The sequence below is a fragment of the Cuculus canorus genome, chromosome W (assembly GCF_017976375.1).
Source record: "Cuculus canorus isolate bCucCan1 chromosome W, bCucCan1.pri, whole genome shotgun sequence".
Taxonomy (NCBI): Eukaryota; Metazoa; Chordata; class Aves; order Cuculiformes; family Cuculidae; genus Cuculus; species Cuculus canorus.
The window spans coordinates 20,446,946-20,591,124 of NC_071440.1; the positions used below are offsets into that span (position 1 = coordinate 20,446,946).

General features: G+C 41.3%; 1 protein-coding gene and 1 pseudogene across 1 annotated transcript; one reads left to right on the plus strand and one right to left on the minus strand.

The window, feature by feature from the left end:
- Positions 1-18,011: 18,011 nt before the first annotated feature.
- Positions 18,012-68,089, minus strand: LOC128850239 (erbin-like; annotated as a pseudogene).
- A 3,422-nt stretch (positions 68,090-71,511) lies between these two features.
- Positions 71,512-72,331, plus strand: LOC128850240 (calponin-3-like). The gene is given in 1 exon segment (XM_054053234.1): positions 71,512-72,331. A coding segment is annotated over 1 exon segment (576 nt). The 5' UTR covers positions 71,512-71,755.
- Positions 72,332-144,179: the final 71,848 nt, after the last annotated feature.

Here is a 144,179-nt window from a genome sequence, read left to right on the forward strand (position 1 = left end):
CAAGCAAAAGGCACCATGTGGTTAACAAAGATACTGACTCTTTGTCTCCACGTGAAGCGCTATCAAACAGCCTGTCCCCTATTTCTTTCCAATTCGAAACAGTAAATGATGTCATTATATCTGGTGTATAACCCTGTCTCTTACTCCATAAAAGCATCTTTTGCAACATTAATTCCTCTAGCTTTACCCCCTTCTTTTCTAGTATTTGCTTCCACATGCTTATAATCATTTCCTCCTCTTTTGTTAGTGAGGCTCCCATCTTTTTCCCCAGCAGCTCACCTGCACTCGGTGGCTTCTTAAAAGTCCCGGATCCGGAATTAAGCAGCTTCTTTCGCCGCTCCTCTTGGCTATTCTTGCCGAAAACTCTTTTAGCAGCTTCTCTCGCCGCTTCTCTTGGCTATTTTTGCCGAAAACTCTTTTAGCAGCTTCTCTCGCCGCTTCTCTTGGCTATTTTTGCCGAAAACTCTTTTAGCAGCTTCTCTCGCTGCTCCTCTTGGCTATTTTTGCCGAAAACTCTTTTTTAGTGTCTGTGCCACCTCGGGGAACCCCAAAGTTAAAACTCTCAGAAAATCGCTCGCTATATCACGTCGCGGTCACCAGATGTCGCTGTTGAGACACGACACGGTGATGTGGAAGCAAGTTTCTTTATTGAAGTTACATGGCTGGCCGGCGGCGCTTGATCTTACACGCGCCTCTTATACCCTTGATTAACACACGCGTCTCCGCATGATTGGATTAGTTTATACATAAACAATCTGTGAATGGATAGTACTACTTTCATGCATGGTCCTATATTGTCTGCCCACTTCCCGTCCCATGATCTCCTTCCGGGTGCATTAATCAGGGGTCCTCAGCCCGCTGTGGACCCCACACTGCCTTTTCGTACTAACTCTGCCACAGCTTTGGGTCTGGTTTGAATGCTCGGTTTTGGCTGCACACCCAGAAACACCCATTCCAATACCCAGAATGGTTCAGCTTTATCAGTTCTCTTGTTACTGGCAATGGCAGGGTCATTCAGGTCTCTGTCCTTCCCAGATTCCCCTCTTTTGTTTTGCCATTGACAGATGACTGCATATGGGGATTCGCTATTGTTACATACCAAAAGCGATATCGGTAAATTCAGTATCTTCCAAGATGACCAAGATATTTTATAAGCAACAACTGATTTTTGTAAAAGAGTCCTTTGATCTGCGGTAAGGTCAATTTTGGAGGCTGTGTCGGCATTGTGCAACAACACAGTCAAGGGAGCAATATCAGAGTTGGAAATGTCCACACAACGGGTGGACCCATTGAATATTCCCTAACAACGTTTGAACATCTTTAACAGTTCATAAACTGGTCGTCAGTTCGATTTTCTGTGGTGGGATTTGGGCATCAGAAATGCACCAGCCCAAATACTTCCACAGAGCTGATCTTTGTACTTTTTCAGGTGCAACCACAAGTCCTTTATCTCTCAGCATATCCCTCAATGTCTGCAGTGCCAGTTCATCAAACGGTTCTTATAAGGGACACTGGAATGCAGAGTGTTCTTCATAAATTGTTACTCCCCTAGAGAGAGATAAGGACTGCCAAGCTGAAACAAAACAAAAAACCTTCACATATCAGGAGTAAGGGCGGGGAGGAATGGGGGGGGGAACCCTCACACACAGCCACAGGGCTGGGGTTTTTGTTTTTTTTTTTTTTTCCATTTTCTTTTTCTATTGTCTACGTTCTTTTTGGATTTGTTTGGGTTTTTTTGTTTGTTTTTTTTTGTTTGGGTTTTTTTTTGTTTTCTTTTGGTTTTTTGTTTGGGTTTTTTTTGAGTTTGAAATTGTGTCCTCTGCAGCCTTTCACTTCGAAGGTCCCAGGTAAATCTACCTGTTTGCCGGCTTAGTGGACGTTTGAGATTGAAAGGTCTCAGAGTTGCATTTTTAAGATTAATCGAAACAAACAGAGGCTCAAGCTCCTATAACCAAAACCCAATTTGCAAATCTTACAAACGTTTAAAGCGCTTTAAACACACACACGCATACACACACAGAACCACTCTTTTGAGAGCTGGCTTAATATACCTATACAATATTGTTTACGACCAGTCAATAAGAATAACACGATGGTATGGATATTTAAACTATACACGGTACTGAACACATACAACACTTATAATATGCACATATATTATAAGATAAGGTTTGTATCAATTGTTTAACAGGTAACAGTCCTTGGTTATCATATACTTTTAATACAGCCTTTTGTCCTTCAGGGAACTCTAGTTGAATAGGTTCCCGACTGATCTGTGGGAGAGAGTGTCCTCCTACTCTGGCTATAGCTGATAAAGGTTGCTCCACTGGCCAATGTCGAGGCCATGTTTCACAGCTGATTATCGTGATATCTGCATCAGTGTCTAACATGGCTCGAATCTGTCGATTCTCATTGTCACGGAGCAGTCCAATTGTTAATACAGGCCATTGATGTAGTTTAGTGGTAAAACAAACAGCAGGGCCTGTAGATCCAAAACCTCGGTCGCCCCTATAGAATTCCACTCGGGACTGTGAAGGTAAGATACTTTCAATGGCCACAATCTGTGCTATTTTACTACCTGCCGGTATAAAGATAGGTGGACAAAGTGTATACACCATGACTTGTATCGTCCCTGTATAATCTGTGTCGATCAATCCAGGTATTATAATTAATCCTTTTACACCAGCAGATGATCGACCTATTAAAAGGCCCCCGATTTTGCTGTTCTCATGGTAAAGTGGACCATGAGCTGTGGTAGGAACCTTTTGTACTGTAGAATCTATGAGGGTAACATCTACTGCGTCTTCCACATCGATTCCCAAGCTCCCTTGGGTTGCTGGCTGGTGTTATTGCATAAAACCTGGCCTTTGGGTTGAAAGGTTTGTGGAGGATTTACTTGTGTCTGCGCTCGGCCTCTGCCCATGCTCAGTTTCCCGTTTCCCGTACATGCTCTTGTAGAGTGAGTTGGCTTCTGGCAGTTATCGCACCAAACTATGGCTCGGCAGTGGTATCTTGGATGCCCTTCATTCCCACATCGATAACACTTCCTGTGGAAGGGTTGGTTGGTTGATGACTTTCCTCCCTTTAGCACACAGCCCCTTCCTTTCTGGGCTGCGGTAGCAAGTGATTGCACAAGTTCACGTACAGCTTCCTGCACTGCGGCAGCAACAGAGCTACTTTGTTTATAAGAGTCAGCTCTTTCTACTCTTAAAAGCATCTCCTCCACTCCGGCTCCCTTTGGGAGCCCGGCTAGAATCTGTTTGGTAGCCTTGTTGGCATTATCGAAGGCCAATACTCGAAACATTTGCTCTTTACTTTCAGGAGAGAGATCAGGGTGGTTCATGATGTTATCCCAAAGTCGATCAACAAAGTGGGTATATTTCTCTGTTGCACCCTGCACCAGGTTACCAAACGATGGGGCACTAGGTCCTGGTAGGCTCAAAAAGGCTTCTAAAGCTAATTGGGCGGATAAGCGCAGCATATCCTCAGGAAAGGTGGTTTGCACTCTGGTATCAGCATATTGACCTTGACCGGTGAGCATATCTGGTGTTACCCCCCTAAGGGGATCCTGTGGATCCTGGCGACGTGCTGCTGCTGTAACTGCACGCTGCTGCCATGAGGATTGCCATAGCAAAAGTTGAGTCGGGGTCAAAAGTAGTCTCATTAAATTTTGACAACCATACGGACACATCAAATCTGCTGAGAAAATCCAGGTCACTATCTGTCGCGCAGCTTCGGATTTCGGCCCATATGTGGTCACAGTGGCATGTGCCTGTTGTAAAATCTTCCAATCGTGCGGTTCCCACTTCCCCTGTCCATTTTCTTGGACGGCAGGAAAGGCTAAGGGCATTAGCCCCTCACTATTGTTAGGTGACATCCACTGGCCTTGCACTATGGCATCTTTGATAATTCCCTTCCATCGCACTCCCCGTAATAAAGCCAGTCGAGTAGTGGATAAGTAGGGCGGTAAGGCTTGTTCGGCGACAATGAAGAATACAGATGCGGAGGGGAAGGCGGCACCGGAGGAGTTAATTCCTCGATTGGGGGGGCAGAAGGCTGTACCGAAGGAGGAGCACAGGAACGTGGGCAGCAACTAAAGCCACCCTTGGGTACTTCCTGCTTTTTCTCAGTCGGTTCCATGTCTCCCAACGCATCAACTTCCTCCTTCCCGAACCAGCGCTCCCCCTCCTTCTCCCCTGTTTCAGCTTTTCGCACTAACTCGCCAACATTCTTGCAAATAGTTCCTTTCATGCCTTTTACTGCAGGCAATCCGAATAAACAGGAAATCGAACCTGCCCCGACTGGGTTTTTTTCGACATTAGGTAGAGGTCCCAGCATTTGGGCTGCTGCACAAGCCACCTCCCTCTCCGCTTTCATCTCTTTTAAAGTGTCCAACACCAAATTCCAAACCCCGCGAACAGTTTTAATTTCCTTTTCCTCTTTGTCTGTTCCTGATATAGTCTTTTGCCACAACGTTTCTCCATAATCTCGCCACTCCGTAACAAAAAACATCGTATGTGGATCAATAAAGTGTCCCCATTTTCTACCTAAATGTAGAAGTTTTATCAGCAGTTTTGCAGGCAGTTTATGCCCTCTCTTAGAGAGGATTCCCACAAGTAGCGTTGCTGCAGCTTCTGTTTCCAGCAGTTTTGCGGGCAGTTCATGCCCTCTCATAGAGAGGATTCCCACAAGTAGCATTGCCGCAGCTTCTGTTTCCATAATTATCCCTAAGGGGCGAGGAGCGACCTCACACCAGCTGTCTACCTTGACTATGCACAGGCAGCGCTTCCCTTAGCCGCTGTTTTCCCACTCCCCTCCTCTAGCTGCTTACCGCAGTCTCCGAGAAGTCAAAGGTGTCCTGTGACCATCCTCTGCTACCAGATGTCGGAGTGGGAGGCAGACCTGGAGTAACGATGGAGTCTCAATATGAGTATGATCATTCTCATTTATTCATACACCTTACATTTCTTATATACTTATTCCAATAGTGCACACGCTAACAAAACAAATCCTAATTGGTTATGTCCCGCTGTTCACGTGCCTTATGCTGTCACGCAACTGGCCAGACCCTCTTGAGCACGTGAAAGGGGCAGATACAAGGTTCTCATCACAACTCTTCGGGACTTTCCCGCGCTGGATTCCACATTCTTGTATTCTACTCCCTTTTATCTTATCTCAAGGTCAGGCCTAGCTACAGACAGCAAACCCTGGATTGTTCACTGCTATTAAATCATGAGCCATCCTTCCACAGATGTTAAAATCTATTTCAATATTTATTTAACAAAACCTTAAAAAAAAAAACCTTTTTCAGTAGCAGAGCAATGGCTTTCCATTGAAGAATGGCAGAAATATTCTCTGCAAAAACTACCTTTTCCATATTCAAACCATTTGTTGATTATTCTCTTGCGAGTGGAAATTGTTACAGACCAAAATCAATCAAATATGCCAAAATGTTATGATGTTAGGAGCCTTTACACAATACTTTCCAATCATGTATTTTGCTAGTACATACTTCAGTAACCTGGCAGGAATCTGGGGTCTGGAGACAACAGATATTGAATGGATCACGAGACGACTCCTTGCAGACACTCGGAATTAGCCGCTGTTGTATGGGCCTTAAAAAAATGGTCACATATTCCGATCAATATCGTTTCAGACTCTCTCTATGTAGTAGGAGTGATAAAATGTATCGAATGCTCAATGATAAAGGAAGTGGCTAACGAGACTTTATGAACTTTTAATTATACTCTTGCAAATCTTAAATGATCAACAACAACCATATTTTATAACACACATCTGTAGTCATCAGAATATAGGTGGGCTGACAGAAGGCAATGGTCATGCGGATCAACTCATTGCTCCTGCATGGACCGGACCACCTGTCAACGCTTTTGAACAAGCTCGACTGTCACATAATTTTTTCCACCAAAGTGCAAAGATGTTAGCATGACAATTTCATTTGTCTTAGGCCAACGCACAAGGGATTGTAAAATCTTGCCCTGCCTGTCAACGTATAGGCTTTGGACTTGGATTAGGAGTGAACCCTTGTGGTCTGCAACCACTTCAAATTTGGCAAATGGACGTCACACATTTCATGGAATTTGGACAGCAAAAATATGTAGACGTCACAGTAGATACCTTTTCAATGGTAATATGGGCTACCACCCAGACAGGAGAAACTGCATGACGTGTAATGAGACACCTGTATGTTTGTTTTGCCGTTTTAGGGGTACCATTGTCTATAAAGACAGACAATGGCCCCGCATACGTTTCTCGGGCATTTCAACATTTTTGTTCCACTTGGGGTATCAAACATGTTCCCGGTATCCCACACTCTCCTACTGGATGAGCTATTGTTGAACGAGCACATCAAACTTTAAAAAATTTGCTTTTAAAACAGAAAACGGGGGAGAATGGATTTGGACCATCTGACCGTTTGGCGAAGGCACTGTATGTTTTAAACTATTTGCGTCTAGCAGGAGAAAGAGAAGAGCCTCCTATGGTTATTCACAGCAGTGCCTTAAAATCTGGGTTGGAGAGAAAAGAAAAAATTTTGGTACAATATAAAGACTTAAAAACAGGAGAATGGAAATGGCCTGTTGAAGTGCACATGACTGCTAGAGGATATATGTGTTTACTTACAGGAGAAGGTCTCCGTTGGATACCAGCACGAATGGTCCGACCGTGGCTGAAGAAGGATCAAGTTCACCAGCAACCTTCAAGGGACCTTTCAACATGAAGTTTTTACAAGGTTTTGTGTTTATTCATTTTTAACCTTTTTATGTGCAGTTTTAGTGATTATATTTCAGTTTCTCAGAGACCAAATGTATGGATTACCCAACAAATGCCACTAATAGTAGTTCACTATGTCTATCCATGGCGACACTCAATAACCCTTTTCAAACATGCCTTGTAGGAGTCCCGCTAGATATGGAAAAGTGGCCGTGAACAGTGGGATCAAAACATGTCTGTGACCGGAAGTGCGATGGGTCCCCCCGATATCTGTAAGCTCCTAAAGCCTGAAAACATGATAAAGGGATGTGTAGATATGTGGAACGTGTGGGCAGATTATTTACCCAAGATGTATTTAGAACCTCAAGAATTGGATATTTTGGGGTCGGTCAAAGCTGATGCATGTGTAATCTTCAATTGCACAGGAAGAAATTCCTCCAATGCAATTATCGTAAATGCCACACACCCTGCCTTTCAGAATGAGACGGCATGGTGCAATTATACAACCAAAGAACTCTTTGCTAAACCCCATAAGAAACCAATAAAACTACCACGAGGTGTATTTTTCATTTGTGGAGATTGAGCATGGCCAAGTATACCTTCTAACACCTGTGGGGGACCTTGTACCCTAGGTAGGTTGGCCTTATTATCACCCAACGATTCAATGATTTTAAATATAACAAAACAGCGTCGCTTTAGACAAAGTATACATGCATACAGCAGAGACTGCCAAGATGACCTAGATTTTTGGGATTTGGATAAAATTGTGATCACAAGTTTGTTAGCACCAGGAGTGGCCACTGGCAGAGCTTTAGGCCAACTTAACAAATTGGGGTGTTGGCTAGCGAAACAGAACAATGCCACATCTACGATATTACAAAATCTTTTAATGGATTTAGATTCTGTTTGCCATGCAACTTTGCAGAATAGAGCAGCCATAGATTTTTTATTGTTGGCACAAGGACATGGATGTGAAGAATTTGAAGGCATGTGTTGTATGAATTTGTCTGATCATTCTGAGTTGATATTTAAGCAAATACGGGAATTAAAATCTCTGACATCAAAATTAAAACATAGTGACATCGGCTTGGATGAATGGTTTGAGAAATTAGGGATTGGAGGATGGTTGAAAGATTTGTTAAAAGCTGGGATGATGATATTAATACCTGTAGTAGTTTTTGTTATGTTAGTGTGTTGTTTGTGACGCTGTATTATAACCATGGTGTCATGATCAATTAAAAATGTCTGGATCGCTCAAAGAAAAGAGGGATTTGTGGATGATTATCTTGAAGAAAACGGACATGTGAGCGATCCAGGCCTAGTGACATTGGCCAAAGTTTGAAGTTAGGCTCGGTGGCATAGCTATGAGGTTACCAAAGGACAAGCGAGGTTGCTAAAGGAGGAAGTTGGAAGAGAGAAAAACAACTCCCGGATGTAGAAGATGGAACTTAGAGACTGTGTAGGGCTACGTGGCTTTCGCATGTACAGTATTCATTATCCAATCGCTATGGCTTAGTTGTTCATGATATGTAAACGTGTACCAATCACTGTAAGAATTAATTGCGTGATCACGGGGAAAAGATATATAAGATGCTATCCGGGCTCGAATAAACCATCAGCTTCTGATTACATTAATTGGCATGCTGTCTATTGTTCTCCTGCAGATGACGGGATGTTGAACCCCATACAGTTGGCCTTGGCCCATCAGTCCAGTCTGTCCAGGTCCCTCTGCAGAGCCTTCCTGTTCTCAAGAAGGTCAACACTCCCCCACAACTTGGTGTTGTCTGCAAACTTACTGAGGGTGCACTCAATCCCTTCATTCAGATCATCGATAAAGATGTTGAACAGAACTGGACCAAACACTGAGCCCTGGGGACACCACTTGCGACTGGCCTCCAACTCTCTGAGCCTGGTCATCCAGCCAGGTTTTTTTACCCAAAGAAGAGCACACTTTTCCAAGTCATGAGCAGCCATTATTTCCAGGAGAATGCTGTGGGAAAATGTGTCAAAGGCTTTACTGAAGTCCAGGTACACCACATCCACAGCCTTTGCCTCAGTCACTAAGTGGATCACCTTGTCATAGAAGATCAGGTTAGTCGAGCAGGACCTGCCTTTCATAAACCCATGCTGACTAGTTCTGATCACCTGGTTGTCCTGTATGTGCCATGTGATGACACTCAAGGTGATCTGCTCCATAACCTTCCCTGGCACCAAAGTCAGGTTGACAGGTCTCCTTCTTGCCCTTCTTGTACATGAGCGTCACGTTTGCTAACCACCAGTCCACTGGGACCTCCCCAGTGTCACACCCTGAGGAAGACAGAGTAGGACCCAGAACTGTATTTAAACATTTAGTTTATTACCTATAATATCACAATTCTAAGTCAAGAATATTAAGCTTAAGTCTAATCAATATTAACATCCTATAAGGATCTCATTCTCTTATAGTCCATTCTGGAGTGATAACATCTGGAGTACCAGTCGGCCCATCTCCTTTACTTTTGTCAGTGGAGCCCGATGATAAGGGACACAGTGGATTGCTTCCTGTCAGTGCAATTCCCACCAATGTGTAGGAATCCAGAAAATCCAGGGTCGTAGATCAGGATGTTTCCATCACAGAAACTCATAGTCTAAATCATGCAAGTGCAACATATGTAGATTTCTATTCACAAATCTTATTAATACTTTTGTTTTGAGGATCACCTCTGAGTCTTTGTTGGGAAATCTGATGAGGGAGGGGATGACCAGGTGCCAGTTTAGTCATCCTGATAGGCAAATGAGTGGCAGAGACATACTGACTCATTCTCCCCTACTCATCCATGCTGCATAGGTGGTCTTTGATATGGATGCTGATGTGGAGTGGCCACCAGACCTCCGTCTGGCCCCTCTCCAGCCCGTGACTCAAAAAGACAGCAGCCCTCTTCAGCAGCTTCAGGAGGGGGAGAGATATGTCACCCAGTTAGCCAGGACTGCTGCTAAATGATGAAAAGTGGCTTGGTGAGCACTTCTGCCAGTTTCTTCAGTACTCTCAGGTGGATCCCATCCAGCCCCATAGACTTGTGCATGTCGAGGTTGAGTAGCGGGTCGCTAACCTCTTGGATTATGGGTGCTCCATTCTGCTGTCCCTCCCTGTCTTCTGGCTCAGGGGGCTGAGTACCCAGAGAACAGCTGACCTTATTATTAAAGACTGAGGCAAAGAAGGCATTAAGTACCTCAGCCTTATCCTCATCCTTTGTCACTGTTGTTCCCTCTGCATCCAGTAAAGGATGGAGATTCTCCTTGGCCCTCCTTTTGCTGCTAATGTATTTATAGAAATATTTTTTATTGTCCTTTACCCCAGTAGCCCAATTAAGTTCTGGTTGGGCTTTGGCCCTTCTAATTTTCACAACATCTTGTAGTCCTCCTGAGTTGCCTGCCCCTTCTTCCAAGGGTCATAAAATCACTTGAAACAAGGCTCTTAGGAAGTGGTAGAAGAGGAGTAACTCCTGGGAACCCTCTGAAAAACCTGAGGGTGCCTTTTGCTGCCAGGTAAGGACAAGGCAAGGGATGCCACAAGATTGCAGGCCAGGGGAAGCTCTGGCCGTGTTTAATGAGCATGGCCAGCTGCCCCTGATGCAGTGTGCCTAGAGCCTTTGATGCAGCTCCCTCTCAACTTTTTAGCTGGTGTTAGGGAGAGGCCTGTCTCAGAGCTTGGTGGATCAGAGGGAATGTCCGGAGCCTCTCCTAGACCCTTCCTGCAGCAGATGCACTGCTGTTGGAGAGCTGTACTGCCAAGTGGAGGATTTATGGAAGTTAGCAGGCTGCACAGCATCAGAGACAGGACCTCCTCAGAGACCTTATCGCTTCAAGAGCCCCAGACCCCCACCACAGTGCAGAACTGGGCAGAGCCTGTCACTACCAGAAGCGCAAGTGAAAGACCTGTGGAAGACAACAGCTGGAAGCTGGTGTCTTCCAGCACCACATATAATCATAGAATCATTAAGGTTGCAAAAGACCTCTAAGCTCATCCAGCCCAACCCAACCATGCCTATGAAACTGTAACGTCTACACATTTTTTAAACACCTTCAGGTGTTTTTTAAACACCTCCACCACCTCCCTGAGCAGCCTGTACCAGTGCTTCACCACTCTTTCAGTGAAGAAATTTTTCCTGATATCCAATCTGAACCTCTCCTGGCGCAACTTGAGGCCATTTCCTCTCATCCTATCACCTATTACTTGGGAGAAGAGACCAACACCCACCTTGCTACAACCTCCTTTCAGGCAGTTGTTGTAGTGTGGAGTGGATAAGCCTTGTGGCATTGTGAGTTGGCAAAGGCTAGCTTGTTCTGCAAAATAAGCTTGATTTTTGCAAAAAAGAAGCTGTTGGCAAAGGCAGCGGCCAGCAACGGACACCTGCATCTGGTAAAACAGATAGATTGTGTGGTGGCATGACATTCATATCAACTAAGTGACACCTGGGGTGAGCTGGAGGCCTCACATCCTGGTGTTGCTTCAGATAAAACACAGACACCCCTAAGAGCAGGGACTGAGCTCCCCACCCCGGAGGCGTGAGGAACAGAGTCTCCGCTTTCTCCACTTCTGAGGACACAAGTGGCCTTGCCAAGGGCCAATCAACACATACTAATGGACTCAGTTCCACTTTGACAAGAGGCACCAGAAGGTTTTCAAAAGGTATAAAATTGGCACCTGAGATCCTTTTGAGTTGAGAGGAGGAGTCACACGACCACCTTACCTGACGGACAGGTCAACGGACCTGGACATCTCTTCCCCCAAAAAGTGCGCCATGTTGGTAAGAACTGTGCACCTCTGACTCTTGTCAGATGTTCTCCCAGGAAAATAACTACTAACTCAAGTTTTTTATTGTTACTTGCTTTACATATATATATATATATATATATATGTGTTAAGTGTTAGCTGGTCATAAGTGTTTATAGCGCTAAAATGCAGCAGTGAATTTATCACGGTAATCCTGTATTTGTTTTTATCTGTCACTCTAATTAAATTACTTATCGCCTCAGCATTGTGAAGTTGTCTCTCTGAAGGGCTTTGCTGCCAGCCCCCTTTCATTTGGGCTGCAAGCCACATTTATTAACCCTGTGAGTACCAGTCTCTAAGAAGACCCTCACAGGCATTCTGACTTGTGGCAAAACACACACATAACCCCGTAGACATAAACTGTCAACCAAGTCTGGGATTAGAGATTGATCTAGCTGCACCTAGACAGCCTCTCTGAGGGGCGTTTAGAAAGCGAGGGCTTCCATTTTGAATCTCGTGACTTGACGGGAGGGCCTCCTTAGCCACCTGTCAGAATCTCACCTGTTTAACATGGCAGTTGTAGAGAGCAATAAGGTCTCCCCTCAGCCTCCTTTTCTCCAGACTAAATAACCCTAGTTCCTTCAGCTGCGCCTCATAAGACTTGCTCACCAGCTTTGTTGCTCTTCTCTGGACACGCTCTAGGACTTCAATGTCTTTCTTGTAGTGAGGGGCCCAAAAATGGATGCAGGATTCCAGGTGCAGCCTCACCTGTGCCAAGTACAGGGGCACAATCACTTCCCTGCTCCTGCTGGCCATGCTGTTTCTGATACAGGCCAGGATGCTGTTGGCCTTCTTGGCCACCTGAGCACACTGCTGGTTCATGTTCAGCCGCTGTAAACCAGCACCCCCAGGTCCTTCTCTGCCAGGCAGCTTTCCAGCCACTCTTCCCCAAGCCTGGAGTGCTGCTTGGGGTTGTTGTCACCCAAGTGTAGGACTCAGCACTTGGCCTTGTTGACTCATACAAATGGCCTTGGCCCATCAGTCCAACCTGTCCAGATCTCTCTGCAGAGCCTTCCTGCCCTCAAGCAGATCAACACTCCTGCCCAATTTGGTGTCATCTGCAAATGCTCCTGCTCTACCTGTGGTTCCTTGCCCTCATAGCTCAGGAAGATCTGGGGTGCTTTAAAGCAAAGTGTCTGGACAGACTGACCTGAGCTGTGCCAGACACCTGGAGGAAGTAGTGAGTGATGTAGTAGAGAACTCCCAGCTGTGGGGCACAGAGTCACCCACTTGCCAGCTTGAGCTGCTGGCTGGTGAAGTTTGATGTTTGCCATGGGCCCGAATCCAGGATGTTGAGGAGAGACTGCCAAAATTTGTCCAACCCTCTGACTATAACTCTTTGCTGTACTTCCATATGGGCACTAACCAGGTATTTATTTCCTGTCTCTTCCTACTCATTCCCTTGTCATTCCCTGTAGTTGGAATGACAGAGGAGAACACTACCTGTGCCCCTGATCCCTTCACCATTGGTCCCAAGGCCCTGAAGTCCCTTTTAATTGCCCTCAGATTTCTTGTTGGGTTTTCATTACTACCTACTTGGAAAATCAATAGTGGATAATAATCCATTGGCCTGACCAGAGTTTGAAGTTTTATTTCCGCATCTCTAACCAATGCCCCAGGTAGGCAGCAGAATTCCCTATGTAATGGGTCCGGTCTGCAGATCAGGCTTTCTGTTCCCTTCAGAAGGGAGTCCCCTAAGACAATGACCTGTCTTTTCTTCTTAACAGAAGCCACTTTGATGGATGCCTCAAGGTGTCTTAACTTTGGGAATATTTCTAGGCTGTGAGACCCATCAGCCTCATTGAGGTTCTGCCCCACTTGCAGAGCTTCGTATCTGTTGTGCAAGGGAACCTGGGAGGCTGAGGTTGACAAAGACGTGCCTGCTGCGCCGGGCAGGAGCCTGCTGCCATTCTTCTCCATCTCCTAAATCTCTCTCCTCAGCTGAATGGAGAGAGCATGGGAAATCCTCTGTCACACAAGGTAGTCCTGCCTGTTGGGTCTGAGACAGGGAGCATAGGGTGTTGTTCCAGTGGTCAATCTCCCTCTCACACTCCCTGATGGTCCTCAGCCTGCTCACCTCCTCCTCAAGTTCCGAGTTCCATCACCAAGCGGAGGAGATCCTCCACCCGAGCACTCCTCCCACAGGTGAATTCCCCGCTCGTATCTGATACCAGTGCAAGAGGGGACATGCCCTGCAGCCCAGCATCTGGGTGGCAGCATGCACCCACTGGGGCTCTGTCTGGGAGGCTGCATCAGTCACAGACAGTGCAGAGCTTAGAGAGGCCTTCATTTTTGCTGAGTGGACACCATGGTTCCCTGGTCCTTCTGGCCAAGGTCCAGCACCCTGCCCACACAACTTCCCTGCACGTCTTTGCCCTGTCTGCGCAAACTGCCATGCCACACCCTGTTTGCCCATCCTATTTCCTCTGCTCCTCATTGCTCACTCTACCTAGGGCTGTTTAAATCTCCCACGGATGCTTCTGGGAATACTCTGCTGCGACTGTGAGATCTGATGGCTCTCAGCAGGTCTCCCTGCAGGTTTCCCTGGTTCTGGGACACCCCCCTCCCCCCCTTTCCTCCTTGACATATGTTCAGCTGCAGAACTAACCATTGTCCCCACTGTGCTTCTCACCAACTTATCTAGTTTGACATGACGTGTTTACCTTTACACACAGGCACTGAAGGAACAATCATATTTCAATCCACTCCAAACTCCAATGTTAACTGAATAAGCCATGTCTTTTTAGACAGTTAATTTGGTAATTTAGTGAAGACAAACTTTGGCCAAATAGTCACATTTTTTAAGTACATTAATAGCAAGAGGAGGTCTAAAGAAATCATTAGCCCAATACTTGTTGAAGACAGACATTTGACAAACAGAGATGATGAAAAAGTGGAGGCATTCAATGTGGTTTTTTGCCTCAGTCTTTAATAATGATGATAGACTTTGAGCTGCTCGGTCCCCTGAGTCAGAGGACCATGACTGTGGGAACAATGACTTTTCATTTGTGGACACTGCAATTATAAGGGACCAGCTGTGTCAGCTGAATGTTCACAAGTCCATGGGGCCTGATGGGATTCATCCCAGAGCACTGAAGGAGCTAGAACATGTTATAGCAGGACCCCTCTTGATCATCTACCAAAGGTCTTGGGAGTCTGGGGAGATCCCTGCTGACTGGAAGCTAGCCGATGTTGTTCCCATCTAGAAAAAGGAGGGAAGACCCAGGAAACTATAGACCTGTTCATCTAAGCTCAGTTCCTGGAAAAATATCTGGATAATACCAAACTGGGAGGTGCTGTTGACTCTCTCGAGGGGCAAGAGGCCTTGCAGAAGAATCTGGATAGATTGGAGCACTGGGCAATCATCAGTGGCATGAAATTAAACAAGAACAAATGCTGGATTCTGCACCTGGGATGGAGTATTGCCAGGCACAAGTATAAATGGGGAGAGGAGTGGCTGGGGAGCAGTTCTGCAGAAAGGGATCTGGGGGTGCTGGTCGACAGCAGCTCAACATGGGTGTGCAGTGTGCTCTGGCAGCCAAGAGGGCAAAGCGCATCCTGGGTGCATCAAACAGCATAACCAGCTCGTCAGAAGAGGTGATGATCCCACTGTATTCAGTGTTGGTGCAGCCTCTCCTTGAGTACTGTGTGCAATTCTGGGCCCCACAATTTAAGAAGGATGTGAAGATCCTTGAATGTGTCCAGAGTAGGACAACAAATCTGGTGCAAGGGCTGGAAGGCATGTCCTGTGAGGAGCAGCTAAGGACTTTGGGGTTGTCTGATTTGGAGAAAAGGAGGCCGAGGGGTGACCTCATTGCTCTCTGCAGCTTCCTGAGGAGGGGAAGGGGAGAGGCAGAGGTGGTGCTGATCTCTTCTTCCTGGTATCCAGTGACAGGACGTGTGGGAATGGTTCAAATCTGCATTAGGAGAGGTTTAGACTGGACTTTAGGAAGCATTTCTTTACCGAGAGGATGGTTAAACACTGGTACAGGCTTCCTAGAGAGGTGGTCGATGCCCCAAGCCTGTCAGTGTTTAAGTGGCATTTGGACAATGCCCTTACTAACGTGCTTTAACTTTTGGTCAGCTCTGAATTAGTCAGGCAGTTGGACTAGATTGTCATTGTAGGTGCCTTCCAACTATTCTAATCTATTTCCACAAGAAGTACTAAACTTCTTGCTATAAATCTCTACTATTACAGTTCTATCAGAGTCAAACATTTTTGGGGAGACTTTTCCTGTGATACATAAATCTGAAAACTAAGTTTAAAACTTCTGTTACCATTAAAGCAAAATACAATACTGTATAATTCCTCAGCGATATATTTAAATGTACTTCAAAATGTATATGAAGTCAGTCCAAGATCAGTAAAGAATCAGTTCTGTTTTTGGACTTTTCCCCTTCCCAAAGATACGGGTTATATAGAAGACCATGGTAATTTAGGACTTGTCTGTATGCATTCCCTTTAAAAGACAGCGTGAACATTTTGCATTTTCAAATAAAAAAATAGAAACTAAACAACAACAAAACATGTCTTAGAAGGGGAACATTGAAGCCTGCCATTATGTAGCTATGTTTCTCATTCTTTCAAAATTAGCACCACACAAAATAAGTGAATTATATCAAAGTATAGCGCATTTCTACTAATATATAAAAAAATAATTTCCTATGTAAATATTAAAAAATCTAAAAAGAATTAAAATAAACAAAAAGTTGCTAAAGGGTTTAAATTAAAATTATTAGACCTAAATACAGTACAATAAGCAATAGTTAACATCTTTGAAAGAAATGCAATAATATTGGAGGTCACTTATTTAAGGACTGCCTGTTTATTACCACTAGCTATGTATAATTCCTGCTCCTTGGCCCAGAACTACAGAATGCCAGTGTTTTTGCTAGCTTTATAAAAAGCATTTACTTTTGTGCATGTGGGTTGAAAAAAGTAACTGATAACTGTTTCAAACTACCAAGTTACTTATATGTAACTAAAAATGAAGTGCAATAACTTAATATTGCTTCAATGACAGGCTAATCATTATCCCTGATTAAAACCAGTTCTTGGTCTTCTATGGCACTTTTCCCTGGTCCATAACAACTATGTATCAATTGTCACTGCAGATTACGCAGTCTCTATTCAATTACAAAGGAGATAGAGAAAAATAATTTTTCTGATAAACAAAATTAATAAAAGCATAATTTAATATTGTATACAGTAATAAGGAACAAAGGCATCCTGTGGTAAATCACTATTAAAGAAATCCTTTAATGATGCTGAAGCGTCTAGTTCACATTTAATGTTACCTGTAGGAACAGCCCTTTAGGAAACATCATTACGAACTGGTGGGTTGTAAGTATATCCTCCCTTTGCTCTCTGTCTCACAGCAATTCTCCATTACTGTTCAAAGTTTCACAAACTTGCTTTGGTTACCTACATCCATACATATGATTTTCTTTTTGATTAACAAGGCAATGCAAAGGCCAAACAATATCAAGATGACTTTTATAACCTTTCCTGCATCATTTATTTTGTGATTTAAATATATATTACAGGCAACAAGCTTAAAAACTGGCCATTACAGTTTCAGTTTTAAAACCTATAAAGTTAAAGTGGAGTACTTTTTAAAAAGATAAGTATCACCATTTGCACAAAACTGGGGATCCCCATGGCAGAGAGAAACCTCTGGGCATAGTTTCCACAGTACAGTTGAAAAAATTCTGTGTGCAAGAAAACCCAACTAAACATGAAATTTCAATGATTACATTAAGAACAAAACGTGTAGAATATTATAAATTTGTAGTTACAGTCTTCCTAAAAAACACCATAAGCTTTTATTGCATTTTCTATTGGTAGACATACACTCCAGAACTAAACACTTTTTCTTCTTTCTTGATTCCAGATTTAGTTAGCAGATAGTTGCTTCACCTGACCTTTATTCTGTCCAATCAGTACCACCTTCCATCAACACAATGTGCACATAGTAAAGCCAACAGTTTATACCTCCGGTTGACAGCTACAGAAGTGGCTTCAGCATAGTACATTAATATTTGGTGAATAAAAATAAAAGCAATAAACAGCTACAGGATAGACAGCCCTGCCATCTGTCCACTGGCTACAACCAAGGCTTTGCAAAGCCTCGCGCAAAGTTTAGTAATGTGTATGAATTATCCAAAAATAAACTTACCATCTGTACAAAAAAACAACACAGGTTTGTTCTTGGAGGAGTGATCCTTAGATCACTATAATGCTTAAAAACAAGTTTATTCACCATATGAATTTCCAAAATGATTTCTTGAATGTTCTATACAGTGTTTCCCCCTCTTTAACCACAAGTTCAGGATTTAATTTCCTGTACAAATTTTGATCATAATTATTTTCAAGTTCCTTTCATGTGTAAAAATAGGCAAAATATTCAATTTCCTGTAAGTCTTTCAATGAATCCTGCTGGCTTTTCCCCTCAATCCACAGTATTTATGAAGAAACTTCTCATGCAATGAGTTCCACTGCGTTCTGAAAAGTCTTTAGCAAAGATACTGCTTGCCCATGATCAATATTGATGAAACTGTATCCATTAGCCTAAAAATAAAATTGAAAATGACAGTCTCATATTTCATTTTAGTTTTAGCTTGAAATAAGTTTAAAATAATCAAATTTTATGTGCATGCAAGCAATAAAACACTGCAGATTTGCAGATTACATTGTTGATGTGAGTTGAACATGGACCTATATGCTATAATAAATTAAACTATTGTGTTAGCCTTGGAAGAATTTTGCCCCAAAAGTACTGAATATATTTGCAAATAACCAGAAGAGAAAGCTGAACTTTAAGCCATTAACATCAGACATTGAATCAGCCTTAATACAGCCACACCAAAAAAAGAACATACAGTACCAATGATACATCCCAGTTTAAATACAAGAAATGGCATTTGTGATAAATTAAAACCATTGAAACCTTTAACAAAGAAACATCCATGGAATTTGGAGCGATTTTAGTAGGAATTTACTCCCCTTTCTAGCACTCCAATTTCTTCCCATGCTTTGGGTGTTCTCTTCTATATTCCTCTGTATCCTCAAAAATCCAGTACCTTTACTTATGAAATATGTATCTAGGGGAACTCTCACCTTTCATGTGAGGGGCTGTCATAAGAAGGAGAGCATGTGATCATTCAGCAATTAAATTCAGACAACATAAAAAGGTAATCTGATAGGAACTGATCCGATTTACTAAAGCCTGCTACTATAGCTTGCAAGTTGAGACAGTAGTAGTAGGAAGTAGAAAATAGCTTAGAATATTTGTTACTAACACTAAAATCGTTATATTGTGACACACTAATTCCACACCTCCACCAGTCCACCCCTTTGTGGAACACAGTTCAGACTCTACATAATGAAAATTCCCGTTCCCCTTTTATGTCTGGTAGTGGACCAGGTTGCTCTGAGAGGTTATGCGGTCTTTGTCCTTGGGAGTTTTATAAGACATTCCTGGATAAATCCCTGAGTAACCTGTTCTGATCTACTAGTTGACCCTGCTTTGAGCAGGAGGTTGGGCGTGAGACCTCCTGAGGTCATTCACAGCTTGAATTTTCCTATGACTCTAAGCAACAATGTCATTTTGTGGACAGGTTAGGCTTGTCAAACACAAGCAAGCCTAAGTGGCCTACAAAAGACAGGGAAAACGTGGTTACAGTTCAAATTCTTGGGGTGTATTACTGCAAATTCACATTCTGTCTGGGTGGTAAAATCTTTCGGAATGACAGATTTTTCCAGTTTAAAATGCTGCTGCTTCCAGTTGAACATCCCACCTTTCTCCATGAGCTACTGCCCCTTATATGGCAGAGTGAACCGGCTGTGCGCTCTGTGCCTTAGCTGTGCCATTTTAGACTTGCAGCTGCTTATCCAACATTTGCTGTTGCTACCAGCTGCATCTTTTGTTGTAAAGACAGTGATTTTTAAATCTGTCTAGGATTGCAGAGAAAGTTTTACATACAGACTGCTCAGAGAGCAAAAGTGGCAATAACACTTGTAAATCATCTGTACAGAATGTCCTAGTCCTAACATAATAAGCAACAAATCTTAAGACTTACATGCAATTATCTAGTCACTGTACACATGGAATATTTTTATTAGACATGTATTAGACATGCATTATAATATGCAAGTCTAATGCATGTTTTACAGAGAATGTTGCAAAATCAAGCATAGCAAAGTCATTTTGGGAAAGATGATATTCAGTAAAAAACTGCAGTTGTTGTCTAAGTGACAACAAGACAGTAGGACTTGTTACGTTGTCACTGGGATTATCACAAGTATAAAGAACATGCCGTTACACACAAAAAAATATTGTTAGTTATGACAAATGAAACAACCTGTAATTCTCTAAGCATGCAAATACTTCTTCAGCTCTTTTACCAACTCTGAATTCCAAAACAAGCTGAGTGCAAGCATAACAAAAGGAAATTTCATTATAAATTGTCACAGAGACAAATTAAATTACATAAATACAGGAATAAACCATTAAAACCTAACTTACCCTTTCAAACACGTTCCGCTCTATAAATATGCTGCCAGAATTTTCAAAAGTTTAACATGCTGCTTGTTCCTGTATGGAGTGTTGGAGGGTTTCCTTCCTTCTCTCAAGCTGTCTACATCAGTAAGAGAACTAGGACTTTCTCTTACCCAGTGAGGAAGAACTGTTTGTCACACTCAAAACCAAGCTATCTTTTATCTTGAAGAACTTGATTTTTTTTTTCTGTGTGCTTGTTGACTTTTTCTTTCATTGGAAGAATTACACTGTGTGTTCAGTTTGGCTTTGCTTTAGACAGTTCACATGAGGCTATGGTTTAATTAAGATAATAGTGTTTTTTTTATTTTTTGTGGGTTTATTTTTTCTTTTTGAGGAAACAGAAATACAGCAGAGTTGACTCTATAAGCATTCTCAAACAGATAATGTGGTGAATAATTAATAATTTTTAACAAGCTCTGCAACTTTAAGGGTGGTTTACAGCACTGTTCAAATATCCTGTTAGCCTGTTTCCCTAATAAAGTAAGGATTATACAATATCTTTGTCCATTTCCTTGACACCTTCCCAGATAACTTATGAGCCCATCAGACAAATTTCATAGAATCATAGAATCACCAGGTTGGAAACGACCTCTTGGATCATCGAGTCCGACCATTCCTATCTGCTACTAAACCATGTCCCTGAGCACCTTGTCTACCCATCTTTTAAATAACTCCAGGGATGGTGACTCAACCACCTCCCTGGGCAGCCTCTGCCAGTGCCCAATGACCCTTTCTGTGAAATTTTTTTCCTGATAGCCAGTCTGAACCTCCCTTGGCACAGCTTGAGGCCGTTCCCCCTTGTCCTATCACCTGTCACTTGGGAGAAGAGGCCAGCTCCTTCCTCTCTACAACCTCCTTTCAGGTAATTGTAGAGAGCAATAAGGTCTCCCCTCAGCCTCCTCTTCTCAAGGCTAAACAACTCCAGTTCCCTCAGCTGCTCCTCATAACACTTGTTCTCCAGCGCCTTCACCAGCCTTGTTGCTCTTCTCTGGACAGCCTCAACATCCTTCTTGTAGCAAGGTGCTCAGAACTGAACACAGTATTTGAGGTGCGGTCTCACCAGTGCTAAGTACAGGGGCAGAATAACCTCCCTGGACCTGCTGGCCATGCCGTTGCTGATACAAGCCAAGATGCCATTGGCCTTCTTGGCCACCTGGGCACACTGCTGGCTCATGTTCAGTCATCTGTCAATCAACATCCACAGGTCCTTCTCCTCCAGGCAGCTTTCTAGCCACTCTTCCCCTAGTCTGTAGCACTGCACAGGGTTGTTGTGACCCAAGCGCAGATGTTAAATCTCATGCCATTGGTCTCAGCCCATTGGTCCAGCCTATTCACATCCCTTTGGAGAGCCTCCCTACCCTCAAGCAGATTGACACTTCCTCCCAGCTTAGTGTTGTCTGCAAACTTGCTAAATGTACGTTCAATGCCTTCATCCAGGTCACTGATAAAGATATTGAACAGGACTGGACCCAGCACTGAGCCCTGGGGGACACCACCTGTGACCGGCCTCCAGCTGGAGTTAACTTCATTTACCACAACTCTTTGGGCCCAGCCATCCAACCAGTTTTCCACTCAGGAGAGGGTGGGCCTGTCCAGGCCAGAGGCAGCCAGTTTCATAAGCAGAATGCTGTGAGAAACTGTGTCAAAGGCTTTACTGGAGTCCAAGAAGACTACATCCACAGCCTTTCCCTCATCCATTAAGCGGGTCACCTTGTCATAGAAGGCGATCAGGTCAGTTTGGCAGGACCTGCCTTTCATGAACCTGTGTTGACTGGGCCTGATCACCCGTTTTTCTTGCATGTGCTGTGTGATAGCACTCAAGATGACCTGTTCCATGACCTTCCCTGGTACTGAGGTCAGACCTACAGGCCTGTAGTTTCCTGGATCCTCCCTCCGACCCTTCTTGAAGATGAGTATAACATCAGCCAGCCTCCAGTCAAGTGGAAAACAAATCTGATGCAATATAGGTCTGAGAGGTACTGATTTCCTACAGACAAAGACTCTACAGCTGCAGCCCAGAAGCCATGGCTCTTGAAGCTATCTGCTTGGCTCATCTGCAGCAGATAGGGCAGCCAAGAGATACATGCTGCGACCAGCCTAGAGGTAGCTTCTTCCAGTGCTTGCACATGTCCAGCCTACCAGCTGGGGCAGCAAAGACTGGTAAGAACTGTAGGATGGGGGGAACGTAAGATTTGCAGCTGGGGAGAGGGGTTGTGAGGGGTAGCTGCTGGTATTCATACAAAGCATTATTCAGAAAACTGCATGCGAATAACCACAAGTTAAATAACTGAATAACAGTAAAGCCTAATGAAAATGCTCACTTCCAATCTTGAATAACAACTTTAGGCCTGGTTTTTGTCTTTAAAAATGTGAAAAAAAGTTCAGAATTTGAAAATTATTCAAGTTATTTAATGCTTCAGCCTGTATCATCTATCCTAATGTTAGGTGGAAGAAAACTAAAAGCATCATCCCAGAATATAAGAATGCTTCTGGAAAAGATACAGGCAATCTATATAAAAATTAAATATTCTGCTCTTAGAAAAGGTACAAACTAAAAATGAACTGGCATTTTACACAGGCTAGTTAATTAGATGACTACAGTACCTGAATTATTTTATCTCCAGGCTGCAATAACTTAGACACTGGTCCTTCTGGTTGCATTCTGATTACAAATATACCCTTGAAAAATAGAGGTGGAAAGTATTCTTAACAACTTATTTCATAAATATTGTGGCAGCATGAAACAGATGCAATTCAAAACATCTAATTAGAATGGAAAATTGAGAAGAGAATGCAATATTATTCTACGGATCTACTGACTTTGTGACTGCTTTCCTTTTCTGATGTTAAATCCAGGAGAACTGCCTTTCAAAGAATATTGAAGGACGAATTCTGATCTGCCTTTGTTTAATTTGAAAGATGTACATGTCAAAATGAATTATCAACCACAAGAAATAAGGCTGTAGGCTAAATTATGTTTTCTTTTAAGAGTCTTCCTAATTGTAAACTCCATGATTTGCTACCTCAAATCTGTTGAGTAATATCTAGAACAGTGCAACAAACAATCAGCCAGAGTAATCCTCTGTGTTTTCATGTGACAACAGTGGTTGCCTACCACCTTTGATTTTTCATAATAATTTGTCCTCAATTTTCTCTCATCAAGTCCTGGAATTTATTGGCTTGGATTTTGGGGATATACATATTTTTTAATTTGGTAAAAACTAGGAAAACAATTGATCAAAATGATTTTGAGATGCATTAGTATAAAAAACTCACATCATCTTCAGGTCTGAATGGATTCCCTCTGCCACCAACTCCTCCTGATATACTAAATCCAAGTTCTGGATCCTTGTCAATTCTCACTCGAATCTAAATAGTCACAACCAAAATTAGAAGAACTGTCTGAAAACTTGCACCCAAAGCTACCATAATAAAGTTATTAGTAAAGAATTCAGCTGAAGAAAAGCTTTTAAAAAGGAAAAAAAGCTCAAAAGAAACCATTTATCACAATTCAAGAGAGTATAATATTAATTTGGAACAAGATTCCAATACAACAGCATCTTGTATCATTGTACATGGGTTTTACTCCAATATTGCTATGATTATAATCATAGTAGTCCATGTAGGCTTTAAATTCAGAGATATTTAGATATTGTGCAAATTTAATGCCCCCAGCAAATATACACGTTCATATGAAAGAATGTGTTCTTCCTATTTCTTTGCTACTTATAGCCGAATTTTAAAAATCAAACCTAGTTCCTACTTTCACTTTAAGTTCTACATAGCCAATAGTCTGCCCTTTCTTTTGCCAGAAGAGTTGACTAGAAAACTTATTTTACACAAAAGTGGGTGTTCTCATTCTAGCACAGAATGAAAACATAACTCTCAGTATTTTCTAAAAAACCCAAAACAATACAGAGGAAACATCCTGTGTCCAAGAACAGAAAGTTGCCCACAATGAAATAGCCATTAAATTGTTTAAGAATTTCTTACCCACATCTAGCTATCATAAATAAAACTGATAATTGTCAGGCATGCATCATGCTTACACTTTTTTATCGTGGATTTGTTTAGGGCTGCACACTTCTACATTTGCAGGTTTTTTTAACCATTCTGGATAGCAATGAATAGATGCAAAATACTCGAAGTTGTACTGCTACTTTGCTTTTTTTTTAGTTACTACATCAATAATTGTACTCAAGAAATAAATTTCTATCTCTGTATAAAGATGTAAGCATAAGTTTCTGATACATTTTGTTAATAAACTACTGCATTTCTCTTTAAAAATGTTCACATTAAAAGGAAAAAGCTCAAAACTAGAAGGAATGTGTGATTTCAGTACTAGAACTGCACTGAGTTAACATTGTCTTCTGCTGGAGATAAATTCCTATTATGATTTCATATTCAAGTTAGATTTTATCCTTACCTCTTGCTTTGCCAATTCATGGCTTTGTCTGGGGGAACACTGAGACTGAGTATAGGGAGGTTGGTGGGCAACTCTCTACATCACATAATCAATTAATTGTTCTCTAGATGGATATTTTGCTACTGATGATTGAGGAGGGAGATGATGGACTTGGCTGTAGTTTGCCTGAGGTCTTTGAGGCTGGCACATTAGTCCATTTGTCAAACGTACCTGAATAAATATTTCTCATGCTTGACTGCTTTTAAGTCTAGGAACATTACTGAAACTACTCTTCTGGATCATGTATAATTGCACTCAATTTTCATTATATTCATCACCTCTGACCCGATAAAAAAATCTGAAAAACAAAAACTTACTTTGAGTGCTAATCTACTAGAACAGACTAGACAAGGTCGTTGCTCTTAACACTTGCTTCACTGAGTTATCTGAATAATTATTTTCTAGCAGTGCAACTGACAGCATTAACACTTGGTCGATATCATTATAGTTTGCATTTTTATTGCATAAAATTCAGAGATTTTTGTAACAATTCTCAGTAGATCATACATGAAATAAGAATCTCGCACAGCTAGCAGACAGAAATTATATGTTCACTGAGCATCTTTTGGTTACTACTTCACAAGAAAACCACGAAAGCTCAAGACTTTAATATGAAAACTGTAATTGTTATTTTGCTAAAAAATGTGTCACTGATTTGATAAGTATAATGATGACAAACAGCAGTAAGGTCACAACTGTAAAATAGATTGCTGCATCGTAATAACTTACAAGCATCCTTTTAGTTTCATTGTAGTAAGCCCTGCCTGTATAGATGGACCTTAGAGATAAATACAGAATGTCTCCTACAAATTCTAGCTTGTCACCAAAATTTCATCACAACAGATTTCAGATTTGTTCTTTAAAAAGTTTAATCGGCTTCAATTTGCTTTCCTGAAATCATCTGCTATATTCCAGTTTCCACTTGCAATTATGTCTTTTCCTGAAAATTTCTTCTTCCAAAGCCTCTGCTGAAGAAAAATGATAACTATCCCCCTTCATATAGTTACCTATTTTGTCTTCCAAAAAGAGCATGATATTTCAGTTACACTATCTTCAATACCTGGGTGAAAGTCAAATCCTGTTTTACATTTTAAAGAAGCCCCAGTTCCAATTGCTATCCCAGCATGTTTCTATAAATAATAATAAATATATCCTATCTGAGGTGTCATGTAGATAACTATCTGCACAGCTATTTTCTTCATGCTGTCTGGAGGAATATCTTTGAGACCAAGTGTGGCAGATGAGTAATTCTGCTGTCCTGAAATGAATACTTCATCTTGGCATTGGTCTCCCAGAGGAGAAGCCTGGGGATGCTTTAAACAGAATGGAGCAGTAAAGAAGAATGTCTTCATAGTATTCAAATTAAAAAATTCTCATAAGCAGCCCAGGATAAAACATTTTAAGGGCTTCATCATTCTTTATCTTCTTTGATTAACTAGTATGTTGTTTATGTAGAAAAATCTTACTAGCCAGGACACCACACCCATAAAATATTGCTGGATATTTACAAAAACTATCAACTGCAGAGGTGTCTTTGATCACCAATACATTGATAAGAAAAGTTGACAAATGGTAAAGACTGCCTATTCACACGGTTCAAAGAAGTCTTCTGTTGACTTTATCCTGTTCACTATGGATGCTATCACTCAGGATGCTCAGTTAAGGAGTCATTTCCTCACATTTTCTTAGAAAATAAAATATTTTCTTGAATGCCTAAAATATCTTACAATGAAGTTTATATAATCAGAATTTGTTTAAGGGAGAAAAAAAGCATAATAAAGTTTTGTTCAAGCCTTTATCAACCTAGGTTAAATTCAGAATGGTAATTTCTTGTTTGAAAATGTACAATGAACCCAGAAAGTTTTACATATGTTCAATCATCTATGAAAGCAAATTAGAAAACTCAACTTCATTATATTAAATTGAAAAGCCTTACAATAAGGTTAAATCATATGAAGCGAAGGGCAATTCTTTCATCTAGTGCCTATAAAAAAAATCCAACACATAAATTTTATTCTATTTATTGAAAGCATTGTCCGTATATAAAAGGACAAATCTATCAATTTAAAGACATAGTATCATAGTATAGTAAGGGTTGGAAGGGACCTTAAAGATCATCTAGTTCCAACTCCCCTGCCATGGGCAGGGACATCCCACTAAATCAGGCCTTGAACAACTCCAGGGATGGGGCATCCACAACATCCCTGGGCAACCTGTTTCAGTGTCTCACCACTCTCATAGTGAAGAAATTCTTCCTAATGTCTAGTCTAAATCTGCCCCTCTCCAGTTTGTACTCGTTCCCCCTGGTCCTATCCCCACAAGCCTTTATAAGCCCCTCTCCAGCTGTCCTGCAGGCCCCCTTCAGGTACTGGAAGGTCGCTGTAAGATCTCCTCGGAGCCTTCTCAGGGCTGAACAGGCCCAACTCTATGAGCCTATCCTCATAGGGAAGGTACTCCAGCCCACCGATCATCTTTGTAGCCCTCCTCTGGACCTGTTCCAGATGAGGTCTCACAAGAGAGGAATAGAGGGGCAGAATCACTTCCTTCGACCTGCTGCCCACGCTTCTTTTGATGCAGCCCAGAATACGGTTGGCCTCCTGGGCTGTGAGTGCACATTGCCAGCTCATGTCAAGCTTCTCATCAATCAGCACCCCCAAGTCCTTCTCTGCAGGACTGCTCTCAAGCACATCATCCCCCATCGTGTAATGAAAAAGGAGATTGCCCCAACTCAGGTGCAGGACCTTACACTTGGTCTTGTTGAACCTCATGAGGTTCTCAGAAGCCCACTTCTCCAATCTGTCCAGGTCCCTCTGGATGACATCCCATCCTTCCACTGTGGCAACTACACCACTCAGATTGGTGTCATCTGCAAACTTGCTGAGGGTGCACTCAATCTCGCTGTCAATATCATTGATAAAGATATTGAACAGCAGCAGTCGCAGTACGGACCCCTGAGGGACACCACTTGGCACGGATCTCCATCTGGACTTTGAGCCATTGACCACTACTCTCTGAATACAACCATCCAAACAGTTCCTTATCCACCCAACAGTCCACCGATCAAATCCATATCTCTCCAATTTAGAGAGAAGGATGTTGTGGGGGACTGTGTCAAAGGCTTTACAGAAGTCTAGATACATCACATCCATCGGTTTACCCATGTCCACTGCTGCAGTTACCCCATCATAGAAAGTTAGTCAGACAGGACTTGTTCCGGTGAAGCCATGCTGGCTGCCATTAATCACCTCCCTGCCCTCCATGTGCTTTAGCACAGCTTCTAGGAGGATCTGTTCCATGATCTTCCCAGGCACAGAGGTGAGGCTGACAGGTCAGTAGTTCTCAGGGTTGTCTTTTCTACCCTTTTTAAAAATGGGCACAACGTTACCCTTCTTCCAGTCACCAGGAACTTCTCCTGACTGCCATGACTTTTCAAATATCATGGAGAGTGGCTTGGCAACCACATCTGTCAATTCCCTCAGGACTCTGGGATACATCTCTCACAGTTTATGCTCTTCCCCTCTATATATTGCAATAGCCTCCTGTAGGTACTCACTCGAACATGCACATCAGAACCTCTTCGGTCTGCAACGTTCAAGGCAACACTACCCTGGCTGCCATGCAGATCCCTAGAGCTGCCATAGTGAAAACTGCTAACTGCAGCAAAATTGGAATTAAAGGACTTAAACAGTATGCTCTGAATAAAGAAGGGACAGATTTAACACTGATTAGTGCAGCATGCATAAACCACAAGATATGCTATACACAGACTAATACAAATATATTCCATCGTCATGCAAAGTAAAAAACATGCAAGAATAGTAGATATATAAAACAACTCAGTGACCCGTATTTACATTTATTTACTGTAAATCAGCATGCAGCTAGCAATTTACATGCAGAATTACTTGTAGATAAAGTAATGCAAATGTTCATGTGTCTGGAAAAATAACAAAGGTGCACAGCTTATCAAAATTTCTAGATTTCATTAAATTTACAATATATAAAATGTTGTAGGAAGAGAAGCTGGTAGTCAAGATATACACCTGTGGAAAACCATATAATTACTATTACTAATTCTCATTTTTCCCCCCTATTACTGGTACAATACAGATAAACATTTACACAGAGATAGAGATTTGACTGGGTTTTCTTGTTACTGCAATGCTGTCAACATCCTCAATGCATTCCAATAACACTTCATTCAAGACTGTGAATGAGAAGAAAAAGAGAATGGTAAGAAACCTTGGAGCCCATCCCTGTGCCATTGTAGGCAAACGGATAATGTGAGCTCAGGACAGAAGTGATAGTGACTTGGGTTCGAGTTTCATTACCATGCAAACCTGACCTCTGCAATATTGGCAAGGGTAATAGAAAGAAATCAGTAGACATTAGCATCTTGCCACCATGTTCTTTTGTAGCTATAAGAAAAAAACAAATAAAACAACTGCACAAAAGAAAGGAAACCCCCCCCATGTGCCACCTGACCCTATCTTAAAACAGTGATAAAGACCTGTGAAAAAATACGATCATATTAAAAGATATACCACAAAGCATCGAAACCCAGATAATCCAAAGTAGGGGGTTTTTTTATAGCTTTTAATTTTTCCAAGTAAAAAAAAGTTCAAAATATATTTCATTTGACTAAGATACTGCAACAAATCTTACATGAATAAATACATTTTGGTGTTTCTTGACTACACATGCTAATCTGATTTCGAAAATTGTCACTAGTCCTCAGGCAAATGTTTGCTCTTTCATACTAGCTATATTTTGTGAAACTGAAACTGATTGAGTAATCAAAGTCATATGCCTTTGCATATTCATACTCCTCAGATGCTCTGGTAGCACAATCATTTGAAACCTCCTTGGAAAATAGTATTTACTGAGAATACTTGGCTTTTCTTGGCTAAGGCTCTTGGATAACCTCTCACTCTCAATGGCACAGTAAGCTTTCTTCTACACCTGTCTTGTTCTCTAGTAAATGTATTTTTCAAGCTTTCAGACAAGTCTGTAGAAGCTTTTCCCCTCTTGGGAGGGGAAGACTGTACTCAGCATTCAAATCTCTACTAAACATTCTATCAGAGCTTACTATTTCTCTCAGTTTCAGTCCAAACACCATGATGAATATAACACATTGATGGTTCTGTAGTCCATTAAAATTGGAAAAACAAAATAAACAGAAATAAAAATTTAAAACTGACAGCACCTGAATGGATAGCATTCCTGCAATTTATCAATCAGTGCCAAACTATTCTTACAAACATTTAAGCACTTAATCTTATGTGCGCACAGACCCACTGAAGTTATTTCCCTTGACATATTTAAACAAGATTAACTTGGAAAGAATCTGAGGCCATACTGATTAATATATTTTTCTAAATTAGCTATGTAGAGAAAAAATAACAACTCAGAAAAAAAATTCAAACTGATTAAAAATGCAATTCTGTATGAATATTGAAACATGGGCTTTTTTTTTAAATAAGGTGCCACACACTGTCAACTTTGAGAATAAACCCACCTATTTTAAATTCTGAAATGGAAAGTAGGAATCTAACTTTATGACCTCTTCTCTGAAAGCTCCACCATTTTAGATAAATAGTAGATAAAGTAGATTAAAAATAGAGGACTTAATTCCAGATGAAATTAGAACTGAAAGCAAACATGCACCAAGAGATTCACAACAACAAAAAAAGAAAATGTACGTATGTAAGGAAAGGCTAGAATCAGGCCTAGCAACTGTTTCTGCCTACTCAGTGCATAGAAATATAATAGATATTTGCAGATTACCATAGCAGATATTTATTATTGCAGTTTATGGATGAGAAATTGCTCTACAACACAACAAAATGTGTGTGACCAGTGTTTTACACAGGCAGTATTAATTTAATTCCCAAATTAAAAAAATTCAGCAAGACTACTATAGAACACTACTGTGACATATCAGGTAGTAACATTTGCAAGTCACACTCCAAAAGAAAATATGTTGAAAGATATTGCTGTTCTTAGAAACTCACCTGTACACTGAATTTATAAGGTTGGGGCAGAATTGACTGCATACTTTCCAACAGCTTACATATATAGCTACCAGAGAGCAGCTTGACATTCAAAGAAGTCCTTTTCTTTATCCCACCATAAAATATGCTTTGTATCAGGTAAGTAAATAGCTTCTTCTGAATATATGCAAAATTTCTATTTATGAATAATCTCATGAACTGTTTCATCTTCCTTCAACCAGATGGATAATTTTAGTTGACTGGGTTAATGTCCCCTTACATCTTGTCAAAGGTTACAAAAGCTGGTTACCTGACTGGAATTCATTGTTAATAATATTTGCTGGACATAAAACTATCCTGTATTCCTCCTCATGCAAATTAAACATGCAAATTAAAGGCTTTTCCCATCTGTATCAGATAAAAAGGACTAATAAAAAGAACCCAACAAGAACCAGCATCTTCAATTCTGGCCAATAAGCAGACAGTTTATTTAAGTCGGTTCACCACTCCCCCTCCAGTTACTACATTTTATCAAACCAAATGAGTACTTCAGGAGATTCACAAAAAAAAAAAAAAAAACAACCCCCAAAACCCCACTACACACTCTTTCCTAAGAAGCACAGCATAGAAATAATAAACATAGTCAAATTCAACAGACTTTGAAGAGTCACAGCAAAGGTAATGCTATTAACCTATACTGTTGTGTATAACCACAGACACGAATATTTGAATTAAATATTCATCATAAGGCTTAATTTTGTACACCTGTTTTTGTCAGTGTTCTATCTTATTATTTTAAAAAAGAAGCAACATTTTAAGTCCATGAAAGCTTTTTCAGAGCAATTTCCAATAAGTGCTTGTTCCTTAAATAAATTCTGTAATTACTGATTTTTTTCAGACTTCAAAATATTTCAGGAGTCTGGTTTATAGATTAAGTCCCCCGCAAAAAAAAGCTAACTTTTAATTACAAACAGAAATATCTGAAACCATTATTTTAAAAGAACAAAGAAATATCCAGTGAATGCCTAGATTTTCCACATTATCATATTTGCCAGCTGCCATATAGGAAACAAAACTCATTCCCTTCTATCAATTGAAGTTATGCAACTGAAAAAAAAAAACAAAACAAAATTCATCCCTCCAAATACTTGCATTTCCAAAGAAAAATCATAGTGGTTTTTTTTTTCTTTTCCTTGTTCTTGAAGTGAAGAAATAGGGGAAAAGGGCAAACCAGAAAGATCAAGAAATGTAAGGGAACATTTTAGTATAGTATGAATACAGTGCTACAACAAACAATAAAAATTACTTGCCCTAAAAGAGCTAGCCTTGTAGTCCATTAGGTCAATACGACATTTTTTAATATATTCTAAAGTAATTGGACTAAGCTGACAAGTGTGATGTAAAAACAACATGGATTTTTTCTTTTTTCTTTGGGGGAAATGTTCATTTACACATTCTACCATTTGACTGTTTCTCAGATATCCATCACAAGCACATTTATCCTTTTTAAGACAGTATCAGAAGTACATTTTCACTGGTAATTAAAAGCAGTTCAAAACACAGAATATTTAACTTATTCCACATTCAGGTAATAGAAAGGTAGAAAAGTTTTTAAATTATTATTTTTACCTTTTCTAGCTTTTTAGCCTCAATATGTTGCAGTACCTGTTCCCTCCAGTCATGAGGGACTTTACTTTTTCCTGGAGGGTCTAATAAAGAGTGGTCAGAGTTAACCCTTGGGTTTGATCTCTTTGAAGGGCTAGTCTGTGAGTAATTGAAATCACTAACTGAAATTGTCCTTTCTGGTATTTCATTCACCAGTGGCTGAGCACTCTGTGGTTGGGATATATTTGGACTATTAATGCTATATGTCCTGGCAGAAAGAGGTCTCTGTTGCCCAGACATTACTGGTGGAGATCTTCCCACTGAATGCAAGTCTCTGTATTTTAAATAGTCCCCTTCAGGAACCCAAGCCTGCCTTGAAGGTCCAGTATCCCAAACACCCACAGAAGCTGTAGAGGATGCACTGCTCTGCCTTTGAAGAGTGTGTCTGGTTGTTCCTGTGAGCAGCCTGTCATTTGGTGGGATAGCTCACACATCTATATGTCTCCCAGCCATCTGTTGATGAGTGTTATACACAGTGCTGGCTTGGACATCATTATGATTGGATAAATTCATATTGGCAGAATGCTTTATGTAGCTGGGGGTTTCTGTGCTGTCAGACCTAAGCAGATGTAAAGGAGGTAAGCTGCCTTGTTCTACTTTAGTGTTTTGTTTCTGGGGCCACAAGGTGTCTTTTGTTCTTGCACTTCTGCTGTGCTGAATATTATACTGGGGAGTGCAGACTATCTGCACACCACTTGTCACTGATCCTCTCACTGCATTAGCACTTTCAGGATTGTGATTTAAGTCAAACATCAACACAGTTTTTGTAGAAGATGACAACAACAGTCCAGGAAAACCCTGAAAAGGCTGATCATACAGAAGAGTAGCAGATTTACTTTGAACTGTTTTTTCCATATGCACTACCAGATGCTGATTTTACCACTGAGTTTGGCTGTTGAGATCCATTCTCACTGACAATATCGTAGATTTTCAGACCAGTGTCCATACTGATGATGCTGTGAGATTTCATCATAGGACCCCTTCTCTGTGGGGACAAATCTTCAGTGCTCCTTGAAACAGAGAGCTCACCAGAAGAATCATCATCAACTGCAGTGCTTCTTGTTAATTTGTCTTTACTGGGAGACTGTACTGCTTCCTCAGGATATCCATTTACTTTATTTATAGGATATTTATTTCTGTTTTCCAAGTGCTGGCTTACTTCTTTCATATTGTTATGCAAAAAGCCTTTTGCTATTTCCTGTGTTTGTAACTTTTCTACAGCAACTGGTACTGCCTCTTCACTAACCAGTTTATTAATATTCATGTTTATTTGGTCTGATTTGTGAGACTCCTCTGTAGGAGTGCTTAGATCAACACCGTTTCTTATCAGGCCTAATCTTTCTTCAATGCTTAATTCATATTCAGACAAATTTGTAATCTCCTCTTGTACATTTGTTTCTTCTACTGTAATGCTCAATTCACCTACATTTTGCAAAACATTATTCAAATTTTCATCTTCTCATCTGGAAAAAAAAGATGGCTCTTAAAAGAAATTCCAAAAGGAACCAACATATTCCTTTAAGAACTGTTTTAGAAAATTTAATCATTAATGTGCAACACAGTCATACTGTACACACAGTATAGGGCAAAGACCAATATACAACCAAAATTATGGTTTGCTATCTTACCATTACAAAAATATCTTATGTAGAGGGCTCATTTTGGCAACTTTTGTTTGTGTCATCAATTACGTGACCATGTTCTGATTACAGAAGTTTAATTAAATTCAGCAGGAGTTATTAAAGACAGTTTAAAAATGTCAAAACGTATGAAGTGACAATAATTCAATTTTATTTATCAAATACTTGCAAGTTCCATGGCAATTTTGGACAACTGTTTTGTTTCTATTGGCAAATTAAAAAAAAAAACAGGCACATTTTAACTAGAACCACAAAAAGATAAACAACCTGTAAGTCCATTCTTTATAAGTTTCTAAATGCTTTTTATAATTAAGTTAGTAATCAAATTGATCTTCAACATTATGCAAATAAAAACAGAGAGCTTTTGAAATGGTGCATTGAAAGTATTTTGATAGGAAAATAAATTATTATTATGTAATATGAAAGATTAAGTAACATTTTTCTATTATATTTGCTCATAGGTATACAGTATTTTACAAACCTGATCTTGGATAAAACAGCATGTGTTTCTTTGTCTGGAGAACAGAGAGAAATATCTTGGCTGCTATCAGTATTTAAGGAAACAGAATTTAATATTTGAGAAGGAGAGGAACACTTGCTGTTATTTTGATTGCTATTGTAGGTAGCTTCATCTGATAAGGAATCAGCATCTTTTGAATAATCTGAAACAAAAATTTGCCGGTTTAGTTAAATGGCTATTAAACAGATGTCTGTAACATGTATGTTACGGTGTTCAGAAATTGTATCTTGTTGTTCAGTAATACTTATTACTGGAAACTATCATATAAGCTAACACCTTTGCAAACTTTGTATAAAATTACAAAAGACAATATTATATGAATCAAAATACAATTTGCTCTTCAACTGCTAAATTTAGTTTTCTCTGAGCCCTAGATCATTCCTAACTCTTAAGGAAATGGTTACCCAGACTGAAATTATCTTTCAAAGAATATAAAACTTAATTAACAAAAAAAATATTCTGAAGTTTTCTGTGAAAGGAAAGAAGAAAAGAGTAAAGTGACTATGGAGAAGGAGTTGCCACAAGAGAAGTTTAGTCTTAAACCTTAGGAAGAGAGCAGAGCTTCTCAGAGAAAATTTAAACAAGTGATATTGCTGCCAAAAGCAGGAGTAGTCCACAAAATTGAGGGTAGTGATGGGAATATGGAAGGTAAATAGCACTTTCTGCAAGCTTTTCTTAAACATATCAAGAGTGTGTTCAAGTTAACGGTCCCTCCAAACACAAGCATCTCCTTTCCCCCTCTGCTTTTAAACTAACGACAAGAATTAAGAAAAACAGGATTTAAGCACAGCTTCCTCTACCACACACTCAAATATAAGATAACGCAGAATTTTTTTCTGCTTTCATTACTTAACTAAAAAATTGATCATCAATCTTAAAATACAAAAGTCAACTTTTACATAATTCAGCTGGAAAAAACAGTCATTCTGACTCATGAAATTATCAGAATTGTACGTCACTTCTATTGTTTTTTAATGGTATCTAACCTTTTTTGTTATTGCTAAGAGCTAGCACTTTTGGTTGATTTATGGAGGTTTCTATCAGCAGTGGTCGCATTTCTGCCATTTTCATCTCTTCATTAGGGGAGAGTTCTGATTCCTGCTAAAAGAAAACCAGCTTTTTTATGCTGTGCATTTTAAAGAAGTGCTTAAAAGATATTTGTGACTGAATTATCTTTAAGAAGCAGCATAGGCAGACTTGCATTGTCACTGATGAACAATCAAACTGGTACTAACTTCAACTGCAAAAACCTACTCGGAGCAAGCAGATGCAGCCTCTGTTCCATCACTGGAGAGAACCTCCAGTTGAGTTCAAGTCAGAAAGTCATTGAACCAGCGAACACACAAAACTGACTAGATGGGTTTTGCAGAAAAGAGCTCAAACTGAAGTAACTACAGTAGCATCCCCAAGACAATCTTAAGAAATGGAAAGCTATGCTGTGAGAAAAGACTGAATGATCAGTCACTTTTCACTGAATGATAAGTGTAGCTTAGGTTGATATCTTTATGGATGGCAATTTTCTATTGTTGACATAAATTTTCATCTCTTAGAGTAACAAATTCAATATAACACCAGTACAGTACTTTAACTGCTATGATGTTAATCACAATACTATCCCTCGAGCGTCTCTTCATGGTTAACAATTGTTTTCAGGTTCTGCAAGGTTTTAACAGGTGCAGTCATCTGTGAATCTGCAGTATTGTGCTCAGCTTCGGGTTCAGTAGGTTTCTGCAGAGAGCTTCCTGCCTAATATTGCTTTCTCTCACCTGCTTTATTATTTATTGAAACAATTTCTGAAGTCTACAGGATTAAGAACATGAGCAGAAAAAACATCCTGAAAGATTTTCAGTAACATACGATAGTTAGAATTAACATATATTTTGGGAAACTATGGAATGGAAAATCTGAGCATTGAAATGAGCAAGTATGAAATGCACTAGGTCAAGAGAAATCTCTGCAGATCACTGAGGTACAGTCCCTAACCTCTGCCAATCAGTCTGACTCTCTTCTTCATTGGGGTCAATTTGTACCATTAAATTTTCAGTTAAATAAAAAAAAGATCAAGAATATCTACAAAGAGACATGTCAGCATCAAACAGTAGCCCTATCATGCTACATCAACCTGTTAGCAACTCCAATTTCCTACAATTGCCTACCCAATTTATTGTGCAAAACCTTCAGTCAATGAGGGCAGCAGCAAGATCCCTAGAGATTATCCTGATTTTTATTGTGAAGTCTGGTGGATAAAGGAAGATTAGAGGATGACAAAGATGCCATCCTCCAGAAAATGAAGACAGCTTCTTAACACATCCATAGTTTGTATTTTCCTGAGAATCAAGTTACTTTCCTTGTTCTTAGTGTCAGAGGAAAATTACTACTGCAAAAAAGACATTTATTACAGCCTTCATCAGATAATGAAGAGGTAAGTTCTGTTCTTTGACATTTTTTCTTACTAAAGTAAGAAAATGTTGAGAAAGAAGATAATTAAAAGTAATCAATAACATTCTAGACCTTTGGAAGTTCTTGCAACATTAGAAGAGAATATTATATCTAACCTTTACCCCCACATTTTTTACAGAAATTGTCTGGTCTTCTCGTTTTAACTCCTTGGCAATATCGTCAGTAGATTCTTCATCCTTTAGCCTATGTATAATTGTCTGGACTGTTTTAACCATATTCTTCAGTTCATGAGGATACGGAGTTGGATACCTCATCAGGTTGCCCTCCTGTGTAACAAAAAGCAGTAATTTTCTGAATTTAATTAAATGCTATAATTTAAGCATCAGTGTTACAACAAACAATGAATTAGGACAAAACACTCATCAGAGCAATCTAGGATCTCCACTTTGCTGTTTGAGTCTACCTGGATGTGGTGGGTTGACCCTGGCTGGACGCCAGGTGCCCACTGGCGTCACTCGCAGCAACATCTTCGAGGAAACATCTAAAGACTATATCACCAAACTCAGTACAGGTCGTATAGTTCCTCACAAATCCTTATAGGATACTAATATTGGTTAGAGTTGAGCTTATATTCTTGACTTAGAATCGTAACATTATAGGTAATAAACTAAATGTTTAAATACAGTTCTGGGTCCTACTCTGTCTCCCTTGGGGTGTGACAGAAAAATTGGCACAGTGAGCAAGGTTACGTAATTAGTAGCACAGTATTTTATATTTTAGGCACACCTTCCTGCAGGGGTGGTTGCTCAATGTTACCGGATAGATTTTGTCACAACTGATCATTGTGCATCTATTCAAGGGTGGTAAATTCTACTGCCTGACCTTCAGGTCTTACAGACAGATCATGGTTTTGGGCTTTACCGGATAAGTAATATGGTCCCTTATCCGCTCCCATTTTCCAGTCTGTCTAGACTAGTGGACTTTGTGTTCGTTAAAAGGGGAAAAATACCCCAATTCTGCTGTGCTGCTCTATTGAGACTGTACTTGTTTAATTGGGCATCATCACTCTAGGTGCAATTTCAGCCCAGGCTTACCCCTGAGGGTTGTTGGAATGCAAGGGGGATTGCACCTAGCCAAACTGGTCTGGCCAGTATTTACTCAAAAAACCTCAACCTGTATTTACACCTTTTCTATTAAATGGAGTTTTCCCCAGCAATCCTGGGAGATCAACCTCCTAAGCAGTCTGCAATGTCACTAGACACGCTGCTCTTGGAAAAATTCAAATATAAACCCTCCCCTCAAGGGAGAGATCGGGCAAAAGATAACTGGAAAAGTGAAGACAAAATTGTCTCGTGCATTGAGCAACTTTGCCAGGAAAACAAAGCTAAGAAAGGAAAAGGTAAAAAAGTTATTTGTGCAGTGTTAGGAGCCTGTTTGTCTTGTGCTCAGAAGGAGGCTCAAGCTTTTGAAAAAACAACTCCCTCATATAAGGATTTACAAGAGGACTTGGATGTTGAATCATTTAAAGGAGGAACTAAAATTGGAAAAGCAGAGAGCTGCAAATTATAAACAGGAATCTGAGAATTTAAGGCAGCAAGCTACTACCTTGGAGAGCACTCTCAGAACCTGTAATTGGGAACTTGAGAATGTCCAGCAGGAGAAGGGGAAGTTAGCAGAAGATCTGCGGCAAGCTGAGTGCAGAGAGCAAGCCTTAAAAACTAAGTTAAATTTGTTGTTATCCCAACTACCGCTCTTTAATGCCTCAAAGAAAATACAGAAGTTGGTGGTGGCAGCTGATCCTGAAACATGGAATGGAGATATCTGGAATTCAGATAGTGAGGATGATCATAGTGATGTAACTAATAGCACAGTGTCCCTGAGGCCTATTATCAAAACGGAGACAACTACCGAACCGTCAGCAGATGGCACCAGGGAGGAAACTGTAGTTAGGGTTAGAACAGCTCCTTGGTCACTGGCTGAATTAGCCAACCTACAGGAGAAGTTCTCAAGGAAACCCCAAGAATCAGAGACTGAGTATGTGTGCAGAGTTGCTGAACTGGGGGGAGACCGTATTATGTTGAGTGATCAGGAAGCTGGTGGATACTGGGGACCTGGTGTGTTTCTAAATTTAATTCCAGGGCAGGACAATAGGTCTCTGACAGCTGTGCAGCTTATTGGGCTGGAGGTATTGATCTGCAGGAGCGTGGGGATCCCTTAGTAATCAAGACCCCATGTTTTTCTGATTTATCAATGTCCGTACAGAAGACTGCATGTATTCAAGCTATGTATGAGCAGGGGCTAATACATAATTCTCCCATGCTGGCCCCAGTGGATCCAGATAGACTGACCCCACTGGTAAGAGGGTTACCGGATAGTCTCAAATCATATATGGTAGGCATTCAGGATCAGATACGGCAGGTGGTGCAAGCTAGGGAGTTTGGTGGGGATGCTCAGCAACGACGAGCTCAGGCCATTCCTACATGAAGTAATCCAGGAAATCATAAGTTGTGGTAGGAGAATGGGATGGTCGATCACTAGTTCTCAGCCACATGAGTCCAGAGAATCTTATTGAAGGATACGATTCCTGGATACTGATGCTGCTAGAGGCTCTAATCGCTCCCTTCAAGGGAATCGTCAGTGGCACCATAGAGCCCCTGCAGCTACTAATGGTAATAAAGCTGGTTTGGAACGGTATTATCTTTATCGGCAGTCAGTCAGTGCAGGCATACCAAAAACTATGTTGCAACAGGCTTCTGTGGCAGAATTAACACAATTACTACGGGCTGTGACGGGACGGTTTCCCAAACCCCCTGACCTGCCCTTTGTCCCCACTGCTCCTGCTCTCCCAAGGCAAGCAGAAGAACAAGGGAATTTGATCCAGTTGGAGGACTCTAATCAAAAGAACTCCACTTCCCGGGCCAGGCAGGAGCCATCCTGAAAGTCGGGTTCTGGCCATACAATGGTTCACAAGACCAGTATGTGGTACTAAGAGCCTTTTAAATACTCCTTCCCCCACTATTGTTTTACCTGTCGGTAGGCAGAAAACACGTATTGAATTTCTGATAGATATGGGTGCACAAGTATCAGTGTTGTCACAGAAGATGGCTAAATTATTAGGCATAAAAGGTGGCCAACCTTACATTGAAGTTATGGGAATTGATAATATAAAACATCAATGTCCCACGGCCCTTGTTGGAATTGGCTTACCAGGACAAATGAAACAGTGCCTTACACAGGTTCTGATTGATGACACTCGTGTAAACATTTTAGGTTTTGATTTGTTACAGGGGAGACGGTGGAAACTCCCTGACGGTACAGTCTGGAGTTTCGCTCATAATACAAATCCCTTAGAATTTTCCCCTGAACCTCAGGTCAATCAGGCGTCTGTGAAAAATATTTCCTTGCTGGAGGTTTCAGTTCCTCTTCCCTATTCTAAATTAACGAATGTAAAACAGTATCCACTTCCAGCTGCAGCAATAAATAGAATTGACGGGGTGGTGCAGGATTTGGAAAATCGAGGCATAATATCACGAACACACTTCCAGTACATTTCGCCCATTTGGCCAGTAAAAAAGCCAAATGGGGATTGGAGATTGACAGTTGATTTTAGACAGCTAAACGCTAATACTGATCCCTTGAAAGCTGCAGGACGAAGTATTGCTGAGATAATTGTTCAAATCCAAAGCTGCAACCACCAGTGGATGGCTACACTGGATGCTAAGGATACGGTTTTTTAGGATTCCTCTGAGAGAAGAGAATAAAGCTCGTTTTGCATTTACATGGAAAGGAGTTCAGTATTCCTTTAACAGACTTCCTCAAGGATATAAACATTCCCCAACTATCACTCACAGCACACTAGCAAAAGTATTACAGGAACTTAGCTGCCCTGAAGGTGTAGAGGTGTATCAATATATTGATGATATTCTAATAGCTGGAAACAATGAACAGCAGGTGTCAGTGGCAATGCAGACAATAGTGGATAAGTTAGAATCTTTAGGGCTAGACCTTCCTCTCTCAAAAAGGCAAAATTCAAGTGGAGAAGTTAAGTTCTTGGGAGTATGGTGGATTAAGGGAATGGTAACAATCCCTTCAGATACATTGCAACAGATAGAGGAAGGTCAGACTCCCACATCTAGGAAGGATTTGCAACAACTGCTGGGAACCTTAGGGTACTGGAGGAAGCACATACCTGGGTTTTCTATCATTGCTCGACCATTATATAATCTTTTAAGGAAAACAAGTAAATGGGAATGGACTGCTGTCCATCAACATGCCCTGGGTTTATTGGTAGAGGAACTTAAGGTTTTTCAACAGTTAGATCCTATACATCCAACAGACCCTATACAGTTGGAGTGGGGATATAGTGAACATGGATCTCACTGCAACCTGTGGCAGAAGGGACCAGATGGACCTCACCGGTCTGTGGCTTTTTATTCTCAGTCTTTTAATGGAACAGGAGACATTCTAACGGTAGAAGAGAGAAGTGTAAAAATCTAAAAGTTTCAAAAGGATGTAAATCCTGCAGCTGTGTTTAAGGCACAGTCTCCTAATCCATCCCCAATCAAAGAAGCCCCTCCTTTGATGGAAGACAGTAATTTAGATGGTGTGTGATTTACTGATGCCTCATCTCACAGAGAAGGAGGATCTTGGAAATACAGGGCTGTAGCTCTGGAGGTTAATACCAACCAAACACAGGTAGTGGAAGGGGATGGTAGTGCTCAAATAGGGGAGTTACGAGCTGTGCTGCTGGCTGCCCAAAATGGAGCCACTTATATTTATACTGATTCATATGCAGTATATAAGGGAGCCACGGAATGGATAAGCCACTGGGAAACAAATGACTGGGTGGTAAATAGAAATCCAGTATGGCAAGCAGAGTTATGGAAGCAACTGTTAAAAATTGGGAATGAGTAATTGATACATGTAGGTTGGGTGAAAGGACATGACTCTTCTAAAACTATCCAGACAAGGTTTAATAATCAAGTAGATGATTTAACCCATATTCGTGCTATCAGCATTTCTCCATGGATTAGGATAGAAGAGGATGGAGATGATTGGCAGAGGTTGTTAGAGTGGTTGCATATAAAACAGGGACACTCAGGCACACAAGATCTGTATCAGGAGGCATTGGCTAGAGGATGGCCGACAACTCAGGAAAAGTGTACTCAAACAGTTACGGGATGTGCCTCATGTCATTTGAGATCAACACAGGATCACCCAGCCAAAGCTCCGCCTTTGCCTATTCGTGATCAAAAGACACTGTGGCAAACTTGGCAGATAGATTATGTTGGACCATTTAGACCCTCCAGTGGCAAGAGATATATGTTGGTGGGTGTGGAAGTAATTTCAGGAATTACCATGGCTACCCCTGTCCCAAAAGCATGAAGCAATTACACAATGTGGACTCTCCAGGAATGGTTTGGAGTACTTCCCCTCCCAGAAGAGATCCAGAGTGACAATGGTTCACATTTCACTGCCCAAGTGGTACAGGACTGGGCAAAAGAGGAGGGAGTGCATTGAACCTTTCATACTCCATACTACCCACAAGCCAATGCAATAGTAGAACGCATTAATGGTTTGATCAAGAAGTATGACAAAATAACTGAGATGAATTGGGACCTCTGTGTATCCAAAGCAGTATTTCTGATTGATAACCCATGGACTGGTGGTGGGAGTCCAAAAATGAAAGCCTTTTTGTCCTCAACACCAACCTTAGTTCCCATAGATAACAAGAAATCAGGCCAATACCCTGATAAATATCATTCTGGACAACCAGTCCTGGTAAAGCTGCCTTATATTGGCAATGTCCCAATGATACTGACCAAATCCAAAAATGTTTATATGTGGGAGGCTCAGGATTACTCTGGGAAAACACATTGAATCTTAATCAGATGGATCTTCCCGTCCTTTTAATAGGATGGATAAATGTTTCTTTTGTCTTACAGGCAATGAATTGTACCTGGCACAATGGGCTTGACTGGATCAAGACTGACTGTCCTGCAGGACTTCTGGCTGCATTACTTATAGTTATCACCTTAATTGTAATTGTAGTGTGGAAACTCAGGTTTTAACCTGTTAAGAACAATAGACATTGTTTATATATGTTTTGTGATAATTGTGTGAATAGTTTTATGATTAAGGATAGGTGTTGATAAGTGGATTAAGAATTAAGCAATTTTTGCTATAATTATGTATAAAAATTTTGTATTAGTGCTAGCAAGTGTATTTCTTTTTGTGTTGTATTTGCATGACATGCCATTTAAGGTGAATTGGAAAAAGCAAACTTGATGAGGTAGTAACTGATAATTTAGCTTTTGATATGGTTAAGGGGTTTATTCGTTTGATGAATTTGACTGGTAGAGGGTTGTGCATAGAGTTACCTGAGAGTGCAGGCAAGGGAATACCATTTTGAGCATTCAATATAGACCTAAGATCAATATATGATTCATTGAGACTGACAAGCAACACCCAAATGTTGTGGGAGACTCGAAAAACTTATGGAATGTATCTGCAGCAACAGAGCTCAGAATGGATTATTCGAGCCAGGGTAGCCAATATATCAGGTAGTTTACAGTGTATCAAGGAGGATACATATACCAAACACCTTCACAATTGCACGTCAATAACAGTGGGGGAAAATATCACTGAAATATGTGAAGTTTTTCCCTGGTGGCCTCCCAGTGATGAGTTTACGCCACTTACACATCCATACACCATATGGACTAACTTGACCTGGTCTTTTGATTTCCCACACACATTGGGAAAGTATTGTGGCTGGCCAGGTAGAAGTCATCAGTACGGTTACAATGTGTCAGCTGATTGTGTCTGGTCATTATATTTTTGGACAGAGTTAAGACCACAACAAGGACATCATCCTTTTGATCCTCTTAATCCTAAATCAATGGAGGTTAATGTATCACATCCATTGTTTTAAACAGTCAGACTGTTTTAAATTGTTCCAATTTTGGGAACTACCTTAAAACCATATGGAAAACAAGTGCATTAGTCACTGCATTCCAACAGGCTTGTTTATGTTATAATCATACCATACCATTACCTGAGAAGCTGGATCGCTTGTCCCTATGTAACATGACTTTAGGTCCTGCGGGAGTGGATAAGAATGTATTTGAGTGGAGTAATCTGACAGATGTGTAAAACCCCTCAGAGACCTTTTATGACAAATCCTGATGGGACCATCCATCAACGATCCACTGGAACAGATGAATCTAATTGTGACACAGCTCTTTTCCAGAAGTATTAATAAGATTTGTGAATAGAAATCTACATATGTTGCACTTTGATGATTTAGACTATAAGTTCGTTGTGATGGAAATATCCTGATTTACGACCTTGGATTTTCTGGATTCCTATACATTGGTGGGGATTGCACTGACAGGAAGCAATCCACTGTGTCCCTTACCATCGGGCTCCACTGACAAAAGTAAAGGAGATGGGCCGACTGGTATCCCAGATGTTATCACTCCAGAATGGACTATAAGAGAATGAGAGGAGCAAGCCTTAATCGGAGCTCCCTCTCAGCTGGTCTGAGATCCCCCACCGACATCAACAATCTACGAACACCGAACATAGGAGCGTTTGCAGAAACTTCACCTGCAGCAACTTCTTCGAGGAAACATCTAAGGACTTTATCACCAAACTCAATACAGGTCATATAGTCCCTCACAAATCCTTATAGGATGCTAATATTGGTCTCGACTTAAGCTTATATTCTTGACTTAGAATTGTGATATTATAGGTAATAAACTAAATGTTTAAATACAGTTCTGGTCTTCCTTGGGGTGTGACACCCACCAAGCAGCTCTATTGTTGCCCCTCCTTAGCTGAACAGAGGAGAGAAAAATGCAACCAAAGGCTCATGGGTTGAGATAAAGACAGGGAGAGATCACTCAGCAATACCGTCACAGGCAAAACAGAATTTACTTGGGGAAAAGTAATTTAATTTATTAACAATCAAATCAGAGTAGGATAATGAAAAATAAAAACTAAATCTTAAAACACCTTCCCTCTCTTCTTCCCAGGATCAACTTTGCTCTCAATTTTCTCTGCCTCCTCCTCCTGAGTGGCACAGGGAGATGGGGAATGGGGGTTGCAGTCAGTTCATCGCATGTCATCTCTGCCATTCCTTCCTCCTAAGGGGGAGGACTCCTTCACACAGGCTGCAGCTATTTTCTAACTGCTCCAGCATGGGTCTTGCCCACGGGCTACAGTCTTTCAGGAACAGGCTGCTCAAGTGTGGGTCTCCACGGGGTTGCAAGTCCTGCCAGCAAACTTGCTCCAGTGGGGGATCCTCTCTCCACAGGGTCACAGGTCCTTCCAGGAGCCTGCTCAAGTGCAGGCTACCCACGGGGTCACAGCTTTCTTTGGGTGCATCCACTTGCTCCACCATGGGGCCCTCCACGGGCTGCAGGTGGATATCTGCTCCACTATGGACCTCCATGGGCTGCAGCGGGACAGCCTGCCTCACCATATTCTTCGCCACAGGCTGCAGGGAAATCTCTGCTCTGGTATCTGGAGCAGCTCCTTCTCCACTGACTGTGGTGTCTGCAGGGTAGTTTCTCTAACATATTCCCTCTCCTCTCTTCCAGCTGCTGCTGATGTGCAGGTGTGCCATGTCCCCTCACTTCTTAAACACATTATCCCAGAGGTGCTACCACCCTTGCTGTTTGGCTCAGCTTTGGCCAGCAGTGGGTCTGTCTTGGAGTTAACTGGCACTGGCTCTATCAGACATGGGCAAAGCTTCTGACAGCTTCTCAACAGACACTACCCCTGCAGTCCTCAGCTACCAAAACCTTTGCCATGCAAATGCAATACACTGGATTAACTCAGATTTAAGTTTATAAACCCCAGCAAGATTGCAAAGCAGATTTTAAGTTATCCATTGACTGCAAGTAGGATGAATTATTAAAATTGTAGTTTGCATAAAGAAAATCAGGATTAATCATTGTTTCCCTACTATCCTTCCCCACAGCACCATCAGTCCAGTAGTCTCTGAGTTATGCCCTACATTGCCTTACATCAGCTGAAACTTTTCCCCTTGTGCTCCACTTTCAATGAGAGAGGGGAATCATTCCATCCTGTTAGATACTCTTAAAATAATAACTGAACACGATTTCTTCAGCAGAGTAAAATCTACAGCTAGAGTAAGGAAAAGGATGGGATTTGGGGGTAGAGGGAAGAAAAGAGAGAGCAAAGTCCCAAGTATTGAAAAATAAATTCAATACTAACCCGAGGCAGTGCCTCTCTCTCATCTTTGTATTCATCACACTCAAATGCTACCTGAGCTGTTTCCACATTGTTTCCTCTGTTCCTCCCACAAAGATGGATTGAAACTTTCATTATCGGATATGAATACAACTAAATAATAGTAAAAAAATTCTTGTAAGAATAGGATACAATATGCAAAATAAAAATTATCTTTTTTGTTTTATTGGATGGGATTGGTATTTCTTGGTATGCATTCTTAAAAGATAAGAGAGTAGCAGCACCATACACTGATGACTAGCTGTGCTGCTACTGCTTTATGAACTTGGCTGTATTTTCATAATATTAAAACCCCTATCTGTTAAAGTGAAAAAAATAAAAAAAAACATACACACAGCTGTAAACTACTCTGAACACTCACAGTTGCCAATTTTCAGCAGAACTCTGTTGCAAAGTATTTTTATTCATATATATGCATAAATATGAAAATATGTATTTTATATATATAAAAGTAAACTATACTCATATAGATTTATGTAGCCTGACTTCAGTGAGGTGGTCTCTTTAGCATGTATAAGAGCATTCACCTGATTTCACTTAATGATAATTTAAAAAAGGAAGAATAAAAATTACTTATTGAGAAAAAAGTGCATTATTACTAGTCCTGAAAAAACAAAATGCATCTAAAACATAAGGTAAATACATGATTTTGCAGAAGTTATATAAATGACAGGAGCATTACAATTACTTGCATAATTTTATAAGAGAAAAAAAAAGAAATATTTCTTTTCTGCCTTATTCTAGTATGTCTCCATGCATTGTGCTACATTAACCAGGTTCTACTTTAGCATGCCAAATAATCTAATAAATCTGTCACCACCACCTCAGCAAACCTATATACTTCACTAGCAATGTTAAGATTGTTCATACAAACTATATGGAAATAGAAAAATGCTTAATTATAGGGCTCATGAAGTGCACTGGAATATTTGTTACACTGTGTTTATTGGATAAACTTACAATTTTAACACATCTGAAAAATATTCTAATAGACTTCACTATCATATAAACAGATCCTGGCACAAAAAGAACTTTCTAAAAAAAATTAAATTTTAAACCTTCTGTTTAGAATGACTGCTTCAGACGGAGGTTTTCTATCAAACCAAACAAGCAGCCCTTTCTTCATTTGCAGAAATAAACCTTGCCACTGGGATAAAATAAAGTTCATACGGAGAGAAAACTTTCATGATTTCAGCCTCACTGACAACCTCCAAATGATTTTATAATTCTCACATTCTATCAGAGTTATTGCATATGCATTATCTGCATTGGAATGTGCTAACTGATGCACAATTTACTGGTTTTGCAGATATTTTTGATTACTCAATGTACTAGAAACTTGTGCCATGTAACAGAAAATGTTGCTGCTTGTCAATTTTCAATTATTTCCATTGATACCTGACCTCTCATTTCTGTTAAAAGAGCACAAACATTTTCCTTTTGCCTGCAAGGGAGGGAAAGTGGAGAAATATAGACACTTCACCTTTGCAAATTCCTGATGGAGATACTCATGGAACATAATTCATTTTCCTAAATATTTCACAAGCGTGCAGAAATAACTTCCTGGTGAAGTCTTAATCTTCTGGACCTAACCTTTTATAAAAAGTTAAAAAGGATAGAAAAGGTGACCCTGGGAACTACCGACCTGTCAGCCTCACCTCTGTGCCTGGGAAGATCATGGAACAGATCCTCCTATAAGCTCTGCTAAAGCACGTGGAGGGTGTGGAGGTGATTAATGGCAGCCAGCGCGGCTTCACCAAGGGCAAATCCTGCCTGACCAACCTAGTGGCTTCCTATGATGGAGTGACTACATTAGTGGGCACGGGAAAAGCAATGGATGTGATCTGTCTGGATTTCTGTAAAGCCTTTGTCATGGTCCCCCACAACATCCTTCTCTCTAAACTGAAGAGATATGGATTTGATGGATGGACTGTTCAGTGGATAAGAAACTGGTTGGATGGTCATATTCAGAGAGTAGCGGTCAATGGCTCGAAGTCCAGATGGAGATCGGTGACAAGTGGTGTCCCTCAGGGGTTTGTACTGGGACCACTGCTATTTAATATCTTCATCAATGATAGTGAAATCGAGTGCACCCTCAGCAACTTTGCAGATGACACCAAGCAGAGTGGTGCAGTTGCAACACCAGAAGGATGGAATGTCATCTGGAGGGACCTGGACAAGCTGGAGAAGTGGGCCTGTGTGAACCTCATGAGGTTCAACAAGGCCAAGTGCATCATCTTACACCTGGTTTGGGGCAATCCATGGTTTCAATAGAGGATGGGGGATGATGAGATTGAGAGCGGCCCTGTGGAGAAGGGCTTGGGGGTGCTGGTTGATGAGAAGCTCAACATGAGCCGGCAATGTGCGCTCGGAGCCCAGAAGGCCAACCATATCCCGGGCTGCATCAAAAGAAGTATGTCCAGCAAGGTGAGGGAGGTGATTCTGCCCCTCTATTCCTCTCTTGTGAGACCTCATCTGGAGTATTGTGTCCAGTTCTGGAATCCTCAATGTAAGAAGGATATGGAGCTGTTGGAACGGGTCCAGAGGAGGGCTACAAAGTGGCCCAGGTTGCCCAAGGAAGTTGTGGTTGCCACATCCCTGGAAGTGTTTAAGGCCAGGTTGGATGGGGCCTTGAACAGCCTGGTCTAGTGAGACGTGTCCCTGCCCATGGCCAGGGTGAGTGGAACTGGATGATCTTTATGGTCCATTCCAAACCACACCATTCTATGATTCTAAACCAGTTTGAACTAAATGTGAGCAAAATGCATTTTTTTCTGGACTGATTTTTATTCTTCTTTTAAAATAACATTTTGTTAAAATAGTCTGTCTAAAGTAGACACCTGGCAAGGAGAATTTCAACCCAAAGTATTAAGCTCTGCTGGAATGAAACTGAGTGTAATGCTGGGAAGTGGCAACCATCAGGGAATGAGATCCCATCAGTCCATTCCTCACCTTGCTCCCCTGTTATTCACACTTCCAACTGGAACAGTTTCACCAAGAATTTACTAATATTGGGATCACGTTACTGTTCTCATTCTTCAGATGTAATACTTCATCACTTAGAAGTTTACTTCAGAGTTATATCTACTGTGAAAATCGCGTTATCTGGGCTGTCTTCCCATTATTATTTTCAAAAGTGAGCATTCTGACAGGGTATTTCAGAAATGCTTACCATCCTTGGTCCTTGGTTGCTGGGAGAACATGTAATTAGTAAGCACTGTCTTATGTGTGTCAGGGTCAGCTTCTTTTTGAAGAGGGATAAGTGGTTTGGACTAAGAAGCAAATGAAAGAAGGGTTGATTGACAACTGGCTTTGACTGAGAACTAAAACTCAGTAACAGCTTTAAGAGAAGAGCAAATGTTGGATATTCTAAGAGTAACACTGTTTCATGCTAGAACTTATTACTGTCCCAGAAATGGCTGATCTGGAATACACAGATATATTTAGCTATTTAAAGTTGTGGATATTCATATATAGAGAAAAAATTTGCACTCAATTTTTTATATTGACACCAGATTAAATATCCCCCACTGTCATTGTTGGGACGGACACGACAATCAAAATTTTTTGGTTAAAAGCCAAACTTCATTGTTTTACAAGCCTCTTTATATTTTTTTCTTATCTATCAGCCTATGTTCATGCACTAAAGCTGTTAAAGTGATATGCTCAACAGCTCTGTCCACGTGCCTAAAGCTTTACTATGATTTGTTGAACAACACTGTCCATGCGCTACCTGTATCTACTATTTTTCTTGCCAAGTTTCAGTTAGATATTACTTTTTTTGCTTCCAAGATTCTTCTTTGGGACTTTCCAGCCTCATTATGGGAACATGGTTATCTGTTCAAGGTCAATATCCATTTTCTCCGAGTCCTCAGACCAGCTGTGGACTCCCACACCCCACCCCTTACAAAAAAGGGCAGGGGATTCTTGAAATTACTGTATTAGTAAAAGTGCTTTCATTATAGTACACCTGAGACTAGGGAATTTCTGGCAGCTCTGTATATCTTAATGTCATTCAGGAAATTGGCATAGTACAGAGAGCTTTAATACACAGGAAAAATACAAATCACAAGACCATAAGTTACTTCTCAATAGCTTGAAACTTGGATAGTCACATAGTTCTATATTTCTTGGACAAGAAACCCAGCACAAAAAAAGGCATGCTGAATTTCCCCAATGGTATAGCTGCGGAAGAAACAGCATGCTACATATTCAAGTACTAGCCTATCAAACACTACCTTTCCTGTGCAAATAAGCCCAAATTAAGGAAAAACAAAAACCAAAATCCCAACATCTATTAAACTGCATTTCCTAATGGCACAGAACATTGGTAGAAATATGAAAGTCTCCAAAGGCAGGTAGGCTCAGTGTTGTTTGTTTTAACAGAACCAACACAGTAATAATGTCAAGGAAGTTCTGATATATATACACAGTACCACCTCTCATTATTTAACAGATGGCTCTGTACTTGTCAATTTCATTAGGAATAGTCAACATCATTATTTTTAATTTTTAAAAACTTAACCTGATTGTCTGATAGCCACATAGCAGTGAGCTGTTGCAGTTTAGTAAAAGTAAATGACAAATTCTTCAGTCTGTAAATCACAAGAGTTTATGTAAGTACACTTATCATACACTTATCAATGTTGTTAAGAAACAATGCTGCATTAGCCTGTAAAATGCTTTAAACAAGACATTTACACGTATAGTTAAATGAATAAAATATTGACAGTTAAAGGCAACACCTTTTATTTTAGATTCAAAGCTACACCCAGATTTAAAAAAAAACACATTTCCATCCAGTTTAGCAAGGAGATTAAAAAAATGAGACAATGTAAACTGAATTTAACTCAGTTCAGTGACTTGAATAAGATTTTGAAGAGAATCATTGGCATTGTGCATAAATCAACTATTCCAATTAAAATCAGGCTTTTTTTCCCCAAGAAACAGGGCTGCCCTGGTAAATGAAAGCTGTGGCATAAATGGATAAATCAGGCTATAGATGGAGTATAGAGAAGCTGAATTGGCAGAACAGGATGGAGAGTTTAGAATTCTTTCTCCCAATACATTGGAATGCTACAAATTGGCACCTTCCAAGAGAGAAATGTTTTGTCATTTTTTAATGTTCAGTACTAATAAAACAAAACTCTCTCTTTCCCCCTTCTCCAACACGCTCAAGTGTTTTACAATATACTGTGATACTGTTTTCTTCATATGCAATACAGGAAGCTATTAATTTTTAAGAATTAAAGGTTTAAGAAAATAACCAAAATAATTCCCTAGAAAAATACATGCTAACAATCATCAGTGTTTTGAAGCTGTGCTTCAATGCATGTGCTTAAGTCATTATCATAATGCTTAATACAATGGAACTGCAAGGTCCAGAACACACTAACACATTAAATATATGCATCTCAGTCAGCTTCTAAGCTCTGGGTAAGATAAAGAAAGATAGCATAATATATTCATAACAATACCTCTACTTACATTTGGGGGATAGCCATCAGTTACAATACAATATATGCAATGCTATAGCATTTTACACAGCTTCTGTTTGAATGAATGTATTCACAAACCTATTGTCACTCAGATTGATGACTTTTAATTTCTGGCATATTACCAATTTCTTCAGGGAGAAATTCAAGACTATTAGAATGGAGAAATAATACTGCTAAATGCTTCCAGTTTCCAATCTGAAAAAAGAACAAACCCTCAAAGAATTAATTCATCTTCACAACTCTAAATACACAATTTTTTACTGTTTTAAAACAATTAGTATTACAGCTATTTTTGCTTGTAAGGTACAATTAGATTTATTCTCACATATTAAACCTTCTTTTAGTTTCAATACACTAGCAACAAATTTATACTTCTTGCTTAAAAAAATCAGAATTTAATTATTTGAAAGTTTGTATATTTATATACACCTACCTTTAAAAACATGCACACAGAAAACCTACTCAAGAATTATTCATTTATCCAAAAATTGTACAGACTATATAGTTAAGGATACATAAAAAAATTACAGTCTTGCAACTAAATACATACCTCTGATGGCAGCTGTGTTAAAAAGTTATGATCTGCAGCAAATATCCTTATGTTAGAGAGGTGCCCAACAGACAAAGGCAATGTCTCAATCTCATTGAAACTAGTCCAGTTCTTCTACTGATAATAACCTACAGAAAAAAAAAAAAAAGAAAAGAAAATGGGCCAGTGCAAGGCACTGAAAATATTCAAAGTGGGACAGATCATAGCCAAACAGGAGTTGAGTGCAGTTTCTGAAAAAGAAAAGAATTTCAAGAGTTAACGACAGTGAACCTAAGACACTGGCAGAGAAGTAGTATTTTGTAAATCCTGATAACAAAACACAGCCTACATTAATTATAATAGAACAGAAATTTAAACAAATACCCTTAATTTGTACAGCACTTAATTCTAAACCAATTATTTTTGCTGTCATTTGTGAGTTTTAAATTAAATTGCTGAACACCAAATTCTACATTAAAAAATCCTGCTGATTAACAGGTGAAAATTCTCATAATATAAAAAAAGTTAAATGTGTGTGCAGATTAACTTTTTACAAGCTTTTTGAGGCTGGTTCAGTCATTTGCAATATTTATGACGACTATGTTAGTGCCAAGAAAACCCTTTCAGACAAGTGACTGTCTTTTTTAAACATCTTTTCTTTCAAATTCAATTTTTCTTTTATAAATTGGTGGCTGCATTAATGAGTGAGGAACATAGGTCTTTTGATATTAAATAATACACAAAGGATATATATGCTGTGAACTAGAAGAAAGATATGAAAACACTTGCTTTCATTTTTAAGTGTTAATATATAGAAAAAAATAAATTAAGTGGGTGTAAAAACATTCAAAAGAGGAGCCAATTTTACAGAAAAGTGTGCAGAAAGGCAATGCAACCTTTTACTCAGGTGAAATACCTACCCTCCTATGGAGTCTGGCAAATAAATTAATTGGTTCTCATCAATTTTAAGTGTTGTTACCTTCTTCAGGGAACCTGTAGTAAAATGAACAAGTAAATTATAAAGGACATTTGAGTTCATTAAATTTAGATTTAATTTCAAATTAAGGGGGAAAAAAATACGGGCAAGCAACCAAATTTGTATTTCCTGGCATGCCTATGGTGCTATATATCTACTAAGAAAATAAGCAGACAAGCTTATAGAACTTGTTTGCCAGCTTACCATTGACCATTCATGGGGGGCAATTCTTTTACTCTGTTAAAGTCAACAGTTTCTCATCCATTTACAAACTACTGTATAAAGAAAAGAATGCTCCAAAACAAATATGAATGTTACTATTCAGCTACACATTACAGCTTTATCCAAAACAGGAACTGTAAATCAATTGAAACTTAGATCTAAAATGTCATTTGTCTATTTTCAAGTGTTCAGTGTCTAAAGCTGCTGTCTAAGAATGGGGTACACTTGTCCCCAAAGGGCAAAGGACGTTTACCAAGAAGCTAGCAGGGATCATCAATAGAGCTTTAAACTTTATGTGAAGGGGGACAAAACTAGACTTGCTAGAAACAGACCTGGGAACGGCACTCCAATGTCTGAAGGATGGTGTGCCAGTGAGACCCTTTGGTCTGCCACCTCAGAGGACCAAGTGCTGCCACCAAGTGGCAGCAAAGTTGCAAAAGTTATTGATGGGTTAGAAATGACAGCGAGTCACTTACGAATTAAGACTGTTCCTCTCAGGAGCATGGTGGGATCAACAGCCCAACTGAAGTGCATCTACACCATGCATAGTGTGAGGAGCAAAACTTTGGGTTCTTTGATCATGGACTGACCGACATACCTCCAGGCTTCCTTTCCAGGGATGGGACACGCTTGTCCCCTAGGGGTACAAAAATTCTGTCCAAAATCTAGCAGGGCTCATTAATAGAGGTTTAAACTAGATGTGAAGGGGGATGAAGCCAGACTAGACAGGAGTGAGCCTGAAAATGGCACTCCAGTGCCTGAGAGATTGTGTACTGGCAGGACCTCCAGTATGTCACCTCAGAGTGAGTGGGGGCGAGTATATCTCATGACAGAAAAGATGCAAAAGCGGCACTGATGGGTTAGATAGTCTAAGGACCAGTCATTTGGGAATGAAGACTATTCCCTTTGAGAGTTGTAGGATTAACAGCCCAACTGAACTGCATCTATAGCAATGCACGCAGCATGGGCAATAAACAGGAGGAACTGGAAGCTATTGTAGGGCAAGGAGACTATGACGTAGTTGCCATTGGCCTTCTTGGCCACCTGTGCACATTGCTGGCTCATGTTCAGTCGGCTGTCAATCAGCACTCTCGGGTCCTTCTCCTCTAGGCAGCTTTCTAGCCAGACATCTCCTGGTCTATAACACTGCATAGGGTTGTTATGCCCCAAGTGCAGGACCCGGCATTTGGCCTTGTTAAACCTCATGCAATTGGTCTCAGCCCAGCGGTCCAGCCTGTTCAGATCCCTTTGCAGAGCCTCCCTACCCTCCATCAGATCCACATGTCTGCTGGAAGTAAAATACAGCAGAGAGGAAGCAGTCTAGGAGGTTCCTGGAGTGTGTGGAAGACAACTTCCTGACACAGCTGGTGAGTGAGCCGACAAGGGAAAGCGCCCTCCTGGACCTACTGTTTGTGAATAGAGAAGGCCTTGTGGGAGATGTGATGGTTGGAGGATGCCTGGAGCAAAGTGATCATGAGATGGAAGAATTCTCAGTTCTAGGTGAGGTGATGAGGGAGGTTAGCAGAATGGCCACCTTAAACTTCCGGAGGACAGAGTTTAGATTGACTGTTCAGAGGGCTGGTTGATGGAGTCCCATGGCAGACAGTCCTTAATGGCAAGGGAGCCCACGAGAGCTGAGTGCTCTTCAAGAAGGAAATCCTGGCAGCGCAGGAGCAAGCTGTCCCCATGTGCCGGAAAATGAGCTGTCAGGGAAACAAAACGGCTTGGTTGAGCAGAGAGATCTGAGTGGACGTCAAAAAGAAGAGCTTTGGAAGAAGGGACAGACATCTTGGGTGGACTACAGGGAAGAAGTGAAATCATGCAGACAAAAAATCAGGAGGGCTAAAGCCCAACTAGAACTCAGACAGGCCAATTCTGTGAAAGATAATAGAAAATCTTTCTACGAATACATCAATAGTAAAAGGAGGACCAGGGAGAACATTCAGTCTTTATTGGATGCAAAAGGAACAACTGTGACAAAGGATGAGGACAAGGCTGAGGTACTTAATGCCTACTTGGCTTCAGTCTTTAATAGTAAGGAAAGTCATTCCCTGTGTGTACATCCCCATGAGCTAGAGGAGCAGAACAAAGATCCCATGATCCAAGAGGAGGTGGTTAGAGAATTGCTTGGCCAATTAGACACTCCCAAGTCTATGGGGCAGGATAGGATCCACCCAAGGGTATTGAGGGAGCTGGCAGATGTGTTTGCCAAACCCCTTTCTATCATCTACCAGCAGTGCTGGCTGACTGAGCAAGTTCCACTTGACTGGAGGCTGGCTGATGTTATACTCATCTTCAAGAAGGGTTGGAGGGAAGATCCAGGAAAATACAGCCTGTCAGTCTGACCTCAGTGCCAGGGAAGGCCATGGAACAGGTGATCTTGAGTGCTATCATGAAGCACATGCAAGAGAACTTGGTGATCAGGCCCAGTAAACACGGATTCATGAAAGGCAGGTCTTGCCAAACTAACCTGATCGCCTTCTTTGACAAGGTGATGGATGAGGGAAAGGCTATGGATGTAGTCTTCTTGGACTTCAGTAAAGCCTTTGACACTGTTTCTCATAGCATTCTGCTTACGAAACTGTTTGCCTCTGGCCTGAGTGGAAAACTGGTTGGATGGCCGGGCCCAAAGAATTGTGGTAAATGGAGTTAACTCCAGCTGGAGACCAATCACAAGTGGTGTCCCCCAAGGCTCAGTGCTGGATCCAGTCCTGTTCAATGTCTTTATCAATGACCTGGATGAAGGCATTGAACGCACCCTTAGCAAGTTTGCAGGCAACACTAAGCTGGAAGTAAGTGTCAATCTGCTTGAGGGTAGGGAGGCTCTGCAAAGGGATCTGAATAGGCTGGACCAATGGGCTGAGACCAATGGCATGAGATTTAACAAGGCCAAATGCTGGGTCCTGCACTTGGGGCACAACAACCCTATGCAGTGCTACAGACTGGGGGAAGAGTGGCTGGAGAGCTGCACAGAGGAGAAGGACCTGGGGGTGTTGGTTGACAGCTGACTGAACATGAGCCAGCAGTGTGCCCAGGTGGCCAAGAAGGCCAATGGCATCTTGGCTTGTATCAGAAACAGTGTGACCAGCAGGTCCAGGGAGGTGATTCTCGACACTGGTGAGACTGCACCTTGAGACCTGTGTTCTCTTCTGGGCCCCTCACCACAGGAAGGATGTTGAGGCTCTGGAGTGTGTCCAGAGAAGAGCAACGAAGCTGTTGAGGGGGCTGGAGAACAAGTCTTATGAGGAGCGGCTGAGAGAGATGAGGTTGTTTAGCCTGAAGAAGAGGAGGCTGAGGGGAGACCTTATTGCTCTCTACAACTACCTGAAAAGAGGTTGTAGAGAGGAGGGAGCTGGCCTCTTCTCCCAAGTGACAGGTGATAGGACAAGAGGGAATGGCCTGAAGCTGCATTAGGGGAGGTTCAGATTGGGTATCAGAAAAAAAATTTCACGGAAAGGGTCATCGAGCACTGGAACAGGCTGCCCAGGGTGGTGGTTGAGTCACCATCCCTGGAGGTATTTAGAAGACAGTTACATGAGGTGCTCAGGGACATGGTTTAGTGGCAGATAGTTATGGTCTTTTCCAACCTGGTGATTCTATGATTCTATGATACACCAATGCATGCAATGTGGGCAACAAACAGGAAGAACTAGAAATGATTGTACAGCAAGAAAGCTATGATATACTTGTCATTGCAGAAACGTGGTGGGATGACTCGCATAACTGGAGTGCTGCCATGGTTGGCTATAAACTTTTCAGGAGGGATAGGCAAAGAAGGAGAGGTGGTGGAGTAGCCCTCTATGTTAGAGAGTGTTTTGATAGCTTTGAACTCAATTATGGTGATGATAGGGCTGAGTGTCTATGGGTAAAAATCAGTGGAACGCCCAATTAGTCAGATATTGTGATGGGAGTCTGCTATAGACCACCCAGACAGGGAGAAGAGACTGATGAGATATTCTACAAGCAACTGGGAGAAGTCTTGCGATCGCTAGCCCTTGTCCTTGTGGGGGACTTCAACTTACCAGACATCTGCTGGAAGTATAATACAGCAGAGAGGAAACAGTCTGGGAGGTTCCTGGAGTGTGTGGAAGACAACTTCCTGACACAAGTGGTGAGTGAACTGACTAGGGAAGGAACACCACTGGACCTGTTGTTTGTGAATAGAGAAGGCCTTGTGGGAGATGTGAGGGATAGAAGGCACCTGGAGCACAGCGATCACAAAATGATAGAGTCCTCAGTTCTAGGAGGAGTAAGGAGAGGGGTCAGCAGAACAGCCACCTTGGACTTCCAGAGGGCAGACTTTGGACTGTTCAGAAGGATGACTGATAAAGTCCCTTGCGAGGTAGTCCTTAAGGGCAAAGGAGCCTAAGAGGACTGCATGCTCTTCAGGAAGGAAATCCTGATGGTGCAAGAGCAGGCCATTCCTGTGCACCAAAAAATGAGCTGTCGGGGAAGAAAACTGGCTTGGCTGAGCAGAGAGAACTGGGTGGATCTCAGAAAAATGTGGAAAGTCTATGAGCTTTGGAAGAAGGGGCAGTCAATCTCCGGAGGACTACAAGGTTGAAGTGAGGTCACACAGAGAGAAAATCAGAAGGGCTAAAGCCCAACTAGAACTCATACTGGCCAGTTCTGTGAAAGATGACAAAAAATCTTTCTATAAATATATCAACAACAAAAGGGGGCCAAGGAGAATCTCCATCCTTTACTGGATGCAGGGGGAACAACAGTGACAAACGATGAGGATAAGGCTGAGGTGCTTAATGCCTTCTTTGCCTCAATCTTTAATAGTAAGGTCAGCTGGTTCTCTGGGTACTCAGCCCCCTGAGCCAGAAGACAGGGAGAGGGAGCAGAACAAAGCTCCCATGATCCAAGAGGAAATGGTTAGAGACCTGCTCGGCCAATTAGACATTCACAAGTCTATGGGGCCAGATGGTATCCACCGGAGGGTATTGAGAAGATGGTGGAGGTGCTCAACAAACCCCTTTCCATCATCGACCAGCAGTCCTGGCTGACTGGGGAAGTTCCACTTGACTGGAGTCTGGCAGATGTTACGCCCATTTACAAGAAGGGTCTCAGGGAGGATCGGCGGATCAACAGGCCTGTCAGTCTGATCTCAGTGCCAGGGAATGCAATGGAGCAGATCATCTTGAGTGCTATCACAAAGCACACACAAGACAATCGGGTGATCAGGCCCAGTCAGCACGGGTTTATGAAAAGCAAGTCCTGCCTAACCAACCTGATCACCTTCTATGACAAGGTGACCCCTTTAGTGACTGAGGGAAAGGCTGTACATGTGGTGCACCTGGACTTCAGTAAAGCCTTTGAGACAGTTTCTCACAGCATTCTGCTTGAGAAACTGGCTGCCATTGGCCTGGTCAGACGTGCCCTCTGCTGGATAAAAAACTGGCTGGATGGCCAGGCCCAGAGAGTGGTGGTAAATGGAGTTAAATCCAGCTGGGGGCTGGTCACAAGTGGTGTCACCAGGGCTCGGTGTTGGGTCCAGTCCTGTTCAATATCTTTATTGATGATCTGGATGACAAGATTGAATGTACCCTCAGTAAGTTTGAAGATGACACTAATCTGGGAAGAAATGTTGATCTACTTGAGGATAGGGAGGCTCTACAAAGGAATCTGGACAGGCTGGATCAATGGGCCAAGGTCAACGGGATGAGGTTCAACAAGACCATGTGCAGAGTCCTGCACTTGGGCTACAACAACCCCGTGCAGCGCTACAGGCTTGGGGAAGAGTGGTGGAAAGCCGCCTGGCAGAGAAGGACCCCGGGGGTATTGGTCAATAGCCGGCTAAACATGAGCCAGCAGTGTGCTCAGGTGGCCGACAGCATCCTGGCTTGGATCAGAAACAGTGTGGCCAGCAGGACCAGGGCAGTGATTGTTTCCTTGTACTCGGCACTGGTGATGCCACACCTGTAATCCTGTGTTAAGTTTTGGGTCCCTCACCACAAGAAAGATATTGAGGTCCTGGAGCATGTCCAGAGAAGGGCAGTGAAGCTGGTGAAGGGGCTGGAGAACAAGTGTTATGAGGAGCAGCTGAGGGAACTGGAGTTGTTTAGCCTGGAGGAGGCTGAGGGGAGACCTTATCACTGTCTACAACTACCTGAAAGGAGTTTGCAGAGAGGTGGGTGTTGGTCTCTTCTCTCAAGGGACAGGCAATAGGACAAGAGGAAATGGCCTCAAATTGTGCCGGGGAGGTTCAGATTGGACATCAGGAAAAATGTCTTCACTGTAAGGGTTATTGGGCACTGGCAGAGGCTGCCCAGGGAGGTGGTGGAGTCCCCATCCCTGGAGGTGTTTAATAGACGGGCAGACGAAGTGCTCATTGATATGTTTTAGTAGTGGACAGGTACGGTTGGACTTGATGTTCTCCAAGGTCTTTTCCAACCAAACGATTCTATAATTCTATAAATTCTAAGCTACTTGAATTAACTGAAAATGCAAACCAATAGACTCTTGCAGTTTCTGGGGTGAATTACTGGATAACAGTAGGTCTTGTAGGCTTTCACAACCTGAAATACCTTCTTCAACTACTTCAATGTTGTTTTTAGAAACACCCAAGTAGGTCAGTTGTTTCAAAGTTCATATGAACTAAAAGCAAGACAAAATAATGCATTCTAGCAAGTGCAAGTTCAAAACAAAATTGCCAGCAGATTTGACAACTAATTGTCTCTTAAGTGTAATGCCATGGGAAAAGAGAGAACATGTTTATAGTGCTGAAATACAATTTTATGTAAAATAGCCAAACTTTATAATGAAATATTTTGTGCAGATGCGCACAGTTGATATTTTTCCACACACATAGACACACCACAGTCATTCTGCAAGTGTCTCTAAAGTTAGTTTGCTGTAAATTCAACTGTTTGATCAGTCATCGTGAATCAAGTGACTGAAGGTTTATAACAGACTTGAGATGTACACAGCGTAATATAAGGACATAAGTAAGGCTCCAGTAAAGTTTTTAATGCTTGTTTTTGCCTTTTCTGTAAAACTGCATCCTACTTAACCTCAAAACAAACAACAATGAATCCCTAATTGTACTAAACTGAAAAAACAACCTAAAATACAAGTTTGTATTACATTTCCATATTAACGAAAAATAAGCTTAAAGATCTATGCACACTATGCTACTGAAATATTCACAGGGAAGATGCAGTGACTTTCGCAAATACAGTTTTACTTTCACTGTAGAATAGAACTCTATTCCACTCAACTCCTTCAAAGAAGATTTTGTTGAAGTGAGGAAACACAGTAGAGAATACTACTAATCAGGCAAAAACACCTTACATCAGAAGATTGCTAGTGATTTTAAGTCTGAAAACCAGACCAGCTGCTTCCCAAATTTCAAATACTAGTTTACTTGATCATAAACAGGTTCACAAGTGCTGCAATAACAGGTCATGCTGAACCTCATTTAATTGTAAGAGATGTCAGGAAAACCTAGTTTTAGTCAACAGAATATTTTTTCAGGGACTGGTTATACTCCATGTATACACGGCAAAAAAATCTAAACAGTCATTGCTTGTTTTACAGTCGTGACCAGTAAAAATTCATACAACATATTTATTCCATAAATTCCTGCTTGCTGTCTAGGACAAAATAATTCCTTTTTGGAAGTAGCAGTCAACCCTAAATTTCATTCAGGATTTTATGTAGGATTTTTACTCCTTTCCTAAATTGGAATATAATTTTTAGATGAGAGGATTATAACTTTCAGTGAATGATAAGCTGTGCACCCAACTCATGATTGGTGACAATTTCTAACTAGACTACTCAAGCATTTAAATGGCATTTAGCCATTTGGCCTTAAGTAGCATTAAAATTATAAGCAACTTTAATATATATGATGGTTGACAAAGCAAAGGAAAAGTAAAGGAAACAGGTTTTTTTTTTTTTAAACCTTCATGCAAAAATAGGGAAAGGTAAAAACAACTTCAGTGATTCATCTATTGCAACTTTAAGTAATGTTTTATAGCTATTATATGCACTGTTTCATTGAGTCATCAAATAAAACCCAGATTATTCACTTTTAAAAGTGTAAATACATACTAGATATACCAAAATCTTTTAAGAACTTGATTACAACTCTAAATAATCCTTATAGAAAGTGTTAATTTTTTTTTATACAGAAAGTATTATTTTTCAACTGGAGCAGACAATAAATAAATCTTATATGTATAATTCTCCCTCTCGTGGAGGTCTAAAACCCCTTAAATTCCATCAACTCAGAAGAGCTGTTTTTCAAAAACCACCAAGTTTTTGTGATTTTCAGGAAACGGGAAACAAATTTTAATTTTCTAGCAGCAAATGAAGTATGTATCTGTCCGATACAAGCAAATCACTCTATTCATAAAGTGAAGTGCAGGATATGCTCCCGCTACAACTTCATGTTAGAAGTATCTTATGTATCAAGGAAAGACCATGTCTTGGTAAAAATCTATGTTGCATATGCTTTCCTATTTAAATTTCCCTCCTGAGAAAGTAATACAAAACAGGTACTACTGGACCTTAACAACTACAACCAAGTTCAGTTAAAGCAGAACTCAATTTTGTTATATTGTAAAGTATACAGTATTCCTGCATAAACTGCAGTCTTAGCTCCCAGTAATTGATTTTCCAAGAGAAAATCTTAACTAAAGACTACCTTTCAGACATATCTTTTCCCGAAAAGCAGTTTCTAATCTTTCTGTGCTTTTACCAAAAGATCTTAATGAAATAAGTTACCAGTAGTTGACTCTTCTAGATAAAAGGCTGGCAGAGATGAATCAATCTCCCAAAAATATACCAAAACCAGTAATTTTATAGCCTATACTTAGTTCCTGCCTGTTATAGCTTAATATGGGCCTGAGCATGTTAGTTTAAGGCTCTTACATGAATATCTACAGTGTAATGAGTATGGCAGTAACAGTAATGGCTACAAGTGTAATACTAAAGAATAATTCCTTAAATCCACTTCTCTATCTGCCAAACCATACAGCTAAGCAAGTGTTCAGCACTGCATGATCTATAGCTAATTAAGTACCCCAGTGGTAGCACACAGAGGTTTGACTTTGTTATAGAGCAGGTCAGTATGTTCCACTATACTTCTATTTCAATTCCCTTATACAGGAAAGTACTTGTAGAAGCAGAGGGGTATTAAGTGATTGTAAATGGAATATGTATTTGTCTGACATCATGAACAGGAAACAAGCTGTTTGTTGAAGGAAAAACTTACACTTCAACTGTAAATACTACTTTGTATACTATTCAAACTTAATAGTTTCCTTTGGATCTAAATAGTTTGTATAAACTAATAAAAATAGCTTATGCACAGCTTATACAGAACTTGCAACATTAAATACACAATGATCAATAAGTGTTTAGAATTCATTATAAGTCAAATGATTATGTTTATAAATCAAGCACATATTAATTACTATTAAGTTTTTACCAGTAATGTAGTCATAGTATACCACAGTGTTTTATTTTCAAACTGAGGAAGAACACATACTCGTATTCATAAGAATATGCACATAATTTTTATAACAGGCTCTGTAAAGTACTATAAGGTATACATAATATTTGCTCAGTAGCAAAACTCTTAAAGCTGATTTTTACATATTCATATTGATTAAAAATAGATTAAAGGATAAAGACACTTATAAAAGATACAAAACCCTTAGACAAAACTCACGACTTCTGTGAATTCATTACTTCCTAAGTCCAATCTCTCCAGCTGAGTCAGTCTGGATATGGTTCTGCACAGGAAAGGGATTAATAAAGAATTAGATTTAAGAAAATATCAGTTACATTCAATCTTCCTGTATTCATACAAATATATTATTTTAATCTATATTAAGTAGTGATGCTGTTCTGTTACTAGACTGATATCTAAATAAGGTCAAATTTTGGCACACTGTTCAACTAGGCACACATTAATGATCATGCTAACTATGACTGTCACAGAAAGAGTACGCTGCAACTCATCTACAGATTAGTTTACAAAAAACTAAAGACCACTAGAGTCATCCTTATGATAAAGAGTAACTCTGAAGTTACTCTTCTTTTGAGTGCTTTTCACCTCCAGTCATAATCAGCATTCTCAGTAGCCAAAGGCTGGTTAACTACATTTTCCTCCCAAAGACAGGACACTGCCCAATCACAGAATCACAGAATCACAGAATCACAAGGCTGGAAAGGACCCATTGGATCATCGAGTCCAACCACTCCTAACACTCCCTAAACTATGTCCCTAAGCACTTCATCCACCCGTTCCTTAAACACCTCCAGGGAAGGCGACTCGACCACCTTCCTGGGCAGCCTGTTCCAGTACCCAATGACTCTTACTGTGAAGAATTTTTTTCTGATATCCAATCTGAACCTCCCCTGACGGAGCTTCAGGCCATTCCCTCTAGTCCTGTCCCCTGTCACTTGGGAGAAGAGGTCAGCTCCCTCCTCTCCACAACCTCCTTTCAGGTAGTTGTAGAGAGTAATAAGGTCTCCCCTCAGCCTCCTCTTCTCCAGGCTAAACAACCCCAGCTCTCTCAGCCGCTCCTCATAAGACTTGTTCTCCAGCCCCCTCACCAGCTTTGTTGCTCTTCTCTGGACACGCTCCAGAGCCTCAACATCCTTCTTGTGGTGAGGGGTCCAGAACTGAACACAGTATTCAAGGTGCGGTCTCACCAGTGCTGAGTACAGAGGGAGAATCACCTCCCTGGACCTGCTGGTGACCCCATTTCTGATACAAGCCAAGATGCCGTTGGCCTTCTTGGCCACCTGGGCACACTGCTGGCTCATGTTCAGTCGTCTGTCAACCAGCACCCCCAGGTCCTTCTCTTCCGTGCAGCTCTCCAGCCATTCTTCCCCCAGTCTGTAGCGCTGCATAGGGTTGTTGTGCCCCAAGTGCAGGACCCGGCATTTGGCCTTGTTAAACCTCATCCCATTGGTCTCGGCCCAGCAGTCCAGCCTGTTCAGATCCCTTTGCAGAGCCTCCCTACCCTCCAGCAGATCGACACTTCCTCCCAGCTTAGTGTCATCTGCAAACTTGCTAAGGGTGCACTCAATGCCTTCATCCAGGTCATTGATAAAGACATTGAACAGAGCTGGACCCAGTACTGAGCCCTGAGGGTTACTGAGCCCTAATGATTAGATAAAACAGAAAAGACCACTGTTGAATCACAGTAACCACCACCTTTCTCCCTCTCCAATCTGCTGACAAAGTTACTTCCATATAATATGGTCTGGAATCCTAATTATTCCTCTAGTCATACAAGAAATCAGATTACTAAATTGGATTTTATGGCATGTCAGTACTCTTCAAGCCAACTTGGGGCAAAGATTAAATCAATGACTGAAATAAGGTAAAATCCATTCTTTCAAGTTTTATATTGGCAAAATTTTTCCTCCATTCAAGTTTACTTTGGGGACCCTGTAGAGAATATCTACTGCTGCACATGGTTGTCTACATGATCAGTCAACAGCAGTATCACCTAAAAATGTTTTCAAAGAGGCTGTGAATCCTTTATATGACATTATATTCTGTATTTATTTAATAAAAGCTTTTACTAGAACAATTAATATATCAAAAACTTTACAATTTAAACCATAAATTTGTACATACTATAAAATTCTGGAAAAACTAAATAAGAGCTTCTAACTGGGAGAGTCTTTTATATTATCAGAATATAACTATGAATGCTAATATCTTTAAAAAACATCTGCATGAGCACAAGATTTTTGATGCAGATATTCAAAGTTCCAGTTATTTTTCAAAGACCTTGCACTATTAGTTATTCTGAACACACAGTTAAAATTTACATTCTACTGAAAAAAGCCTTATTTATTTAAAGTAAGTTTAAGTGATTATTAATATTATTCATGAAATAATCTCCAAAAAGGATTACACTCAACAGCCCAGACAGAATTAAATCTGGCCAAGGATGTCAAGGGCAACAAGAAAAGCTTCTATAGGTATGTCAGTGAAAAAAGGAAGAGTAGGGAGAATGTGAGCCTTCTCCAGAAGGAAATGGGAGATCTGATTGCCCAGGATATGGAGAGGGTTGAGGTACTCGATGACTTTTTTGCCTCAGTCTTCACTGGAAAGGACTCAAGCCACACCATCCAAGGCGCAGAAGGCAAAGGCAGGGACTGGAAGAATGAAGAAACACCCACTGTAGGAGAGGATCAGATCCGAGACCATCTAAGGAACCTGAAGATGCACAAGTCCATGGGAGCTGATGAGATGCATCCACAGGTCCTGAGGGAACTGGTGGATGAAGTTGCTAGGCCACTCTCCATCATATTTGAGAAGTCGTGGCAGTCTGGTGAAGTCCCCACTGACTGGAAAAAGGGAAACATAACTCCTCTTTCTGAAAAAGGAAAAAAGGAAGACCGGGGAGCTACAGGCCAGTCAGTCTCACCTCTGTGCCCAGCAAGATCATGGAGCAGATCCTCCTGGAAACTGTGCTAAGGCACATGGAAAATAAGGAGGTGATTGGTGACAGCCAGCATGGCTTCACTAAGGGCAAATCATGCCTGACAAATTTGGTGGCCTAGATGGGGCTACAGTGCTGGTGGATAAGGGAAGAGCAACCGACATAATCTATCTGACTGTGCAAAGCATTTGACACTGCCCCACATTGCATTCTGGTCTCTAAACTGGAGAGACATGTATTTAACAGATGGACCACAAAATGGATAAGGAATTGGCTGGAGGGTAGCACTCAAAAGAGTTGTGGTCAACAGCTCAGTGTCCAAGTGGAGACTGGTGACAAGTGACGTTCCACAGGGATCGGTATTGGGACCAGCGTTGCTTAACATCTTTGTCACAGACATGGACAGTGGGACTGAGGGCACTCGCAGCGAGTTTGACAATGACACAAAGCTGTGTGGCACAGTCAACATGCTGGAGGTCCCGAGGGACCTTGAAAGGCTTGAGAGGTGGGCCTGGCTGAATCTCATGAAGTTCAACAAGGCCAAGTGCAAGGTCCTGCACATGGGTCGGGGCAATCCCATACAAAAAAAACCAGACTGGGCAGAGAATGGATTGAGAGCAGCCCTGACTGGGACTTGGGGATGCTGAGGGATGAGAATCTCAACATGACTCAGCAATGCATGCTTGCAGCCCAGAAAGCCAACTGTATCCTGGGCTGCATCAAAAGAAGGTAATTCTGCCCCTCTCCTCTGCTTTTGTGAGACCCCACCTGGAGTCCTGCATCCAGCTTTTGAGTTCTCAGCACAGGAAGGACATGGATCTGTTAGAGCGAGTCCAGAGGAGGCCATGAAGATGATCAGAAGGCTGGAGCACCTCCCATATGAGGAAAAGATGAGAGATCTGGGCTTGTTCAGCCTGGAGAAGAGAAGGCTCTGGGGAGACCTTATAGCAGCCTTCCAGTACTGAAAGGGGGCCTACAAGAAAGCTGGGGAGGGGATCTTTATCAGGGAGTGCAGGGATAGGACAAGGGGTAACAGTTTTAAGCTGAAAGAGGGAAGACTGAGATGAGATCTTAGGAAGAAATGTTTTCCTGCGAGGGTGGTGAGGCCCTGGCCCAGGTTGCCCAGATAAGTGGTGGCTGCCCCATCCCTGGAAGTGTTCAAGGCCAGGTTGGATGAGGCTTTGAGCAATCAGATCCAGTGGGAGGCTTCCCTGCCCATGGCAGGGGTGATGGACCTGGATGGGATTTAAGGTCCCTTCTAACCCAAACCATTCTATGATTCTTTGATCTGTCTCTAGACTTGATTTTCATTATGTTATAGTAATCATGCTAGGGACAAACTAGGAATTTAGTATAAATAAGTAAAGATATAATCAAGACAAAAGCAGAAGCCATTTTTATTGCACTGTGCACACAGTATATAGGGGAAATTCTTTAACTCTCATTCCCACCATCTCAAATAAGAAAAAGAAAAAAAACCCAAAACACATGAGAAGGCTTCCTCCAGAAGAAGCCGAGAAACATTTTCCCTCATTTTGCAAAGCTCGAAACCAGGATGAACAATAAGTGAACTGCTAAAATTTATTTTACCAAATTCTAACAAATTATTTAAGTCCCTCAGAAATACTGTGCAAGCTGAATTTATCAAAGCTTTATGAGACTGTGACGGCAACAATTTTATTGTCATATGCTATGAATAAATTTGCCCCAATGTGTCTCCCTGAAGCACAGCTGAAGACTCACTTAAAGGATCTAGCACATCATTCCATAGCTTTCAACACTTTGTGGGCAAAACCATAGCCTGTTTTTACTGATGGCTTCAATTTGAAAAGGTTTTTCCATTTCTTCTGTTTTCAAGCTATGCTAACTACACTGTGGGCTACTAGAGAGAGTAGTCCAAAACTCCACTGACAGTCTGAGTTTCAGCCTCAAAAAGCAGATTAAGGGAGACCAGTGTTGTTGTTTGAGCTAAATTAGTCAGTTTTGTGACTAACAGTCTCATCTAAGTAACTTCATTTTCTGAATGCTAACTGCATGTTTTTCAGACAGTGCTCCTCTGAAAGTGATAACACAGGGCATTGGGATGCAGAAAGGCCATTGCTTATACTTATTCATATAGGGACCAAGGCCATCCTTGAGCTGGTGGAAAAGGGTCGTACCTGCAGGGAGGGACGGACAGGACAGGTGACCCTAAACTGACCAACAGATGATTCCATCCCATATATGTCGTACTTGGTATAAAATGAGAGAACATGAGGTTCTTGTCTCTCTTCTGTGATGGCTGATGGCCATTGAGGACCTCATCTGTCTGTTGCTCCTGATCCCGGATCCGTGTGTTCCCGAATCCAGTTCCTGAGTCCAGCTCCATCCTCGCCGTGGACTCATCCCCCAGTGTCTGCTCTGCAGCACCTGTGGTGAGGTAGAGTCATGGGAGGGGGCACAATCTCATATATTTGTATAGATTTTATTACTTTCTAATTATTTTCATTGTTATTATTACCATTTCATTAAAGCTGTAGTTTTAGTTTCCAACCTGTAAGTCTTTTTCCTGTCATTTCCCTGTCCTCTTTCCCGGGGGATGGGGGGAAGAGAATTGGGAGTCCAACTGCACAGTTTTAGCTGCCGAAATTAGCTGGGTCAGGGTTAAACTGTGACACATAGCTATGTAAGACTGAATCTGACAAATTTGTTTCAATACAGAGAAATTATTATTTGGAAGAAAAGGGCTTATTTTAACATTTTTATAGTCCTTTCATTTCAACAGTTTTTAGACAGTGCTTTGATTTTTATTTAATCTGAAATTTTAGCTTAAAAATAAATACAAATTTTAAAAATGAAGAAAAAAACAGGCAATATCAACAAAATTTTTAAAGTTCAACCTGATTTAAGTGAATTTTGATGAAGGTGAATTGAAACAAATTCCACTCCCAAAGTCAGTCTCCCAAACTAATAAACTCCGTAGTCTGAGTGATTCCCCCCCTTCTTCCTGTACACCATTCAACTCTGAGGCCACACAGCTAACACCAGATTCATAGAATCTAAGCAATCATACTCACCCTTCCCTGCTGTCAAATTACACTAGATAAACAAATTCCACTCCAAACAAACCCAAGGTCTAGCTAATTCTTCCCCTTCCCATTCTGCTAGTGCTACATCCTCAATGGCTTTAAGGCAACTCAAAGTTGCCATTCTTGCCTCAGTCTTCACTGTCTTATTTACAAAAACAGCCCTCAAATCCAACAAAAACAATGTACACAAACAAATTGCTACAGTTTTTCCATCAAGAGCCCTGGCCTTATGTTTTAGAACCAGAACAAATAGCAAACATAGCCACTCAACTGTAACACACACAATGTGTTTGCAAGACCAGGGCCTCAGTTATTCTCTTCCCCTTCCCCACTGCCTAATTTATAGCACTTTCAGCTATTTTATGACAATGTTTCTGAAAATTAATATCTCTGATTTTTTGTATTCTCTATAGAGCAACCGTACCTTCAGACAAAATACAAAAAAGCTTCTCATACACTAAAAATATTAAAGTAACAGGAAAATTCAAAGCTAAAGGAAAAGGAAGGGATACAGGACTGGAAACAAAAATTTGCTAGATCTACTAGTTACACAGATTTCTCTCTCTGCCATAGCATTATGTAATCCTTTCATAAACTGAAAAATCTGTCATAATTCATATTGAACTTGCTGTCAAATCAATCCAACATTAACAGAGCACTAATCTAAATTATGCCTCAGATTCTGATGTTGTAAATTGTGACCTTCACTAAGAGTAACACTATCGCTTACTTCACGTAGCATACAATTCGTGAAGTGTGATAGTCAAGATAGGGCCCTGAATCATCGTAACTACACCTTCAAATAACTTGCTCCTTTCTAATAAGGTTACTCTATTGACAATTACATAACAGAAGCTTAAAAAACCCCCGAAAACTTTTTATATCTGCATTAGACCATTTTCCCAACTTTCAGCTACCTATCAGATCAATGCGTCTAAAGTAGTCTCTGCACATTTTTCCTTTCCTTTCACTAGAAATACTTTTATTGAGTTGGTTTGCTTTATAATACTGCCAGTTTTGCATTATCTGGCTATAGATAATCTCCAAGTAAAATGATACATTTGGCACAAAGCAGGGTTGATTTAGTGTGTTGGCATTAAGTACCCATTTTTTTATTAACAGTCTTTCAAGTGCTTTATGCTTTAGTGTTAAAAATTATGTGCATGTTTAATTCAGCAAGAGGGCAAGCTGGTTTTGTAGAAGTTTATCCAAATACATCTCTCATTATGAGTATGAAAAGTAACAGCTATAAGTATGAAAAAGGAAAGAACAACCGGGAAAATATTTGTATTCTACAGCAAAAAATATTAGCACTCACTGCTATATATTATTAACTTCAAAAACCAAAAGAAAATACCTTTGGATTTTCTACACTGTTTAAAGCTGTAAATCATGATCCTTTTAAATTACATATTCAGGTTCGGGAAACTGTTTTAGTTTGAATTTCCCCATTGGCTTCTGTTCTGACATAACAGTTAAAAGGCAGACCACAGATGCCTTGGTTGGACGGGTCAACTGCTGCACAGTTCTATTATCCTGAAAGGTAGATTCATCTCTTGCATACTATGGACACCACAATAAATTTTTCTCCCCAATGTACATACATATACAGTAATTTTTTTCAGAGCCTCACTGTAGCAAAATGAGTATTAATGTGTTTAAATTTATAAATTTAAAAGGTAGTCTTAAAATCATTAATCTGCCTTAATTGAACCACAAGAGTACCAGAAGAAAAAAATAAAGGTGGCAGCTCAGCATGTACTCTATATAGATCATTATGGAGGTGCTGCAGAGGACATCATCACAATAGTTTAGTTTTGCAACAAAGATGAAACACTGAAAACACTGAAGTCAACAAAAATATTCCCAGCAACTTCAACAGAAGTGTTTGGCTTAAATATATTACAGCATTTGTTTAAGAGTCTCTTATCAATACAAGAGATCTCTGCAAACTACTGTTTTAAAAATATCGGATGTGATTCATGCTATTAGTGTTAATTATGGCAATTAAGGTCAGAGTAATTTTATGAACAAAATCTGTACTAGCTATAAGTTCTAATTATAGCTACTGTTTCTCAGTTGGGAGCAACAATTTACAAAGCTACTACCCCAAATTACATGTCCTCTAATTTTTTCTACTGAAAATTTGCAATAGCAGAAAGAGCAAAGAAGGACAAAGAGTATTTATATCACATGAACAAGTAGAATGTTTCACACTTGGAAGATTTAAATTCACGTTTTCTGATGCTATACAGTTCATTCCAGACGTGAGTTTTAGCATTTTTATACAGCAGACACCACAGTATGGTACCTAGGCACACAAAAAGGGAATTCCAATGGAACATAGCCCTTGTTCACATCTTGGGCACATAGTTAGCTAGAGTCACTAGAAAAGCTGGCTGTTGTAAGGAGATTTTACTTTCTTCAGCAATGAAGTATATTAAATGGAAAAAAAATTGATTCATATCACATGCAAACTCTACATTTGAATTAGAGACAATGTTTTCTTCATATGGAAGGTGCTCCAGTCCTCTGATCATCTTTGTAGCCCTCCTCTGGACCCATTCCAACAGCTCCAGATCCTTCTTACATTGAGGATACGTTGGCGGCTTCTCAGCCCGGAGCCTCCAGGCAGCCTGCAACCGTCATTGCCAGGCAGTGTGGAGACCACCGATATGACCCACTTCAACAAGGGCCCCTCCTATGGGCTCTCTGCCGAAGTCAAGAACAAGATTGCCCTGAAACATGACCCTTAGATAGAAGAAGATCTGCGTAACTGGATAGAAGAGGTTACAGAGCTGAGCACTGGTGCAAACTTTCAACTGGGATTAAAAGATGGCATAATCTTATGCGAGCTTATAAATAAACTCCAGCCAGGATCAGTGAAGAAAATTAATCAATCAAAGCTAAATTGACACCAGCTGGAGAACATTGGGAATTTTATCAAAGCCATCCAAGTCTACGGCATGAAGCCACATGATATTTTTTAAGCAAATGATCTTTTTGAAACTGGAAATATGACTCAAGTGCAGACTACTCTAGTGGCACAGAGGGTCTGGCAAAACCAAAAGGTTTTCATACTACATACATACATACGTCTTGGTGTCAAATATGCAGAGAAACAAGCACAAAGGTTTGATGCAGGAAAACTAAAAGCTGGTCAAAGTGTAATTGGCCTGCAGATGGGCACCAACAAGTGTTCCAGGCAGGCAGGCATGACTGCATATGGAACTAGAAGACACCTTTATGATCCAAAAATGCAAACTCATAAGCCATTTGACCAGATGACAATTAGCCTACAGATGGACACTAACAAAGGAGCCAGTCAGGCTGGTATGCTGGCACCAGGTACCAGGAGAGACATCTACAATCAGAAGCACATATTACAAACTGTGGATAACTCAACCATTTCACTACAAATGGGTACCAAGAAAATGGCTTCACAGAAAGGAATGAGTGTGTATGGGCTTGGACAACAAGTGTATGACCCTAAGTACTGTGCTGCACCAACAGAAATGAAATGCAGAAACAGTTTGGTTTAAACACAGACAGGGTTGTAAGAAGAGTGACCCACCAACAGCCCTAAACCAACTCATTACACTCCCTGACTCAAAAAGGAGTTTAGTGAACAGATCAGTCTTTCCTGAAGATGCTCAAATGAGTATGTTGTAAGGACACAGACAAAAACCTTAACTCTGATTGAGTAGTAAGAACTATACTTAAAGTAAAAGTAGAAAGCCTCTAAACAGTATTTATTTTTCCTCAAGACACTTGCTCATTTTTGGATACATTTGAAAGTCGCAATGAACTGCCACACCTACGAATAACTTAAAAATGCAACAGTCACCTTGAAATAGAGCAGAGGTCAACCTAGCTCAGCACTGCAGCAATACCTGCCATCTGGTAGCAACTGCTACCTCCTCTACCCAGCTTCCAAAAGAAAAATGAACCCTGTAACAATGCTGAAAGAATACCCTAATAAAACCCCAGTTCATGGCAATATCACTGCTGTCAGTCTAGGACATAACTAGAAAGGACCTCCTAGCCTTCTTACGGTGCCTACACCCTAAGACATGAATCTGTGTCAAAACAAAATTTGTTTGCTGAAGTACCCTCAGATTTAGAATCATAGAATCATAGAATAGTTAGGGTTGGAAGGGACCTTAAAGATCATCTAGTTCCATCCCCCCTGCCATGGGCAGGGACATCCCACCAAATCAGGCTGCCCAAGGCCCCATCCAACCTGGCCTTGAACACTTCCAGGGATGGGGCATCCACAACTTCCCTGGGCAACCTGTTCCAGTGTTTCACTATTTAAATAGTCATTTTGTGCTTGGACTTCTGAACCCAAAAGCTGGACTACAAAGAGGCAAGTCTCACACTTCAGGTGAATAACTGTCTTCACTAGAAGATAGCCTGTGGCATCTTGTGGCTTTCAAGGCACCTAGATTATGCTCAAGGGCACAATGGACATATAGGAAACATTTTTCCATAACTATTTACTACCATAGTCTGCTGCAGGACTTTCTCAATTCCCTGCATTTTCTGCAAACAGACAGGAGTCTTGCCTAGCAGCACCTCTATTTTAACATCAAAGTAATTATTTTTTCAGATTGAGAAGATACCACATTTTCCTATGCACCAATATACAGGCAGAAATGTGGATCCTATGATAACAGCAAAACATCAGAAATATCAAACCAAGTTCTACAGATTTTATCCCTACATTTAACTAACATTGTCCTATAACATTAAGTTCTGTTTCCCAAAGCTTTAAATGTTCATGTTATCTCCTGTAAATCTTCTCTCTCCCAGACTCATTGCAGACTTGGATAATATGCAACAGCAGGAGGTTTATTGTTACATTTTTAGCATCAGGGATTTTCAAAATGCAACAAACAGAATGGATGATCTTCTCTAGAAGGGAGGAATAGTAGTCCTTTCTCTTTGGAGACTGCGGGTACTGCTCTTTACAGTCCTAATGATGAACTTAAAACAAAGAGCAGAACTGTAGCTGTTGTCTGCTTTTGGTATTAGATCATCCCCATTACTAGCTCAGATTAGAGGCAGCCTCTGAAAAAGTAAACAGTTCAAGAACTCTGGAGAACAAGGAAGGAGATTTGCTTAATAAGATACTGTTTCTTCACATTAAGAAGAAATTATTCCTAATCGGCACCTTTCTGATGCACCCCACAACTCCAGATACCTGCTCAGTTTCTTACATTTTTGTAACAGGGCTCATTTTAAACACTGGTCTGAAAAAAAAGTAGCATATTCAATCAACTCTAAACCCCTTTATTTTCAGAAGGCTTCAACATTCAAACACTACATTAGGTTCCAGGGTCTGAAGCAGTTGTCACTTCTTCCATTATGACTGGGAGGGCTAATTCAAGTTCAATACAGTATTATACATCAAATACTCAGTCTAGTTGCTCTTTAAATTGCTAGTGTAAATTTCCATGCTAAGTATCTCAATTGCTATAATGGAATTGAAAAACTAGGGTTTAATTCAAAAAAAGAAACATAGACTGAATTAGTCCACCTATACTAAAGGAAAAATAAGTCATAGTGACAGAATGTCTTTTTCCTCTGCCATTGTATCACAAAGATTTGTCATACTCATATGTAAACATTTCACTTCTCAACTGTAAACACCTATAACCACAAAAATATTTACACATCACCTAAACACAAACCTACAAGGGAGTATTATTCAGCTTTAATTATACACAGTGTAATGGTCTCAACAGAATTATCATTGCAGGAGTGTTATTTTATGTAAACAACTTTGCTTTTAAAATGTAACTCAACTTTTATTTAAAACAAAATCTCTACATGAACACTTTGTCAGGACAATGTCCTGGTTTGAGCTAAACCAGAGCCCATTATTGCTTTAACTTTTCAGTTAAAACTTTTTCTAACTGACTGCATTTTCTGAAGAAAATGTGTTTCAGACAGTGCCTGCTTCTAGATGTGGTAATGCTTAATATTTATAGTTATAGCCAAGACATGGTACAATGGCATGCATAGAGAAGACTTTGTTTATACTTATTCCTATAGAAACCAAGGCCATCCTCAAGCTGGTGGATGCCATAAGTGAAAGGAGTGAAAAAGGGTAGCACCTGCAGGGAGGGGTGGACAGGACAGGTAACCCCAAACTGACCAGCAGAGGAGTCCATCCCATACACATCATACTTGGTATAAAACTGAGAGATCACGAGGGTCAAGCTCTCTTCTTTTATGGCCAGTACCCTGAAAGGACTCTCTCTGTTCTCCTGCCTTCTATCCCAATCTGTGTGTTCCTGAATCCAGTTTCTGGATCCAGCTCTCATCTGCCGCTGAGTCCAGTCTGGGACTTTCCCCCTGTCTGCCCTGCAGCATCAGTGCTGATGTGATTGTCCCCAGGGGAACTTGATTTCAGTTTTGTATATTTGTGTATATTTTCTTGCTTTCTAATAAATAATATTATCTTTCCTTTTTATTGTTAGTGTTTCATTAAAGCTGGTTTAGACCCATAAATATCTCTCTCTCCCTCATTCCTTTCTCCTTCCCCCATTATCCACTCTGGGAGGGGGCCTAAAATGGGACAGATAAGATAAATATTCTTCCTAAACCTGACATCTTTAACTATACAGTCTTTAAAATTGTAGAAGAAATATACAGCAGGTATACTTAGAAACTCACTGTTCAACAGTAATCATTCCTTAGAAAGCTAATTTCAGAAATGTTCTTTATTTTTCACCTCCTTTGCAATTTTGCTAATGCAGAGATATTTTTCTAAAAAATCATAACTAAAATATAAAGGCAAGAGGACTGAAAAACATGCATCCTGTAGCAGGTTGCATTTTGTGATAGTTTCAGCAGAATTACATCATTATTGAACTAAATTAAGTCCCAAATTTTATCATCATCGTACATTTATGTAAAAGGATATCCCAAAGTAGAGACTACTAGAAATATGTACTACTGCAAATACTATTAGCAAACTGTCGAGAAACAAAATTAAAAGTAAATTCTTTGCAACATCGCAGTAAAAAGTCTCTGGAAGCAATATCCCACTATAGACAACATTCTCAAAGTTTTTAAAATTACACTGAAGATAAACTTATCTTAAACACCCATCAGTAAATAATGTTTCCCTTTTAAAGCCCTATCTCAACATTAGCATGCTGTGAGCTTCAACCTTAGAATGCACTGCTTATATATTTGGATATTAAAATGCAAATATATATGACATATTTAGATACAACAGATTTGTTTTTTCTTAAGTAAGCACAAACAATTCTCAGATTTCTGTGCACTGGCATAAAGGCTATTTCTAGGATCTGAGCTATTAATGCATTCTAATTAGGGAGTGGAAAAAAAACCCCACACTTTATCATGTCAGAATTCCAAAGGAACTGGCACATTTAATCAAAAGTCTGGTGATTTTTAATAAGTCTAACAGGTTGGACTGGTACAACATCCCTAAAGGACAACAAGTAATGCTCATAAAGAAGGGAAAAATGATTGGATAACCTTGACCTCAATATTATGCAAAGCTTTAGCACAAAATTTGAAGGAAAGAATAAAACGTGGAGGTAAAATGCAATAAAATGCTGCATGGATATACTAAAAGTAGTTTGCATTACACAAAGATTTATTTCCTAAGCATCAGGTTGAATATTACTGAGAGCGGTGCTCAAAGTCCCACTTTGGGACTATTGTATTCAATATCTTTTAACATTAAACTTAAAGGACTGGAAAAATGCTTCAGTTGGCTGATGACACAAAAACCAGTTACAGATGATACAATGAATTATCAAGACACTGTAGGGGGAAAAACTGTACAACCTTAAGCACTGAAAAAAAATGCAAAAGGGACAAGATGCCACAGTACTAAGTCAAGAACTTAAGATTCCCTTCCAGAGTCATCATTCATTTCTAAATGAGCTGTCCAATGCATTAGTCAATCATGTGAGAAATGACACTAAGCAGCTGGAAAAAGGGCTAGCAGAACACTGGATTGCAACCGCAAACAAAAAGAAACAAGATGAACACTACATTGTATAAGCCATTCTAAGCTGTGATCTTCTGTCAAAAAAAAGAAAGATTAATTAAAACTGAAGCTAGTTTCAAGATCTATTAATATCATTGGGCATAAAGGAAAACCTGCCGTAGCAGAGGGAAGCATAATTTTGTTTAGTCTAACAAATTAAAAGACTGATATGGGAACACAATAAAAAAAAAAAAAAAAAAAAAAAAAAAGCAGGTGAGAGAATGGGGGACAACACTTATGATGACAGCAATTAAACTGTGAAACTAATGAATATAAACAGTCAGAGAGAAACTACATGGGAAATCATGTTTCTAATCTTAACTAGTGGAACAGAGACCTGACAAATGGAACTGAAAAAATCTATCTATCTTTAGCCATTCATTATTAAGGCATTTATCTTCTTACTTCCCAGGAAGTGGCTGGACATTGCCTACTGATGGGAACTAAGAATAATTTATTTTTGTTTCCCTTTGATTTTTGTTTATTAAACTGCCTTTATCCTGACCCATGAGATCTTTTCCGTCTTATTCTTTCGCTCGCTTTCTCTCTCTCTCTCCCTCCCCCCATCCTGCTGAGGAGGGGAGTGATAGAGCGGCATGGTGGGCATCTGACATCTAGCCAAGTTCAACCTACCACAGTTCTTTTTGGTGCCCAATGTGGGGCATGAGACAGCAGCAGTTTTGTATTGTGTGCTACAACTATAGTAGTTATTCAGTGGCAAGCTTGTGTGACTCACAGGTTTTGTTGGCTGCCCTGCTTATTTAAGAACATTTTAATACAAACAATGGCTATGTGCATTGCCCTGGCACTTAGCAGTCTCGTAGATATAGAAGGACTGAGATCACCTTCATTGATCCTGGTGAGGGGATTTCTGGTCTGGTGCTGCAAGGACAGTGAATACTCTGACCAGGAATGGGAATAGAGGGTCCCTGCCTTCAGACAGGAGGTTGAAAGGTATGACTGGGTATACTGGACTGTGTGGATTCAATGATCTGGCACATCAGACCCACAGAAGTATAAGGCTTTGGTAGACACTGGTGCACAGTGTACTCTGGTGCCATCAGGGTATAGGGGCATGGAACCCATCTCGATCTCTGGAGTGACAGGGCAATGCCAAGAATTATCTGTATTGGAGGCTGAGGTGACCTTGACAGGGGTATAAATGAATTGGCAATGTACACTTGATGAGCAAAGGCAGACAAGGGGGGTTGGGAAGCTGAGAAGTTCAAAGGACTTAGTTAATTGTAAATGTAAATAGCTCACTGGAACTCACGCTGCTCATCAGAGACAGCCTTAAAGACCTTGGAAGTTGATAACAAGAGAGAGCTAGCTTGCAGAAGTTTACTGATAAGCGGAGATTGGAATGCAGAAAGCTGGCTGCACCTGGTTCAGTAGTTTGAAAAACAAATAGGAGGGACTGCACCTGTGCACAGTTCGAGGAGAAAAAAAATCATCCTGAGGAAGGCTGTTGATTTCATGCCTGAGACTCTGGCCCATGACCACCAGGAGGCACTACGCAGGTGCAAGACTGGAGAGAACCTTCCAGAACTAATTATAATACAAAGCAGGGAAAAGTTATGAATATGTAGTAGGCGCTTATAACTATGCATGTCTTTACACTATAAGTAGCTGCTTGTTAAGTTGTACAGTGTGCGTGTTTGGGCAGAGCTATCTCCCTCTCACCCCAGCTGGCAATAAACATACCTGCTTTATATTTCTTAATTGAGTTATAGAGTCTGAGCCGCAAAACAATTTTGGTGAGCCAGGCAGGAGACCCTCTCCACCCATCTGCTTGGACCAGTTGGGAGTGGGACATTCTAAGGCACGACCCGTACTACTTCTCCGGAGAGTCTCCCATCCCCATCCGATTGCTGCAGGGGAAGAGACAGACCATGTATGTAATTTGGGGATACCTGCAGGAGTTATAGGGGATGAGTTGATAAGCTGTGTATGGGACGCCTCACTCAGTGATGAAGGGTAGTAGTGTTGGAAAAATGTTGATTTAGCTGAAGAATCAGGGCTCAATTATAATAAGATTAAAATCATAGGTTATATATTGTATTTAGCATTTGATATATATTATGTTTAGCATTTAGTTTTGTTGATCTTTATAGTTAAGTATGTGCAGACTTTGTGCCTGTCTCTGTAGACAGTGACAGTTTTCTCACAAACCACATATGACCTTCACAAGTACATGGTATTAGGGAGTGCTTAGAAAGAATGTACTAACAACCTTATCTGAGCAGAGCCTACGCTTTTACTAACAACCTTATCTGAGCACAGCCTACGTTTGTGAAGGCCAGAAGCATACCAAGGGTAGTCAAGTGAAGATAAGAAAATGCTGGTGTCCACACAAATGATGAGACAATCCTCAAATACATATGCATGAGGGAATGATGTAATCTGTTGAATATACATTTGATTGAAAAACACTTAAGGGTTAAATTGCAGATGTGCCGTGATCATCTTTGGAACCAGATTTGGGCACATACCCCTGGTTCCCGGGGCCTCGAAATAAAGCACCACATATAACCCTCCTGGAATGGTTATGTGTTTGTCTCTACACTAACAGTAGTAGCTTACCAAGACCCTGTAAGCCGGAAGGGGGTATAAATCCCCCTTGCGCGTGGTGAGGGAGCGATACTGCCCACCCCATGGAAATCAGCAAATTCGTAGGTATGGTAACTTGTGCACTCCTTGCTGGGATAGCTGGAGCACTCTGTGCGGTAGCTATCATCGTATATTTGTGCTGTAAGATTTCCGTATCCGTACAGTGCATGTTTTAACATTGCTAAGAGCTCATTTCAAACTTCTTATATGTTGTGGAGTGCTTGTATGTGAGTGCATGATAGCATGAGACGTGCAATTCAGTGCAGAGTTCTAATCTCCTGTGAGGGAGACAGCCAGAAATGAACGAAGCAAGAGCTCACTGTTGTATGTTGTGAAATTTGGTTTTGTGCTCTGTGAATTGTCTGAATTATGGTAGAGTGCTGGAGTTTGGCAGGAATTTAAAACTTTGGTGAGGAGAAAAGCATGGACAGGGGTGCACTGAGGAGGACTTGAACCGCCAACTATTTGGGTTGATGAGCGGGTGTGAGTGAACCGGTCGCACCACCAAGTGGTTTCAGGCTCCATATGAATAGAACTAGGGAGGATAGCCTGCTCACTCTGAAAAGGGAGGGGCACACTGTTTCCCCACAGACAGGGGGACCAGAAACCAGAATTTGGCAGGTTGCGGGAAAGGAATGTGTTTCAGTGTTCAGACTATCATAAGGTTTTACTGTGCTGTTCAGCTAGATTGAGGATTACTTTATTGTCTTGAGTATTTATAATCTGTGGACGGGAATTGTTGTTGCTAGTCTTGTGGGAAGTCCCTGAGAACTTAGGGACAAGTTATTTGTAAGTATTTAAGCTGTTTGTGTGGAGGTTAGAGAAAGGTAGCATAATTGGGGCAAAATTAATCAAGGAATTTCCTCAAGCAAGCCCCTTAGGGTGTATACTGAGACACTGGAAGGAATTGGCTAGGGGTCCAGGAGGTTCAATGAGTAAGAAGAAGTTAATAATGTTTTGCAATCAGTGGTGGCCCATCTACATATTAGATGATCAGGAAAAGTGGCCAGTAAACGGCACCCTGAATTATAACACCCTGTTACAACTGGCATTATTTTTAAGGAGAGAACGGAAGTGGGAAGAATATTCATATGCTGACCTGTTCTTTACTCTCCAAAATCATCCAGATTTAAAAGAGATAAAGGGCAAGTTGAAGAGGTGCTGTTCTGCATGTAGCATAGGGCAGAGGTGTATCAGTCCTGAGAAGGTTCGGAAAGCACAAAATAAAGGGCTACTGGAGCACGAAAGAGCACCGGCAGCAAAGGCACAGGAAAATTCTGAAGAATCAGAACCTGATGGTACCACGGGTGCTGGTAGTGTCCTGGGAACCCCCGTCATGTGTCACACAAGGGCAAGAGAGGGATTGAAAACAGAACCTATCCAGGCGCTGTTATGGGAGGCAGTAGGACCAGACAGAAATGCTGTATTGATTAGAGTGCCGTACACTTCATTGGATTTAGAATCGTGGGAAAGAAAAGCAAAAAGCTACAGACTGGATCCTGTGGGAGTGGCAAAACATTTTCGGTATTTAGTCAGGCAGCATAACCCTGATTGGAAGGATGTCCAGTTAATGCTAGACAGTGTTACTGAAACTGAGAAGCAACTAATATTAAAGAAGGCTCAGGAGTTGGCTGAAGACGACCTTAAAAGATCAGGGGAGGATGTAAAAGATTATTTTCCTTTACAGGATCCCTATTGGGATCCCAATAGGTCAACACAGATGGAGCTCTTGGAGCAATATCAAGAGTGGATTGCAAAAGTAATAGAGAGAGCTATCCCTAAAACAGTAAATTGGTCAGCATTGTATGCGGTTTGACAGGGTCTGAATGAATCCCCATCAGAATTTCTTGAGAAACTTAGAGATGCAATGAGACGCCAGCCTCCTTTAGATCCTCAGTCAGAGGTCAGGATACAGCAATTAGCTTCACTTTTTATCGGGCAGTCTGCTAGGGATATAAGGAGGAAGTTACAGAAGCTGGGAATGCCTGAGGGGTGAAATATAGAAAAGTTGCTTGATGAGGCCTGGAAAGTATTCAGCAACAGAGAGATGGAAGAGAAAAGAAGAGACCGTAACGTGGCAGAGGAAGACTGGAAAAAGGATAGCAGGGCTCTGGTAGCAGCTTTACAGCAGAGCGAAGTCCTAATGAAAGGAGAAACCTGGACCTCTGGAAATAGAGATCTCTGGAGCCCACCTCTAGGGATTAATCAGTGTGCATAGTGTAAACGTATTGGAAGAAAGATTGCCCCCAAGGGAGGCAGGGAAACAGGAGGAATATGATGGCCCCCATGGTGCCCATAACCCAAGCCCCGATAGAACAGGATGACTGACGGGGACCTGGGGGCTCCACCCTAGCGGACCCACTGGTTATAATGAAGCTAGGGGAACAACAACAAGGAGTTGAATTTTTAGTGGATACTCATGCAACATTTTCGGTATTGAATCACACTTCGACACCTGTGGGTGATGACTTTGTAATGGTGAAGGGAGCTACTGGCCAAAGTGAAAAGACATATTTTCTTCAACCTTTGAAGTTTAAATTGGGAAAATAATTGGGGATTTATAAGTTTCTTTACATACCAAATTCACCCAAGCCACTATTGGGGCAAGACTTATTAGAAAAATTGGAAGTGAAGTAAAATTTGGAAAAGATGGAATAGAATTTAAAGTGAGAGGTGACCAATTAATTGAACTTTTTAGTTTGGCCCTGATAAGTCCCTCTGAAGAGATGAAAGTGTCAAAGGAAGTGGAGGACCAAGTATTCCCAGGGGTGTGGGCCATTGAAATGCCCGGCAGGGCAAAACCAGCCTTACCCATAACAGTTAAAATTAAACCAGGAGCCAAACCAGTAAGAGTGAAACAATATCCTTTAAGATTAGAAGAGAGAAAAGGAATTTGCCTGATCATAGGGCGAGTTTTGAAATATGGATTGCTAGTAGAATGTGAATCTGAATACAGTACTCCCATATTACCGGTAAAGAAGCCAGATGGAAAATAGAGAGTATAGTTCAGGACCTTAAGGCCATAAACAAAATAACTGAGGATTTATACCCTGTGTTGGCCAATCCATACACTTTGCTGGGAAAATTGAAGTCTAAATTCACTTGGTTTACCGTACTGGATTTAAAAGATGCTTTCTTCTGCCTACCTTTGAGCCCTGAGAGTCAATTGCTGTTTGCCTTTGAGTGGGAGAATCCAGAGACAGGGAGAAGAACACAACTTACATGGACCGTGCTCCCACAAGGCTTTAAAAATAGCCCTACTCTCTTTGGCAACCAGCTGGCTAAAGATTTAGAGCAATGGGAGCGACCATCTGGAGCTGGAATAGTGCTGCAGTATGTGGATGACCTCTTGGTAACCACTGAAACAGAGGAGGAAAATATAACATGGACTGTAAGCTTATTGAATTTTCTTCGACTAAGTGGTTATCAAGTTTCTCCACAGAAGGCTCAAATAGCCGGACATGAGGTGACATATCTGGGATATGAGGTCACAGCTGGTGAGCGGACCTTGGGAGCAGCACGGAAGGAGGCCATCTGCCAGACTCCTAGACCACAAACAGTCAAGGAACTCCGTACTTTCCTGGGAATGACAGGTTGGTGCCGGTTATGGATTTATAATTATGGACTCTTGGTGAAGCCACTTTATGAACTTTTAAAGAGTGACTCAAAGAATCTCACTTGGACTGGAGGAGCGGTTCAGGCTTTTCACAAATTAAAGCGAGAGTTAATGCAGGCACCGGCCTTAGGTTTACCAGACCCCACAAAACCCTTTTGGTTATTCTCTCATGAGAAGCAAGGAATTGTGCTGGGAATATTGGCTCAGAATCTTGGCCCGGACCAGAGGGCAGTGGCATACTTCTCCAAGCAATTGGATGAAATAAGTAAAGTATGGCCCAGCTGCCTGAGGGCAGTGGCAGCGGTAGTGCTTAACATCCAGGAAGCTCACAAATTCACGATGGGCCAAAAGATGACAGTGTTAGTGTCTCATACAGTGTCCACCGTACTGGAAGCAAAAGGGGGACACTGGCTATCCCCACAAAGATTCCTCAAATATCAGGCCATTATGGTGGAGCAGGATGATGTCCAAATAACAGTAACTAACATTGTCAACCCAGCATCTTTCCTTAGCAGAGCGACAGGGGAACCAGTGACTCATGATTGCTTGGAAACCATTGAAGCAGTCTACTCTAATTGACCAGACTTGAAGGAACAACCACTGGAGGATGCTGAGGACACATGGTATACAGACGGCAGCAGCTTCATCAAAAATGGCCACCGCAAAGCAGGGTACACAGTGACCACTATGAGCAAGGTAATAGAGTTGGGGCCCCTTGGCTCGGACACTTATGCGCAAAAGGCAGAAATAATAGCTTTAACTCAAGCATTAGGACTCGCTAAAGAGAGGAAAATTAATATCTGGACAGACTCTAAATATGCTTTTGGAGTGGTTCACACCCATGGAGCCGTCTGGAAAGAACAAGGGCTATTGTCCATCCAAGGAAAGCACATAAAACATGTGAAGGAAATTCTCAAACTGTTGGAGGCTGCACAACTACCAGAAAAAGTAGCAATTATGCATTGCAAAGCTCACCAAAAGGGGACAACTGCACAAGAGATAGGCAATTCTGTAGCGGACCGGGAGGCAAAGAGAGTGGCTGAAGAGGGTACGGCAGAAATACAGCCCATGATTCCAGACGGTAAAATCCAAAATGATCAAATTCCTAATTATTCAAAAGAGGACCAAAAACTCATTAGAGATTTAGGGGGAAAAAACAGAAGAAAATGGTTGGGTTAAAACACCACAAGGGAAAGTAGTAGTTCCTAGCACATTACTCTGGGCTATAATCATGGCTGAACATAGAAAGACTCATTGGAGAGTTGAGGCCCTATATAAATATCTGAGCAGACACATTGTTGCCCGTAACTTGTATACAACCATCAAAAAAGTGACACAACAATGTGACATTTGTTTGCGAAATAACCCACAGGTAAGCCGAAAGGTGGAGCTAGGGCAAATAGGGAAAGGTAATCTCCCCGGACAGTGGAGGCAAATTGACTTTTCATAACTCCCAAGAAAAGGAGGGGTTTGATACTTGTTTGTATTAACAGATATCTTTTCAGGATGGCCAGAAGTGTTTCCTTGCTGAAGAAACAAGGCTAGAGAGGAAACTAAGGCTTTGCTGCATGAAATAATACCCAGCTTTGGAGTCCCAGCAGTAATAGCTTTGGACAGAGGCCCTCATTATGTGGCCAAAATTACACAACTTAGTTGGGTTTTGGGGATAGATTGGCAATTGCATACTCCCTATAGGCCCCAAGCAAGTGGCCAGGTAGAGATGAACCACCTTCTTAAATTACAGACTGTGAAACTGGGTCAAGAAGCTGGACTAGCTTGGCCTCAGTCACTAGCCCTAGCCTTGTTGAGAATAAGAACTAAACCAAGGGTCAAGGAAGGATTGAGTCCCTTCAAAATATTGTATGGGAGACTCTATTTGGTTCAAGCAGGAACATCAACACAAGTTGGTACTGAAGTGTTAACTGACTAAGTAATAAGCTTGCAAAAACAACTCAGAAAAATAGAAAAGTTGGTTTTGGGAACCCGTGCCCATGGCCTGGATGGGCCAATACATAATATAGAACCAGGTGATTATGTATATGTCAGATCTCTTTCAGAGTCACCCTTGGAGCCAAAATGGGAAGGACCATTCCAAGTTCTATTGATGACAGACACAGCAGTTAAGATACAGGAACAAGCATTGTGGATACATCAAACCAGAGTGAAAAAAGGCACCTAAGTCTCCATGGAAGGCCACGCAAGTCCAACTGGGAATACTGTCTTTCTCATGATCATAATTATAAGTCAGGAATGGGAGGGCACCTCTAGCCAAAGTGATACTGAGTGGCCTTGGTCTCAAACTTATGTTAGGTACACTGGATCCATGGGGACACATTCTGCCTGAAAGGGTTTAAGTCTGTCTACTGTGGTTATGCACGGAAATCAGATGTATATCAGAAAAGAGTGGAGTTGAGATACAAAAGAGAGGATTCATCAACTTCAGGGGACTGTAGGGGAAGAAATGAAAGTAGGGTGCTGGATGGTTAATGGGACCACTCATAAGAAGGCATCCCAAATTACTATCTCAACTACTCCTACACATTAGAGCAGAGAGATCTGTACTTCCAGTAAATTAGATTGTTGGCATAATTTCACATTAACACAGACCATTGAGGTAGCTTGCGGCTGGGCCCGGGATACTCTTGGACTCACATTCAAATTTAAAATAAATGCCATAGCTAGGCCTGTTACAGCAAACCCATGCACGACAGTCACACACCATGAGAAGGATATGTCCACCACACAACCTACGTCAGCATTCAAACTCAAACTCAGAATGTATGAAATTGGATTGTATGTGATCAAAAATATAGGTCAACAACAAATGTTGTTCAGTCCAGAATGGTCTCTTAAATGTGTGGACATGCTAATGCAAATCAATGTTTCTGGCATTCAGCCAGCATGTTCTCCCTTCCTAAAACCATCTTTTGGGGGCTGGACAACCTGGCTGCAGAAACAAATGCCCTTTAGGGACCGAACACAGAGAGACCTAACTGGCGTATTAGGGACAGGATTGGGGGTCCTAAATGGAATTGATTTGGAAATATTGATGAATAGATTGGCCACTGTAACTAGTGATTTGACAAAATTACGACATCCTTTGCAATCTTCTCTATCAGTGTTAGGAACTAGCCAGTGGCTCTTATCAAAAGTGTTACCAAAATGGGAAAAGATGGAAGAGCAGGACCATGAATTAATAGTTAACGCACTTGGTGTGGTCCAAGACAATGTTTCTTTGGCCCTCAGTTGTATAAAGGCACAATTATGGATGTAGTCAGTGGCCACCTCAATTATAAGAGAAGGTGGTGAAGGCACTTTCCCCACCAAAATCGACAAAGTGGTTTGGGACAGTGCCACTGACTTAGAGAGGGAGCTTCAATCTTGGTGGACTCTGGTAAATTTTACCTATGACTCATCACTAATACAGCCACAGCCTTTGTGTTGACCATACGTAACGCTTCATTATACGTAATCCACCCCATCATTGCATTAGGATTAAACCATGATAAAACTGTGCTCTCTCCTTCCGAACCTAGAATGTGGGCACGAATGGTGAATGGGAGATGGCAAACTGTAAGTTTAGAGTCTTGCATTAGATGAGAACTACAAGGATTCATTTGTGAAAGTAATACAATCAATGCTCAAGACATCTGCCTCGACACTGAGCAAAACATATGTCACTTTGAGATCTATCCAGACGGTAATCAGAGGACCATACTTGCATATATGGGCCAGGGTTGTGCGTGTTTGAGAACTGCTTGTACCTCTATAGTAATAGATGAGATAATTATGGATAGTAAGAATCACTTTTCTTGAACAACAGTATAGTGTTGAAGTCCTATATACTGATAACATTAAAATTAAGGTGGTACTGGAATTTCTACAAAATTGTACTAGATACCTGTTCCAAAATTATTTTTAAGTCTCAAAGACGACATCTACAGGCAATAAAAACTACAAACAACAAATGCAGTCTTAGTATATATTTGTGATCTCCTGACACCTAAAGTGTCAGTTATTAGAGAAGATAAATTAGAATCTATGCAACACCTTTTTTTCCCCAGAAGAGTTATCTTACACAAAGTTTATATCTCTGGCAGTACTACTTACAGCAAATTAATTTTGTCAATATAGACGGTGAATAGGAACACACGGATCCAAGATCAGGGGCAAAAGGACAGACAAGGTCTGTATTAGATGCCAGCCATTGAAGAAGAAAGCTTGACCCTCATGATCCCTCAGTTTTATACAAAGTATGGTGTATATGGGATGGAATCCTCTGTTGGTCAGTTTGGGGTCACCTGTCCTGTCTGCTCCTCCTGGCAGGTGCAACCCTTTTTCACCCCTTTCACTTAAGGCACTCCACTGCCTTAGGATGACCTTTGTCTCCACAGAGATAGATGTAAGCAATGACCTTTCTGCATACCAATGCCCCATTACTTTGGTGTTAATTGAAAATTTTAGTTGTTATCACTTCTGGAGATGGACACTGTCTGGAAAACATGCAGTTCACCTTCAGAAAATGAAGTTACTTAGATGAAAGGTTAGAAAATTCATTCTGCTTTAGCTCAAACCAAAACACAAGGAAATCTACTTGTATAAGCTGAGTTTTAAAAAACAGTGATACAGGCTTTAGAGTAAAACTAGTTGCTATTAAGAAACAAAACACACTGTGTATTTCTCTAACTTCACAGAGAAGTGATAATCTTAAAGCTGAGGAAGCCACATGGTATAATGCATGATTGCTCACATAGCCTATTAACTCGGGGAAAATATTTTACTGACACAGCTATACTGTATTGAAGTACAATGAAGTTAATGAAGATACTTCTCAGGTGCCTTTACTCCAAAGGCTGGCTCACAAAAAGTTCTGGGGCATGTTTGAGACTCAGACATGCTTGCATAAAATACAAAGCGTGACAAAAATTACAAACGTACTTCGAAATTGGATTCACACTGGCTTCAACAACTGCCAAGACTTTATAGCTTTCTATATTGTCTCGAAACTCCTGTATACCTGCAAGATACAGAGAGAAGTAGGGAAAGATTTATTTAGTAACCAGTGGACTGGTTCTCTGATATTTCAATTTAGATACAGTTTTCATTTAAAAAAAATCCTCCTATGAATATCAATTCTTTGACTATTCTATTCCTAAAGATTTCATATGGCCACTTAGCAGGCAGCTCAAATAGCATTATAGATGCACGGTGCACTAACAATTCCTACTGCTCATTACTAAATACTGAACTACTTATACTTTGTAATGTACTTAAGATCAAGCCTTCAGTCTCAATTACTTTTTTTTCTTTTTAATAAAAGGCTCTCATACACCTGGTAGAACAAAGTTTCCAACAGGATTTGTTTGTCAAATGCATCCAGGTTAAATAGTAAGGCTTCGAAACCTAAAGCAGGTTTACAACATTCATGATTCTGAACAAATGTCCCCAAATGTGACATGCTTTGGGTTAGTTTCAAATTATTTGCAGAGAAGGAAAAAAAATTCTGCAGACACATTGATGTCTGAAAATTAAAACAATAAGGAACCTTCTCATCTTCTAAGGGTATCGCAAAAAAATGCCAGAATGAATTTGTAACCAGCACATATGCAAAATCTGTATTTGTCAGAAGCTGACAAAACAGATGACAGGTATACGTCATGTCAGTTAGAAACCATTCTGCTAGCAAGTCTTTCACCTCAGTATTTACTATATGATAAAATCAGATCAAACCAAATAAACCCATGATCATCACACCTGCATTTGCTTTTACAATGTATCACTACATTGTTCTTATACCGCGAGACAGGTGTTTTTCTTTAAAATAAACTCATCTTAAGAATAACAAACATTTGTACTGCAATCTTTCTACTTGGATTAAGAATACAGTATTTTTTTCAAGAAAAAATCCTATGTAAACCAAAGTTCATTTGAAACAACTGTTTTTTGAGGTAACAATTCTTAGCTATTTGTCTTTCAATTACTCTATGCAACCATGTCTCCTTCTAGAGTGCTTTATCATGTGTGTGGAGAGGGCAGCCTGAACCCAGGCAACAAGACCACTAAGAAGGAACTGTACTCTGTACCTGCTCTCTTTTAGTCTAGTGAAAGAGTGAAATTTCATGCTGCTTCAAGCAACATTAATTCTGGTTTAACCCCAGCCAGCAACTAAGCACCATGTAGCCACTCACTCACCTCTCCCTTCCCACCCCAGTGGAAAGGGGAGAACAACAACCCGAATATGTTTAACTCATGGGTTGAGATAAAGACAGTTTAATGAAAACAGCAAAAGGGAGAGAGAATAATAATAGTAGTAGTAATAATAATGTAAAACATGTGATGCACAAAACAATTGCTCACCATCCAATAACCAATGTCCAGCCTGTCCCTGAGCAGCAATAGCTCCCCCTCAGCCAACTCCCAGTTTATATATCGAGCAAGAAGTTGCATGGCATGGAATACCCCCTTTGGCAAGTTGGGATCAGCTGTTCTGCCTATACTCCCTCCCAGCTTCTTGTGCATCCCCCTGCTGGCACAGCATGAGAAGCTGAAAAGTCCTTGACTTAGTGTAAGCACTGTGTGTTATCAATATTATTCATATACTGAATCCAAAACATAGCACTATATCAGCAACTGGGAAGAAAATTAACTCTGTCCCAGCTGAAACCAGGACATTCTTACAGTCCAGCTGCAGAGAGAAAGACAAGGGCACTGTGTCTTCTAAATCAGATTAGCAAGTAGAACTTGGTTTCATTTCTCCAGATGTATGTTCTGAGAATACTGAAGTAGGGAAAAACCGCTGTGAAGCATCAACTGCTAAGTTTTTACTTATATAGGAAATTACACAATTTTTGATGCTAGATTAGAGCTTGGTTCTTTCTGTGTTTGTGCAGTAACAAGACTGAACTGGTGTATTACGACATGAAAGGTGACAATGCCACCCAAGAAGAAAAGTAGCCACAAAATACGTTTCCACATTAAGTCAATTAGCGATGTTGAAGGGGAAAGTCACTATGCTGACTTTCCTATAAATTCAACTTGAGTACAAACTCCATTTCTGTCAAAGTTGTATCAAGAAGCCTCTTTCACCAAACAAGAATATCCAAACATGCAGAGAGAAAGCATTTAACATGACACAGAATCCTGAACCATGGCAGATGCAGAAAAATCTAGCACATAAGAGGCCTGTACATATGAAGCTATGGACAATTTGTATGAAGTGATCTTCCATTGTCTAAAAAGTGTATCAAGTCTCATTTATTGCTGATGATATAACTTTGCCTTCTTAAAATAAGTATCTACAATAATCAGAGTAAACTGCTGCTAAGCTCTTCCTTGGAGTAAGAATTGTGTTTTAGATTCACTCTGTGCCATTAGTTTTGCTGTTTGAATCACACTGAGAGATTCTCTAAGCTTAGTTGTTCTGAAAGATGGTAATACTACTAGGCCATGGCTTGGTTCTTAGATGAAAGAGTGCCCAGGTCCAACATGGTAAGACTCATGTTTTTAATACAAATATTGGTTTCCACTGCCTGTATCAAGAATTGATTGAAACACAGAAGATGAGTCTGTGATAACTACCTAGAAAACAAAACACAGCAAATCTGCCTTCACTGCAACAGATCCTAGAGTTGACATGCCTGTATACTGCTGTTTCAGCCCTACTACAGATGGGGGCTTGCTCTGCTGTTCATATAGTCATGTAGTCATACTTATTTTCACAATCAAATTCTAAAAGTAGTATGCCCAAACTTCAGTTATTCAAAACATTAGTGCTAGACAGCAGTGGCAGTGCCTCCAAATAAAATTCCGCCTCTTCTCACATAGAAATGTTTTAAACCAGCTTGCCAGAAATAAAGTATTAGCTTAATCCCTAAAAAGCACAGAGAAAGAAAATCACTAATAAATGAGACCCGTAGAAGCCATATGGGTGATGTTCCTAAAGGAAATGGTTTACAGATGGATATCTCAGTTTGTGAGAAATGTGAGGGGAAAAAAAAATATAATTCTCCCAAGACAAATGAAACTACAGTCTGCTGTTCATCCTTCACACTCTGTACAGTTACAAGTGTAGAGGACACAGAGGCAAACATACAGGCTCAGTTTACATGAATACAAAAGCAATCTTAATTACATATATTCCTCCCTCAGCTAATCTAGTCATCCTGGACTTCTGAGCAAGAAGCTATTAGGACTTGCCTGAAAGCAGCACCACTATAAAAAGAGCAGCTTTTGCCTGTTCTTCCATTCAGGCCTCTGCTAGAACCATCCTTCCAGCATATACGTAGGGATCAAACGTGGAAATCAAAATGTTTTCAGAGCTCAAGAATACATGCCACAATTCTTCCAAAAATTATATAAAAATGTTTGTAAAAGCTGACAGTTTAAACTGAAAAAACTTAAACTATCAGTGACAGTCTGTATTCTTATACAGTTATATCATTTGCTTTAATTCAGGATTTCTGCATACCTTCTAAATTAAAAGCAGTATTTTTCATTATTTAAAGTAAGCAACATATTCGAGCCTAAACAATTAACTGCACAATGCTGACTTGCTCATCCTTCTTTTGAACATTCATTACTCTCCAAAATTCTTAAAGGATCCCCTGCCACAGCTAGTTTCAGATCAACTAGGATCTCAGGTTTCCAGAAGGTGCCTTACCAGGCTGTAGGGCAGTAGTAACACCTTTCTGCTCCAAGCTGGAGTCACAGCTTGGCACAAGGTTGGCCTCTGTGTACAAAGTAGTACTCAGTACACTAGTAGTCTCCAGGTAGCTTAGGAGCGAGCCTCTGGCTTATTTAGTGAAAATCTATCCTAAACCTATCATTTCAAGTGAAAGGAGCAACTATCACATATATACTTCTGTCTACTTCTGCATACAGATATCTCAAAGTTTTTTGAAACCTGCTACATGTCACATCAGTTGCTCCTCTTGCACTCTTGTAAGGAATATGGTGACAACTGTCAGACCACTAAAACTAGTAAAATTCCTTGTAACTTGGTTTTCCTTATATATGAGTGTTACAGAATCCATGGTTTTCTGTCTGTCTCTTACTAAAAGTAAAAACAGATAAGCTCAAAGATGTGGAAAAAACCTACCTTTCTCAAGAAGTACAACTCAAATAAATCTGTCATAGGTTTAACAGAATCACAGAATCACAGAATCACAGAATCACAAGGTTGGAAAGGACCCATTGGATCATCAAGTCCAACCATTCCTAACACTCCCTAAACTATGTCCCTAAGCACTTCATCCACCCGTTCCTTAAACACCTCCAGGGAAGGCGACTCGACCACCTCCCTGGGCAGCCTGTTCCAGTACCCAATGACTCTTACTGTGAAGAATTTTTTTCTGATATCCAACCTGAACCTCCCCTGACGGAGCTTCAGGCCATTCCCTCTTGTCCTGTCCTCTGTCACCTGGGAGAAGAGGCCAGCTCCCTCCTCTCCACAACCTCCTTTCAGGTAGTTGTAGAGAGTAATAAGGTCTCCCCTCAGCCTCCTCTTCTCCAGGCTAAACAACCCCAGCTCTCTCAGCCGCTCCTCATAAGACTTGTTCTCCAGCCCCCTCACCAGCTTTGTTGCTCTTCTCTGGACACGCTCCAGAGCCTCAACATCCTTCTTGTGGTGAGGGGTCCAGAACTGAACACAGTACTCAAGGTGCGGTCTCACCAGTGCCGAGTACAGAGGGAGAATCACCTCCCTGGACCTGATGGTGACCCCATTTCTGATACAAGCCAAGATGCCATTGGCCTTCTTGGCCACCTGGGCACACTGCTGGCTCATGCTCAGTCGGCTGTCAACCAGCACCCCCAGGTCCTTCTCTTCCGTGCAGCTCTCCAGCCATTCTTCCCCCAGTCTGTAGCGCTGCATAGGGTTGTTGTGCCCCAAGTGCAGGACCCGGCATTTGGCCTTGTTAAACCTCATCCCATTGGTCTCGGCCCAGCAGTCCAGCCTGTTCAGATCCCTTTGCAGAGCCTCCCTACCCTCCAGCAGATTGACACTTCCTCCCAGCTTAGTGTCATCTGCAAACTTGCTAAGGGTGCACTCGATGCCTTCATCCAGGTCATTGATAAAGACATTGAACAGAGCTGGACCCAGTACTGAGCCCTGAGGAACTCCACTTGTGACTGGCCTCCAGATAATAACCTATCATTATTGAACTTGTTATAGATTTAATAAAACACAGATTTTAATACATTTATATAGCTTTTCATTCTCTACTCTCTCCACTTCATTTATACAGAAAAATTCCCTTATTAAAAAGCATTTGCTTTTATCAAGGAAAACAGCAATATAAAAAACCTTGCCAAATGTTTACAAAATTCTGCAAAACTCCATTGTATTTCCTGAATTTGATTTTAAGTGAGTTTGCTTAACAAGTATCTACATATAGTTTGGTAAATTGTAAAGTTAAGATGGAGATGTGAATCAAAGTCCTTTTCTCCAATTCTACATGTTCTGAAAGTTTTAAAAGCTTCCTTTCCCATGTGTCTTCCCTTTAATGATGGTGACTTGGAGATTTGTAAATTATGACTACATTGGGGACTGCTTTGTTAAGTTTACACGATGAAAAATGGAAGTTGAACCCTCAAATAACCTTCTAAATAAAGATTATTCAGAGTTTTTTTGGAAGGGAAAAGAATATTTGTACATTCTATGTAATGGTCAATGCAAAAATGTCAATTGAGCTACAAATATGACAGGAGCAAGTTAAACAGTATTTTCATTTTAAAAAAAGGGAAATACTTCCATAGGGAGATTAAGCTTTTCTAATGTGTTTTAAAGGAAAATGTACTCTTATTGGTTGTGATAACTATTAGAATATATTTAGATTTACAATAAAATACAGTATTAGCAATATATTTGGTGCTCATTTTGATAATAAGGCGGGTAATTAACTAAATACATTTGTATTGTAATGTATTGTTTACTCAATTAAGACAAAAGACTCTTTTGCAAAACAGGTGTCCAAGCGTGGAAAAATCAGTATCATTAAGATGCAAACCGCTTTTTTATAGCATTTCTCAAATTTGAAAAATGAAGATTCTATGCTCATATGGTTGCCATATTTGCAAAGTTGGCTCTCAAAAATAAGCTTTTCATCTTCATGTTGCTTTGAACCCATTAGAAGTCTGAGTTTGGTATTTCCAAAATTTTTGTTTTGAGAGCACTTGTGAAATTTAAAATTTTAAACTTTAATCTGAAAGCTCAATACTCATGTCAGTTCTGTGAAGTTCAGACAGCAATGAATCCTATTTTATGTTAGCCTCCTGACCTGTTTAAATGGATAATGCCTCTTCATCACTTTCTCCAACAACAATAACTTGCACTACTAAATTACCAGAACTGATGCAGGGCAGAGAAAGCAAGAGGACAGCTGCAGGGCTTCAGTGTTGTTAGGGGTTTTGTTTTGGCTTTTTTTATTGGGGGGGGGGTATTTGTTTGTTTTTTTTTCTTTTAATTCCTTGTATACACATGTACTGGCACAACTAGGATACTCCAGCAAGCCTACAAGAGTCTTCCAGGTGTTCATCCTCAAATGGTTTGGAAGAGACTCAGTTTTTAGAGCAAGGTATTGTACCTCCAAGTCTGCTCTAGCTATGTTCCTTACAAAATGTAAAAGAGTTAGAGTAGCAAGACACGTTCATAAATGCTTTTTATGGGAGTGAGTGGAAGAGACAATAATGCTGCTTTTTGAAGACATGCCTGACACAATTCCCATAAACCTAAACGTGCAAGGGCAGAGTAAAATTGCTGAATGTGGAACACTTGGAAGATTACAGGCAGCAGTTTTGTTCATAATGCTGTCTAGGATGACTGTCAGATTCAGGTGGTTCTCAACTATGTCTAATTCATGGCTGGAGTGTTGTCCAGTCCCCAGAGCAACATGAGACAAAGTGTAACAAACACATAAAGCTACCTATTTTTTTCCCCCATCCCCTACCACTCTAGGATGCAAATTCAGTATTGTCCATCCACTCACTTTTGATTGATACAAAAGTACATTTTGTCTTTACATGCAAATACACATCTAAAAAACCCATAATTACTTCTATAATGCCTTTCCTGTGTTACAAAAATTTGAGTCCAGAAATAGATTTGCATTAAACTTATTCCAGAATTTCAAATATGCACACTCAAATTCCACATTCAAGACCTTAATCACATTGAAAATCCATTCTGTTCCCATCCTTTTCTACACAAAGAGATAATTTTATTCTGTAGAAACAGATCCTATTCAGTATCACAAATATATTTAAGAAAATAAATACTATGAACACTTACTATAAACACTTCAATAGAGAACTTCAATAGATTTAGCTGCCTACATTTAGGATAAAGTTATTACTTCTATATGACAGTGCATTATATTAAAGCTACAGACTTGCAGGGTGCAAGGGGAATCTTTCCTCCAAGCTTGCATGCGACGGGCGAGGGAAGCAAGCAGACGACTCAATGTGAGTGATAAAGCAAGCTTCAACTTTATTGATTACAGTTGCGGTTTATATACCTTTTACTACATTTTGCTTAGTCATTCCCTAAACTTGATTGGTTTGGTTATACATTTGTCAAACAATCATTGGCTACTACTACATTCATTTAATCTTATTCTCTCTAACTTGCGGATACAGTGGGGGGCCCACGATACTCTCCTGCTTCCTTGAAGTTGTTTGTTCGGCATATCTTCTAGGTCCGCCTGACCTTTACTCACTTCCTTATCAGTATGTTTTAACATACCTCTGGTACATCTTCATTGCAGCTGATAAGTTTCCACTGAGATACTCATGCTAAACAAAAGCCTCATGATAACTGTGTCTCGCACAGTTTCTCCATAGATCCATGGCCTTGTTCAGTTAGCCATTCATGCATCCATTCTCCAACAGTTCCCCCTTTTTCTTTTTGAGCAAGCAAAGCATTTTGATTTTTCATTATATTGCGCATAATACAATTGTAACCTATCTTACATACAACTACGAGCAATAATATCAGCCCAAACCAGCGCAATGCTTCCTTAATTATCGATAGGAGCCAACGGGGTAGGGATCCAAAGATTGATTGTAACCAGCTATCGATTCCCCAACCTTCTTCTTGCGTAAGGCGGTGAAGGCCTTGTTGCAATTCTTTTATTTTAGCATGGATGGATGTAGAATGATCAGAAAAGTTCATGCAACACATACCTTCAAATTCCTCACACCCCTGTCCTTGCGCTAAGAGCAAAAAGTCTATAGCAGCTCTATTTTGAAGCATCCGCGTGATGAACACTTTGCACATCTGTAGTAAGCATATCTAAAATATCTGATGTCTTATTTAATTCGTCCTTTGCCCAACACCCCAATTGTTTTGCTAAATTCATTGCCTTATTAGCTGCAGCTCCAGGGAGGACGGTCGCAATTGCTACCTGTTTGAATTTACTCCAAAATGTAGGGTCTCCTATCTGATCGCAGTCTAGTTCATGTACACTGTGTTTTACTCTGCTTGCATTTTCATTTTGACTCCATTGCATCAGTAGGGATATATTGGGGTGAAATAATGATAACTTTCCCAAATAACAAGGTCCTCCCTGTGGTTTTGCCGGTATGCCATTCCAAGCTCTATCCCCGCAAATTAAAAATATACTGGGGGGCAATTTCTTCGGGGCCGTAATGTTGGCACCGTTACATTTGGAGTAAAGCTGGCGATACACTGTTCCTGATTCCAGGGATGAGTCTAGGGTGGCCCAATATTTGCGATTCTTGTTAAAGTCATTTAGGTTCAGTGGCTCAAAACTGAGCCAACCCCCCTGTCTGGCATTGGATAAACTGGCATTTGCACTTCCAAAGAGATCTAATTCCTCTGGGGGAGAATTCAGGGTGGTATTCAAGGACAATATGATATTACATTGGTGGCAGCCATCGTCCTGTGATGGTGTGCTTCCATACATTGACATGTTACAACTTATTCACTGTCCACATAGGGTACTATTACTTATAAGACTACAAAATTCCCCTGGGGACCAAACAGGCAAACCTATCAGGCAGGTTCGAAAAGGATTAGTAACCCCTCCTAAGCTAAGGCAAAGCAACGATTGATTAGTTTGGCTTGCTAATGTTACCCAGATGTTATCTCTTGGCTGATTAAAGCGTGTGATTCCTGCTGTGCTGGTTATCACAGCACCAAGCAATATAATACAACTAAACCTCATTTTTCTTCCCCTCTCTTTCTTCTCTTATTTCTTTTAAATCTTACTGTTCCTAATCGTTGCAGTTTTAACTCCTGCAATTTGCTTAAACACTGATCCAATTCTTTGTCAGGATGTTAGTCCCTCAGAAGTCTGGCAGTGCTTTAACGTCCTGTCGATAGCTTTTGAGTATCCTTTCAATTGTGCCAGCAACTCACAGAATCAGCGGCAGCTTTTCTTCTATTCTTCTCTTGTCTTCCTCTGTCAGGTTGTTGTGCAACCGTTGCATAGATATTTATTCAAATTTCTGCTTACTCTCTAGCGGTTTCCTGCTGATCAACAGTATTATCAATGTCAGAGCCAGATGGGACTACAGGAGCTACAGCAGCTTTAGTCCAACGGCTGGGAATCCATTTTGGTCCTGTGGGGGTAAGCACACACATATAACCCCTTCCCATATACTTAACTTCTGCTGGCCCCATCCAGGTTCCCGTTGTTAGATCTCTGTACATAACAAACATTGGTGGATTCTTTTGCTCATCACTATCATGACTATGGATCCATGCTGCTGGTTCTTTCTGATCTCCAAATATACATAGATGGTTTAAAACAAAGAGAGTCTTTGCTAATCGTTCTTGAACATCAGATAGATCCATACATTTTTGAAGATAATGCTTTAGGGTTTGATGAGCCCTTTCAATAATAGCTTGACCTGCGGGGGAATGTGGAATACCAGTAGTATGCCGTACTCCCCATGTTTGTAAAAATCGTCGAACCCTCATGCTAGTATATGCTGGACCATTATCCGTCCCAATCAGGCTACCATACACTCCCACACAAGCGCTTGAACTTAAAATAGGCTCTAAATGATGTTAAAATATACAGCTACCAATACTGAAGATTTGCAACAGATGTAGAAGATGATAGCTATCCCACACTGCGCTCCTGCTGCCCCAGCAAGGAGTACCCAATCCACCATAGCAGTATAGTTCCTCACCCCGACAAAGCGCGTCTTACGGGATCTTGGGACTATATTCTTCCCGGTGCTTTGCTATCTCAGCAGGGAGCACCCCTTTGGGCCCAAACCACCAATTCCCAGTTCCCAAGGGTGGGCAGTATCGCTCCCTCACCACGCGCAAGGAGGGGATTCATATCCCCCCTTACGACTCACAGGGTCTTGGTAAGCTATCCTACCCCTCGTCATTGCGTGAGGCATCCCATACACGGCTCATAGACTCTTCCCCTGTTTCCCCTGCAGGTATTCACAAATCACATACCTGGTCTGCCCACTGATGGGCCATCTCTCCCCCTGCAGCAATCGGGTAGGGATGGGAGATTCTCCCGAGAAGCAGTCTGGGACACGCCTTAGAATGTCCCACTCCCAACCAGTCCTGCAGCCAGGCAGAGAGGGTGTCCCATCTGGGGTGCCAAATTGTTTTGCAGAATCAAACCCTATAACCCCAAAATGAGTTATAAAGCCGGTATGTTTATTTCCAGTGCTGGGGTGCAAGGGGGTTCTCCTCCTAGCTTGCACACCGTATGACTTCACAAACAGCTACTTATAGTGTAAAGACATGCATAGTTATAAGCGCCTACTACATATTAATAACTTTTCCCCGCTTCGTATTTATAATTAGTTCTGGAAAATTCGCTCCAGTTTTGCGCCTGTGTAGTGCCTCCTGGTGGTCGTGGGCCGGGGTCTCAGGGATGAAGTAAGGAGTCTTCCTCAGGATTAATTTTTTTCTCCTTGAACTGTGCACAGGCACAGTCCCTTCTGGTTGTTTTCAAACTACTGAACCAAATGCAGCCAGCGTTCTGCATTCCAACACCCACTTATCAGTACACTTCTGCTAGCTGTCTCTCTCTTGTTATCAACTTCCAAGGTCTCCAAGGCCATCTCTGATGAGCAGCGCAAGTTCCAGTGAGTATTCCCAACCCCCCTGTCCGCTTTTGCTCATCAAATCAGATACTCTGGTATGGGTCAAGCAGTGGCCCCTATGTAGTGAAAAATTGGGTGCATTGCAAGAATTAGTGGAGGAGCAAATAAATCAAGGACATATAGTCCCGACTAATAGTCCTTGGAACACACCTGTATTTGTAATAAACAACAAATCTGGAAAATGGCGTTTATTACATGACTTGTGGAAGGTAAGTATATACATGCTTTTTATTAGTATATTTAGTATGTTTTCCTACTTTGCTTGTTCATCTTATGCATTCTTTTCTTACTATCTCACTGGTCTCAAGCTAGCGAGCATGAGAGCATCGGCCACTGTTTTGCAGAATCAAACCCTATAACCCAAAATGAGTTATAAAGCAGGTATGTTTATTTCCAGCACTGGGGTGCAAGGGGCTTCTCCTCCTAGCTTGCACACTGTATACCTTAACAAGCAGCTACTTCTAGTGTAAAGGCATGCATGGTTCTAAGCGCCTACTACATATTCATAACCTTTCCCCGCTTCGTATTATAATTAGTACTGGAAGGTTCGCTCCAGTCTTGCGCCTGCGTAGTGCCTCCTGGTGGTCGTGGGCCGGGGTCTTAGGGATGAAGTAAGAAGTCTCCCTCAGGATGAAAAAAAGTTTTTTCCTTGAACTGTGTACAAGCACAGTCTCTTCTGGTTGTTTCCCAGCTTTCTGCATTCCAATGCCCACTTATCAGTAAACTGCTGCTAGGTGGCTCCTTCATTATCAACTTCCAAGGTCTTCAAGGCAAACAACGCCAAGCTCTAATGAACACTCCCAACCCCCCTTTTCTGCTTTCGCTCATCGCCACTTGCTCTGTGCTTGCTGCTGATACCGCAGGTATGCCAAGGCATCGGCCACTTGCCTTGGCACATGCGTGGCAGTGGAACCTTTTATGCCCATATCTCCCCCTTCTTTGTTTACAATCATCACAGCCTTCAAAGAACTATCAATTGCTCCTTGTACAATTTGCAGAAACATGGTAAACACATGATTATGCATCGAAATATACTAATAGAAAGAAAAGTGACTTTGATTAAAGCTTTTAGCCACCCCATCAATTCCTATCCACCAAACAAGTTCTCCGACCTAAAGATCCCTGTCCATTTAACAAGTTTTCCTACCTAAAAAAACATCATCCATCTTCAAACCCCCTGTCCCATCCATGAGTGCTGATACAGCCCCATAAACTGCCACCCAAATTCACATAACACACTCCCTCCAATTCACATAACACACTCCCTCAAAATCACATAACACATCCATGTCCATTCTCTAGCAACAAAAGTCAACTGCCACATGACCCTGCAGCATCGCATGTCCTGCAGAATCGATGTCACCCACCAGCCGTGCCAAAATCTCAGATGTCGTGCTCCTGGAAGCAACAGACCTGCTGCAATTGCCTCCCCATGATTCCACAGCTGCACACCGTCATTACAGTCACTGGCGAACACATGCAAAGATCGTCCTCTTCTCCGATGACTCAAAACAGAATACTCAAGTATCATTGATGTATTAGGTGTAGGCATGGTTAATCATGCTAGGGCACACGGACCTCCCATAATGCTTGATGGTAAACCAGCCAAAGCTTGATCACCACACACAAAACACTCCTGGTGGGAGTTGCCTAGGTTTCACGTCCCCAACGAATGTTGACAACGTCTTATTACACCATAAACTTTCATTTTTATAGACCTTATTCTCCGCATCAATATTATTAAATGTCTGAGAATTATATTGACTCCACTTGCCTGTATATGAACTACAATTAAAATTCATCCATTTTTACTTATCCTAAAATCTCCAGTTCCTGTGGCTCTGCCTTTGATTCCAGTAGGCGATATGTGTTGTCCCCTATGATTTTCAAACATTTTTCCATTGTGTTGTCTGTAGTACCACAGACTCCGGTACCCCAATCTTTAAATGTTCTCACCACATCATCAAGGGGAAGTGCTACCAGACAAGTATGGAATGGCTGTTCTGGCTGAGCCATTGACACACAAAAATTTGTCTGATTCAGAGTTTTTGCTAGTGACACCCAAATATCCTTAATGCAGATAGGGGGAAACAAACCTTTACCTATCCCCAGCATTATTGCTGTCCACGTTAGTATTGCCGTCATCTTCATCATGATTACCATCTCTATTCAAATATGGACGGACGCACCGCACTGGCACCCACTTGGGTCCTCGGCCTGTGGAAACACAAGCATATCCTCGGCCCCATGTTATTAACTGATATGGTCCTTCCCATTGGCCTGATTCCAAAGATTTTAGCAATACCTTGGCTCTTTCCTTGTTGAGTCGTTGACCCTCTGTTTGTAAAGACAAAATATGCCTTGCTATAGGTGATTGTTCTACTCCCTGATTTTCTTGCACATTTAAATAATTCAATACATACAGTATCCCTAATCTGTTCTGTGGTGTTTCACCATTCATTCCCCCCTTTTTTTTTAGTAACATATTTTTTCAGCATCTGATGGGTTCGTTCTATTACCGCCTGTCCTTGTGGAGAATGAGGTATGCCTGTGACATGCGTTATTCCCCAAGTTTGAAAAAATTTCTGAAGTTTGTCACTTACATATCCTGGCCCATTGTCTATTTTTACCTGTGTGGGAATTCCCAAGGCTGCAAATGCATTGACAAAATGCTTCACTATTTCCTTTGAAGATTCCCCTGCATGTGCTGTTGCCCATATTGCATTCGAATATGTGTCAACAGAAATGTGTACATATCTCAATCTTCCAAACTCGGGTATGTGTGTAATATCTGTATCTCAGCTGGAATCGTGGTAGGTGAATGTAACCCTGGCTGTAATGTTCCCATATCCTCAATTACTTCATTAACCAAGTCATGTAATAAACATCATTTCCTAGATTTCTTTTTTATCACAAATACAGGTGTGTTCCAAGGACTATTAGTCGGGACTATACGTCCTTGATTTATTTGCTCCTCCACTAATTCGTGCAATGCACCCAATTTTTCACTAGATAGGGATCACTGCTCGACCCATACCGGGGTATCTGATTTCCATGTTAAAGGTATGGTTGGGCGCTTTCCTGCAGTAGCCCAAATAAAAAATGGCCATCGTTCATGGTTCTGACACCTATTCCCATTGCACTTAACACATCTCTGCCTCACAAGATTAGTGGAACGTGCACAACAAAGGGTTGCACTACAGCCATTTTACCATCAGGTCCCTCAATTTGTATGTGTTTTACACTTTGAAATGATATAGCGGTCCCACCTACTCCAGATAAAGGTGCATTTACGACTTTTAATGGCCAGGTGTCAGGTCATTTCGCATGAGATATCACCGTAACATCTGCTCCCGTATCAATCATGCCGTCCAAGATAATATGTTCTGGCTTTCCCCCTTTTAAACTCAATGTGAGCTTCAACATAGGACGCTGAGTTTGTAAGGACTGAACCCAATGTATTTCAGGGATTCCCGTGGACTCAAAACCTTGTGAGCCACCCTCTCTAGAGTCAGCTTGGATCACAGCTGCCTTGAACAAGACTAATTGTGCTATCCGGCTATCCTTTGGTATTAACACCAGTGGGGATGGTGTCCATTCCATTGCTTGAATTGTCCCAGTAAAATCTGCATCTATGACCCCGGGTAAAACAAAGATTCCCATCTGAGTTATTGACGATCGTCCTAATAACAAGGCACTAAAGCCACCTCCCAGTGGTCCTTTTACATTCAGTGGCATTGTGTTGAGTGCAGATGATTGCAGCGCTACTGTGATGGTGGTGGCCACGTCCACCCTGGCTCTGCCGCTGGTTCCTGCTCTGAGGTAAGAGCCAGCACGCGCCTCTGAACCACGCTCTGCTGCTGGTTTCCCTACAATACTCTCCCATTCTTATCCCATTTTGATCTACATCAACTGGCAAAATGTTTACCCTTTCCACACCAAGGGCAGATTCCAAGCTCTCTATTTTGGGATTGAATCTGGCAGTCTCATTTCCAAAGCTCCTCCATGCCGCATCCATAACAGGCCCTCCTCCTTTCTTGGTTTGCAGCCAAAGCAGCAGCTATTGCCTGTGCTCGAGAGCTAAACGACTCAACTTGTTGACATGCTTCAATCATATCTACAATTCTGGGCTTTTTCAAACAACATCATATCTTTTCACGCTCCTCATTAGCATTTTCTACCTCTAATTATAAAATTAACGTCTCTTTGGCTGCCAGGTGGTCTACCTGCTTGTTGAGCGCACCCATCAGTCTGTCTATAAATGCCATATACGGTTCACCGGGCTGCTGTTTAATGCTTACAAATGCCTGTTTCGGCTTTTCAGCATCTGGTATCTTTAGAAGTGTATGATAAGCCAAAAGCTGTGCCTGTTGTAAAATCACATTATTTAAATGGGCTTGTAAATGCGGCTGAGCCAGAGGATCTGTTCCCATTAATTGTGGAACACCTGCCTCGAAAAGTGGATCCTCTTGAGGGCAGTCAAGATTATCTAAAGCCACAGCTTCTACTGCTTTATGCCAGCTACTTTCAAACAAAAGTCTTTGAGTGGGTGTTAACAACAAGCCAACTATCTGGGTAATATCATATTGAACCAATTCCATTCCCAAGAAAACCATTTGTAGCATGCTTTGAACATATGGTGAACCCATGCCATAATCCATTACATTTTTTCGCAATTCTTTTATCAGAGTAAAGGACAAGGCCTCCCATTCTGGTCCACCAGCAGCATTTCTACTAACTGGGCAAGCTATAGGTTCAGCCAGATCGTGCTCCCCTTCAGCAACGGCTTGGTTCTTGAACTGCTGCCAACGTCCTTTAATCGGGTCATTTCTTATTGTGATCTGTTGCAGTCCCTTCTGTAATGTCGAAACTGCCTGAATTACAGAAAGTGAGTCGATTTCCCAGTTTCCCGTCTGTGCCTGTGCTCTTTCTTCCCGTTGGAACTGCTGCCTCGCTTTTCTGGGATGTTAACCCTTCTGTCTCTGGAGGGGAGGGAGGGGGGTGTCCAGAGCCCTGGGCTTGCAAAGCCCCTTCATCCTCACGGAAGGGAATGTCCTTTGGAGGTGCATAAGGCACTGTGTTAATAAAGAGCCAAAATGTTTGTAGTTCGGCTAAGTCTTTGTGCGATCTTAAGTGTTTTAGCGATTGGAACATTAACCGCCAGGTAGATAAAAGGCTAAGCATCACACGGTTGTCCCTGGTAGCTGTGTCCCACAATTTCACTCCTGCAGCGTTCCAGACTTCTATATCACATGCATGAGTCACATCTAAACCTGGCTCCCGACCCTGTATCCATTTCAACAAAGTCCTAAGTCGTTGCTCATCATACTTAGCCCCCCGTTTCTTCAAAACTGATATAAAGATATTAAGTGTAGACTGCTCTTCCACGGACATTGAAGACCCCATTATGTTAACGTTCTCGGTTGCTCACCTTAGTTCTGTTTTGCGGAATCAAACCCTATAACCCAAAATGAGTTATAAAGCAGGTATGTTTATTACACCAGTGGGTGTGAGGGAGATAGCTCTGCCCAAACTCGCACACCCTATGGCTTAACAAGTGGCTACTTATAGTGTACAGATAGAGGTATACGTAATCATCTAATACATATTTATTACCTATCCCCGCTTCGTATTACAATTAGTTCTGGAAAGTTTGCTCCAGTCTTTGCGTTTGCGTAGTGCCTCCTGATGGTCGTGGGCCAGGGTCTTAGGGATGAAGTAGGAAGTCTTCCTCGGGATGAATATTTTCTTTTGAACTTTGCGCAGACTCAGTCTCTTCTGGCTGTTTTCAAACTCCTGAACCAAATGCCACCAGCTTTCTGCATTCCAATGCCCACTTATCAGTAAACTTCTGCTAGCTGACTCCTTTGTTATCAACTTCCAAGGTCTTCAAGGCGAACAACACCGAGCTCTAACTAACGCTCCTGACCCCCCCTTGTCTGCTTTCGCTCATCAGTTCAAGGCGTTGCCATCCAGACTGCTTCAGCGCTCCTCACTGGCTCTTTATGTATTCAACCGAGCTTCGCTACTCCTCACTGGCTCTTTATGTATTCAACCGAGCTTTGCTACCGTCGCTGCTTCTCAGCAATTCTTCCCTTGACTAATATCAGACGTTTGCCTTTTAGGGGTGTGAGTCTCCTATATGTTTAGGTGCCACTTGTAGCATTTAAGGCACGGACTACATTTTGGGGTGACAAACGAAATCACTTTACTGTGCAGAGGCAAAGACTTACATAGTGTTTCTCTACCTACCTGTCAGGAGAGATAGTGAGCAAGAAATAGTCACAAGTGGTGTTGGACCTCTGGAGGAGGAGTGCAGAGCGTTTGATATCAAGCCAGCCTCCGGCCTGAGAATAATCAGCATCGTTAGCAAAAACAAGAAGGCATGAAAACAATAACAGTGTTCACGAGGAGCTTGGAAGGAGAAGAACATGCTGTGGAAAGTTTTATGAAGGACTTGTGGGACCGGTGTTGACATTTTTTGTAAGGTATAAACGTGAGCTTGTAACAATAAACTTGGTCTTAGCTTGAAATGAAAGCTGAGTCCTTGCTTGTTAATACGCCGCACCTAGCTAACAGCTACCCCAGTGAATTTCCACTTCTAAGGATCCCACACGGCTACAGCGATAAAGTGCAACGACTACTGCTACAGATGTGCCCCTTATCTTCATGTTTTCCTTCTTTGCTTGTTCGTCTTACACATTCTTTTCTTACTATCCCACGGGTCTTGCGCTAACGATTCCAAGGTCTCAAGCTAGCGAGCTTGAGAGCATCGGCCGCTTGCTCTGTGCTTGCTGCTGATACTGCAGGTATGCCAAGACATCGGCCACTTGCCTTGGCACACACGTGGCAGTGGAATCTTTTATGCCTGCAAAGCACGATGATAATAGCTTACTGGCAGAATGGCAAAAAAAATATTGTAGGGGTTTTCTTTAGCCATTCAGAACTATCAGGGCTGGCACAGCCCTTTTGTGGACTTTGGCATGCCACATGCCTTACAAAAGCCTGCAATGCTGCACTTCATTGCTCAGGAGTTGTGAAGGGCACAATACGGTTGTGTTTTGCTCTTTTCTTCCCTGTAATCCTGGCTCAGGCCTATGAGAAACAAATATTTTGCCAATTTAGCCTGCCAATAAGAACAGATGTTTGCCCAGCTTCCTTTGAAAGTTACAAAAAGCCACACAGCGATGGAGGCAAGCAGGGAATCAAAGAAATTCTGTGGGCAAAAACTCAGGGACAGAAGCTTAGTTCAGGTGAATGGTTTTGTCATGAGAACAATACAACTCCAGGGCCTCATTACTAAAGGCACAAATGAAGGCAAATAGGCAAATCCAAACATGGGAACCACATTTCTGTGGATACAAGCTGCAGCATGGGCAGAGTGAGATCTCTCATTTGCGATCAGTCTTAATAGCATTTATTAGTTTGTTTCTGCAAAGTGAACTTAACATGAGTGCCAGTATAAGGAAAGGTTCTCTGAAGTGTCAACCTGAGGCATTTGCATCATGGGCTAAGAATAGGTCCTACCTTCTCCCACCCCCCTGTCCCGTGAGCATTTCTACTTCACTAAAGCATATCCATATTTGCTTTTCACATGATTCTCCACTTCTTCCTGCTTAACCACTATCTACCTTCAGTTTCCTCTACTTCTGCTTTCAAATACAGAGACTTAGAATTAAGTCAGTCAAATTATTACATATTCTGCACATAAATTTTAAGTGTCAGGCAAACCAGATCAACCATCCAACTCTCTGACCCAACAGTCTGCGGGCTTATTTTGTTAGATTCTCCATCTCCATACAATAGGTGTTTACCCACTTTGCAGAATGCAACTGAAGATTAGCACAGTATATTATTGTATATTCAGAGCAGCTTTTCTTTCAGTTTTCCAGTTTCCAATCATTGTTTTCTCCGTGTAACCTGAGGGGACTGAGACAGGGCCTCCTGAACTTGTATTAACAGAAGACCCTTTACTGCAAAAGCAGGCTGCTTTTATACAACTCTGCTAAATTTCAAAATTATCTGATTGATTACTAACAACTGTACCCACGCTCAAACTTCAAAATAGCTGGTCAACAGGTAACTAATCACTCGCTGTTCACACGCAGTCCCAATTCCTTCTTTGGGCATCAGAAGGCTACAATTGTCTCTTTTGTTCTTCTGTTTACGGTACTTTTCGTAGGTACTTTCCCGGCAATGTTCCTCTGTTGTCTGCTTCTTCAAGGTCACTCTAGGGCATTCTTCAGCTCGGCCAATTCTATGTGCACTGCCTGTGCCCACTTGGCTGCGGGAGCCAGCAGCCCCACGCTCCGTGCACTGGCACCAAGTGAAAAACTCCCCACAGTAACCCAATTAGGGTAAACATTCTTAACTCTGCTATTTCTTTATGTAGACATTTGTAAGTATGCTATCCCTGGTTTACCCTAGACTTTGGGTCCAAAAGTTCTGCTAAATTTCTCTATGAGGGAAATTTGGATGACAGCCATCTCTCTGCCAGGATGTAAATAGCATCATACGCTCTCATTTAGCCGACTTGTTTTCCAACTGCAGAGAACTGAGTTTTCAGGAGATGGGTCATTGGGCTCTGTAGCTTGTCTGCTCAAATGCAGAGAAGCCTTTTTGTCTTTGCAGCTGTGGAGATTTATAAAGAATCTGCTTTCCCACGTTTCTTTTCTCAGAAGATTTCATTAAAGCATAATGATAGAGACAAGCAAGCGAGACACCTCCTCTGCTTTAGTCCAACTACTACAGAGTTAGAACATTTGTCAGACAGACATGTCCCACCTGACAGAGCAATCTGTAGTTAATGTGTAACCACACAGAAATCATGTGAATAACATGATGGCCTTTTAACTCCAGGTGCAAGGACATTAGTAAAATAATAAAAAAATGAATGAGGACACAAAGGTACAAGATATCTTAGCCTCACACCACTGCCTCCATGTACACATGCTATCAAATGTTAATACTCAATAACATGGTTTGTTTCAGTAAGTGGAAGGATCCAAGGAAAGCAGGCAGGCTCTACAGCAGAAACATCCCAGGAACAGAGTACATCTTTCCCTATACAGGGACTAGTTATGATTAATAACCATGTAACTTGTCACTAAAATAACAGGAGCACCGTATGAAGGTTGTTATCAACAATTCTTTCTCCTTTCCCTGCCCTCAAATTTGCTAGCCTCTAAAACCTCTATTTTCTTTCTTTTCTAGAAAAAGTAGGCCCATCACTTTGAGTTTTATCCCTTGCTAGTATATTAAGGGTTTTGCTGGACAGAGGACAGTATAGCTTAGTTGTGAGGTATCTCTTAGTATGGAAAAGCCCTATGAACTTAAATTGATCTTTCTTTGCTTGAAATTGGGGAAGATAAAGAATGCCCAAATACTGACTGTCATTTATTTTAGATATGTAGAATTACAAAGCTGATCCTGTGTCATAAAAGCAATGCCAAGTTTAAAAGGTAATAAATAAAACAAATGGAAATATTTAAGGTCCTACATTCTAACATAAATAATTAAAGTAAGCACCCTGATCTTCAAAATTGATGATTATCCAGTTCCTCCTTAAATTCTAAGACACCATGTATTATTTATCTATTGTTCTGATACCGAAAATGCTGGCAAATAAACTCCTGTTTTGGAGTTTTAGAAAGCAAGCATCATTTATTACAGCACTGGACACATGGAGGAATGATTCCATCAATCACGCATAACAAGACAAGAGCTGGGTACAGAATATATTTCCCATCTACATGCATATGTATAACATTGCCCGGAAACCTCATGCGTATTCTGTTACTTCCAAGGACTACTTTTAATGTTATTATGAACTTCACAACAGCCACATCTCCACTAACTGGTACCAGTTCTCTGTCTGACCTTACATTGTTTAGATAGAGAGAGACTATAAACAAATGGAAATGATTACATAAGTCACATCTGTTCAGCACATCTCATACTTAACATAACGTGTTATCACTTCTCAAGAGAACAGTGTCTGGAAAAACACTGAAAAAACATGCAGAGTGACATTCCGTCTATAACTTTCAAAAATACAGTTACTTAAATGAGACTGAGCTGAAGTTAGAAAACTGCTTCTACTTTAGCTTAAACCAGAATATTCCACTTTTGCAATACTAACTACTTCTTGCATCAGTTTTGAGCTCTGAAGCTCACCCAGGCTGAAAATAGGATACCTTATGGTTTTCTCTTGCTCATGACTCCACTAAAATCACTTCAGAACTTTCACTCCAGTGCATTGTAACTTCCCGCTTGGCTTTGCTGAGCACATGAATAACCAGCCACAACAGTCTGGAATCGTTTCTACTTCATAAAGAAAGCGTGAATGACTCATGTTTACAACATCTGGGGGAAAAAACCCCACAGTTACGTGCTAAAAGCTTAAATATCTAAGAAGTTGCTGCAGCTGATGGCAGCCTAAAGTTTAACACTGACTGTAGGTCAATGACATAAATCACACCAAATATAGTCTTTTTACAATTTCAGACAAGCTTGAAGCACTGGTGGGAATTTCTTTCTCAAAATTTGCCTAGCAGACAAAGCCCAAGAGTCAGGAAGTGGCAGAGCTGTTGTTCTCAGCCCAGGAGGCTGCAGAAAAAAATAGTTACCGAGTCAGACAGAATTTACCCTGAAGGCTCTGGCTGCAGGCCACCCTTTATAAGACCTGCCAGCTCACCTAAGGGTAAAATCAAAGCTTTTAAAAAGAGCCTATACAGCTTACAAAGATAGAATCTCATTATTAGGATAGCTTTTTGTTATTTTAAGTTAGATCTGTTGTTATAAGTTGGAGGCGAATAATTGATTCAGCCTTTGAGGATCAATTCACAATTTTATTAATTACAGCAAGCGATAGCAAGCAAACAGCGCTGGGTGCAGCCGGGGAGTCTCCGCTCCACCAACGGCTCACACCCAAGTCCGAGTTCTCAGTTCCTTTTATATTATTCTGCAGGTCGATATTGTCCATGTGGCGATCTCCTTTTCGTTTTCCTTATCTTCACTTCTGTACTTTGAACTCGGTTTCTTGCACGAGGTATCTTTCAGGTCGTTATCAAGTTAATCCGCAGTCTCCTGCTATTGTTCCATGCCTCCCTAGGGGGTCCTTACTCAGGCTCCGAATCACTCCGGCAGGCCTTTTTCACTATCGTCTGTAATGCTAATTTGCAGGTGGGGTGATAGACCTCTTCCTTGGGGTTGTCAGTTCCTGCTAAGTCTGCAGAGACAGTATTTGTCTACCTTCATATTTTATGGTTTAGCCTTTACATAGTTCCTCCTGCATTCAAGTTTCCACTCTCGATGAACAAACATGTTATTGTTATTTTTCACATCTGTGACAAAGAAATCTCTGGAGTCTTGGAAAATCTGTACACGCAATTTGTATAATCTTTCCAAACTCAGCCACCACTGACACAGCCAAGAGCTCTGAGCTGCTTGGCTGAATGCTACTGTACCTGCTCCCGTTACCATGGAAATGGACACTGGCAAAAATAGTATAAGAGTTTTAAAGTAATTACCAATATTATTAGCACTTTCACCTTTTTGGAGATTGGCTACCCCCAAACCCCCCAAATAGTGAAACCATCCAATTCAGACTCATCAATACAGCAATTAGTTTTGGAAGAGGCACCAGTTAACATGATCAGTGTGGGAATGACATAAGAAAGGAAGGCATTGTTCAAGCTGGGAAACAGTGGATTCCTTTGACAACTTTTGCTTATTACTACTAAGAAACTCTTTTCCTTTACTATGAGTCACTGTTCCAGTTTCACCCTTAATTAATTCAGAGTCAACAGAAAGGGCACTAAGGTGAAGAGAAGCTCCCAGTTGATGGCTCAATAAAGTTTGCAGAAGAAACTGAAGAGGAGGAGAGGAAAGAATTCATTATAGCAACAAATCTAGAGATTATAGAGAGGAAGAAACCTCAACAGATATGCAGTACAGCAGCTATACTGGGAAATATAAGTATCAGTATTTTTCTTATTACACTGCAACTGTCTGAATGAAATGCATCAGACGATGAAATGCTCATTAGAGCAGGGCTACCTAGCCATTACACACACTACAAATCTTTCATCCAGGCAGGAAGTGCATCAGTTAGTACATGGTGATCTGCATCCATTTTTACAACATTTCAAAAGCCATCAAAGGTCTCTTGCCTTTCCCAGCAACATCTCTTTTACCCTCAGAGAAGTCAGAAGGGAATTTTGGTTTCTGATATGTAACTTCACTAAAAACACAATAGCCTGCTTGTATCCAGGTTGGATGCAGAACTCACCTTCAGTGACCAGTAAAGTAACTGCATAATTATTACTGCTTCTAACAACATTAAAGTTTGGCTGGATACAGCTTGAAATGTTTTTGCTATGGTTATTTAGCAGAAAGAAGAGGCACTTTCAGAAGAAAGTGATGAATAGTCTGACGAAAATTAGGGCGAGATAGTAGGCATACTTTTGTAGTAAAGTTCTTGCTTTACTAGCGGATTTTGACAATCTCTAAATATATATTGTAATTTTTAAAAAATTGATACTGATTTCTTTTATTTCATGCTATGCTTTCAGAGTCTCATGAGACTGTGGGCTGCCTACTGACAGGGTTGGGTAACAGAACCAAACTCCAAGTAGACCCATCCAAAATGACACTGTGTACCTAGGGACGTCTTCTGTGCAAGTCCTACTTTCTAGTGTATCCACCCCCCTTACCTGTTCCCGTTGGAGTGTCTTGTTACATTAGTGTTGTCATATAGCCTACTCATTGCACAGCAGAGCAAGTAAAGCTTCTTTGTGCCTCCTGCCAAGGAGGTAGCAAGATTCAACAGCACTAGGTGGTCTTTCACATTATTAGCTAAATACTGTTTTTGCTTTAAGCTATGTATTTTTGTACAGCTGTTTCTCATACATCTGGATTTTCAGGATCCTTTAAGATGACAAGTAGTTTTCTCTTTTTCAGTGCAGGAATTTTTCTCAAAGACACTAAAATCCAAAGTTGTTGCTATTCTTCACAGAAATACTGTTGAGACAAAAGATTATGTCATTCAGATGCTTTTGTCATAGTCTGTCTTGCGACGGGCGAGGGAAGCAAGCAGACGACTCAGTGTGAGTGATAAAGCAAGCTTCAACTTTATTGATTACAGTTGCAGTTTATATACCTTTTACTACATTTTGCTTAGTCATTCCCTAAACTTGATTGGTTTGGTTATACATTTGTCAAACAATCATTGGCTACTACTACATTCATTTAATCTTATACTCTCCTACTTGCGGATACAGCGGGGGGCCCACGATACTCTCCTGCTTCCTTGAAGTTGTTTGTTCGGCATATCTTCTAGGTCCGCCTGACCTTTACTCACTTCCTTATCGGCATGTTTTAACATACCTCTGGTACATCTTCATTGCAGCTGATAAGTTTCCACTGAGATACTCATGCTAAACAAAAGCCTCATGATAACTGTGTCTCGCACAGTTTCTCCATAGATCCATGGCCTTGTTCAGTTAGCCATTCATGCATGCATTCTCCAACAGTTCCCCCTTTTTCTTTTTGAGCAAGCAAAGCATTTTGATTTTTCATTATATTGCGCATAATACAATTGTAACCTATCTTACATACAACTACGAGCAATAATATCAGCCCAAACCAGCGCAATGCTTCCTTAATTATCGATAGGAGTCAAGGGGATAGGGATCCAAAGATTGATTGTAACCAGCGATCGATTCCCCATCCTTCTTCTTGCGTAAGGCAGTGAAGGCCTTGTTGCAATTCTTTTATTTTAGCATGGATGGATGTAGAATGATCAGAAAAGTTCATGCAACACATACCTTCAAATTCCTCACACCCATGTCCTTGCGCTAAGAGTAAAAAGTCTATAGCAGTTCTATTTTGAAGCACCGCGCGATTAACACTTTGCACATCTGTAGTAAGCCTATCTAAAATATCTGATGTCTTATTTAATTCGTCTTTTGCCCAACACCCCAATTGTTTTGCTAAATTCATTGCCTTATTAGCTGCAGCTCCAGGGAGGACGGTCGCAATTGCTACCTGTTTGAATTCACTCCAAAATATAGGGTCTCCTATCTGATCGCAGTCTAGCTCATGTACACTGCGTTTTACTCTGCTTGCGTTTTGACTCCATTGCATCAGTAGGGATATATTGGGGTGAAATAATAACTTTCCCAAATAACAAGGCCCTCCTTGTGGTTTTGCCGGTATGCCATTCCAAGCCCTGTCTCCACAAATTCCCGGGGGGCAATTTCAACCCCCCTGTTTGGCATTGGATAAACTGGCATTTGCACTTCACAAAACCACAAAATTCCCCTGGGGACCAAACAGGCAAACCTATCAGGCAGGTTCGAAAAGGATTAGTAACCCCTCCTAAGCTAAGGCAAAGCCACGATTGATTAGTTTGGCTTGCTAATGTTACCCAGATGTTATCTCTTGGCTGATTAAAGCGTGTGATTCCTACTGCGCTGGCTATCACAGCACCAAGCGATATAATACAACTAAACCTCATTTTTCTTCCCCTCTCTTTCTTCTCTTATTTCTTTTAAATCTTACTGTTCCTAATCGTTGCAGTTTTAACTCCTGCAATTTGCTTAAACACTGATCCAATTCTTTGTCAGGATCCCCTATAATGGGCCCTACCATGGAATGCTGTGTTATGGGCACCACCCTTTTACATCTCATCGAGACAATGCATGATCTACCTTGAATTGTAATCCTTTTAACAATGCTTTTCAATTCCCGAGGGTAGTAAGATAATATTTTCTGCTCAGGTGCTTCATGTAGTGCTAAAGCCGCGGTCGTTGCTAGTCCTGTTTGTTTCTGTAGGCCTCTCTGCCAGTTATTAAAGTTATGATTAAATTCACATTTGCTACACCATAAAGCCCGCACAAAAGATTGTTCTATCCAGAAAATCTTACTACAACCCCCGCAATTTAAAGCTACCCAAGCGGCGCAACGTGGACTATTACAGTCGAGACAATTTTTCCCCGCTGGTCCTTGTATATAAAATTCCAATAACTGTTCAATGGTTATGGTTAGTCCCTCAAAAGTCTGGCAGTGCTTCAATGTCCTGTCGATAGCTTTTGAGCATCCTTTCAATTATGCCAGCAACGGTCGCAGAATCAGCGGCAGCTTTTCTTCTATTCTTCTCTTGTCTTCCTCTGTCAGGATGTTGTGCAACCGTTGCATAGATATTTATTCAAATTTCTGCTTATTCTCGAGCGGTTTCCTGCTGATCAACAGTATTATCAATGTCAGAGCCAGATGGGGTATCAGGAGTTACGGAAGCTTTAGTCCAACGACTGGGAATCCATTTTGGTCCTGTGGGGGTAAGCACACACATATAACCCCTACCCATATACCTAACTTCTGCTGGCCCCATCCAGGTTCCCGTTGTTAGATCTCTGTACATAACAAACATTGGTGGATTCTTTTGCTCATCACTATCATGACTATGGATCCATGCTGCTGGTTCTTTCTGATCTCCAAATATACATAGATGGTTTAAAACAAAGAGAGTCTTTGCTAATCGTTCTTGAACATCATATAGATCCATACATTTTTGAAGATATTGCTTTAGGGTTTGATGAGCCCTTTCAATAATAGCTTGACCTGCGGGGGAATGTGGAATACCAGTAGTATGCCGTACTCCCCATGTTTGTAAAAATCGTCGAACCCTCATGCTAGTATATGCTGGACCATTATCCGTTTTTATCACCTGAGGCACTCCCATAATGGCAAAACATTGTGTTAAATGTCTTATAACATGGAGTGCCTTTTCACGCGTTTGCGCAGAGGCCCATATATATTTGCTATAAGTGTCTATGGTGACATGTACATATTTCCATCTGCCGAATGCAGCAAAATGGGTCACGCCCATTTGCCATAATTCTTGAGATCTGAGACCTCTTGGATTTACACCTAACCCTAAACCAGGTCCATGATGAGTGCATGTGGGGCAAGCGCGGACAATTCCTTTTGCTTCCTCCATTGTAATGTTGAATTGTCGATGTAGTCCTCGTGCATTTTGGTGAAAGGCATTATGCGCTTCTCGTGCCTTCACAAAATCGCTCAGTGGTGCGGCTATAATTTCCTTCTCCAAGTCGTTCTGCCCACATATGACTTCTAATATGTACTATGCAAAAAGGGCACGTTCTTTGTCGAATAGCTGATTGTAGTTGTCGAATTAAATCAAACAACCGTTGATTGTGTATTTCTTTTATCCGAACATCTTCTACACGATTCACTATATTGGCAACATACATGGAGTCCGTTACTACATTCAGATCATGATGCATCCACTGAGAAAAGGTCCAGACAACAGCTGTCAGTTCAAGGGTCTGTAAGGAATCCTCTGGAACTGCAGTCAATATTTTATGCTTCCAAGTCTTTCCCTCATACCAAGTGGTTGCAGCTCGTCGTGACTTCTTTCCTGCATCAGTATAAACAGTAATTGAATGTTCCAAGGGTCGTTCGCTACCTTTCGGGCGTTCCACCCAATTATTATTGCTTACCCATTTCAATATAGGCGATTTTAATGATTCAACTGTGATGGATTACAATAGGAGGACTAGTTCTATTTGCAGTTAAATGTAAAAAGTTCAAAAGTTCAACACATAAGTCGCCTTTGCAATCCTTTCACTAGGAGGTAACATTTCACATTTCTCCCTTTTTTTTTTTTTTTTTTTTCAGTTTGAGGAGCTTTACTTTTAAAAGGTACTAATTGTGCTATTAGACCAAATGCCTGACACAGAATAACAAAAACATACATATTGGATGACCATCGAGTCGTCTATGGGCTTTTCTCTGAGTAATGGCTTTTTCAATCTTGCCCAAAGTTTGTTGTGCATCACTCCTAAAAGTACGAGGTGCTGTTAAAGCCATGTCCTCCCTTAAGAAGATCAAATAATGGACTTAGTTCTGCATTAGTTATACACAAATAAGGTTTAACTCTATTGATTGTTTCTAGGAGCTTCTGTAAATTGTTTTAACTACTATTTGCAGTTTGGCTTGCTGGGGTTCAATTGTGGCATTCAAAATTTTCCACTTAAAATATTTCCAGGTTTGAATTTTTTTCAGGTGCAACTTGAAGGTCTATTTTCTCTAATACAATCTTTGAAATGGTATTAATTGAGCAACACAACTGCTTTGGGTGATATACACAGGTGGGAAAGGAATATAAACCATAGCTTGTATTTGTCCAGTAAAATCAGAATTAATAACACCAGGTTACACTAAAGGACTTTGCAAAGTGACACTCGAATGACCTACTAACCAAAGCACTTAAACCGTTACCAATAGGACCAAAAGCTTGGAGCGCTGGTTTCCTTGGTTCTTTAATGTTAACGGTTTACCCCCTGGCTTCTTTTGTCTGTTTTTACCTGTATGGGAGTTCTCAAGGGTGCAAATGCATTAACTTTTCTATTCCTTTGCAGTTTTTTACTCTCAGAGGATACTCCTTTTGGACTCTTAAATCATGTCTTCATTAGTATCTGGCTAAAATTCCCTTTACTGTTGTCTGCACTAGGACCCAGCAGTTGCTGATCTGATAAGGGACACTGGAATGCAGAGTGTTCTTCATAAATTGTTACTCCCCTAGAGAGAGATAAGCACTCCCAAGCTGAAACAAAACAAAAATCCTTCACTTTCAAACAAAATCAGGAGTAAGGGGTGGGGTGGGGGGGATGGGGGGGGGCTCACACACAGCCACAGGGCTGGGGTTTTTTTTTTTGTTTTTTTTTTTTTTCATTTTCTTCTTCTATTTTCTATGTTCTTTTTTCTATTTTTCTATATTTTTTTTCCATTTTCTTTTCTGGTTTTTCTTTCTGTATTTCCTATTTCCTATTTTCTTTCTTCTTTTTTCTTTTTTCTTTTTTTTTTTTTTTTTATATAATTATTTTAAAATCTTGTCCTCTGCAGCCTTTCACTTCAAAGGTCCCAGGTAAATCTACCTGATTGCCGGCTTAATGGACGTTTGAGATTGAAAGGTTTCAGAGTTGCATTTTTAAGATTAATCAAAACAGAGACTCAATATAACCAAAACCCAATTTGCAAGTCTTACAAACGTTTAAAGTGCTTTAAACACACACACGCATACACACACACACAACCACTCTTTTGAGAACTGGATTAATATACCTATACAACATTGTTTACGACCGGTCAATAAGAACAGCATGATGGTATGAATATTTAAACTATACACGGTACCGAACACATACAACACTTACAATATGCACATATATTATAAGATAAGGTTTGTATCAATTGTTTAACAGGTAACAGTCCTTGGTTGTTACAGCATTTTCGTGGCATCTTCTTCCTCCTCTGATTCCTCGCTATTATTTTCTGGTGTTGGATTTCAATATCTAACTGTTTTTCTACCTTGTAACGTTTTATACAGTTTGTAATCTCTCTCCAAGCTTTCGTTAGTTTCTTTGCAGTTTTATCATCATCTATAAGTGCCTCCCACAGGCTGTTCCCAAATTTGTGCCATTCACTTTCCTCAAATATCTCATCCGGATCCTTAAAACATCCCTTAGTTTTTCCTAAGGCAATGAGGCCCGCAAGTTGTTTGAGATATTGTGAGTCAAGTCCTCGCTTCTCTAAGAAGCTTTGTAATATTTCATAAACCACTTCTTTATCCATTTCTGGTCAGAAAAAAACCCAAACCTTATAAATTTATAAAGTCTTACGTGCAGCCCTATTCCGTCTTTTCTCTCCAAAGCCTTATGATGTCAGGCGGCAGATCCCTTTTGGACGATCCAGGCGTTCGGACTAGAGCGCGACGATCCCTAACGAAATCATAAGCTCTTAATCTTCGCCCTCCGGTCGCTGTATCCCGGTGCTTTTCCCGACTTTTACAAACAATCTCCATAATTTCTCCACTCATCTATTGAGTCCTTATTCGGACCTACTCCCCGCTTTTCTAAAAAGCGTTGTAAAATTTCAAATGCTACCTCTCTTTCCATTGCGCACTTCTTCGTGACCTTCTTTCGTTATCCAGTCATATAAGATGCAGCCTTTTACTCTGTGCGTCTGGGTGTTAGCTTAGAGACAAACACATAACCATACGAAGAAGGTTATATGTGGTGCTTTATTTCGAGGCCCCGGGAACCAGGGGTACGTACCCAAATCTGGTTCCAAAGACCGTCACATCGCGTTCGCCATTTATCCTTGAAAGGTTGCTCAATCTATTACATATTCAAAAGGGATGCAACCTACTCTAATACATATTCATTTCGGTGATTGCCACATCAGGTCTTGCAACATTTTCAGCTTCTGTGCCTGCGCTCCCCCTCTCGGTGGTCGTGAGGATGAAGAAAACACTCTTCCTCAGATGAAGAAAATCATCTTCCTCACTCTGTCCTTTTCACCTTTGGGCTTCTGGCAGATCATCAACCTCCCGAGGACTGGTTGGATTTCAGCATTCTTTACATTTTTATGCAAACTGTTAGCTTTTTGCAAGTTTACTGCTTGTATTAGATAAAGATACTAACTCTATGTTCTGTTAACATAGATAAGATTTCTTCTAGCTCAGCAAGAGTTTTCAGTATTCCTTCCCAAATAAGGATACCTTGAGACTATACCCTGGAGCAAGCGAAATTTCAACAGAGTAGTTAGTTTTTAACTATATTTAATAGAATTGTTAGAACTATTAGTTATTCGACTATATTTTAGTAAGACAAACTAGAGTTTTCCAACATTTCCCCCCTTTGGAAATACTTTCTTTCATTAAGAAGGTATTTCCATTTTTCAGTTTTTCACCTTAGTTCTCCATTCTCGTAGTCTCGTGGTACTTTGGTGGCGGGGTCAGGCGTCGTGGGTATTCCCGGGTTACTTATGCGTCCAGCTAGTGTTACAGGTGATTTCTTGACGGATACACAAGTATACTAGGTAGATGACCAGGAATACTAACAAGAGTGTGCAAATAGTTTCTAAAAGCGATTGTAGCCACCCGCCTAAATGAATCCCCAATCCATTAAATAATTCTCCTATCCAATTATGGCCGATCTCTTTTCTTTCTTCTTCAGCTTCTTGTTCAATTCTCTTGAGTTGAGATATGTCATATTCTATATCCATGGTTACATTCGGTATATGCACACAGCAGTGATCAACTCGATCCTTTAAATACCTGCAAACGCCATGTTCCTTCAACAATAAGATATCTAATGCCATTCTGTTCTGCAAAGTCATTTTTGTCGTTGCTTGGAGCTGCATATTTAAATCTCTGAACCCCTTTTTAGTAACTCTAGCTAACCTTTCAGTCTGCCCTATTAATTTGTAAATCATGTCTCTATTTCGGTAAGTAGCTACTGGAGCAACAAAGAGAGATTCAAGGGCCCATCCTACCTTCACTCCGGTAGAGGGTTCCTACCATGTATCATCTTCCCTTATATCTCTTCTGATTCTGTTGATTTGTAGAGTTTCCAGTTTCCCTTTAAAAGGGGAACGTTTCCAAATTGGGCATAAAATGGGTAGGCCTAATGTGATTTCTTTAACCTTCCCTGTGACTGATAAATGGGTAGTCCACGTTCCATCACTATCAGCCCATACAAAATTTCCCATACTCTTAATAGTTGAATACTTACAATCTGGTTTATGATAGGGGATCACCTGTCCTCCACTTTTGTATCCTCGGCAAGCACATCCAGCTTTTAAAGCCACTCTTACAGGGGGTATTGTTATTTCTTCTGGGTTTGAATCACAATCCCATATTTCAGAGCAGTTCCACTAAGGCACATTTTGTGTTATTTCCCGACTAACTCCATTGTTAGCTAGGAGAATTTCAGTTGGAATTGTTGCGTTATGTTTCCCACTCCATTTAATACACCAAGGGGTATTCCCGCCATAATGGAATTTTTGTAAAATGCTTGTTGACCAAATCGATTCCCATTCCAGTTGTTTTTGTCTCTCCTGGCATTCCCACTGTATCTCTGATTTTGTTATAATTTTATCATAAGTGCACCATCCTAATCTTCCCCCTGAAAATAATTCCTTGGTGGTGAAAGTGGAATCGGCCAATCTTTTACAGGTGAGTTCTGGTACCCAATCCTCTTTTACTCTGGATCGTTGTTCCTTCTTAATAGTTATTTGCTTGCATTCTGCCTTATTTCCCTGCGATTGAGGAAGAGGGAACGTTATTATTCCCCAATTTATAGGTTCTCCAGCTGCCTTGGGGACCGGTAGACAGGCAGTGATTCTACTAGTATTTTGTATTTCAGCAAAATCCCTGATTAGGCCAATTATCAGGTTTTCTTCAGGATCACTCCGAGTTATATTTATTACCTGGGGCAGTTGGGTTGATTCTATTGCTCGTTTTATTCTAATTCTAGTAATGTTTATTTCACTATATCCGGAAGCAGTTTCATTCTGGTATTGGCATCTGTATGCTCCCATATCTGATTCATCTATTCGTCTAATAGTCTGAACTAACATTCCTCCTAATCTTAATTCTGTTAGATGCCTGCCATCATTTGGGATTTTCTTCCCATTCCTTGTCCATCCAAATTCCCTAGGTCGTGAATCGTCTAATAGGCAATAGATAAGTATATCACTGTCCAGAGGAATCTGATAGTATGAATGTCCTGCCTTTATCCCATGACCCTGAAGGGGGTTGCGTAAACAGAATTTGTTTGACACCTTGCCTCTAGATTTCCGTTTTCCCTGCAATTCCCATCCATACCTGTTTGATTCTAAATTCCTCAGGACAGTGTTTCTGAACTTGCAAAACGGAGTGGCATTTTGTCCAGTGACAGATTTCATTACTTCCTTTTTCTGCGGAACCTCTACAAAAGTGATAACCATTAGGGGTGTCAAGGACCAGATTACAATTAAGGTACTATACACAAAATTCGACATTTATCTGCTTTTCAGTCTCAGTTTTGTTGGTCCAAGAGCTTCTACTTCGCAATTTCTAGGAACCTTTTTCACTCGGGTATAATGAATCCAAGAGTCTATTCCTTTTACTTTTACCGCAGTAAATGTTGTTAGTAGTACCAAGTATGGTCCATTTCACCGTTCTTTCAGTGGTTCTTCATTCCAATCTCGAACGTAGACCTGGTCTCCTGGCTCAATTTCGTGTACTGGATTTTCTAATGATAATGGATGGTTCCAGATCAGGGCACTTTGTAGCCGCGTCAGAGTTCTACTGAGAGACAGTACATAGTTATATACATCTTGGTTCCCTTCTATGTGCACATTTGGATTTGGTTGTGGTGCCTCATATGGTTTTCCAAAAAGGATTTCATAAGGGCTTACTATCATCCCACTCCTTGGCTTAATTCTTATCCTTAGGAGTGCTATTGGTAACGCCTGTGGCCATTGAATTTTAGCCTCCTGACATATTTTACTGATCTGCCGCTTAATTGTCTGATTCATCTTTTCTACTTGTCCACTTGACTGTGGTCTCCACGGTGTGTGGAGATTCCAAGAGATTCCTAACATCTTGCTTACCTCTTGAACTATAGCTGCTACGAAGTGCGGTCCCCTATCTGAAGATAGGCCTAGGGGTACCCCAAATCTTGGAATAATCTCTCGCAGCAGCCATTTCACTGTCTCCTTAGCTTGGTTGGTGCAACAAGGAAAGGCTTCCGGCCATCCAGAAAAAGTGTCAACCCCAACTAACAAATACCTGTATCCTTGACTTTTAGGTAATTCTACAAAATCAATTTGCCAATAATCACCCGGTTCCATACCCACTCTGATATGTACCATTTCTATTCCTTTTCTAACTACCGGATTGTTCTTCAAACAGATTTCACATTTCGAATTTATTGACCTTGCCATTGTTAACATCTGTGTCGAGATTATGCTGCGCTTTAAATACGCCACTAAAGCTTCTGCTCCCCAGTGACATTTCTGATGTTCCATCTGTAAAAATGTCCACATAATGGTAGGTGGTACAATCACTTGTCCAGTTGCAGTTAGGTACCATCCATCTGAACCCAACTGGGCCTTTATTAGTCTAGCTAATTTCTCGTCCTCCTCCAAGTACTTCAGCTTCTGCGTTAAATAATTTTGTAAAGGGCTTACCTTCGTGGGTATTAAGGCCATCATATTTGATACCTGTCGTGCAATCTGTCGAGCTGTCCGGTCCGCTAACGCGTTTCCTTCAGCTATTTTGGAATCTCCTCCTTGATGTGCTTTACAGTGCATGATCGCCACCTGTTTGGGTAACTGTACAGCAGTTATCAAATCCAGAATTTCTTTTTGGTATTTTATATTCGTACCTTGCGAAGATAGGAGTCCTCGTTCTTTCCATAGTGCTCCATGTATATAAACCACTCCAAATGCATATTTTGAGTCCATCCATATATTTACTCGTTGATCCCTGCTCAATTCCAAGGCTCTTGTGAGAGCTATTATTTCTGCTCACTGTGCTGAAGTTCCTACAGGAAGAGCCTCTGCTTTTACTACCCTATTTTGTGTGGTTACCGCATACCCGGCATATCGTGTCCCGTTTTCTACATAACTACTTCCATCTGTAAAAAGTTCTCCATCAGGCTGTTCAAGTGGGGTATCCTTCAAGTCAGCCCTTGTTGCATGAGTGTATTCAATAACTTCCACACAATCATGTTCCAAAGGGCCGTCTTCCACAGGTGCTCCTAAGAAGGCTGCTGGATTTAACAAATTAGTTGTTCTTAAGCTTACATCATCTTGTTCGGTCAGTACTGCCTGGTATTTCATCATCCTGCTAGGGGAAAGCCAATGCCCCCCTTTTTGTTCTAGGACAGTTAACACCATATGAGGTACATATACCTCAATACGCTTTCCCAAAGTCAATTTTCTGGCTTCTTGTATCAAAATCACCGTTGCTGCTACCGCTCTCAAACATGATGGCCAGCCAGCACTCACAGGGTCTAACTGTTTAGAAAAGTACCCTACTGGTCGTTTCCAGCTTCCCAACTTTTGCGTTAAGACCCCTAGTGCCAGCCGTTGCCTTTCATGGACAAACAACTGGAAGTCCTTAGTCAAATCCAGCAGGCCTAATGCTGGTGCCTTAGTCAGGGCTTCTTTTAATTTCTTAAAGGCCTCCCTCTGAGGTCCTTCCCGGATGAAAGTTGGTGACTTCTGTGCCTCATATAGAGGCTTTGCTATGAGTCCATAATCCAATATCCACAACCTACACCAGCCTGCCATACCCAAAAATGTCCTTAATTCATGTAAGTTTTGAGGCTCTGGAATCGCATAGATTGCTCTAATACAATCCATTCCTAGTCGTCGTTGTCCCTGTGTTATTTTGCAACCCAAATATAATACAGTTGTGCAGGCAATTTGAGCTTTCTCTTTCGAGACTTTGTACCCATTAAGGCCTAATTGGTTTAAAATTTCAATTGTCACTTGGATACATACTGATTTGTGTTCTGTTGCAATTAAAATATCATCCACATATTGTAGCAGAAGATATTGTGATCGCGGTACCTGAACTTTCTCCTGCATTGTCCATGATTCCAATTCTTTTGCCAGCTGGTTCCCAAAAAGTGTTGGACTGTTCTTGAATCCTTGTGGAAGCCTTGTCCATGTCAACTGCATTTTTCGTCCATTGTGCGTGTTCTCCCATTCAAAAGCGAAGAATTTCCTACTATCTTTGTCGAGGGTAATACAGAAAAAGGCATCTTTTAAATCAATTACTGTAAACCATTTGTATTTCTCCTTCACAGATGTTAACAATGTGTATGGGTTAGCTACTACCGGATGTATATCTTTCGTGATTTCATTAATAGCCCTTAAGTCCTGTACCAATGTATATTCTCCATTTGGTTTCTTTACTGGAAAAATTGGGGTATTATATTCTGATTCACATTCTTCTAATATTCCAGACTTTAAGAACTTTTCAATAATTTTCACTATTCCATATCGGGCCTCTAATTTTATGGGATATTGTTTTATTCGTACTGGTTTTGTTCCTTCCTTCGATTCTACTACTACTGGTTGGGCCATTTTTTATTTCCCTGGTATATCAGTTTCCCATACTGTAGGGATCACTGCCTCTTCTACCTCTCTGGGTACTTGAACTTTTGGATTTTCCTTCAACACTAGTATCTGTCCTGACTTTGATTCTGGAACTTGCATAATTAATTCTCCATCCTCAAAGACAATTCTTGCATTTAATTTAGATAAAAAAAAAAATCCCAGCCCAGCAGGGAGATTGGACAATCAGGCATATACAAGAATTCATGCCATATTTCCTTTCCTCCAAATCGTAATTCCAGGGGTTGCATGAATGGCCGGGTTTCCTCTTTCCCTGTGGCTCCCACTATTGTAGCAGTCTTTCCCTATCTGTCCACATAAATCATTTAAAACTGAGTGTGTTGCACCAGTATCTACTAAAAATTGCACTTCTTTCCCCCCTAACCTCACTTTCACTAGGGGTTCATCTTTTCCCGATCCTCTATTTCTACCTCATCCTCCCCATCACCTTCTACTCCAGTATCTCTGGGGCTGGTGGGGCTGACGGAGCCACTAATAAATCAAAATCATCATCCTCCTTATGCTGCAAAGCATTTTCCACTGCCAGACATTTCATACATTTCTTCTCAGTCACACATCCCTTACACTGCTCATCCGATTTTGTATTAACGACCATTATTCCACACGCCTTCTTCCATTCCTCTTTAAATATAAAGAACAATTCTTAAAATAAAGAACAGTTCTACATATGGTATCTCATCCCATTTACCCTAGCGCCTACAAAATTGCATCAACTGTAGGATGATATTATAGTCTAAAGTTCCATTTTCTGGCCAACGAACCTGATCCTCCAAATCATACTGTGTCCACCATACATTACAATACTCAACCAATTTCCTTTTTTTGCATTTCTTGCCCAAACTGCCCCTCTTTCCAATGCATCAGAATACACCCTAACAGTGATGACTTAGGTATCGGTGACATTTTATAACAGTCCAGACCAGCACCAAACAACAAAAACCAAACAAAGTTCCACATAGCGAATAATACAGATTACCGAAAATACAAAACCAGACCACGGTTGCCGAACCTGCGGTACCGAAAATACAAAACCAGACCACTGTTGTCGAACCTGCAGAGCTTTCGCTACTGTCTTACGGACGGCGCCTAGGCTTTCCTCTGGAGCTCCCTAGCCCAACCAAGCGTAGCTTTCACCGCGTCTAACAGGCAGGCTTTTACCAGACCAGAAAATATGGTACCTTTCCGATTGGGCACAAGACCCGAAACAATTCCTACTATTCCCAATTAGGCACAACACCTGACAAAATTGGTACCATTCCTGATAAAGCACCGTGTCTTACCAATATCCCTGGTCCGTCAGGGGCAGCGGAGGTCGGTTGCGGTCGATGGCTCCCTGAGAATCACTCGGTGCCGGCTGGAGCGAGATCGATGCGAGCCACCTCAGCAATGCCCGCGAGGTCCCATCTGGGTCACCAAAACTGTTAGCGTAGAGACAAACACATAACCATACAAAGAAGGTTATATGTGGTGCTTTATTTCGAGGCCCCGGGAACCAGGGGTACGTACCCAAATCTGGTTCCAAAGACCGTCACATCGCGTTCGCCATTTATCCTTGAAAGGTTGCTCAATCTATTACATATTCAAAAGGGATGCAACCTACTCTAATACATATTCATTTCGGTGATTGCCACATCAGGTCTTGCAACATTTTCAGCTTCTGTGCCTGCGCTCCCCCTCTCGGTGGTCGTGAGGATGAAGAAAACACTCTTCCTCAGATGAAGAAAATCATCTTCCTCACTCTGTCCTTTTCACCTTTGGGCTTCTGGCAGATCATCAACCTCCCGAGGACTGGTTGGATTTCAGCATTCTTTACATTTTTATGCAAACTGTTAGCTTTTTGCAAGTTTACTGCTTGCATTAGATAAAGATACTAACTCTATGTTCTGTTAACATAGATAAGATTTCTTCTAGCTCAGCAAGAGTTTTCAGCATTCCTTCCCAAATAAGGATACCTTGAGACTATACCCTGGAGCAAGCGAAATTTCAACAGAGTAGTTAGTTTTTAACTATATTTAATAGAATTGTTAGAACTATTAGTTATTCGACTATATTTTAGTAAGACAAACTAGAGTTTTCCAACATGGGTAGTCTTCTTACTTGGCCGGCGAACCCCTTCTTTTCTTATCCGGGTTCAGGCGCGGATCGTAAATACTTATTCAGTGTTGCCGATCTTCTGCCCTCTGGTCGCTGCTACCAGTGCTTTGCCGAGCTCGCCGTCTGGTGGAAGCAGGGATTGGGGGTCCCTGTTTGGGCGCCACTTGCGACGGGCGAGGGAAGCAAGCGGACGACTCAGTGTGAGTGATAAAGCAAGCTTCAACTTTATTGATTACAGTTGCGGTTTATATACCTTTTACTACATTTTGCTTAGTCATTCCCTAAACTTGATTGGTTTGGTTATACATTTGTCAAACAATCATTGGCTACTACTACATTCATTCAATCTTATTCTCTCCTACTTGCGGATACAGCGGGGGGCCCACGATACTCTCCGGCTTCCTTGAAGTTGTTTGTTCGGCATATCTTCTAGGTCCGCCTGACCTTTACTCACTTCCTTATCAGTATGTTTTAACATACCTCTGGTACATCTTCATTGCAGCTGATAAGTTTCCACTGAGATACTCATGCTAAACAAAAGCCTTATGATAACTGTGTCTCACACAATTTCTCCATAGATCCATGGCCTTGTTCACTTAGCCATTCATGCATCCATTCTCCAACACTGTCTCCCTGCCTACTGCTGTTAAGTGTTTTCAAATGAATATGAGGAATGGGCTAAGTTCTTTCATTAAGGGCAAAACATTTACTGTAGGTGGAACACTTCTCTGCTTTCACCATGATGACATACCTAACTAGCCGGACAGCTTCCTTCCAATAGACAGCTCTTGTTATATATGCGCACGTGAGAGACACGTTTTATCATGGCTTGTTTAAGAGAACAATGAGTTTTTTTCCCACAAAGAAAGGTAGGTAGGGGCAAGAGTGGTGAAGATCATCCAGACAGAGAGTGCTGAAGGGAACTGTCATGCCACGTGACTCTGACAGGAAGTACTGTGGCTGCTGGGGACTGCGTTTTGTTCCGACACTGTTTGGACAATGACACTATCTGCTCCAAATGCTCTGAGAAGCTTCCAGGATTCCAGGGCTCCCTAGCTGCTCCCCTGAGCCCTCCTGAATGGCTCTCACTTCCCAGGACAAAAAAAAAGACAGACTAAGCTCTTGGTAACAGTTTTACTTTCTTCAAAGTCTACTGCCAAATTTCTTCACTAACTAGCTTAAGAAAAAAATGAACACATATAGAAACCCCACTGATGTTTGCATTAACCAAGTAACTGTCTTTAGCAATAAGAGGGTCACAGCTGATACAGCCATGGTGTGTTACGTAGGCCAGCAGAGCTACAACAAACTGAGTTCCAAGGCAAGCACTCAAAGAGTTAGGAGGTGCTATAATTAGGGTATATAACGTTAGGAGGTGCATAATTACATTCCACCATAATTACACTTACTGGTGGCTATGTTTTATGATATAGTCTTCAATTACACAACCACATTCTTCTTTTCCCTATGGGATCTTCAGCTGTGTCAGGACTGCCTCCATGGCACAGTGCTGCAGAATTGCCCAAGCTGCCATTAAACATGCTGTTTAGGATGCTGAGAAGTGCAGTAGCATTTGCATTGCACTGCATCCAGGACAATTAGTCATCATATAAAGTTAGGCTCAAGATAGAAATGTCTGACACATGAGAAGTCTAATATCACAACTTAAAATGTTCTCATGCAGATTCGCAAAAATTTACAGATTTGCATGTCTGGTTTGCATATTATTAAAGCCTGTACTTATAAATATCTGCTGATATGCAACATCTTTATGAGCTGCTTTCTTAACTCTAAGATAAGAAGCTACTCATCAGGACTGAACTTTTTCCATACAAAAGGCCTTGTCCGGCCTCTATTTCTGTGGAAAAATACTTCCTGAATGAAATGGGAGCAGGATCATGCTTCTGGTACCTGCTCTCCCCCTCCCGACTCCCAATAGAGCATTGTTCATTTCAGAAAAAAACAACAGAAAAAACACCACAAGAGTAGTTTCTCAATTCATAGCACAAATATATGCATGGCAGACTGAAAGGTTATTACTATTGATTGCAGTGAAAAAGAGATCTAATTTTTTTCAGATATACCTGGCAAATCTTTCTGTGCATGCTGAAGAGCAGAATGGAACACTCATCTTTTATGTCTGACCCACGTGTCAGTGTCATGAAGACGTATTTAGACTGTGAGGAGCTAGTAGTAATCTTTCAAAATTGCTGCTTATTAACCTCTATACTTTTGAAGCATAGTAGAATCATAGTTTCAGTGATACTTTAGAAATAACTAATGCAATGGCAATACAGAAAATGAAATATTCATAATCTTAGACTGTCTGAAATGAATGTAAATAATCTATATAGCAATTAAATTGGTGGTACTAAAACACAGTCTCAAATGACAGGCCTGCCTAAATATAATTTTTAAAAATATACCATTAAACTCTATATGTCTATCATGTCAAATCATGTTAAAGAATATTAATAATTTTCATCTGATATTTAGTCAGTCCAACCTTTCAGAGTTATCTGCTTAACATTAGGCCATAAAAATCATAGAATCATAGAATCCCTAGGTTGGAAAAGACCTTTGAGATAATCAAGCCAAATCGTCCCTGTCCACTACTAAACCATATCCCTAAGCACTTCATCTACCCGTCTTTTAAATACCTCCAGGGATGGAGACTCCATCACCTCCCTGGGCAGCCTCTGCCAGTGCCTGAGAACCCTTTCAGTGATGAAGATTTTCCTAATGTCTAATCTGAACCTCCCCTGGCACAGCTTGAGGCCATTTCCTCTCATCCTATCACCTATCACTTGGGAGAAGAGACCAACATCCACCTCTCTACAACCTTCTTTCAGGTAGTTGGTAGACAGTGATAAGGTCTCCCCTCAGCCTCCTCTTCTCCAGGCTAAACAACCTCAGTTCCCTTAGCTGCTCCTCATAAGACTTGTTCTCCAGCCCCTTCATCAGCTTTGCTGCTCTTCTCTGGACACGCTCCAGAGCCTCAATGTCTTTCTTGTAGTGAGGGACCCAAAACTGAACATAGGATTTGAGGCATGGCTTAACCAGTGCTGAGTACAGGGATACAATCACTGCCCTGGTCGTGTTGGCCACACTGTTTCTGATACAAACCAGGATGTCATTGACCTTCCTGGCCACCTGAGCACACTGCTGGCTCATGTTCAGTTAGCTGTCGACCAGCACTGCAGCATTCCAGCTAATCTTCCTCAAGCCTGTAGTGCCTCACAAGGTTGTTGTGCCCTCCATTCAGGACTCGGAACTTGGCCTTGTTGAACCTCATCCCGCTGGCCTCAGCCCATTGATCCAGCCTGTCCAGATCCCTCTGTAGAGCCTCTCTAGCTTCAAGCAGATCAACACTTCCCCCCAGCTTAGTGTCATCTGCAAACTTACTGAGGGTGCACTCAATCCCCTCATCCAGATCATCGATAAAGATATTGAACAGAACTGGACCCAACACTGAGCCCTGGGGACACCACTTGTGACTGGCCTCCAGCTGGATTTAACCATCCACCCAGTTAGAATCATAGAATCATAGAATGGTTTAGGTTGGAAGGGACCTAAAATATCATAGAATCGTAGAATTATAGAATAGTTAGGGTTGGAAGGGACATTAAAGATCATCTTGTTCCAAATCCCCTGTCATGGGCAAGGACGTCCCACTAAATCGGGCTGCCCACTGCCCCATCCAACCTGGCCTTGAACAGCTCCAGGGATGGGGCATCCACAACTTCCCTGGGCAACCTGTTCCAGTGCCTCACCACTCTTATAGTGAAGAAATTCTTCCTAATGTCCAGTCTAAATCTGCCCCTCTCCAGTTTATACCCATTCCCCTGGTCCTATCCCCACAAGCCTTTATGAATAGCCCCTCTCCAGCTTTCTTGTAGGCCCCCTTCAGGTACTGGAAGGTCGCTATGAGACCTCTTCTGAGCCTTCTCTTCTCCAGGCTGAACAAGCCCAACTCTCTCAGTCTGTCCTCGTAGGGAAGGTGCTCCAGCGCTCCAATCATCTTTGTAGCCCTCCCCTGGAACCATTCCAACAACTCTATATCCTTCTTACATTAAGGATTACAGAACTGGACGCAGTATTCCAGATGAGGTCTCACAAGAGAGGAATAGAGGGGCAGAATCACCTCCCTCGACCTGCTGGCCACGCTTCTTTTGATGCAGTCCAGGATATGGTTGGCCTTCTGGGCTGCGAGCGCACATTGCCAGCTCATGTTGACCTTCTCATCAATGAGCACATCCAAGTCCTTCTCTGCAGGGCTGCTCTCAAGCACATCATCCCCCATCGTGTACTGAAAATGGGGATTGCCCTGACTCATGTGTAGGACCTTGCACTTGGCCTTGTTGAACCTCATGAGGTTCTCAGAGGCCCACTTCTCCAGCCTGTCCAGGTCTCTCTGGATGACATCCCGTCCTTCTGGTGTGGCAACTACACCACTCACCTTGATGTCATCTGCAAACTTGAGGGTGTACTCAATCTCGCTGTCAATATCATTGATAAAGATACTGAACAGCACTGGTCCCAGTACGGACCCCTGAGGGACACCATTCATCACAGATCTCCATCTGGACATTGAGCCATTGACCACAACTCTTTGAATATGACCATACAACCAGTTTCTTATCCACCTTACCATCCACCCATCAAATCCATATATCTCCAATTTAGAGAGAAGGATGTTGTGGGGGACTGTGTCAAAGGCTTTACAGAAGTCTAGATACATCACATCCGTTGGTTTACTCGTGTCCACTGCTGTGGGCATCATAGAAAGCCACCAAGTTTGTCATACAGGACTTGCCGCTGGTGAAGCCATGCTGGCTGCCATTAATCACCTCCCTGTCCTCCATGTGCTTTAGCAGAGTTTCTAGGAGGATCTGTTCCATGATCTTCCCAGGCACAGAGGCGAGGCTGACAGGTCATAGTTCCCAGGGTCATCTTTTCTACCCTTTTTAAAATTGAGCACAATGTTGCCCTTCTTCCAGTCACCAGGGACTTCTGACTGCCATGACTTTTCAAATATCATGGAGAGTGGCTTGGCAACCACATCAGCCAATTCCCTCAGGACTCTGGGATGCAGCTCCTCAGGTCCCATAGACTTATATATGTTCAGGTTCCTCAGGTGTTCACGAACCTGATCCTCATTTACAGTGGGAGGGGGGTTACCCCCCTGGTCACCATCTTGCTGTCCCATGACCCAGGAGGGGTGAGGAGAGCAGTTATCGGTGAAGATTGAGGCAAAAAAAGTTGTTAAGTACCTCAGCCTTCTCCCCATCTGTTGATACATGATCCCCATTTCCATTCATCAGTGGAGGTATGTTCTCTTTGATCTTCCTCTTTTGATTGACGTACCTCAAAAAGCTCTTCTTGTTAGTCTTGTTAGTCTTTACTTCCTTTGCCAAGTTCAGCTCCAGCTGCGTCTTGGCCTTCCTGACTTCATCCCTATACAACTGGGCAGCGTCTCAACATCCAGTTCCAACTCCTCTGCCATGGGCAGGGATATCTCCCACCAGACCAGGCTGCTCAAGGCCCCATAGAATCTGGTGTTAAACACTTCAGGGAGGGGGCATCCACAATTACCCTGGCCAACCTGTTTTTTACCCAGAAGATGATTTGCCTGTCCAGTCCAGTCACACACAGTTTCTCAAGCAGAAACCTGTGAGAAACTGTGTCAAAGGCTTTACTGAAGTCCAGGTGCACCACACATACAGCCTTTCCCTCAGTCACTAAAGAGGTCACTTTGTCATAGAAGGCGATCAGGTTGGTTTGGCAGGATCTGCCTTTCATAAACCCGTGCTGACTGGGCTTGATCACCCAGTTATCTTGTGTGTGCTTTGTGATAATACTCAAGATGATCTGCTCCATGACCTTCCCCAGCACCAAGGTCAGACTGACAGGCCTGTTGGTCCCCAGATCCTCCCTCTGTCCCTTCTTGTAAACGGGTGTAACATCTGCCAGCCTCCAGTCAAGTGGAACTTCCCCAGTCAGCCAGGACTGCTGGTCGATGATGGAAAGGGGTTTGTTGAGCACCTCCACCAGCTCCCTCAATACCCTCCGGTGGATACCATCTGGCCCCATAGACTTGTCTAATTTGCTGCGCAGGTCTCTAACCATTTCCTCTTGAATCGTGGGAGCTTTGTTCTGCTCCCCATCCCTGTCTTCTGGCTCAGAAAACAGCTGACCTTACTACTAAAGACTGAGGCAAAGAAGGCATTAAGCACCTCAGCCTTATCCTTTGTCACTGTTGTTCCCCCTGCATCCAGTAAAGGATGGAGATTCTCCTTGGCCCCCTTTTGTTGTTGATATATTTGTAGAAAGATTTTTTTGCTATCTTTCACAGAACTGGCCAATTTGAGTGCTAGTTGGGCTTTAGCCCTTCTGATTTTCTCTCTGCATGACCTCACTTCAACCTTGTAGTCCTCCTGAGATGCCTGCCCCTTCTTCCAAAGCTCATAGACTTTCCACTTTTTTTCTGAGATCCACACATATCTCTCTGTTTTTCTTCCCCGACGGCTCATTTTCTGGCATGCAGGGATGGCTGCTCTTGCGCCACCAGGATTTCCTTCTTGAAGAGCATCCAGCCCTCTTGGGCTCTTTTGTCCTTTAGGACTGATACCCAAGGGATTTTATCAACCAACCTTCTGAACAGTCCACAGTCTGCCCTCCGGAAGTCCAAAGTGGCTGTTCTGCTGACCCCCCTCCTTACTCCTCCTAGAACTGAGGATTCTATCATCTCATGATCGCTGTGCTCCAGGTGTCCTCTAACCATCACATCTCCCACAAGGCCTTCTCTGTCCACAAGCAGCAGGTCCAGCGGAGTGCCTTCCCTAGTCAGCTCACTCACCAGCTGTGTCAGGAAGTTGTCTGCCACACACTCCAGAAACCTCCTAGACTGTTTCCTCTTTGCTGTATTATATTTCCAGCAGATGTCTGGTAAGTTGAAGTCCCCTACAAGAACAAGGGCTAGAGATCATGAGACTTCAATGAACTGTAGATGAAGCCTCTCAAAACTGCAAAGAAGCATGACACAGTAGAACTTGCTTAGCATTAGTAGCTGAATGTGCTGAACTCATGATGAACTTCTACCGAGTTTTACACAAAAGAAGGCCCCAGAGCCAGTTCAAGCCAGAAAATAAGGAAGCTACACCAGCTGCAGCCTTGAAGATAAGAAAAGGGATGGCCTGCCTAGAGACAAGGAAAGAACCCAATGAAGAATGAAAAGACCCCAAGCCCCAAAATACCACTGGATCAACTGCTGTGTGGACAGCACATGAAGAGCACATGGGGGGGTTGGGGGTGGGAACTTAGACTATAAGGGTATAATTGTCATGGGATGGTTTTGTTCAGGGTTCCTCTCCAGAGGGACTAAGCTCAAGTTGTAACCTGATGCTGTATCATCAATAAATTAGCCCGAAGTAATTTTGTGTCAGAGACTGGTTTGGGAAATCTAGGATGGAGGAAACAAGCTTCCTTAACAACTAGACAACTAAATCATGGAGCTTGGTCTGTAATATAAGTGTACTTGAAAATTCAGACGGATTGCATGATTCACCTAGTGCATTAAAACTTCTGAAATAGGAAGAACTGAAAAAGAAATTAGAAATATGCATCTATCAGACAAATATGTTGTATGCAAAAAGGTTACAGACTTACTAAGGGAGCCTAAACAAGAATTTATTTATTTTTAATTTGCTGTGACCAATTTGGGAAACCGTTTGTTGTGGGCAAAAAGCAGATGTAGATCCCTCAGGGATGAGGCATGACACTCAGCAGTTGAAAGCTTTGGCTTCACTGAAAGCATAGTGTTACCACAGTGGGAGCCCCTGGGACACTGACGCTAGTCAAAATGGGGACCCGACTCAGTGGAGCCCTGCTCAGGGGTGAAGCTCAAGGGAAAACACCACAGGAGAGGAAAATAAAACTTGTGCTGATTAACATATCATACATATTCAATGTCTTGGTTTGCTCTTTAGTAAACTCGCTGATGTAATGCAGATGCTGTTGTCCAAATTCCGAGATCTGCAGCTGGCTGCCACATTGGCATCCATACAAGGGTATGTGCCGATGGGGGGAAGCAAACTATCCTGGGTTACCATGACAAAGTCTTCTCACACATTACACCATTCTATAAAATAGCCCTCTGAATGTACTTACCTTCCTGCGGCAGATCACTTGGCGTTGCATTCTTGTTCAGCATTGCAAATTCCATGAATTAAAAACTTAGCAAGATTTTTGGCAGCAAGAATGGAACTACTTCTACCTTCACACTGGACAGCTCAGATCTGTTATGACTCAGTGCCCCTGGAACAAATGGATAAACACGATTAAATATCTTATTACATATGCAGGAAAAAACCCAAGTGGTTCAAATAAGGTATTCACAGAATCACAGAATCATAGAATGGTTGGGGTTGGAAGGGACCTTTGAAGATCATCCAGTCCAACCTCCCTTAGGCTAGACGCATCTTTCCAGCAAGTATCCGGGTGGTTGAAGTCCCCCATGACATCCAGGCCCTGCGATCGTGAGGCTACTTCCAGCTGTCCAGCTGTCTGTAGAAAGCCTTGTCAACCTCCTCGTCCTGATCAGGTGGCCTGTAGTAAAAACCCACAACAGTGTCACCCATATTAGCATGCCCCTTAATTCTTACCCATAAGCTCTTGACTCATTCTTACCCAGAGTTTATTATGCCTGACGGGAAAGAGAAGGAGCATGTACTATAGGAAGAGATGACGCATAAGCATGCTTGTGCATAAGCACATTCATAATGTGAATAAGTATACAGACAACATATCTACAAAACCTTTATACCTCTGATGATTTTCCTTTCCTGTAGAGAATGTGAGCGCCTTTGTATAAAAATAAAAATTAATTCTAATTAATGCTATAAACACTATTAAGTTTAATTGCATTATATTAATAAATATTTTACAGATAGCTGATTTAAACCCTATAACGTTATTGGTCTTAATTCAGAATTTTCAATAGGATAAAATTGTCTTACTTCTTGACTAGGCTTGAAATATAAAATATACTTTTTAAACATTATCAAGATAACTAAAACTGCATTCTTCTCAGTGCTTCCTTTCAAAGCACAATGTGCCATATATGTGTGCTTTGCAACATTTCTCATTAATGTCAGATTTTGGCTGTAACTTATTTTGTATGTTGAGCCATGACTAAACAAATAAAGAATTTAATAAAACAATAAAGAAAAAAAACAAATTGTTCAATTCTTTGTCAAGTTCTTCCCCTAGCTTTAAAGTATAAATCTCAGCTAACACATGAGTGGATGACCTTGGCTGGATGCCAGGTGTCCACTAAGCTGCTCTATCACTCCCCCTCCTCAGCAGGAAAGCAGGGAGAAAATAAGATGAAAAACTCATGGGTTGAGATAAATTCAGTTTAATAAAGTAAAGCAAAGGCCACACATAGAAGCAAAGGAAAACAAAAAGAAATTAGTCTCTACTTCCCATCAGCAAGCGATGTCCAGACACTTCCCAGGAAGTAGGACTTCAGTACGTGTAGCGAATGCTTTGGAAGAGAAATGCCTTAATAAAGGATGCCCCCCTCCTCCTTTCTCCTAGCTTTTATTGCCAAGCAGTTGTCACATGGTATGGAATATCCCTTTTGTCAGTTTGGGTCATCTGTCCTGGCTGGGTCCCCTCCCAAGCTCTTGCCCACCCCCAGCCTACTGGCCCTTGGGGCCGAAGGGGAATGTTGGAGAGACAGCCTTGATGCTGTGGGAGCACTGCTCAGCAGTAGCCCAAACCCTGGTGTGTTATCAACACCTTTCTAGCTACCGGTACAAAGCACATCACTGTAAGGTCTGCTATGGGGGGAGTTAACTCCATCCCAGCCAGAGCCAATAAAATGTGTTGACTAAATTTCTGAAGAATAGGGCCACCATCTATCACCTCTTCAATATCCTTGGCAAGGAATTCCACAGCTTAACTCTATTCTACCTACAGAATTACCTGTGTTTAATTGGAATAACAAGTCCTACTAGCCTCAGTTAAAAATGTGGTCACCAAAACTGCATGCAGTTGCTGTGCCTATTTTACTGCTGCCGCATACATAAACAGCATCAGTAACCTGCTCTTATGCAGTATTCTTGCACTCATCCATCATGAGATTGCTTATCCTTTTTTTGCTATAGTCTCATAACAATTCAGTTTGAACTGACTACTATAAACAACCTCAAGACACTTTCAGAAGTCAGTACTTTCTGGAATACAGTCTACCAAGCTGTAGTTTTAACCTACCTACATTTTTAGTTACTACAGGCATGTTAGATGTTACTTTGCCCGTGCTACAGATTTTTTTTTTTAGGTTGAATGCCCAAAACTTTCAAACAATCCATAGAATTCTGTGTGACTGCTTTTTTTGGTTACTTGCAAATTTTACCGCCAGTGATTTTATATTACTGTCCTCTACTGATCCCTGAAGAACCCTATTCAATGGTAATTCTACACCAAGAAGTACTATCAGAGTACTTTGGTGAATTATTGGTTGCAGCTGCCTCCCCTGCATGTGTATAGTGACGACCAGAGCAGGTAGAGTTTAAAGAAATATTTCTTTGAAATGGCTAATCTTGTAACGTCTGAGGAAGGGAGGCAGTCAAGGCTTCTCCTTTGGGATGTATTTTAAAACATTGGAAAAAAATGGAGGGGATCCCTTAACTCAAAAAACCCTGATAGAATACTGTAATAATTGGTGGTCGGTATATGTTCTGGAAGATCAAGAGAAACAGCTGAAAAACGGTACCTTGGATTAAAATACTATATTGCAGCTGAAATTGTTTTGTAGAAGGGGAGGAAAATGGGATGAAATACCATATGTGAATTTATCCTTTGCTTTACAAAATTATTATAAAAGTAGAAGGGAATGTGGTTTGATAGAAAAGGATGTGAATGTGTTGGCACTGGAGTAGGTGCAAGAGAAGTCTTTTAAATGTTGTTGTTCTACTTGTAGCATTGGAGAAAGATGTAATAAGTATAAGGAGTCGGGGGGAGAGGAAGATGAGGATGTGCAATCGATGGTGGCTCCAAGACTGCAGGAGGTTCAGAATGGTGGGAATCACAATAGGGATAGTGTAGAGACAGTGCAAGATGAGGACGTTACAGGGACTTACAGTCAGTCGGGTACCAGGGAGAACCAGAAGAGGGGGGCTGTTTTACAGGCACCACTGCTGGGGAACTGGTGTGAGTTAAGGACCCTTTTTCAGTTGCAGATTTAAGGTCCTGGAAAGAAATGGCAGGGACATACTGGGAGAATCCCCAGAAGGTAGCACAAGAAATTACTGAGGATGGAAGATCCGCAGGTAAAACAGTTGTTGACATTAGATCAGGATTCTGACTGATGGGGACTGGGGGTGAACTCGGAAGTTTCCCCAACAGAACCCCTGATTACCCTGAAGTTGGGGAATGAAAAAGTTGAAATTTTGCTAGATACAGGAGCTGCTTGCTGCAGCAATGAAGGAGACGCAGACCTCGCACCTTTTCTCTAAGTATATTCTTTTAATCAGCACAGCATATAGAAGCAAAAATTAGGAAAGTGTGCTAGCTTCTCTTTTTCAAGCAAATTTATACAGCTCTCTGGTTCCCGAACTGTGAAGCCAAACAGGATGTTTAGCATTGCTCTCTTTCACACCCACACTTGTGATTGTTTTCAGTCACATCCTCACTCCACTCATTCCCAGGCAGGTTTTCCCAGCCTGACTTTCTCACACACTCAAGATTCACTGTCCTGTGTGGCTTGTTCGAAACACCTGGTCTTTTAATCGTGTTTATTCTTATATACCTCGCATCAGCTTCATGCTTTTATCTTAGTCTTTGGCACCGCTCCCACAATGATCTGATAAGGGATGTCTCCCTTCCCTCCCTCCTTCCCTTGGGAGTTTGCATTTATTCCTACCCTGCAAATTTCTTACCAAAACTGCTATCACCCCATCAGTACCCAAGTGTGCAGCTACTGGCAGGCGATATTGCTTTACATTGGTAACTTTTTTGACAGGTATAAAGGTATAAATACCTCTAGTCGGTTTATAGCTTTAGGCTCATAATCTTCAACCCATGCTATTTCCCCATTGCCTTATCCAGCAAAACTCCAAACGGATCCATCAGGGAGTTTCCACACTTTGCTGTACAATAAACCAGATCCTAAAATATTAGTATTGGCAGCACAGACCAGTACTTCGGTGTGGGGCAGTTTCTTTTCACCCAGTAGCCAGAGGGTGACTTTTGCTGTGGGTCATGCTTTTACAACCACATATTACCAACATTTGAGCACTTGCATCAATGTGGAACTATGTAAAATTTCTCTTGGGCCAACTGGAATGGCAATAATAGGTTTGTGATATTTGTCAAAGAGCCACTGTATGACTAACACCTTACGGACAGGGTGGGTCACTGCTCTCCACAGGGATGCAAGTTTTTTTGCTAGGAGATTTTAAGAGATTGATTCTTCTTGGCTGCCTTAAACTATTGTTGAGACTGCAGCAGAGGCAGCATCCTTCAACACCTTATCTCACTCTCACAAGCAGCCCAGCTGTGCTTGTTGCCCAGAGAGCCCCCTAGAAGGAGCAACCCCCCAACTCAGTTCCAGAACTTTCCACACAGGGAGGAAAGCAGCACAGTCTACCTGCTCCCCCCTCTCCCTCAACTACCACTCCTGATTCGAATTGCATGCAGGGGGAGGAAGGGGCAGCTTAATATGATGAGGCATCCCAGGGCAGTAACATGTATTGCCAGCAACTGCCCTTTTGGGAGCAATCAAGCAGTCAGTGGATGCCTGAACTTATTTAAGGAGGCACACAGAAAATCACAATGGAAACAAAAGAAGCTAGGTGCCACTCAAACCCATGTAGCCCATACCTGAATGCAGCATAAATAAAAAGCTTTTCTCCTGAAGAGTTTCTGGTACATTTTCACATGCTGATTCTTTTCATTTATTGGAGCAGAAATACTCAATAGACTGTGCTACATTTTGTGCAGAAAATGTTTTGTATAACCTCCACAAAAACCCTTGCCATGGTTGCATCAGTGGTAGCTATAGACCTTGCAAACATGCTCATAAGAGAATGATAGTCTGAGGAAGACTCTTCCCTTCATCTTTATGTGATCAATGAAGGAAACTGAATGGAGAAAGGGGAAGATGTATGTGAAGAAAAGGTTTGTGCAAGCTGATTTCTGATAAGAAAGGAACAGAAAAAAAGGAGATAGGGAAGAGAGGGAGAGTGAAGAAATATTTGACATTTAATGTGTTTGAATCAGATGTGTTAGTAGCAGTGGGCATTGGATGTGTGTAGAAGGTTGTGGTTGTGTAGTAGCTACCATTGAAGCGACAAAGGCAAGTGCCTCTGGTTTGTAAACTTTTTAAAACTCTGACTACTTTCTCAGCATTATTGCCGAAATGCAGCGGAACCATTTACCCAGCTGCAATAACTGCAAACCACTCTGCTATTTCAATTGTCTTATTTATTTTCCAGCTTGAACCACCCGAACACTGGTACCCATGGGAAGAAACAGGAAATTAACACCTTGTTTATTTTTCAGAGATTCAAACAAAAATTCTAGCTGCAACAGTTGTAATCTAATTGTGGCGCCACTGTGCATTTCTCACTTTTTGTATTGTTTATTGTTCAGCAGTCTGTGTGCACGGGTGTGAGGCCTGCTTTGTCTGTCTGTCCATCTGTTTTGTCTATTTTGTTGTTTCCTGTTTAAATCCTATTGTTTTGTTAAATATATGTGCTGAGTATGACCCAACTTGGGAAAATACCTGAATATTCTTGAGAGAGTTGTTTTTGAACAGATGTGTGATTAAATGATCTTACAAGAAAAGCTTTTCCCTCTTTCACGAGTTGAAATAGCAACACTCTGCATTCCAGTGCCCCTTATCAGATCAGCGGTGGCTGTGCCCTGGCACAGAAAAGAGTGAATGGAAATTTTGGCAAATACTGGTGCAATTTTATCCTGGTACCCATCTCTGAATCCTTCCTACTTCAAACTCCTCATTGCCGGCAAATGGGTGATTTCACACGGGTCTTTGGAGTGGGGAAGTTGCAGAGTGAAACTGATTTTTTTGTCTGTATCCATACGGATATGCTGTCATCCCATGGACATTATTTGAACACCATTTGTTTACATATGTTTTGATCTGGATACTTTAATGAGGAATTAATGGAAGAGATCACCAATTGATTGTGAATGCACTTGGTATAGCCCAAAATAATATTTCTTTAGTTTTTAACTGTATCCAGGCTCAGCTGTGAATACAATAGACAGTAGCAGCAATTATAAAAGAAGACATTTTACCCAATGAAATTCAAAAGGTAATTTGGGGCAATGCAACTGAATTTGAAAGGAAGTTCCAATCCTGGTGGTATTTAATCAATTTTACCCATGATCCCATCAACCGTAAGGCCACAGTTTTAACAATATACAATGCTTCAGTATCCAATCATTGCATTAGGCTTGAATCACCATGGAGCTATACTCCATCCCTTAAAGCATAGAGTATGGGCCCAAAAGAACAACAAGGATTTATTTGTGAGAATAATGCCATCAAAGCCCAAGACATTTGTCTTGACACTGAGTAAAGCATTCACCATTTTGAAATTTATCCCGATGAAACCCTGAAACTACACTTGTGTATATTGGTAAAAGTTGTGCTTACATGAGGACTCTTTGGGATTCCATACTTGTGGACAATATTATTGTAGACACTAATAACCACTCAAATCTTTGTGTTTGTAATGCTGTTAAAATTGTGACTTTACTTTCTCAACACCTATCATAACTTATCAGTGGTTGCAAACCAACTACACACTAATTCAAGGATTGTCCATATTGCAATGAAACATAATTAGGTGAAAGTTTATCCAAACATCCCTCATGACATAAATTGGGCTATTCATTGGTGATGTTCCGCATACCTATCATCCCCTTCCCTTTGAACTACCAACATATCTGTTAAACTATAGTGATGCTTGGACCTGCCAAATTAGCATCTCTCCTGTACCACTGGGACTGGCTTGGGCATGTTTCAGTGGGAAATTTTATTCATATTTGACTCTAGAACAACATGTGGGAATACAGTGCAGAGTGGTGTTACTCTCACTGCCCAAACACAGTTTTCAATTTTTCTGAATTCCAGGGATGAACCAAGAGATCTTTTGGAGGTCTTAATGATCTGGGGGACACCCAAAAGACAATTCACAGCATCCAAATCCCTGTTTGCTAGATCTGGGGACAACAGGTGTCCTTAAAACTGGAGGTATTTTTCTCCTCCATTGTACTCTATCAGAAATGTCAGTCTGTATTGGAAAAATTTACTTGGCATGTTCATGTGTTATCCAACTGGACCAGTTATGCATTCAGCGACTTACACCTACAGGATCAGCAGGTTTCCAAGATGGCCTCACAGAATCACTTAGCTTTGGACATGTTATTACTTAAGGAACAAGGAATATGTGGAATGTTAAACTTGACAGAGGAGAACGTTGCATTACCATCCACAGAGGAAGCCCAGATGCAATAAAGGAGATAGCAAATTGTCACAGTTCAGTACCAGTCAATTTCAGCAGTTAAAACCGTGCAGCTGGGTTCCCCTGGGGAAAGAGGAAGGAGAGGAAAAGACTTGTAGGTCGGAAACTAAAATTAAAACAGCTTTAATGAAATAACAATAATTAAGAAAATGCTATTAATAAGTACATAATAGTATATATACAAATATATGAAATTGTGCCCCTCCCACCCCCTCCCCCCCCGATGACTATGTCTCCACAGATGCAGGGAAGGCATGGGAAAAGGGTGAATGGCAGTAGGGAGCTGGACTCAGGAACTGGATTCAGGAATGCACAGGTCTGGGATAAGGGGCAAAAAGACAAACGAGGTCCTCACTGGACACTGGCCTTCGAAGAAGAGAGAGTGACCCTCATGATCACTCTGTTTTCCGCCAAGTATGCCATGTATGACATGGAATCCTCTGCTGGTCAGTATGGAGTCACCTGTCCTGTCTGCCCCTCCCTGCAGGTGTGATACTTTTCACCTCTTTGACTTACAGAATTACAGCGGTTCAAGGATGGCCTTGGTTTCTACAGGAATTAAGTATAAGCAATGGCATTTCTACATACCAGTGCCCCATGTTATCTCCGCTAGAGAGAAACACTGTCTGAAAAACATGCAGTTAGCTTTCAGAAAATGAAGTTACTCAGATTAGGCTTAGCTGAAAGGCTAGAAAACTGATTCTACTTTAGCTCAAACCAGAACACACGTACAATTGAATCATAGAATACTTTGGGTTAGAAGAGACAATTAAAGGTGATCTACTCCAGCTAGAGGAAATTGATAGCTCTTCCCTTGTCCGCTGATGTGATCACAACATCAGAGAAGGCCACTAGGTTGGTCAGGCAGGACTTGCCCCTGGTGCAGCCATGATGGCTGTCTTTAATCACCTCCCTGTTCTCCATGAGCCTTAGCATGTCTTCTAGGAGGATCCATTCCATGACCTTCACAGGCACAGAGGTGAGGCTGACAGGTCCGTAGATCCCAAGGTCATCTTTACTACCCTTTTTAAAAATGGGCACAATGTTGCCCTTCTTCCAGGACCAGGGACTTGTCCTGACTGCCATGACTTTTCAAATATCATGGAGAGTGGCTTGGCAACTGCATTGACCAATTCCCTCAGGTTGCATAGACGTATATAGGTTCAGGGTCCTCAGGTGGTCATGAACCCAACCCTCCTCTACTGTAGGAGAGGGTTTACCCCCCTGGTCACCATCTTGTCCCTTGACCAAGGAGGGGTGAGGAGAGCAGTTATCAGTGAAGACTGAGGCAAAACATTGTTGAGTACCTCTGCCTTCTCCTCATCTGTTGATACGAGGTCACCATTTTCAACCATCAGTGGGGATGCGTTCTCTTCATAGAGTCACAGAATCATAGAATCACTAGACTGAAAAGCACCCACTGGATCATCGAGTCCAACCATTCATAACAATCCCTAAACCATGCCCCTCAGCACCTCATCCACCCGTAGCTTAAACACCTCCAGGGAAGGTGACTCAACCACCTCCCTGGGCAGCCTGTTCCAGTGCCCAATGACCCTTTCTGTGAAATTTTTTTCCTGATGTCCAGCCTGAACCTCCCCTGGTGGAGCTTCAGGCCATTTCCTCTTGTTCTGTCCCCTGTCACTTGGGAGAAAAGGCCAGCTCCCTCCTCTCTACAACCTCCTTTCAGGTAGTTGTAGAGAGTAATAAGGTCTCCCCTCAGCCTCCTCTTCTCCAGGCTAAACAACCCCAGCTCTCTCATCTACTCCTTGTAAGACTTGTTCTCTAGCCCCCTCACCAGCTTCGTTGCTCTTCTCTGGACACACTCCAGAGCCTCAACATCCTTCTTGTGGTGAGGGTCCCAGAACTGAACACAGTACTCAAGGTGCGGTCTCACCAGTGCCAAGTACAGGGACAGAATAACCTCCCTGGACATGCTGGCCACGCCGTTTCTGATACAAGCCAAGATGCCATCAGCCTTCTTGGCCACCTGGGCACACTGCTGGCTCATGTTCAGTCAGCTGTCAACCAACACCCCCAGGTTCTTATCCTCTAGGCAGCTTTCTAGCCAGACTTCTCCTAGTCTGTAGCACTGCATAGGGTTGTTGTGCCCCAAGTGCAGGACCCGGCATTTGGCCTTGTTAAACCTCATGCCACTGGTCTCAGCCCAGTGGTCCAGCCTGTTCCGATCCCTTTGCACAGCCTCCCTACCCTCCATCAGATCCACGCTTCCACCCAGCTTAGTGTCATCTGCAAACTTGCTAAGGGTGCACTCAAAGCCTTCATCCAGGTCATTGATAAAGACTTTGAACAGGGCTGGACCCAGTACTGAGCCCTGGGGAACCTCACTTGCAACTGGCCTCCAGCTG